The sequence below is a fragment of the Podarcis bocagei genome (assembly GCF_964188305.1).
Source record: "Podarcis bocagei genome assembly, chromosome: 14".
NCBI classification, from domain to species: Eukaryota; Metazoa; Chordata; class Lepidosauria; order Squamata; family Lacertidae; genus Podarcis; species Podarcis bocagei.
In genome coordinates, this window is record NC_138139.1 from 50,192,263 (window position 1) to 50,327,783 (window position 135,521).

The 135,521-nt window shown below is 46.5% G+C and overlaps 1 protein-coding gene and 2 long non-coding RNA genes across 4 annotated transcripts; 2 read left to right on the forward strand and 1 right to left on the reverse strand.

Moving 5' to 3' along the window:
* The first annotated feature begins 265 nt into the window (after window positions 1-265).
* Window positions 266-104,137, forward strand: PEMT (phosphatidylethanolamine N-methyltransferase). Of its 2 annotated transcripts, XR_014001915.1 has the most exons (8): window positions 266-435; window positions 6,986-7,093; window positions 49,860-49,975; window positions 61,439-61,584; window positions 82,421-82,532; window positions 97,923-97,997; window positions 101,746-102,023; window positions 102,074-104,137. XR_014001915.1 is itself a non-coding variant. In XM_081169754.1 (7 exons), the coding sequence occupies exons 1-7, from the start codon at window positions 373-375 to the stop codon at window positions 101,792-101,794; spliced, it is 669 nt and encodes a 222-aa protein (XP_081025880.1). In that variant the 5' UTR covers window positions 266-372; the 3' UTR covers window positions 101,795-104,137. The 2 variants fall into 2 exon arrangements, 1 of the variants encoding a protein (XP_081025880.1); XM_081169754.1 differs by having other exon boundaries at window positions 101,746-104,137.
* On the forward strand, window positions 22,166-24,586 carry LOC308573144. The gene is made up of 3 exons (XR_014001960.1): window positions 22,166-22,506; window positions 23,772-23,862; window positions 24,070-24,586. It is a non-coding gene; the product is annotated as an uncharacterized lncRNA (long non-coding RNA).
* LOC308573148 lies at window positions 59,853-97,950 on the reverse strand. Its single transcript, XR_014001964.1, has 3 exons — window positions 97,880-97,950; window positions 67,358-67,492; window positions 59,853-60,095 (listed from the first exon to the last, which is right to left on the reverse strand). It is a non-coding gene; the product is annotated as an uncharacterized lncRNA (long non-coding RNA).
* Window positions 104,138-135,521: the final 31,384 nt, after the last annotated feature.

A 135,521-nucleotide genomic window follows, 5' to 3' on the forward strand; every position in this document is an offset into this window, starting at 1 on the left:
TCATGCGTGAAGCTGCCGAGACCCTCCCCCTGCACACGTGCACGGAGGCTGACCCGAAGCTGTTTTCGATTCATTCCCAAAGAAGCCTATTTTCTGCCCGAGGATCCCCGTCCCGCGCGGCTTGCTGGGTTTTGCAGTTCGCCTCGAACAGCTGCAGCCGGCGGAGCCTCGAGGGCGTGGGTGGAAGAAAACTACATTTCCCAGAGTGCTTTGCAAGACGCTTGCCGCGACCGGGCAACCAGGAAGCTCCCCCTTTTGCAAATGGCATTGCATCGGCGTGCTCAACCCAACCTCCCTCTCTCTCCAGCTCTATCCTTCGGGAATTCCTGTGCGAATTTTATAAAGGTGCAGTCATTTAAGCTGCAGTCCTGAATGCATCTCTCGCTGTGTTCTTTGGATTGCTGCGAAGGGCTGAGTAATGTGGATTATAGCCAGGTATCTCTCAATATATGTATGCATATTTTGGAAAAAATGATTGTATTTTGATTTGCAAAAAGAGGCGTTTCCTAAATGGATGCATCCAGCAGGGCTTCAACAGAAAGCAGCAGCGCACGCTATTTCCTTTTGCTGGGCTCCCGTGGAAGAAGTTTTGCATTCAGTGGCTTTTAATGTTTAAGAGAAAGAGAAAACTAGAACTCTCCCAGGCAGAGATACCCAACAAGAGTCTGGCAGCAGGCCTAAGAAGCTGCCTTAAAACTGAGTCAGAGCATTGGTCCATGTAGCTCAGGACTGCCTACACTGGCAGGCAGCAGCTCTCCACAGTTTTCGAATATGGCTGGGGTTGAATCAGGAGGTCTTTTTGCATGCAGAACAGCAGGCGATATACTCCTGTTCTGCTGACAATTTCAGCATTAGGTGAAAGCCATTTGGGGGAAGCGGGTGGCGCTGTGGTCTAAACCACAGAGTCTAGGGCTTGCTGATCAGAAGGTCGTGGTTTGAATCCCTGCAATGGGGTGAGCTCCCCTTGTTCGGTCCCTGCTCCTGCCAACCTAGCAGTTCGAAAGCACGCAGTGCAAGTAGATAAATAGGTACCGCTCTGGCGGGAAGGCAAACAGTGTTTCCGTGCGCTGCTCTAGTTCGCCAGGAACGGCTTAGTCATGCTGGCCACATGACCCGGCCTATAGAGCGAGATGAGCGCACAACCCCAGAGTCGTCCGCAACTGGACCTTACTGTCAGGGGTACCTTTGCCTTTGCCTTTTATGGCTGTTAAAAGTACAGTCATACATTGGGTTACAGACGCTTCAGATTGCGTTTTATCGGGTTGCAGACAGCCGGAAGTACCGGAACGGGTTAGTTCTGGGTTTCGGTGGCTGCGCATGCACAGAAGTGCTAAATCACAACCCGTGTGTGCACAGACGCACCGCTGCGGGTTGCGGACGCTGCGGGTTGCAAACGTGCATCCTGCACGAATCACATTCGTAACCTGAGCGTCCACTGTACTATAGGAATGGTGCGAATGTGGGTAGAATCAAAATGTACTGAATTTGCAGCTGTAAGTTGCATTGATGGCCACCAGTTATTGGATGCCTTTTAAAAAACGGAGGAAAGGCTACTAGGCACCATGGCTTGATTAAGTACAACCTCAATGTTCAGAGGCAGCAGTATATCACAAAATATTAGCTGATAAAGAGGATTGCAATGCAGAGAGGGTTGTTGGTTTCCTGGAGGTAGCTGGTGGACCTCTGTTGTGTTGTAAACAAATACCCGTATTTTTTGCTCTATAACACGCCCCAGACCATAACACGCACGTAGTTTTTAGAGGAGAAAAACAAGGAAAAAAATATTCTAAACGAAATAGTGGATATATGATTTTTGTGGTTCATGCTGTGGCCACAGACATGTGATCTGACAGTGAGTTTGGAGTAGCCCAGTGCAAAAATCCTGAGGATCCATGTGGATCCATGCTTTGTAACCATGGAGGAGGGAAGGAAGGGGAACCATGGATCCTCTGCTCACGACTGCAGCAGATCCCCCCGCCACCCACAGGCATTCGCTCCATAACACGCACAGACATTTCCCCTTACTTTCTAGGAGGAAAAAAGTGAGTGTTATGGTGCAAAAAATACGGTAGGTTTCTTGGAGGTCTTTTTGCATGCAGAGCAGGCGATATACCCTTGTTTTGCTGAGCAGCCACAACTTCAGCATTTCCCAGTCTGCAAAGGGTGCTGTGTCTTGTTGCAACATCCTCTAACTTTCCCTCTCCTCCTGCGCCCTTTGTGTTGCCTTCATCAGTTATCTTTTCAGGGAACTCTACGCTCCGCCCCCACCCCAAGCCTTTCTGAGGCTATCTTGACCTGGGAAAACATGTACAGTATTTCAAAGTTGGGGAGGAAAACCCACGTGGGTTAGACTCGCCTCCTGCTGCCTGGTGCCGAAATTCTCATCTGGGAGAAAGCAGCGCCCCGTAAGTTTAACAAATTTGTGCTTTGTTGACTTAAGAGCTGTGTGTGCTTCTTGCTTTCTGAGCAATCACCCTGACCTGCTTTCAGAGGGAGATGAATCTGGCAACCTTACAGGATTTTTTCACAGTGCAGTCCTGTGTAAATTTATTTGGTAGCTAAATCTTGTTGTTTTCAGTGACGGTTGTCGTCTAGATGAACCTGTTCTCCTCCAGATGTTGTTCTGCTCCATAGAATCAGAGAATTGTAGCATTGGGAGGGACCCCAAAAGTCATCTAGTCTAACCCTCTGTGTCAGGGAACTGACATCGGAGCGAGAGGCGAAGGGGAGGCTCCCAGATGATGCTGGCGAAGGACCCAGCAGCAGGGGGAGAAACAGCTCAGTAGAGGGGGAATTGGAGAGAGGGCTCCAGGACTCTTCACTGGACATCAGTGAGGAGAGCCCAGGTCCTCCGCTACCCACGCCTTCCCTGCGCAGAAGACTCCCGCGCAGTGAGAGGAGGAGGAGACTGGGTGTCAAACAACTTTTATGTTGGAAGAGGTTCAAGAAACGCCCACTGACGGATTCTGCCAGTGACTGAGGCAGCCACGATGAGAAGGGGCTGTGCAGTCAGAAAGGTTTAACAAGGCAAATTAACCGAGAAAGGCACCAGTTTACGCACGAGTAACTCATACCTATTACACTCTGCAATGCAGGAATCTCAGCTAAAACATCCATGGCAGATGGCCGTCCAACCTCTGCTTAAAAACCTCCGAGGAGAGAGAGTCCATCACCTCCTGAGGGAATCTGTCCCACTGTCAAGCAGCTCTTCCTGTCAGAAAGTTATTCCTGATGTTTTGTCAGAATCTCCTTTCTTGGAACCGGAAGCCATGGGTTCAAGTCCTGCCCCCACCATCCCTTGCTCAGGCTGATAGGAGCTGGCGTCCAATGACATCCGTAGGACCACAAATTGCCCCTGAAAGTGTGTTGTTTAGGCCTGCAGTCTTAGTGTGCTTCCATTTGACCTTTCAATTGAGCGTTCACCCTGATTTGTTTACAAGGAAATTAATGGCATTACGTCAAAGGAAGTGTTACTCACACTTTCCAGTTCATTTTCACATAACTTAATGCAAAAAAATTCTGATCTTTTGGAGATGTGTTGCCCCAGACCTCCCAACCAATTATAAGTCTGCATGTGATTGAATCCCACCTGAGAATAGCGAAGTAAGTGCCTTTTTGTTTTCTGAAGTGTGGTGTAGTAGTTAAGAGCGATAGACTTGTAATCTGGTGAACCGGGTTCGCTTCCCTGCTCCTCCACCTGCAGCTGCTGGGTGACCTTGGGCCAGTCACACTTCTCTGAAGTCTCTCAGCCTCACTCACCTCACAGAGTGTTTGTTGTGGGGGAGGAAGGGAAAGAAGAATGTTAGCCGCGTTGAGACTCCTTCCAGTAGTGATAAAGCGGGATATCAAATCCAAACTCCTCCTCTTCTTCTCTTAAAGATGGCACCTTTGGTGATATATAAAAATATGAGTGAAATAACAACCAGCTTTCGGTTTGCGTTTGGGAAAGGAGGTTTAGGCTTCTGTGCTGGAAGCTTCTGCCATTGTTTCTCCCCACCTCTGTCTCTCCAGAACTGAAAGGTGATAAGCTGCTATTTCTTCTAAGAATTAATGGAGGCCGTTCTGCTGGGGACTGGGTGCCTTTTGGGTTTCTTTCTGGGAACAAGGGCCTTGGGAGATAATTGTGAAAATTTGGCAATGAACTTTGGAGCAAAAAGAAGTCTTACGGCATTCACAGGGAGCATGGGTTGTTGTTTTTAGCTACACTGCGGACAAAGAACTGAAGAAAGAATGAATACCTATTGCTGACTTTTCCTTAAGCTAATGCTTGGCTTGGTGGAAGAAGGTGGACAGAGAAAAGTAACCCCCCCCCAACACCACAGCATTAGAACTGAATGTTGGAAGGTTCAGGACAGACAAAAGAATGGATTTTTACAAACAGTGCATAGTTACCGTATTTTTCGCCCTATAGGACGCACTTTTCCCCCTCCAAAAATGAAGGGGAAATGTGTGTGCGTCCTATGGGGCGAATGCAGGCTTTCGCTGAAGCCTGGAGAGCGAGAGGGGTCAGTGCGCACTGACCCCTCTCGCTCTCCAGGCTTCAGGAAGCTCTGCGCAACGCTCGGGAGACCGGCTCCGAGGGTTGCGCAGAGCTGCCTGCAGTCCCGGGATCAGCGCAGCTCTGCGCGGCCACCGGGAGCAGTCCCACCCAGCTCCGGATGGCCGCACAGAGCTGCCTGCAGTCCTGGGATCAGTGCACTTCTCCCCATAGCCAGCCCCACAAGCTCGGGGGACAGCGGGGAGGCAGAGCGCGCCTTCCCGCTGTTCCCCGACCTGGTTCTTCCAGCCCCGCACCTGGGGGGGGAAATAAATTTTTTTTCTTTATTTCCCCCCAAAAAACTAGGTGCGTCCTATGGGCCGGAGCGTCCTATGGGGCGCAAAATACGGTGAGCTGTGGAACTCACTGCCACATGAAGCAGTGATTACCTGGGTGAAAATAAGGTTAGACAAATTCATGGAGGATGAGGCTGTCAATGGCAACTAGCTTATGATGCCCGGCTCTGCCTCCATGGTTGGAGGCAGTGATGCTTCTGAATACAAGTTGCTGGAGAGCATGGAGGTCTTGCATCCTTCTGGTTGGTCACTGTGCTGTTGAATTTTCATGAGACCGTAAGAAGAAGTTTGCAAACGGATGTGGAAAAGTGATTAAGAGTGGAAAACGAGAAGCTGAAATCGATCAGGTCACCCATCCCTGCTTGAAGCTCAAGCACATAATGCACATTTCCCTCTGGGCATATTACAGTGGCAGGTGTCCAGATTTCACTGGCAATGTGCTTTGGATTGTAAGCAAAGGGTTTATCTTTTAAAAAAGTTGTAGCTTGGGGAAAAGGAAGGTAGGAGCAGGGCCCCCAGAACCCTTTGCAGAAGACTCCATGGACTGCCACGCAACAGGGCCCTTGCATTCATCAGCACATAACACTACAGGTATTTTTGGATCAAATTATCACAAAATTGCAAGTATAACTGGCACGGAAGTTCCACTAAATACCATTCATAATTGCCTTGTGGATATCTAAAGGAACTTGGTACCAAGGACGGAAGGAAGTTAATTTCTCCTCTGCTGCTTGCAGACCCTTAATAGTTTTATACCTAGGTAAGCATAATACATCTCAGCATAACTGTGGGGTTAATATCAGCTGTTTAAAATTAGCTCCACCGCTCAAGAGATGGTCAGATAAAATATGCTAAAAATGATGGGGTGAAATAAAATACAACAGGTTGTTTTTTCCAGAACCTCTGCATAAGCACATCCTGTTGCCAATGGCCTGTCTAGGCCAGCACCCTGTTCACAGGGACCAAAAGGATGTTCCAGAGGTCCTCCAGGATCATAGAGGTGTTACTAGAAGGGCTCCCCCCTTCTGCTTGGTTGTGAGTTGTCATTTAATACAACCTGGGATGGGCTGTGCAAGGCAAAAATTGCCAGCGTCTTGCATGTTCTTACATGAAGAGGAGTCTTGGGCAGGGAGGGATATACATAATTATAATAAATCAGGGCCTTCTCAGAAGTAGAGCATCTACTTTGCATGCAGAAGACCCCTGGTTTAATCCACAACATCTCCAGGTGGGATTGGCAATGTCTCATGTTCTGAAACCCTAGACACCGACTGTCCACCTGTGTGGACAATGCAGAGTTAGGTCTGACTCAATATAAGACCGCCGCTTATGTTCCAGAATGCGGCAGCTAGACTGGTGACTGGGAGTGGCCGCCGAGACCACATAACACCAGTCTTGAAAGACCTACATTGGCTCCCAGTACGTTTCTGAGTGCAATTCAAAGTGTTGGTGTTGACATGGACCTAAACGGCCTTGGTCCAGTATACCTGAAGGAGCGTCTCCACCCCCATCATTCTGCCCAGACACTGAGGTCCAGCACCGAGGGCCTTCTGGCAGTTCCCTCCCTGCGAGAAGCCAAGTTACAGGGAACCAGGCAGAGGGCCTTCTTGGTGGTGGCACCCACCCTGTAGAACGCCCTCCCAAAGATGTCAAAGAGAAGAACAACTACCGGACTTTTAGAATACATCTGAAGGCAGCCCTCTTTAGGGAAGCTTTTAATGTTTAACAGACTACTGTATTTTAATACTTTGTTGGAAGCCGCCCAGAGTGGCTGGGGAGACCCAGCCAGATGGGTGGCGTATAAATAATAAATTATTATTATTATTCCTTACCCACAATATTGATATGTATGGGTAAGCCATGGTTAGCATCCCAGACATTCAGACCAATCGTAGTTTGTGCCCCTTCTCTGCTTCCACCCCCCGTTTCCTGAGAACCCTAAGATGTTTCCCAAACAACGGTACGCAATGGTAGATCAGTGTTCCAAACCATGGTTCTTTTGGTACATCTGGAATGCAAAGTATAGTTCAGAGTCTCAAGTACGATTAGCACAAACCACACGGTTCGTGTTTCATCTGAAGCAACCCTGTGTGGAAGCTCTTGCCGGGCGCTACATGTGCTTGACCCAACTAATTTCCACTGTCCTTTGCAGGTTGATCTCTCGGCCATGTCTCTGCTCCTTGATTTCGTGGATGTGACCGACCCCAGCTTTGGGATAGCTGTCCTCTGCATCGCCTTTAACCCTCTTTTCTGGAATCTGGTATGTTTTGTCTATTTTGCCGATTCACTGACCGGGAGTTGTATTTTTAGGTTTTCTGCCTATCAGAGGCAGTCACCATGGTTTGGCCTACTTCTGCACCAGCGCTTCCTCTCTTAGTGAACTTTTTCAATGAGCGATGGGTTTTCTTTGTTTCCTCCTCCAGTGCTTGAATGCCCTTGACTCTTTGAACTCTTCCTTTGCTTTCTCCCGTTATGATTTTTTTTATTATTATTATTACTGTTCTGAGGAGACACAGAGGCTGCAATCAATTGCTTTTACTCTGCCATGATTGCACGGCGCGGGGATTGAAAAGCCAATCAATTGGAAAGCGGTGAGCTCAGGGATAGTGCTGGCAAGCCACAGTTGATGAGCTCTGCAGAGGCAAACAGGAGTGCACAAGAAAATGTTTGTCCAAGACCTGCAAATCTCAAGACTGCCTCTTTCCCGTGCGAGTCAACCTCTCTTGACTTGGTCTTTGTCATGTACTCGGGCCACAATCCTCCGTCTAGCTCAGAGTCAGACACCCACCCCTCACAGGACCACCAAACCCTTCTTCTGTTTGGATGACAGCCCTGCAGCCATCCCTCACTGCCTCCATGCTGTAGGAGCCAGTGGTTACAAACTAGGGCTGTTTAAAGGAACAGACAGCTGCTCATATGGGGTGGGGCTAAGAGGACCAGGCCATCCAGCCTTCATCAGATCTCAGAAGAGTTCAGCATGCAGCTGAGGCAACAGATCTCCCAGAGGGAGTCCTAGCAAGGTCTCTCTGCTGGGAGCTCTCCAGGGTGCTGACAAGATACATTTTTGCTCCACTGTGCATGCTGCCACCCTGGTCAGGATCTGGCAGTTCCGACTACATGTGACAGGACTGCCTGACTTCCCTTGACCCTGCTGTCTGGGCTGCCCTATAGGTAAGTGTCATGGTGCTGACACAGCTGTCCTGGAAGTAGGTGTGACATCCTTGCTCCATGTGCCTTTGTGTGTGTGTGTGTGTGTGTGTGTGTGTGTGTTTGAAGTCCACTCAGCAGCAGTGAGGGTGTAGAGCAGCCTTTCTCAACCTGTGGGTCCCCAGATGTTGCTGAACTACAACTCCCATCACCCCCTAGCTAGCAAGGCCAGAGCTCAGGGATGATGGGAGTTGTAGTCCAACAACATCTGGGGACCCACAGATTGAGAACCACTGGTGTAGAGTCTTCACTGCAGCTGCCCCTAGGCTCTAGAATGACCTGGTGGTGGATGCCAGGAGTAACTCCGCCTTTTCACGCTACGAGACCCAGCCTATTCTGGGCTTCTCTTGGTAGCCAATCTGAGAGAAGGACGGTGCTGGGTTTATTTATTTATTTTTCACTAGGTGCTAGATTTTCCCTTTGTTGCCCAGTTTTTGCTGTCTAGCAACCAAGAGAGCTACAGCCCTTTCCCCCAAACTCAATAGGAAGGTAGGAAGCTGCCGTGTCTACTGATCCATGTGGCTCAGTGTTGCCTGCACTGACTTCCAGCAGTTCACCAGGGCTCCCAGCCCTACCTGGAAATGCCAGGGGGTGAACCTTCTTCGTGAAAAGCTCACGCACTACCACTGAGCTTGGGCCTTTCCCACCAGCCTTCTAGAAACTTCTATTTCTGCCAGTCCCAAAATTCGACGGATGTTTAACCTGGGCAGGAGCCTCTGCAGCTACCCCTGAAGTTTCACTTTGTGTAAGTGCTGGCGACCGCTCAAAGTGATAGCTACAGGGGCAGCCAGAAGCTCAAGGCAAGAAGGGGCATTAAAGTTCCAATTTAGCAGCAGCAAGATGACTAAGAGGAAATGAGCTTTGCTCATTTTCTGGAGCCCCTCTAGTCTCATTGGCGGGGCATTAAGAAGTACGAACAAACGACTAGAGCCTGAGCAGGATATGCCACCCACCATGCCGAGATATTAGATGAATTACCCGCAGCGGCTGTCAGGAAAAAAAGAAGGCATTGACAACAGAGTTATCAGAACAAAGGGAGGGAGGGAGCAAGGGCTGAGGGAGGAATGGAAGCTGGGTAAACAGCTGGAGTCAGATGACTTCTGGGATAGGGCAATGTTTTGCTTTTTTCTTTTTACCTTTGGTCAGTCTTTATTGAGTTAAAATGAATACACCCATACAGTATTTGCCATTACATGCTTAGACAGCATAAGAAAGAAAGAAAGAAAGAAAAAACGCGAAATAAGGACAAGTGTATAAAAATCAAGGGAAAAAAGAAGAGAAAAAACAGGAAGATCATTCTGGGATGTTCATCTTCACCACAGAGATTCTACCCCATAGCAAGAGATGTAATTTATTCCAGGTTTCCATTTTTTTCTTAATCTCCTTCCACATTTTGACATAATTATCCTCATATAGGTTGATACTTTTTCTTGAAATCCAGACCCCTAGATACTTTAATTTATTCTTTATCTCTAAGCCCGTCATTTCTTGAAGTACTTTGTTCTCTTCTGTACTTTTTAGTTAGCATTTTAGTTTTTGAGTAGTTTACTTTTAGGCCTGCCGTTTTTCCATAAATTTTAATGAATTCCAACGCCACAGGAATACTTTGCTCCGGATCTTGTGTTGTTATTATGAAGCCATCTGCGAATGCCCTGACTTTATAGGATCCCCCCCCCCATTACAACTCCTCTGTCATGGATGCTTTATGGTCCTTGGCCACTGGCTATGCTGGGAGGCAGGGTGACAGGAGCGAACCAGCAGCAGAAGGCATGAAGTAAGTGGAGTTCCCCCTTTATTAGAAAGAAGAAGAGAAAAAAAACCAGGATCTGCGGGGGAGTGTCAGGCCTAATGAGCACAGCCACTCTTTTTTGGTAGCTCTTGCCTCTATGAAGCAGTTGCTGAGACTGAAGGTTCCCACAGATGCCTAAGTCTTCTTCAGGGCTTTTCACCAGCAATTGGAGACTGCGCCTGTGTGACGCGTGACGCCTGTCGCTGCCCATTTCAGCCCTCTCCTGATCCTGGGAGACGAGGGTGGGGAGGGGACAGGGAGACACCCAGGCCTCTTCACCAGCCAGATTCATTTCTGCCTCTTGGCCTCCCCCCAACTGTTCACCTGCTTCAGCTTCTGCCTCTGATTCTGGGCTGCTCTCTGCCACAGACTCTCCCTGCTCACAAAGCCCTGTTCCCTCCTGAGCTTCCCACACTTCCTTCTCCTGATCTTCTCCCTCTTCCCACCCATCATTTCCCCACCACTACGCCCTGGGCTCTGAGCCTTCCGTGGTTCCCCAGCTGGTTCCTCTCACCACTCTTTTGTGTCCAACCAAGTCCAGGACACAGGGTCTGATGGGAGCTGGGAGTCCAGCCACACCTAGAGGACCTCAGGTTCCTTCTCCCTGAGTGAGGAGAAGCTTGGTTGAGTAGGAGGGTTTGAAGAAGACATCTGTCTGGAGCTCTGGTGAGCGAGTGCCCACTGAAGAGCACCAGAAGAGCCTGCTAGATCTTGCCACTGCTTGTGGGGAACCTGGAAGCAGGATTTGAGCCCTAGAGCACCTCTCCCCTCCCGTGGCTTCCAGCAGCTGGTACTCGGAAGCATTACTGCCACGAAGCATGGAGGCAGAGCACGGCTGTCATGGCTAGTAGCCATTGATAGCTTTCTCCTCCTCCAGTTGCCTTGTAAAGCTATCTAAGATGGAGGCCATCACTGCCTCCTTGGAAGAAATGGTTGTAATATTTTTTTATTTATACCCCGCCCTTCCTGGTTCAAAAACCGGGCTCAGGGCAGCTAACAACAAATTTAAAACACTTAATTGTAAAAGCATCATAAAATACAGTATAAAAACATGAATACAGTGGTGCCCCGCAAGACGAATGCCTCGCAAGACGGAAAACTCGCTAGACGAAAGAGTTTTGCGTTTTGGAGGTGCTTCGCAAAACGAATCTCCTATGGGCTTGCTTCGCAAGACGACAATGTCTTGCGAGTTCCTGCTGGTTTTTTTCCCTTTCCCCTCCCCCCTTTTTTAAGCCGCTAAGCCACTTATCAGCTGATCCGATCAGCAGATAAGCCGCTAAAAGCAGCTAAAAGCCCCTAATAGCGCTAAGCCGCCTATCAGCTGAGCCGATCAGCAGATAAGACGCTAATAGCGCTAATCCGCTAATCCTTCAATGGGCTTGCTTCGCAAGACGAAAAAAACCGCTAGACGAAGAGAATCACAGAACGGATTCTTTTCGTCTTGCGAGGCACCACTGTAACAATAAAATTCAAAATTCAGAAATCAATTTAGGGGAAATAAGCATTAGATAATCCCCAGGGCTAGCTGGCTGAATTGGTCCTACTTGGGCCAGCGAGGAGGCCAGGGGAGAATTAGCTGTGGGGTCTCAGAGCGGGTGATCTTCATAAAAGGGGAGGGGGAAGGAAGAGAAGGGAAATAAAAGATCAAGCTGAATTCAAATTAAAGGCCAGGCGGAATAGCTCTGTCTTACAGGCCCGACAGAAGGAGGTTAAATCCTGCAGGGCTCTGGTCTCATGGGACAGAGCTTTCTACCAAGTCAGAGCCATCACTGAAAAGGCCCTGGCGCTGGTGGAGGATAGTCTGACTTCCTTAGGGCCCGGGACCTCTAAACTATGGTTATTCATGAACCTTAAGGTCCTCTGCGGGGCAGACCAGGAGAGGCGGTCCCGTAAATACAAAGATGGTCCACCCCGGAGACTGGATGACGTTCCACAGTGCCTGAAGTATCTTCATAACTTAACCCAGCGGCGTTGTTCTGTTCCTGACCAGACGCACCCCCCATTTCATCCTTGCAGTTTTGGAAAGAAGAATTGAATACGGAATGTGGAAAGTGTCAGGAAAAAGCAGCAATGCGAGAGCGAGCTGCAAGTTGCTGGAATGCAAAACAGGATGTTGATGTTTGGGACTGTACTATTGGAACAAAGGGGCAGTCTATTCCCTGTACTGAGCACCGGATGTTAGCTCAGAGTGTCATCTGACCTGTACTGGAAGTACAGGGGTGGAGTTTTTCTCTCTACTGTTGGAGACTGGAGAGTGCAGACGTGTTTCTCTGTACTGCTGCAATGACAGAAATAAAGACATGTAAATAGATTTCTGTCTGTCTCTTTTCCCCTCCCTGAGGGAAGGAGGGAGGAGGGAGGAGAGGTGTGTCCCTCTCACGCTGAGTGGGATCGCCGATAGTGACCTTGCCTGTATCCTGCCGGGAGACGCAGACGGGGAGGTCAACAAGGATCTCAAGCCGAATGCCTGGAGTGTGGCCAGTTACCTCTGACTGCGGCATGAGAATCCAACACGTGTACCCATGCCTTCTTCCTTACTAGTTCCAGCTGGGCAAGGTGCATGTGGCTAGGAACTGGAACAGGAAAAGGAGGCTCACATTCCAGAAGGGCAGTGTGGTGTAGTGGTTAGAGCCTAACCTATCTCTCAGGGTTGTTGTGCAGATTAAATGAGGAGGGAGAGAACACATCACCTTGTGCCCCTTGGAGGAAAAATGGGATGTAAATGCAATTGAAATTCATTCATTCATTCATTTACTCACTTACTCACTTCCTGATCAGAAATAGTGAGCTGTTATCAGTTGCCTGCAGGGAGTAAGGCCATTTTGGAAACTGTTCTTCAGAGCCATTTTGATGTTGATGTCTAACTGTCACTGCTCACTTTTTCGCGGAGCGATAGTTCCCACACCAGACAGCGAGTTAAAAGGGAGGATTGTTCATCCCATTCCTTCTGGCCTTTTGATTTCAGAAATAGAGGTGACCTTTCTCATACCCCCTTTTTGGAATAATGACATTTCCAGAGGGTGGTGGTGGTTTGAGGCTCTTGAATCTGCCTGGGAGAGAGAGAGAGACACTGGCGGTTGAGACTTTCTCTCCCAGGCTGAAAGGCATTGATCATCGACGCTTTGTCAACCCCGCGGCTGTAAAGTGAGCAAGGTTCTAAGTAGGCTAACTCATAACTCCGACACCTGGGGATGCTGGACAAAAGCTTTGTCGACTGCTAAATATAGTTTTCCAATGACTCGGCATGTCTAAGTTATACACAAAGGCGCGACAAACTGGGTCATTCAACTGGAGATATTTGATGCATCCGTGGATAGGATTCTGCCCCAGTCGCAGACATCAAAACTGTGAGTGGGCTGAGGCAATACACTCTTATTTTGTGGGGGGCAGCAGGGCTGGCCATCTTCCCCCCTTCTTAAGCTCCCCTCAAGCAGGTGTCCTTTTGCGGTGAAGGTGAACTGCAGCTGAGGAGAACCGCTGCTGCGTCTGGCAAATAAAAGGCAGAATGGAAAAACCATGTGTTGCATCCTTGGTGAAAGCAGGGAGAAAGATGAATGGCATACTTAAGATTATTAGGAAAGGGATAATCCTTTTTTGGGGGGTGAAGGGGGGCTTCCAGGAGGCATCTGGTTGGTGCTCTTGAGAAGCAGGATGCTGGACTTAGGTGAACCTTTGGGTAAGGTAAAAAGGTAAAGGACCCCTGGATGGTGGAAGTCCAGTCAAAGGCGACTCTGGGGTTGCAGCACTCATCTCGCTTTCAGGCCGAGGGAACCGGCATTTGTCCACAGGCAGCTTCTGGGTCATGTGGCCAGCATGACTAAACTGCTTCTGGCACAATGGGACATCTTGACGGAAACCGGAGCGCACAGAAACGCTGTTTACCTTCCCGCCGCAGCGGTACCTATTTATCTACTTGCACTGGTGTGCTTTCGAACTGCTAGGTAGGCAGGAGCTGGGACCAAGCAACGGGAGCTCACTCCATTGCAGGGATTTGAACCGCCGACCTTCTGATTGGCAAGCCCAAGAGGCTCAGTGGTTTAGACTACTGCGCCACCCGCATCTCTTGGGTACCTGTCTCTTGGTCACTCTTTCTTGTTTGCTCGCCATGTCATTCTTGTCATTTGCCAGCAGGGGGCGCTGGAGGAGCAACATACTTTCTCCTTCCCTCAGCTTTGAACGCACCCGGTTGACGCCTCTTCTAATGACATTTTACAACCAAGCACTTGAGGTTTGTGGAGCGAGAGAGAGAGAACAGAAACATTATTTATCAGTTACCTCTCTCAGTTTCCTTTTCTTATTTACCTTTGATGAAATAAATGACTGGGCACCACTTGGAGTGTATATTGTGCTCTTGTGTTATTTTGTGTGTGAAAGTGGAAAGCAGGAATCGGCACTTTAGATAATGGCTTTGTCTGTTGGGACCAGATTCCTGGAACTCATTAGACACTCCAGTTCCTGCTGGGCGTTTGCAAATGGCTTTGGAAAGGTTCCTGACAACCTCGTTTGGGTTCTCGTTAAAAGGCCCGAGCCATTACCTGAGGACGTGGGTGCATGCCAGGGCAGGTGGCTGAGTGCTGCTGAGATGACTCTTGGGACAGCCTTATTCCTTGTGCACCCGGTAGATCACTGCAATGTGCGGGAGAGTATCTCCTGCAAATTCCAAAGAGCTCAAGATTGTTTTGTAGTACAGTCATACCTCGGGTTACAGATGCTTCAGGCTGCGTTTTTTTGGGTTACGGACCTGCAAAAACCCAGAAGTACCGGAATGGGCTGCTTCCGGGTTTCGGGGGCCGCGCATGCACAGAAGCGCTAAATCGCGCTTTGCGCATGCGTAGAAGCACCGAAGCGCATCCCACACATGCACAGACTCTCCGCTGTGGGTTGCGAACACTGCAACATTTGCAACCCAAGTGTCCATTGTACAGTAGTACCTTGGTTCTCAAATGCCTGGTTCTCAAAATCTGAAAACCCGGAAGTAAGTGTTCTGGTTTTCGAACAATTTTCGGAAGCCAAACGTCCGGTGCAGCTGTCGGCTATTGTTTCCGGGGCGCCTGCACCAATCCGAAGCTGCGCCTTGGTTTTCGAACGCTTCGGAAGTCAAATGGACTTCCGGAACGGATTAAGTTTGGTGCTTTTGTTTTCGCTATTTATTTTGTGTTTTTGTTTTTGAGGCTTTTTCGGTTAATTTGTTTTTTTGACTGTGTGAAACCCAGTTCAGCTACTGATTGATAGATTGTGTGACTGTGGAAATGGATAAAAGCCCCCCACCCAAACAATGAGTATCATCAGTGCAGGGAAGAAAAATAAATAAATTTTCATTTTTATCATCTACAATGCTGTCTTATTTATTTTATAGTACATTTATTTCATTTTATGGATCAATGGTCTCATTAGATAGTAAAATTCATTTTAAATTGCTGTTTTAGGGGTTGTTTTTAAAAGTCTGGAACGGATTAATCTGTTTTGTATTACTTTCTATGGGAAAGCGCACCTTGGTTTTGGAATGCTTTGGTATTGGAACGGGCTTCCGGAATGGATTAAGTCTGAGAACCAAGGTACCACTGTATTGCCAGGTCAAAAATTATGAAACCAATGTCACAATGTGGGCTTCAATCTGCGTGGCCCCTCCCTAGGACCCAGCTCCTTCCTCCCCTGCCTGCTTACTTCCTCTTCTGGATCCAGTGTTTAATGGGGTCCAGTAGTGCCTTCTGAGCCTGCTCAGATCCTTCTCCAGGGCATCTGACTCTGACTCCCTGTCCTCAGCCCATTCCTCCTTCTGATCTGGCCACCCACTCCCTGACACCTCTGCAGGTCCACCTAGTCCACTACGATGCCTCCAGCAGTGGCCAACGAGAGGTCTCTGAGAAACTCCTAAGCACAGCAAGAGAGGATGCAGCCATAATAATAATAATAATAATAATAATAATAATAATAATAATTTTTATTTATACCCCGCCCTCCCCAGCCAAGACCGGCGGCTCAGGGCGGCTAACAACCGATATAAAAACAAATTGATTGAATTACAGCTTAAAAAACAAGATTAAAATTCAGCATTAAAACATTAAAATGCAACCTCATTTCAGTGGAAACTCAAATCAAAAACGTCTCACATTGCCAGCCCCCAGCCCCTGGTTTTCAAGGCTTGCTGTCTCTGGACATGAGAGTTGCAGCCAGATGTGATGGGTAGTAAAAGCAGACCAACTTTCCAGGAATTTACCTTTCCCCTTTTGCAATGGTCTCTGAGCTAGAGGTCACTGTCCAGCCTTGTAAATAAGCCAATGAAAATTACTAGCCTGCCTTTTGTTTTCCACTAGCCTGCAAAGAGGCTAGAAAGTTTGTGTTTCTCTGCTGGCTGCGACCCCCCCCCTCCTTCACAGCAGAACTTGAGTGATACTTCTAAACACAACAAGTTGTGGAGTTGTTGTTGTTTAGTCGTTTAGTCGTGTCCGACTCTTCTTGACCCCCTGGACCAGAGCACGCCAGGCACTCCTGTCTTCCACTGCCTCCCGCAGTTTGGTCAAACTCATGCTGGTAGCTTCGAGAACACTGTCCAACCACCTCGTCCTCTGTCGTCCCCTTCTCCTTGTGCCCTCCATCTTTCCCAACATCAGGGTCTTTTCCATGGAGTCTTCTCTTCTCATGAGGTGGCCAAAGAATAGGAGCCTCAGCTTCAGGATCTGTCCTTTCAGTGAGCACTCAGGGCTGATTTCCTTCAGAATGGATGCGTTTGATGATCTTGCAGTCCATGGGACTCTCAAGAGTCTCCTCCAGCACCAGAATTCAAAAGCATCAATTCTTCAGCCATCAGCCTTCTTGTGGAGAATATTGTTTGTGGAGTAGACAGGAACAATATTAAAGAATATAAAACTGTGTGGGGAAAACGATGACAGTTTAAACAGTACAACGGGAATGATTGGAAGACTCATTTTGTCAGAAGCCTTTTTTATTTAAGTGTTTAATTAAGTATTAATTAGGAAGATTAAGGGGTTTTTTATGTACGTAAATTTGCTTTTTCTTCTTTCTTTTTTCTGTATTTTCTTCTTTTCTTTTTTCTTAATTGTTTTTTCTTTCATTTTCTTTTTGTAGTATGGGATTGTAAATTCTTTGTATAAGTGTGTAATTTAAATTAAGAAAGATTATTATTTTTAAAAAGGCAAATGCAGGCCAGTAATCGCTTTGCGAATCACTTCTCTCTCTTTTTTAAAATATGCATCTTAGTGGAAGAGTGATACACAGCCCCAGTGTAGGCAGCCAGCCCAGAAACCAAGCAGACAGACCAGCGGAAGGGAAATGAAGTGAGGTATCTCTCTTTTGCCAGTCCCATTTATTTCATGCGATTTCATGGGATTCTAGGCACTCACCTGTATGGAATTCCTGGTCACCTATGGTGACCAGTCTGGTTGCTAAATGCCAGGGTGTCACTCTTATAGCAATGCCATCTTTCAGGCAAAGCAAGCAACCCCCCTCTTCTGCAACAATATAAAATAATGCGTCCCTCTTTTGTTACGTGCAGGCTTGTGGCCGTCGTTACAGGGGAAGGCTGAACACGATTTGGTTTAAAAAAAAACCCCACCACCAGTCACATGGTTTCACTCCGTTCTGACGTACATAGCTCAGTTTTGTTTTGTTGTTAATGCCATTGATTTTAGAGCGCTTGCCAAATTGGAGGGGCACCGGCGAGGGCAAGCACATTCTGGCAGATGGGCTTAGCCGTTTGCAGGCGAGGTGTGCACCTTGCTGAGAGTGGTGTTCTGTTTGGTAAAACATTAACTCTAAAATGTGATTTCTGCTTACAGCATGGCACTTTTTTTATACAGTGGTGCCCCGCAAGACGAATGCCTCGCAAGACGGAAAACCCGCTAGACGAAAGGGTTTTCCGTTTTGGAGGTGCTTCGCAAAACGAATTTCCTATGGGCTTGCTTCGCAAGACGAAAATGTCTTGCGAGTTCTTGCAGGGTTTTCTTCCTCCCCCCCTTTTTTCCCAAGCCGCTAAGCCGCTTATCAGCTGATCCGCTAAGACGCTTAACAGCTGATCCGCTAAGCCCGCTAAGCCGCTAATAGCGCTAATCCGCTAAGCCGCTAATGGGCTTGCTTCGCAAGACGAAAAAACTGCAAGACGAAGAGCCTCGCGGTACGGATTCTTTTCGTCTTGCGAGGCACCACTGTATATATAAGCGATGGGAAGCAGGATCAAGGAGGTTGTATCTGCAGGGGAATTCCAGCTGGAGAATGGAAGGAAGAATCTGGGATCCTTCTGTGTTTTAGCTGTAGCTGGAATGTCCCCATGCCCGACATCATGGATGATGTCAGGAGCAGGAAAGGTGGGCGTGGTGAGCCCAAAACAGGTTGCAGGGTTGACCTCAGACTCAGGGCTGGATTTAGGTTTGATGAGGCCCTAAGCCAGCGGTTCTCAACCTGTGGGTCCCCAGATGTTGTTAGACTACAACTCCCATCGTCCCTGAGCTCTGGCCTTGCTAGCTAGGGGTGATGGGAGTTGTAGTTCAACAACATCTGGGGACCCACAGGTTGAGAAAGGCTGCCCTAAGCTACGGAAGGTAATGGGGCCCTTTCTATGTCCAGTTGTCCTTTGTCAACAACAAATGGTCGCTGTTTTTTGTCTTGAATATATGCTATATGGTAATTTATGTACCTAATACAGTGGTGGCCAAACTTGGCCCTCCAGCTGTTTTGGGACTACAACTCCCATCATCCCTAGCTAACAGGACCAGTGGTCAGGGATGATGGGAATTGTAGTCCCCAAACAGCTGGAGGGCCAGGTTTGGCCATCACTGACCTAACAGGTATGTATCTAAAGCCATTTTCACATGTTGCCATGCAATTAGTCCATGCAGAATGTAGGCACCCTATATATAGAAAGGAGCAAACCAGTGATATTTGAGGGAGCAGGCTAGCAGGCGGGGCCCATGACTTAGATCATAGGAGCCTACACAACCCCAAACACTGTTGCTATATGTAGGTTTTATTTTATTTGGTTTTTTTAATCTTATATTTTGGAAATGTACATCCAGTTTTTTCTTTCTTCAAAATTTTTGGGGGCCCTCAAGAGAGTGGGGCCCTAAGAGGGAGCAAATGGAGCAGGGGCATTAACCCCGAGTGCGTATTTGTGGAAATCATATATGTCTGTAAGTATTCTCCACCTGGGAGTTCCTTCATGATTCAGAATGAAGGTTCTCTATAGTCTCAAATGAGCCAGACTTTTGCATATTCTCGTTGTGCTGAGCAGGCGCGTGCCTCAATATTTGTATATGAAATACAATCAATATAACCATGCTGCGTGCAAAATCAACATCGCCATCATTTGAGAGATATTTTTAAGCAAATCGCCACATACCCCCATCCCCCCCGCAAAATGTGTGTGTTGATAGTTAGCATCCCTTGAGTGTTTAAATCGGTGCTATTTCTCTAGAAAAAGAGGTGCCGGGACTCAGCACGGACGCCTCCTTTGTTCTCTTATAACGGCAATGGCGCCTACCGGAGAGGGGCCGGAACTGAGTTCCAGTGAGTTCCAGCTGAACCCCCCCCCCGCTGCTTTATATACAGTGGTACCTTGGGTTACATACGCTTCAGGTTACAGACTCCGTTAACCCATAATTATTACCTCAGGTTAAGAACTTTGCTTCAGGATGAGAACAGAAATCACATAGCGGCAGCAGGAAGCCCCATTAGCTAAAGTGGTGCTTCAGGTTAAGAACAGTTTCAGGTTAAGAATGAACCTCCGGAACGAATTACCGTATTTTTTGCTCTATAAGACTCACTTTTTCCCTCCTAAAAAGTAAGGGGAAATGTGTGTGCGTCTTATGGAGCGAATGCAGGCTGCGCAGCTATCCCAGAAGCCAGAACAGCAAGAGGGATTGCTGCTTTCACTGCGCAGCGATCCCTCTTGCTGTTCTGGCTTCTGAGATTCAGAATATTTTTTTCCTTGTTTTCCTCCTCCAAAAACTGGGTGCGTCTTGTGGTCTGGTGCGTCTTACAGAGCGAAAAATACGGTAAGTTCTTAACCCGAGGTACCACTGTACTTATTTGGGCTTGTTTAAATTGCAGATTAAGGCGGAAATGAATGGGTAGAAACACGCGAAACATGCATGGATTGGGAACAGGTAGATTTCAGTCTATCAGTGAACTAATTGACTGATTGGAAATATGCAGATTTCTCCAGCCCAGTTTCTCCCTCTCCTCTCTGTTCCATCTCTGCTTGCCTCCCTTTCTTTGGCGCACAGGTGGCTAGGTAAACAGGGACTTGTAGGTTTTCCTTTTTGCTGACGTGGTTCTGTATGCCATTAATGCAGGGTAGTTGGTGTGGGGTCTGCACGATTTGCATAGTGCTATAAATCATGATAATGCTTGGCTTCCCCCGTGATGAGAATCATTTAAAACCGACGTCAAACACTTTGATCTTCTCAAATTGGAAACGTCACATTTCAGGTGTATTAAAGCAGTGTCCTCTGTTACAGTGGTGTTGTTGTGTTGTTGTTGTTGTTGTTGTTATTGCTGCTGCTGCTGCTGCTCCTAATTGGGTGCAGCTGTGGGACACCGTGGCAGGAGCACAAAGGTTGCTAATGGGGGAACATTAGGTACCCTGCGAAGGGTGATGAGCTGGACTGATTCCCTGGGGTGCTTGGCATTCCAGATGATGCCGGCTAATCACCGCGTTGCTGCCTCTGGTCATTTTAATGGCCTATAATGTTTTATTTTCATCCTGTATTCAGGATTTCATTAAGGGTGCCTTAATCAACGCCTACCGCACTGGCTTCAGAGAGGTGAGCAGGGAAGCAAAACAACCTCAGCGTGGTTTTGATTTGCAACTGGCGGGCATTAACAGTGGGGGTGATCTAGATTTAGTATCCTAATCGGCCGTGCGGCTAATGAGGGGAGCAGAGCTAGAATCCAAGCGAGGCAATTATGGAGGGCGGAACCATGTTGTCTGGGGAGGGGTATGGTGGTTTGGGGGGGGTACCACCGCCATACTATGGATGGGGAAGAAATTTGGTTTGCACCTAACTCGCCATGGCTAAGGTGGCGTGCTAACAGCTGCCCTGTGACATTCATGCTTCTCTGAGTTTTGGGAAGCAGCTCTGCAAAAATGTAAGGTAAAGGACCCCTGACCATTAGGTCCAGTCGTGACCGACTCTGGGGTTGCGGCGCTCATCTCACTTTACTGCCGAGGGAGCCGGCGTACAGCTTCTGGGTCATGTGGCCAGCATGACTAAGCCGCTTCTGGCGAACCAGAGCAGCGCACAGAAATGCCGTTTACCTTCCTGCCAGAGCAGTACCTATTTATCTACTTGCACTTTGAGGTGCTTTTGAACTGCTAGGTTGGCAGGAGCTGGAACCGAACAATCCCCTCGGGGGGATTCGAACCGCCGACTTCTGATCGGGAAGTCCTAGGCTCTGTGGTTTAACCCACAGCGCCACCCGCGTCCCTTACCTGCAAAGATGAGATGTGTACAAAAATGCATATGGGAAAGGGTGCATAACGAGGCATGTGCATACCTGGATTTCAGGAGCCAAAATGCTGCTTCTGTGCAGCCTGCAGCAGGAGCAGTGATTGTTTTAGAGAACTGTTGCAGCTTGCCTTCATTTCCCTCACCCCAGTGCCCTACTCACAGTTCTGAAGAACATTCCAATACAGTGGTACCTCGGGATGCGAACAGGATCCGTTCCGGAGCCCCGTTCGCATCCTGAACAGAACGCATGGTGTGTCTGCGCGTGCGCGGGTCGCATTTTGCCGTTTCCACGCATGTGTGCGATGTCATTTTGACCGTTTGCGCATGCGCGAGCGGCAAAACCGGGAAGTAACATGCTCCGTTACTTCCGGGTCGCCGCAGAGCGCAACCTGAAAAAACTTATCCTGAAGCGTATTATTTATCCCGAGGTATGACTGTACTACGAATGAGCTGTGTCAGCATTAAGAAAAATAAATAGAAGCCAGCCTATATAGTCATACCTCATGTTACGTTTGCTTCAGGTTGCGTCCCCTGGCGACCTGGAAGTAGCAGAAGGTGTTACTTCCGGGTTTCGCCGCCTGCGCATGCGCAGACGCGCAAAATGACATCACGTGCATGCACGGAAGTGGCAAATCGCGACCTTTGCAGACGCGGGTTGCGTTCTTTTCAGGTTGCGAACGGCCTCTGGAACGGATCCCGTTTGCAAACAGAGGTACCACTGTATATATTTGGAGTGTCCCTGGATCAAGCGACTTTTCTTCTTTAAGTTCTTAAAGTTCTCGACCTAGCTCAAGGTGCTCATCTGAACTAGCCAGATGTTTAACTGAGAATCATTCACCGTCAGCCCATCACTTGCAAAATAAGGCTTGCCTGTGGGATGTACAATAAGCAGTCAAATACAACATTTCCTGTTTGCCTAGAGCAGACATGCAGGGGAATGTTGGTCCAGCCAGTTGAACTTCCTGTCACACCTGGTCTGGAGCATCCTTCCTTTGCATGTGACCAGGTAGGTGGGCGTGACCCTTCCAGACCTAACGAAAGGTCCAGTTACGCTGCCACCTTCCTCTTTTGATGCCCTTTCTTCTCTTGGACTGCACTGCTGGCTCTCAGCCAGCAGCATGTGGAATGAGTTCCCATATAGGATGAACTCAGACCCTCTTCTGTAACTCGTAAACTAAAGCCTGCCTTCAGGGATCTAGCTGTGAACTGAATGTGAGTAATCTTCTTATTACTGTTGTGTCTTTATTCTTTTAGGAGGGAATCAAAGGGGTTTCACCAGGAATAATAGAACTTAAGAGATTCTAACGCAGGCATAGGCAAACTCGGCCCGCCAGATGTTTTGAGACTACAGTTCCCATAATCCCTGACCACTGGTCCTGTTAGCTAGGGATGATGGGAGTTGTAGTCCCAAAACATCTGGAGGGCTGAATTTGCCTATGCCTGTTCTAACGAATCTGCAACTAGCTTCCTGCTGTGTAAAGAGGGGAATGTACTCTGCTGCATGAATAAACTCACTAGCGTGAGTTAGGAAGGATAATATTTAATCAATATGTCCTCTCCTGCTACCCACAACATTCCCACATTGCCCCAAAATGGCTACTGCAACATTGGTTTAGGGAGCTGCTTAGTGCCTAATTTTTGTATATATCTGAGTTTCTAACCCTGAGAAAAGGAACAGTAGAGGGGGAAGCACATTGCCAGAGTTGGTAGTGTTGTGTTATTGCTCATCGGATTATGCTCCCAGCCGCACGCATCCTGTCCCCCTTCCTCCCAAACTCTCAGAGGCCTCCTGATCGATTGAAAACTCTCTGCTATAGCTTCTCGGCTCCATTGGGAAGGTGTTTCCTGTGAGTTGTGTTCTTGCTGAACATTATTTAATTACTTCCTGCATTTGAAGTTTCTGCATGTGTGCAGGCGACAGTTCCCGGGTGCTGCCTTGCCTTATGCGAGGGCAGGTCGCTGTTTGACAGGAGACAGAAACGAAATCTTCAGGAAGCGCTCCTGAAATAATATCACTGACCAGGGCCTTCCGTCTCCATCTCATTGATTGATGAAGCCCCTTGGGCTCCTGTCTCACGTGCTTTTAGCATGGAACAGGTAAGAGAGATTTCACCTGACGCAATAGCTCCCTAAGACGCGGAAATGAGGAATGGCTCCTCTGTCTGAAATTCAGCAATTAGCCAGCAACCCTCGAAGATTGGGCACCTTCACGTGGCAGAAGCCGCTCAGTCTAGTTAGAGCGCTCTCCTGGAACCTATTAGACACAAACGTGCAACTCCCACAGTCTTCGGAAAAGTCAATTTATACGATTGTGGGAGGTGTGGCAGGGAGATTGAATTGCTGATAAGCCGGGCTGGGTGGGGGCAAGTTGCAATTCCCTGGGTGTGCAAAGAAAAAACAACCATGGAGGTGGTGTTGGGTACAAATTCAGTCTCCACTATCTTTTTACTAAGGGCAAGTTTCTGTCCCTTATGAAGGAATGCTTGAAAGTGCGTGGGCAATGGCAGATGCCGGAACAGCAGTAAAACAAGGTTTGCAGGAGGTGCAGTTCCTTGCCCCCACCCCAAGGTGAGCAATGCTGGAATGAAGAAATAGGTGACTCTCAGTAGGGGGGCAAGGCAGGGACTTGGTGAGGTGCGGCCTGGCCCAAAACTACAAATATGAGGTGAGGCGGACATGCCTCACTCACCTCTATATGTGGTGAGCTGAAATTCCTCTGAAAGACGTTTCTTACTGAGAGATTTCCTGAAATTTCTCTCTCTTTTTTCCTCACAGCCCCCAGAAAAGGAAGAATTTTCTCTGCCATGTTTTGTGTGTGAGAGACAGAGAAAGACAGTGATGGTTTTTCTCCCAAGCAACCAGAGACTGTGTTGGCGTGCGACCAATCTCTGCTCTGCTCTTTTCATTTCTCTGAGAGTTCTGGCAAACCAGGGGAAAGAAGAGCGGCAGGAAGGGGAGACTCCCTGGCTTCTTCAGAAACCTTCTTCTCCTCTGTCTGCTGGGCCCCCTCCTCTCCTGCCTCTGAGTCTGGACTGCTCTCTGCCACAGACTCTTCCTGCTCACTAAGCCCTGTTGCCTCTTCCAGCTTCCAACACCTCCTCCTCCCAGTCTTCTCCCTCTGACCACTCACTGTCGTCTCACCACCACTTCCTGGGCTCCGAGCCTTCTTCCCTGGGGGTGTGTGTGTGTGTGTTATGGACCTGAGTGCAACAGCAACTAGTATTCAGAAGCATTTTCTGCCCCCCAGCAGTGGAGGCGAAGCATTGTGGTTAGTGGCCAGTGACAGCCATCGCTGTCTTTTGAAAGCCATCTAAGTTGGTTGCCATCACTGGTTCCTGCAGCGGCGAATTCCACATTTTAACTATGTGCTCCACAAAGAAGTGCTTTCTTTTATCTGACCCGATGCTTTTCACAGAAAGGAAGGAAGAAGAAAAATCAGGTTTTGAACCCCAGTTTCCTTATCTCTTCCTTGCATCCGTGGTCCTTGTAGGCACTGGCAGCCTGACCATTGCGAGATGCCCGTCCGTATTTAACCAGCTTATTATTTTACGATTGTGACTGTCAGTGACCACAGAGAGCCCAGAGTTCATTTTGGGCCACTTTTCTCCCTTCTTGGCAGCTTGGCTGTTTTGCTCGTATCGAAAGGAGCTTTGTTTTCACTTTTGAAAATTCAACAATACGAGGCTTTGGCTTATCAGTCCATGAATGAATATAGCCTAAAAAGTTGTGCCGGGGGAAATCAATTAGACTGGATTGACTTCACTGTCCTCAGCCTGATGTGGATCTGACCTAGGGAAACGAGGCGTTCAGAAAGTAAACAGATATAGGTTTCATGAGGTCTAGGATGTTGTTTTGCCTTTGCACCTGTCCCTGAGATTATTTCTCAATGAGCCCACTCTTTAAATCCACACATGATGTAATAGCTTGATAAGGTTTTAATCTCTCTAATAGTCTTCAATGTGATTTGCTAAAAGGCCCGTCTCATTACCTAGCTTAAAGCCCCCCCCCCTTTTTGGCACATGCTCCCATGCAACAGAAACTGGTAGTAAATGTTCCCCAGTGGTCCCCAGTGCCATAGCAGGTTCTCCCCCCCCCCCTTGAAGCAAAAGGTTGCTTGGGCCAGCTCGTGGCGAATCGGCTTCTGTGGTCCTGCCCCTCAGTTTGTTGGGGACGTGATTCAGCCGATTCCCGTGGCTTCTGAGATTTTGCTGGGTGTAAGCATGCTCTCTTTCAGACATAATTCCATACTCATAAGGACTAGAAACTTCCTTTAAAAAAAACAGGGGGGGGAGTGAGAACTTCTAAGGACTGTGGCCCAGTGGCGTAGCGAGGGTTGCCAGTGCCCAGGGCAAGTCAGGTATTGTGCCTCCTAACCCATGGTTCCTGTTAGGGCCAGGTGACAGCAGAGATGGGGGAGGAAGGGTCTTCCCAGCAGGGAGATGAAAGCTGCAGAGGGGACAGTGACAGCAGCCATTTATTTTATTTTATTGTTATTTATTTCACTTCTTTTTTTTGACACCACTTGATGGTTTTTTTAAAAAACAACCTCAAAGTGGTTTGTTTTTCTTTTGGGATTTTGCACCCCTCAAATGTTGCGTCTGGGGCAACAGCCCCTCTGCCCCTGTACGACACTATGACACTGTTGTGATTCCCTTCCTCTCTTGAGAGCCATGGTGTGTTTCTGTGAACGTGCAATATTTTGGCATCGCCTTTATTCCATGCCGCCAGAAGGAGACATCTCCGAAAAGACTGTAGGGTGGAAACAATTAACTCAGAAACAAGGCTCCCGATCACGTATTCTCCCCATTCAGAAGGAATGTGATTGCGGCATATAATCTTGGGTAATTGTTAGTAGCGAGTTGAGTACTGTTTAAGCAGCCTAATTAACGTCGCTTAATTGGCTCTTGGTTTAATGAAGATTGCTTGGTGTTCCCTCGCCGGCAGAGACACCTTGAACGTTCCTATACGATAGGACTACACGTAGGACATATTTTAAAGAGGCTCATTAGAGATTTCATGCAAATATCATCTTCTCTTAATTGCCAGCTTGTACAAATTAATTAGTACATGTTTTTCTTTTTTCTCCCTCCACCCCCCCCCTTTTGTTCTGTTCCCCGGTCTGCCCTCCTCCTGCTATTTTTACTAGCGATTAAAATTATATTCCCTCTCTCTCTCTCTCTCTCTTTCTCATTGACAATGAAACGTGGTTCTAGATGGTAATACAACGAGAGCAATGGAGAATGCTTCTCCATTGAGGAAAGGGTCTGTTCAGTTTCGGCGGTGGCTGGATTTGCGGCCAACTCTGTCCTTAACTCCTTGCGAATTCTTTTTTGCAGGCGACAATCATGGCAGCTTTCCCACTTTTCACAAGAAGGCATAATTGGGAGCCGTCTTCCCAATAAGACTGGTTGCTTGTTCCATTTCCTTAGCATTTCTCTGTTAACTTCCATGTTTCATTTGAGTGTCAAGCCTTCAGGGAATTACGATCCCTCCCCCTGTGGCAGTCAAAAAGCAGATAACCAAAAAGAGTTCTTACCACGTCATTTATTCAGTATTCACATGATGGTGTTGCTTCAAGTAAAGTCCCGCTCCCTCAGTCCCTTCTAATCTATGTCATTCCTGCAACCAGCTGGTCAGTGCTTTTCGGCCTCTATGTTGTCCACTGATACCCATTGTTGCAGTGGTTCTCAACCTGTGGGTCCCCAGATGTTGTTGAACTACAACTCCCATCACCCCTAGCTAGCAAGGCCAGAGCTCTAGACCTTTGATCTCCCCTCTAGCAAGCAGGGCAGAGGGGAGGTGAATCTGACCAACAACTGCATGATCTATTTGGAGGAAAAAAACCTCTGCTATCTCACCTATTTGAAAGCATGAAACGGTCTGCCTTTTTAGTACACTGAACTGACTTTTTCCTGTGAAGTGATACTTTGATACAAAGTTTCCACAGTGCCTGATCACTGTATATCATAAGAAGAAACAGTATAAACTGGGCAACTGTGGCAATTTGAAGTTATAAGTCTTTAGCAACATTGACTTTGACTGTGTTAATCTCCTTCTTTTTTACATCTTGGACTGTCTCCTTTGTTTTTGTATTTGGAAATCCCGTTCTATGGCCATTTTGATTTGCTCCCTCCAGAGGATAAAGTAAAACTTGGCACGGCCTAAGACAGTGGAATTTTCCAAGGGAGAATAATCCCGTGGGAATTGACCTTGACATGAGTGGCCCACAAGAAGAGATAGTTACAAGAGCCAAGATCAAGCAACAACAACAACAACAACAGCTGCAGCTGCAACAGGCAAAGAAAAGAGGCTCAATTTCAGGCGCAACAGCCGGATCAGCAGGAACAACAGGACAAGACAAAGGAGCAGCCGTCTCTATGGAAGCTGTGACAGAGGCCTTGCTCAAGATAAACCAAACTCTGGAGTCTTTGACAAAACAGACTTCAGAGAACACACAAAAATTAACAGAAATATCAGCAAGATTAAACCAGAATACAGAATCTATAAACAAATTGGTGGAGGAAAACGCCACCACGCGCCAAATTGCCGAAGAGGCAAAAGCCACTGCCGGAGAGACACAGGAGAAATTAGAGCCACTTGCCAAGAAGGTCTATGAGCATGATGCAACTTTGGCCTTGTGGGAGTTACAGAGGAAAGAGAGAAATTTAAAATTAAGACTGATTCCGGAGAATGAAAGAGACAACCTTGTGGAATATTTGACACGGGAGTTTGCGGATTGCTGGGACCTTGAGGAAGACGAATTTAAAATTACGACTGCCTTTAGACTGGGTAAAAAGCAAGATAGAAAGACACCGAGAGACTGCTTGATTACACTCAGATCCAAGGAGGAAAGAGATAAAATATTAGGACTACACTTTGAAAAGGCCTTGCAAATTGGAAATTCAGCTGTACAGATCTTTAAAGACATCCCAAAATATATTTTGGATTTAAGAAACTTCTACAAGGACTTGGCTCTTTTGCTAAAGAAAAATTCTATCCGTTTCAGGTGGGAGTTCCCACAAGGACTGTCATTCGACTACAAGGCAAAGAAAGTGAAAATAAAGACAATTCAAGATAAAGACAAATTTTTGGCAAGATACCAGGAGGACCTACAGAAGGGGACTGTGGATGTACTTGCAGAACAGAGGAGAGCACTGGATATCCTGAATCTCTCGTTTGGACAAAAACCACCACCATCAGAAGAAGAGCAACAACTTGGAGCTGTTGGAGGAGCCTTAAGAAAATAACAAGATGGCTTTGCAATTCCTTAGTTGGAATTGTAATGGACTGAATGGGCCTTTGAAGAGAAGACAAGTATTTCATATTTTGAACAGAGAACAACTGGACTTGATATGTTTACAAGAAACTCACATAACCAGAGCCCACAGGAGATTACTCACAAATAAAAGGCTAGGACAAGAATTTGTTTCATCAGACAAAGTTAAGAAGAGAGGAGTGGTAATATATGTGAAGGAGAAATGGGCTCAAAAAATGATATTCAAAGATGAACAAGGGAGATATCTGGCTGTGGAGATACAAGTACAAGGAGAAAAATTTCTAGTTGTTGGAATTTATGCACCAAATGAAGGCAAATCTGACTTCTTTAAGAGACTTCATGAAACTTTGACGGACTATCTGGATTACAATATGATAATCATGGGAGACATGAATGGCGTGGTCTCCACTAATATGGACAAGGCACAAAGACTAACAGTCACTAAAGAAGGGAGACTCCCTAAGACTTTTTTCGAAATGACAGAAAACATGGACTTGATAGACATTTGGAGAACAAGGAACCCTCTGGAGAGAGAGGGAACCTTTTTCTCCCAAGCAATGATGACCTGGACCAGAATTGACCAAATCTGGGTTACTAGTGGACTGGCTCCAAAGATTACTTTGCAAGAGCCAAACACTAGTACGAAAAAGGTCCTAGAAATAATACAACAATTTGGCCAGGTAGCTGGATTTAAGTTGAATAAGCAAAAAACTAAAGTTTTAGGGAAAAATCTAACAGATATGGAAAAGGAGAAATTTCAAGAGGAAACAGGTTTGACTGTGGTCAAGAAGGTGAAATACCTAGGGGTTTATTTAACATCTAAGAATGTGAATTTGTATAAGGACAACTATGAAAAATGTTGGTCAGAAATTAAAAAAGATCTAGAAATATGGTCAAATTTGAAACTGTCAATGTTAGGCCGAATTGCAGTAATTAAAATGAATGTATTGCCTAGAATGTTGTTTTTGTTTCAGACCTTGCAGATTCTTGACAAGATGGAATGTTTTAAGAGGTGGCACAAAGACATCTCGAAATTTGTCTGGCAGGGCAAAAAGCCCCGAATTAAATTTAAAATATTGACGCTAAAGAAAGAGGGGGTTTTGCCCTGCCGGACCTAAAATTGTATTATGAGGCAGCAGCTTTTTGCTGGCTGAAAGAATGGATGCTCCTCGAGAACACGGACATCTTGGATCTGGAAGGTTTCAATAATGCTTTCGGTTGGCATGCATATCTTTGGTATGATAAAGTTAACAGTGCCTTTAAAAATCACATTGTTAGAAAAGCATTATTTAATGTTTGGATAAGATATAAAGATCTATTGGAAAATAAAACCCCTAGATGGGTGTCACCAGTGGAGGCTAAAGCAGTGAAGAAACTCAATATGGAGGTCGGATGGCCGAAGTATTGGGAAATCTTAGAACAGGATGGAGATAAATTCAAACTACAAAGTCAGGAGAAATTGAAGCATAAAGTAGAAAATTGGTTCCAATATCGCCAAATAATGGAATTTTTTAAACAGGATAGGAAAATCGGTTTCCAGGTGGAAAAATCAAAACTAGAGACCGAATTGTTAGAACCCAATACTAAGAATTTATCTAGAATGTACAACTTGTTGTTGAAATGGAACACACAGGATGAAACAGTTAAATCGGCTATGATTAAGTGGGCTCAGGATGTTGGACATAACATTATGTCAGCTGACTGGGAATGGTTATGGAACACCGGTATTAAATTTACGGCATGTAATGCCTTAAAGGAAAACATTATGAAAATGGTTTACAGGTGGTACATGACCCCAGTCAAACTGGCAAAAATCTATCATTTGCCCGACAATAAATGTTGGAAGTGTAAAGAGACTGAAGGTACTTTCTATCACCTTTGGTGGACATGCCCGAAGATAAAGGCCTTCTGGGAAATGATCTATAATGAAATGAAAAAGGTACTTAAATGTACCTTTTCTAAAAAACCAGAGGCCTTCCTCTTGGGCATTGTCGGCCAATTGGTGACAAAGAAAGATAGAACTTTCTTCATGTATGCCACAACAGCAGCAAGAATACTTATCGCAAAGTATTGGAAGACACAAGATTTACCCACTTTGGAAGAATGGCAGATGAAAGTGATGGACTATATGACACTGGCCGAGATGACAGGCAGAATCCGTGATCAACGAAAAGAGACGGTGGAAGAAGAATGGAGAAAATTTAAAAGTTATCTTAAGGACTACTATAAACTTAATGAATGCTAAAATGTTGTGGTTTCCAGAAGCAAAAGGGTACAGGGATACAAGGCTAGACTATAAAAGAGGACTAAGATGACAGAGATTAGAAAGTAACAACTGGGAGTTGCTAGTTGAATTATGGACATTGGGATGCAGAGAGGGGGGGTATGGGGAAGTTCAAGAAAAGAGGTTTATGAAAATATGTTTGAAACTATTCATGTATGTCTGTCACTTTTTGTGTTTGTTTGTTTTTCTTAAAAATGTTGTAAAACCAATAAAAATTTTATAAAAAAAAAAAAAAAGCAAGGCCAGAGCTCAGGGATGATGGAAGTTGTAGTCTAACAACATCTGGGGACCCACAGGTTGAGAACCGCTGCATTGTTGTGTCACACCACACTCACTGGTGTGAATGAAATTTAGCGCAGCCGGCTGGTATGTAGTTCAAAACCTCACAGTTCTGTGATGCAACTGGGACTGCAGAGCCTAAGGAACATTAGAAAACCGGTCAGAAGCACTAGTGCTGCAAACAAGAAAAGTCGCTCAATATTCACCATGTCTGGATTCTCCGTTCATCTGGCCCTGAGCTGTTGTAGAATTTATTGACTGATTGGTTCTAGACATTTGCATCCTGACTTCTTGTGCCAAACTTTGCTCAAAGCAGCCTCTGGGAAAGAGCTGAACAGATTTAAAATGCAATCCTAACTGTAGTAAGTAGGGTCGTACCTTGGTTTTCAAACAGCTTAGTTCTCGAACGTTTTGGCTCCCGAACGTCGCAAACCCAGAAGTGGCTGTTCCAGTTTGCGAACTATTTTTGGAAGCCAAACGTCCAGCGAGGCTTCCGTGGCTTCTGATTGGCTGCAGGAGCTGCCAGTCAGAATCCCTGCTTTGGTTTTCGAACATTTTGCAAGTCGAATGGACTTCCGGAATCGATTCCGTTTGACTTCCAGGGCACAACTGTAATAATCAAACAACAGCAAAAACAAACAAACAAACAGTATTATATAGGTATAGAGCTGGGCTATATATCAATATATTGTCCCAAACTGGTTTGAAGTCCATATTGTGATATCAGCTTCTTAATTTTTGACTGGGTAGTACCGTATTTTTCGCCCCATAGGACGCACCAGCCCATAGGACGCATCAAGTTTTTTTGGGGGGAAATAAAGGGGGGAAATTTATTTTCCCCCCCCCAGGCGCTTGTGGGGCCGGCAGCGGGGAGAGGCGCTCTTCTCCCCGCCGCCCGCCTTGAGATCAGGTCCGGGGACAGCGGGGAGACGCGCTGTGCCTCCCAGCTGTCCCCGGAGCTTGCGGGGCCGGCAGTGGGGAAAAGCGCTCTTCTCCCCGCAGCCCGCCTTCAGATCAGGTCCGGGGACAGCGGGGAGACGCGCTGCGCCTCCCAGCTGTCCCTGGAGCTTGCGGGGCAGGCAGTGGGGAGAAGCGCTCTTCTCCCCGCCGCCCGCCTTCAGATCAGGTCCGGGGACAGCGGGGAGACGCGCTGCGCCTCCCCACTGTCCCCGGAGCTTGCGGGGCTGGTGGCGGGGTCTCCCTGCCGTCAGCCTCCAAACCACTTCGGGAGACAGCGGGATGGCGGCGTTCCGCCTCCCTCTGTCCCCCGACCTTGTGGGGCTGGCGCTGGGGCTCTCCTGAAGCCTGGAGAGCGAGAGGGGTCGGTGCGCACTGACCCCTCTCGCTCTCCAGGCTTCAGCGAAAGCCTGCATTCGCCCCATAGGACGCACACACATTTCCCCTTCATTTTTGGAGGGGAAAAAGTGCGTCCTATAGGGTGAAAAATACGGTATATTGCGAATCATGTGTGTGTGTGCTATGCAAAAAACACAATGCGGGAGAAAACCGTGAAGCCGGCCAATGCCTTCCTTCTGACATAGCTCCATCCTTCTTTCAGAGATCATGGATTTCCGCTTGCGTGATGCAACTTCCTGCCCCTTCCCTCCCCTCCCCACCCCCAGTGTGCCCTGCATCCTCCCCAAATCTGCTCTCTAGAAGACACCCTCTCCCCCAATCCTTGATCTCTTTTGCCTGGCTGGAAGGCACCATTGGATTGTGACAGTTCTCAGCTATTTGCCAGAAGGGAAGTGTATGTTTCCTGGTTCTTGCTGTATGTTTCCTGGTTCTTGCTGGGCTGGAATATAGCCTGCTGCCCAGAAGTTGGTCTCCTCTGTTCCTCCACTCACTTAGTGCCTCTGGCCCTGCCCAGAACTGATATGGACATTAAATAAGTTGGAGAAGAGTTTGGATTTGATATCCCGCCTTTCACTCCCTTTAAGGAGTCTCAAAGCGGCTAACAATCTCCTTTCCCTTCCTCCCCCACAACAAACACTCTGTGAGGTGAGTGGGGCTGAGAGACTTCAGAGAAGTGTGACTGGCCCAAGGTCACCCAGCAGCTGCATGTGGAGGAGCAGAGAATCAAACCCTGTTCACCAGATTACGAGACTACTGCTCTTAACAACTACACCACACTGGAGTTCTTGTTATTAAATACACCAAGAAAAAAGCACACCAAGAACTCTGGCCAATAAAAGTTTCATTAGTGGGAGTGGTCCCTACTCACAAATCAATAGTCAATTGTAACAAAAACTTGTTGTTTAGTTGTTTAGTCGTGTCTGACTCTTCGTGACCCCATGGACCAGAGCACGCCAGGCACTCCTGTCTTCCACTGCCTCTCGGTCACACTCATGCTGGTAGCTTCGAGAACACTGTCCAACCATCTTGTCCTCTGTCGTCCCCTTCTCTTTGTGCCCTCAATCTTTCCCAACATCAGGGTCTTTTCCAGGGAGTCTTCTCTTCTCATGAGGTGGCCAAATTAGAATCATAGAATCATAGAGTTGGAAGAGACCACAAGGGCCATCGAGTCCAACCCCCTGCCAAGCAGGAAACACCATCAGAGCACTCCTGACATATGGTTGTCAAGCCTCTGCTTAAAGACCTCCAAAGAAGGAGACTCCACCACACTCCTTGGCAGCAAATTCCACTGTCGAACAGCTCTTACTGTCAGGAAGTTCTTCCTAATGTTTAGGTGGAATCTTCTTTCTTGTAGTTTGGATCCATTGCTCCGTGTCCGCTTCTCTGGAGCAGCAGAAAAGAACCTTTCTCCCTCCTCTATGTGACATCCTTTTATATATTTGAACATGGCTATCATATCACCCCTTAACCTCCTCTTCTCCAGGCTAAACATGCCCAGCTCCCTTAGCCGTTCCTCATAAGGCATCGTTTCCAGGCCTTTGACCATTTTGGTTGCCCTCCTCTGGACACGTTCCAGTTTGTCAGTGTCCTTCTTGAATTGTGGTGCCCAGAACTGGACACAGTACTCCAGGTGAGGTCTGACCAGAGCAGAATACAGTGGCACTATTACTTCCCTTGATCTAGATGCTATACTCCTATTGATGCAGCCCAGAATTGCATTGGCATTTTTAGTATTGGAGCCTCAGCTTCACGATCTGTCCTTTCAGTGAGCACTCAGGGCTAATTTCCTTAAGAATGGATGCGTTTGATCTTCTTGCAGTCCATGGGACTCTCCAGAGTCTCCTCCATAATTCAAAAGCATCAATTCTTCAGCGATCAGCCTTCTTTATGGTCCAGCTCTCACTTCCATACATCACTACTGGGAAAACCATGGCTTTAACTATACGGACCTTTGTTGGCAAGGTGATGTCTCTGCTTTTTCAGACACTGTCTAGGTTTGCCATCGCCTTTCTCCCAAGGAGCAGGCGTCTTTTAATTTCGTGACTGCTGTCACCATCTGCAGTGATCATGGAGCCCAAGAAAGTAAAATCTCTCACTTCCTCCATTTCTTCCCCTTCTATTTGCCAGGAGGTGATGGGACCAGTGGCCATGATCTTCGTTTTTTTTTATGTTGAGCTTCAGACCATATTTTGCGCTCTCCTCTTTCACCCTCATTAAAAGGTTCTTTAATTCCTCTTCACTTTCTGCCATCAAGGTTGTGTCATCTGCATATCTGAGGTTGTTGATATTTCTTCCGGCGATCTTAGTTCCGGCTTGGGATTCATCCAGCCCAGCCTTTCGCATGATGAATTCTGCACATAAGTTAAATAAGCAGGGGGACAATATACAGCCTTGTCGTACTCCTTTCCCAATTTTGAACCAATCAGTTGTTCCATATCCAGTTCTAACTGTAGCTTCTTGTCCCACATAGAGATTTCTCAGGAGACAGATGAGGTGATCAGGCACTCCCATTTCTTTAAGAACCTGCCATAGTTTGCTGTGGTCGACACAGTCAAAGGCTTTTGCATAGTCAGTGAAGCAGAAGTAGATGTCTTTCTGGAACTCTCTAGCTTTCTCCATAATCCAGCGCATAACAAAAACTAATCCATTCAAAAGTATGTATTCTGACAAGGATTACAAACTCTAACAGAGATTACAACTGATATGGGGCTCTCAGAAGGCTGCCCCAAAGGGTGTATTCCCCTTGAGATGAGAAAAGTTTCCCCAGCCCCTAGTGTGAGAGATTCCTTCCCATGGCTAAAAACGTCCATTAGGTCCAGTCGCGAACGACTCTGGGGTTGCGGCGCTCATCTCGCTTTACTGACCGAGGGAGCCGGCGTACAGCTTCCGGGTCATGTGGCCAGCATGACTAAGCCGCTTCTGGCGAACCAGAGCAGCACACGGAAACGCCATTTACCTTCCCACCAGAGTGGTACCTATTTATCTACTTGCACTTCGACGTGCTTTCGAACTGCTAGGTTGGCAGGAGTTCACGCTTCTTAATTGTTCCTTTTTCGAAAGCATTGCACCCGGACTGTGGACTGCCATTTAAAGATGCACAAATACTTTCCTTCTGGCACTCGCACCTCTCAATGGATGCCTTGTTTGTCTCCGGCTGCACCAGCCCTGAAGAACTCAGAAAAGTGCCCCATGCAAGCGAAACTTCAATTCATCCTCTTCCCTGCAAACGAATCATCTCTGCTTGGATGCACTTTGATCATTACTGCTTTCAGACTCCGAGAATCGGAGCAGAATCCATGTCCTCCACGTCAGAGCGCAGAGACGAGCAGCTTTCTAGGAAAGAGCAGGCTTGAAGGCTGTCAGGGACTGTTTGTTCGAGTTCTTCTGCCTCGGGATGCAGTTGACTATACTTAATTTGGTTCTGCAAATAACACTTATTTGTGCAGACTTTTCATCTTCGCACTGTTTCCCCCTTGCAGACTTCAGACAAAAGCAGACAAAGAAGACACTTATGCAGTGGTACCTTGGTTCTCAAACTTAATCCGTTCCAGAAGTCAATTCCAAAACCAAAGCGTTCCAAAACCAAGGCGCGCTTTCCCATAGAAAGTCATGCAAAATAGATTAACCCTATTGGACTTGCTGATCAGAAGGTCGGCGGTTCGGATCCCCGTGACGGGGTGAGCTCCTGTTGCTCGGTCCCAGCTCCTGCCAACCTAGCAGTTTGAAAGCATGCCCCCCCAGTAGATAAAGCACGCCCCCCTAGCAGTTCGAAAGCACGCCCCCCAAAGTAGATAAAGCACGCCCCCCCTAGCAGTTCGAAAGCACCCCCCAAAAAAGTAGATAAATAGGTACCGCTCCAGCGGGAAGGTAAAAGGCGTTTCCGTGCGCTGCTCTGGTTTCGGTGTTCCATTGCGCCAGAAGCGGCTTAGTCATGCTGGCCACATGACCCGGAAGCTGCACGCCGGCTCCCTCGGCCTATAAAGCAAGATGAGCGTCGCAACCCCAGAGTCGTCTGCAACTGGACTTAACTGTCAGGGGTTCTTTACCTTTTAAAACAGCAATTTAACATGCATTTTACTATCTAACCAGACCATCCATCCATCCATCAATCAATCAATCAATCAATCAATCAATAGCTGAACTGGGTACCACGCAGTCACAAAAACAAAAGGGCCACAAAAACGCAAAATAAATAGCCAAAACAGACAGACCTCAGCGTAACACTCAAAACGGAAGTCAAATCAGAAGCGTAACTCGGAGCATGTTCGGCTTCTGAAAAAAGTTCACAAACCGGAACACTTCCGGGTTTGCAGTGTTTGGGTTCCAAGTTGTTTGAGAACCAAGGTGTTTGAAAACCAAGGTACCACTGTAAGCATAAAGACACACACAGATTTGTGGTTCCGGGTTAAGGCTGATGAACCCTTTCAGCCTGAGGGCTGCATTCAGGGAAAACTAGAACTCATAGATATCCAGAGAAGCTGAATGTTGGAAGTTGCTGGGTATCAGAAGTGGAGAGAGTGAGAGCAGGATCAGGGCCATGGACCTGCAGGTTCTTCTTAGGTTCTCAAATCTTCCAGGGTCTGCATGCAAGGGGTGGGTCTCTGGAGCTCCTGTAGTTTGCATGCTGCAGAGCTCCAGAGTGCAGTTTGCTTTTCCAGTAACGATAAAGGGGAGTTGTGTTTAAGGAGCCTCCTTCATCCTCCTAGGTTTTCCTACTACTGAGACACAACACCCCACTCCCAGTCTCTCTTTCTGCTACGCCAAGTGCCCGTGTGATTTGTTGCAGCAATAAGCAAAAGAAACACAGATATTTCCCTACCTGGAGCTGCTTACAGAGCTGCTTTGTGGCCGAGTGAAGAAGCCAAACGTAGGCTTAGGATGTGCTCTACATGGGGCTGCGTTTGAAGGTGACCCGGAAACTACAAATAATCCAGAATGCGGCAGCTAGACTGGTGACTGGGAGTGGCCGCCGAGACCATGTAACACCGGTCCTGAAAGACCTACATTGGCTCCCAGTACGTTTTCATGCACAATTCAGTGTTGGTGCTGACCTTTAAAGCCCTAAACGGCCTCGGTCCAGTATACCTGAAGGAGCGTCTTCACCTCCATCCTTCTGCCCAGTGCCAAGGGCCTTCTGGCGGTTCCCTCACTGCGAGAAGTAAGGTTAAAGGAAACCAGGCAGAGGGCCTTCTCGGTAGTGGCGCCCGCCCTGTGGAACGCCCTCTCACCAGATGTCAAGAAAATAAGCAACTATCTGACTTTTAGAAGACCTCTGAAGGCAGCCCTGTTTAGGGAAGTTTTTAATGTTTGATGCTTTATCATGTTTTTAATATTCTGTTGGGAGCCACCCAGAGTGGCTGGGGAAACCCAGCCAGATGGGTGGGGGTATAAATAAATTATTATTATTGTTGTTATTATTATTATTATTTATTAGAAATGCTTGCAGGGTGCACATGAGCAAATATGGTTGTGGAAGGTTTTTTGTGGTGGTGGTGCATGAAAGACGGGTGGGAACGGTGACCCTTGAGCACATGGCTCGTTCCTGGATTTCTTGAGGTGTGTTTGCCTGAGGAGTGATCCGGTTTTCATTCCAGATCTCTGCGCCTTTGCCTTCTGTGCTCTGAGTTGGCAGCATTACCGATTGCATCGTCCCTAATTCCTTCCCTAATTCGTTCATCTGTTTTGTTGAGCACGGGGGCTGCATCCCAGCATACTCCTCCCTTTTGCCTTCAATGATGCACCTGCTCATTCTGGAATCCTTTCATTCCTTATTTCCTGCCTCCATTAGTCAACGGCATCCTTGAAGGCTGCTGGGGCCTTTGGACATCATCAAGGCTTGTCTTGCTACCCTTCCGCTGCTGTCTGTTTGCCATAAGAACCCAGCTGCAATGCAACTGCAATTCTTCAATAAAGAATGGGAATTTTTAAAATAATTTATCTAGGAGGCCACTGTAAGCAGATGAAAACATTAGCAGGATTCCAATAACACTTGTGGGGCGTGGGTGGTGCTGTGGGTAAAACCTCAGCGCCTAGGACTTGCCGATCGTATGGTCGGCGGTTCGAATCCCCGCGGCGGGATGAGCTCCCGTCGTTCAGTCCCAGCTCCTGCCCACCTAGCAGTTCGAAAGCACCCCTAAGTGTAAGTAGATAAATAGGTACCGCTTTACAGCGGGAAGGTAAACGGAGTTTCCGTGTGCTGCGCTGGTGCTGGCTCGGCAGAGCAGCTTCGTCACGCTGGCCACGTGACCCGGAAGTGTCTCCGGACAGCGCTGGCCCCCGGCCTCTTAAGCGAGATGGGCGCGCAACCCCAGAGTCGGACACGACTGCCCCGTACGGGCAGGGGTACCTTTACCTTTTAATAACACTTGTAGTGCAGCAAATATTATGGACAACATGGAGAGATATAACATATGGATTATGAAATAATTTGCAGTTGAGAAGGTGGACAATAGGAGCCATGGAGGGGAAGGTGGGAAGTCCAGAGATCTGGAGAAATCTCTGAGAATATGGATATGTAATTTGTATTGTTATAATACTGTATTTGTAAAATCAAATACCGTAAAAATTACTTTGGAAAAAATAGAGAAATTCACTACCAAAAAAGAACTCGGCTGCATCCCTGGAACCAGTGATGTACGCAGAAAGACTGTTGTTGTTGTTGTTGTTGTTGTTGTTGTTGTTGTTGTTGTTGTTGTTGTTGTTGTTGTTGTTGTTGTCCTCTATACACCCTCCCACCCAACAGCTCAGGGATCAATGCTGTTTTGATGGGGCATGTGGCCTGTTCTTCTTTGGCAGCTTCCAGATAACATTAGCACCTGTCTCCCCTTGTGCTGCCCTTCAATTTTCAAAGCTTGCCTCTTCCCCTTTTATGTCATACGGTGGTACCTCTGGCTACGAACGCTTCTGGTTACGAGCTCCGCTAACCCGGAAGTAGCTGCTCCTGGTTGCGAACTTTGCCCCAGGATGCGAACGAAAATCGCTCGTCGGAGGCCCCATTAGTGAAAGCGCTCCTCGGGATAAGAACAGTTTCAGCTTAAGAATGGACCTCCGGAACGAATTAAGTTTGTAACCAGAGATACCAATGTTGTGGGAATTTTTATATAAATGGATAGACACAGGTGGATAGCTCACTTGGTTAAAGCATGGTGCTGATATCCCCAAGGTCACAGGTTCAATCCCCAAGAGGGACAGTTGCCTATTCCTGCATTGGAGGAGATGATCTTCAACTTCCCTTCCAACGCCATGATTCTATGAGAACAAGATGCTGAACAAGATATATTGGACTCCCACCAGCCCCTGCCTGCATGGCCAATGGACGGGCATGATGGGAATTCGGGTCCAATGATATATCTGAAGGACACCAGGTTGGGGGTGGCTGGTCTAGATGTTAATTGGTGTCCTGTTGGCTTTCTTGGCTGATAGTTGAGTGTTTTCTGGAGTAGTTTCTTTAGATCGGATCCCTCCCTCTCTTTAACTGCGGGGGCCCATATGAGAAATCCATGTGCCAGATCAGAGAATTCCTTTGTCGCCGGAGGGGTGCATGTGTGAAAATCAATCTCATCTCAAGGAAGTTCATCATGCAAAAATCAATGCCTGTTAATCTTGTCATGTGGCCTGGGAACGTGTCCTTTGCGTCTCCTGTCGTTACAGTAGATGATGAACACCAGACTTAGACGTTCTGGGTCTTCAGTTCTAAATATATGCAGAAATGTGCATGGGGGTTCTCATTCATACACACAATAAGACGCCCAAAATGTCAGTGTGATGGCCTGGGATTCGGACTTGGAGGCTGAACCTGAGGAATCCCAGCCTGCACAGGATTCCCCGCCTCCAGAACCAGCTGAGCTGGGGCTGGGGCATGAGCCTGAAGGGTCCTCACCTGTGCTGGGTCCTCAGGTGCAGGCACCAGCTGAGTCTGCTCTGGCTCCTGAGATGATGGAGGACCCGTTGCCTGCAGGTGCTCCACTCTCAGCCCCGTCAGGGGAAGCTGAGGTTGCCTCTGGGTCCAGTAATCCTCCAGCCTCTCCTGAGCTGCAGAGGCTCAGGGCAGAGAGGCGGAGGGGACTAAGTTCTCGCAGGAGGAGTGCTCGCCTCCAGGCCAGGAGAGGCAAGTCACCTGTGGACCGGGGCTGCCCTAATCCTTGGGGCAGATAAAAGCCGGCCAGTCCCAAGTTGCGGTAGCAACATTGTTGGTAGCCTGTTCCTGCCTGCACCCTGTCCTGCTCTTCTGCCAGAGTTCCCGACTCCCTGCCTTGGACTCCACTTCAGCTTTGACGGACAACCTCCATACCACACCATCAACCTCGGACTGGACTCGGACCTCGCCACACAGTTAGTCCTCGGGACCAGCACAGTCAGCCAAGTAACACAAGCTTTTGCCTGGCCAAAGGTCCCGGAAATGCAGTTCTGCTTTGCACATCAATTTTTTGTGTGATCTTTTAGAGCTGTGTTCTCTCGTGCCTACCAGTGGTGTACATTCCGGCCAGGCAAAAATCTGGATGGTGATAGCCAGGCATAAGTAGCCTATGATCATGTAAACGCATGGCTGTTGTTGTTTAGTCATGTCTGACTCTTCCTGACCCCCTGGACCAGAGCACGCCAGGCACTTCTGTCTTCCACTGCCTCCTGCAGTTTGGTCAAACTCATGCTGGTAGCTTCGAGAACACTGTCCAACCATCTCGTCCTCTGTCGTCCCCTTCTCCTTGTGCCCTCCATCTTTCCCAACATCAGGCCTTTTCCAGGGAGTCTTCTCTTCTCATGAGGTGGCCAAAGTATTGGAGCCTCAACTTCATGATCTGTCCTTCCAGTGAGCACTCAGGGCTGATTTCTTGCAGTCCATGGGACTCTCAAGAGTCTCCTCCAGCACCATAATTCAAAAGCATCAATTCTTCGGTGATCGGTGGTCCAGCTCTCACTTCCAGATTGCTGCAATTCATTATACAGTGCTACCTCGGGTTAAGTACTTAATTCGTTCCGGAGGTCTGTTCTTAACCTGAAACTGTTCTTAACCTGAAGCACCACTTTAGCTAATGGGGCCTCCTGCTGCTGCCGCACCGCTGGGGCACAATTTCTGTTCTCATCCTGAAGCAAAGTTCTTAACCTGAAGCACCATTTCTGGGTTAGCGGAGTCTGTAACCTGAAGCGTATGTAACCTGAAGCGTATGTAACCTGAGGTACCAGTGTACATGGGGCTGCCCTTGAATACAGTTTCTTAAGGGTGTTAACTGAGAGTTATTAGGAAGCCCCTGTTCCCCTCACAGTACTACAGTTCCTAGAGTGGCTTAACAGTCGGTCCCTCTTCACAGCGAACTCTGGGAACTGTAGCTCTGTGAGGGGAATGGGGGGGGGGGCGTCTCCTGACAACTCTCAGACCCTTTGCAGCTACAATTCCCATAATTCCTTGGGGAAAGCCATGACTGCTTAAAGTGCTGTGATACTACTTTGCCTGTGTAGTGCCAATGGCACCTTAGTCTGCAGATGTCCTGCTCTGATATACAGCTGGCATTAAATCCCATTTATTTTTCTGAAAGGCGACAGGGCGTTCCGAATTTTTCAAATTTCAAAAAAAAAGGAGTGCTAAAAAGTTGTAACACAAATTCAAAAGATATTTTGCTTAAACAAATATGATTTAGTTTTGCCTGCTAAGCAAAATGTGTGCAAAATGGCATAGAAATCGTTAAAGCCGATTGTCAAGTACTTGCAGTCAGTAATATTATTTTTATTCGTCATTGTCATTATTCAGCAGTACCTGACATTTTCAGAAGGCGCGATTAAAATTCTTTGGTTTTCTGAAAGCAGTGCTTCTTCACCAGGCAAGCTGAGTATTGTCTAGTCACAAAAGTATTTGAATTCCCCACATCCAAAAAACCCTATTTTTAAGACCCCTCGCTGAAGAAGTTTGTAAAAATTAGGTTTCACTCCCTAAAATGATACAATCTACGCCACACACAGAGTTGTGCCAAACAGCTATAAACAATGATACGATGTGCACAGGTTTGTCCAGACTCGACCTGGTCATAAGGGCTGTCATAGCTGCTGTTGCTTTTGCCCATGCCCTGGGGTCATTGTGATGGAGGCCACGTAAGGACCTAGACAGGTAGATTAGCGCAGAGCAGGAGAAATCAAAACCTACCCTCGTTTGTATTTGGCGTTGGGAGTGTACGTTTGCAGTAAGCCAGAGATAAAAATGGAACGGCATAAAATAGAACGGGGGCTGAGTTTGAAAGCCGAGATGGCATAAAATTAAAATGCAACGTGTTTCAAAGCCAGGACCGCTTGGCTGATGGAGAAATCGTATATCCATGTCCCCGGAACAAATACTAAATATGAATGAATGGCAAGGATATATGGTTTGCGGAGCACGGAAAAGCGATCTGGGCTATTTCCAGCTGATTAAATTGGAGAGGCTGAACAGCTTTCCAATTAAAAAAAGGAAGAAAATGGAGCTGGGGGGCGGGCGGGTGTGGAGAAGCCACCACACTCATTGCAGCCAGGATGTTAAATATTTGATGTGATTTTTTTTGGGGGGGGGAGCCATTTTATTTTCTAAATGTCATCATTTAATGTTTATTTATTGCATTTATCATTCCCCTTTCGCTCCACGGAGTTCAAGGGGGTGAACGTGGTTCTTCACCCCTCATCCTCATTGAATCCGCACAGCAGCCCTCTGAGGTAGGTCAGGCCGAGAGGCAGTGACTGGCCAGCAAGGTCACCAGCGAGCTTCAGGTTGAGGGGAGGATTTGAACCCTGGTCTCTTCCAGGTCCTCGTCTGACACTCTAACCCAGGCATAGGCAATCTTCGCCCCTCCAGATGTTTTGGACTACAATTCCCATCATCCCTGACCACTGGTCCTGTTAGCTAGGGATCATGGGAGTTGTAGGCCAAAACATCTGGAGGGCCGAAGGTTGCCTATGCCTGCTCTAACCATTATTGCTCCTAATATCTAAATAACAGCAATGGAATCATCTCATGAATCTGTTTTGGGAAGTGGCATCTGCTTGTCTGCTGTGGGAAATTATTCTGGATTAGATGAGCCTTTGGTCTGGTTCAGCAGTAGGTTTCTTTCTCCTGTGCTGCTCCACATCCTCCTTTATGGCTTTGGCCTAACTGCAATGTGTCCTTTTGCTAGGATGGTGCCTCTGACAGAGAATCATAGAACTGTCGAGATGCAAGGGACCCCAAGGGCCATCTAGTCCAACCCCTTGCAGTGCAGGAATCACATCTAAATAATCCCTGGCAGATGGCCATCCAACCTCTGCTTAAATACCTCCAAGGCTTGTGGCCCTTGGGTGAGGAGGCTATCCAGATATAGGGCCTCAACAAGCACCCAGAGGCCTTACCTGATCAGAGTGAGGCACCTGGAGTATGAGGATAAGGTGCTGAAGCCCAAGGCTTTGTTGATGCACAGGAAACTGAGGCAGTGCCAGAGAAACCTGCCAATGGGCAGGAAACCACAAGAAGGAAGCAGCTGGAGGGAATGATTCATTGTTTCAGTTGTCTCTATACCGATGCACAGAATATGGGAAACAAACAAGATGAATTTGAGTTCTAAATACGGGATGCCAAATATGATATAACAGACATTACTGGAACCTGTGGTGGAATAGAATCATAGAGCTGCAGAGTTGGAAGGGACCCTGAGAGTCATCTAGTCCAACCCCTGCGATGCAGGAATCTCAACTAAAGCATCCGTGGCAGATAGCTACCCAACCTTTGCTTAAAAATCTCCAAGAAAGGAGAGTCCACAACCTCCCAGGGGAGACTGTTCCACTGTCAAACAGCTCTTACTCTCAGAAAGTTTCCTGATGTTTAGTCGGAATCTCATTTCTTGTAATTTGAAGCCGTTGGTTCGCATCCTACTCTCTGGAGCAGCAGAAAGCAAGCTTGCTCCATCATCTTCCATGCGACAGCGCTTCAGATATTTGAAGATGGCTACCCTATCGCCTCTCGGTCTTTTCCTCTCCAGGCCCAACATATCCCAATCCCTCAACCGTTCCTTGTAAGGCTTGGTTTCCAGGCCACTTATCGTCTTGGTCACCCTCGTCTGTGCGCATTCCAAGTTTTGTTTAATATCCTTCTTAATGGGGTGCATGCAGTTCCCACCCCACCCAAAGGCAGCTCTAGAACAAGTGCTGGTGTTGTTTCTGCGCCCCTAGATTACAGCATCAGAACCAGCAATCAGGGTTTGCAGATTTGTACAGTGGTGCCCCGCAAGACGAATGCCTTGCAAGACGGAAAACTTGCTAGATGAAAGAGTTTTCCGTTTTGGAGGTGCTTCGCAAAACGAATTTCCTATGGGCTTGCTTTGCAAGACGACAATGTCTTGCGAGTTCCTGCTGGTTTTTTCCCCTCCCCCCCCTTTTCCTAAGCCGCTTATCAGCTGATCCGATCAGCAGATAAGCCGCTAAAAGCCGCTAATAGCGCTAATCCGCTAATCCGTCAATGGGCTTGCTTTGCAAGACGAAAAAAACGCTAGACGAAGAGAATCACAGAACGGATTCTTTTCGTCTTGCGAGGCACCACTGTACTTGGTTTTCTAACCTTGTACCGTAGCATCGTTCGTTCCAAGCGACACTTTTGACAAGCAAAATGATTTCCCATCCGAGGCATCAATAACTGGCTGCGCATTCTTTTCCTGTTTTTGCCTGCCTGCCTGTCGGATGATGTGGCGCCATTGCTCCCCGTGAGTCACCAGCCTGGTGTCAGTCGTTGTTGGTGCAAAAAAAAAAGCAGCAACTCGCCTTGCCCTCATCCCTTTACGGCCAACCCATGCCCGGAGCTCCAGTTATAGCAGCGTTGGTGACGCACGCCTCCTGTGCCCCCCCGTCCCCCCCTTTTCCTTTTAAATTGAATTTACAGCTGCAAACTATTTACGCCGGCAGAAAGGAGGAATGGTCCATCTGCACTTGATCACTCTGCCATTGCGGAGCCGTCCGTTGCAATTGCGGAGCCGTCCGTTTACATGAGTAATCGAATCGGCTCGCAGGCTCTGGGTCTGTTGCCTCGCAAAGCCTGCAGCAAATCTGACTGGCGGCTGGTTTTGCCGTCTGGCAGAAAAGATAACCTGCCCATATGCTTTATTCCTCCCCGGGCAGAATGCAGTAACGTCGTGGATATTTACATCTCCCCCCTTTTTTTTTTTAGCCCGAGGGCCACATTATCGCACTTCAAGGACAGAGATGTCAGGATGCTCAGCATCCTAAACAGACTACAGTTCCCAGAATCCTTTGGGGGAAGCCATGACTGTTCAAAGTGTTATTATCATGGTGCTTTCGATGTATACTGCGGATGGAGTTGTGGGGGGTCACACCACCAACACAGCTGCTCCTCGTGCCATTTGCAGAATCAACCCTCAGTGTTCACCACCCAAAAAAACCCACAGGGAAAAAAGAAAGAAGCTGAGCTTACTGTCATTGCATAGGGTGATTCCGTCCCTGCAATACAATTGCATAGATTTTCTCTTCTCCAAGAGAAACGCATGTTTGTTTGTTAAACGTCTGCTCTGCCCTCCCTCCCAGAGGAGTCCAGGGCAGGAAACAACAAGGTGCAGCAATGCAATTAAAACAAAACATTAAAAAAAGAAAACATTACGAACACCTAAAACACCTTGGCCCAATGTACATGGGCCCCATATTTCAGCCTGGACACTGAGGTCCAGCTCCGAGGGTTCTTCTGGCGGTTCCCTCACTGTGACAAGTGAGCTTACAGGGAACCAGGCAGAGGGCCTTCTTAGTGGTGGCACCCGCCCTGTGGAACGCCCTCCCTTCAGATGTCAAGGAAATAAACAACTATCGGAAGGCAGCCCCGTTTAGGGAAGTTTTTAATGTTTGATGTTTTATTGTGCTTTTAATATTCTGTTGGGAGCCGCCCAGAGTGGCGGGGAAAACCCAGCCGGATGGGCAGGGTATAAATAATAAACAATAACTATTACAATGGTACCTCGGGTTAAGAACTTAATTCGTTCTGGAGGTCTGTTCTTAACCTGAAACTGTTCTTAACTTGAGGTACCACTTTAGCTAATGGGGCCTCCTGCTTCCGCCGCACGATTTCTGTTCTCATCCTGAAGCAAGGTTCTTAACCCGAGGTACTATTTCTGGGTTAGCGGAGTCTGTAACCTGAAGCGTCTGTAACCCGAGGTACCTTTGTATTAATTAATTAATTAATTAATTAATTAATTAAATTAATTAAATTGTTCCCGTCTGAAACCTTAGTTTCTCTGCCCACAAACAAGAGTGGAGACCTTTGGGAGTTCATTTTTTTTAATAGTAATATTTATTAGTTTTCCAACAAATTAACACAACACTACAAAAAAACAAAAAAGAAAAAACATACAATAATACAATACAATAAAAAACAACAACTGCAAAACACTAACATACAACTAACAAAACAGAACAAAAACCATTTAAAACACAGTCCAATTTCAATATCTTATCTTTCTTTCACTAATTTCCACGACCTCCTCACACCTCCCTTTTTGTATTCCGCTTCTATTAATTGTTTCAGCAATTCCTTTCCATCTTCCTCTGTTTTCTATCCTATAATTGTCTTAACACATTCTAACCTTATTTTTCCCTTTAATGCTCTAATAATCTATTTATACTTAATTCCTTATAACATTTCTACTAAAGCCATATAACTTCATTCCAACATCTTCCTAACATTCATTAATTTTACAGTATTTCTGTAAATAGTCTTTAAACTTTTTCCAGTCTTCTTCCACCGACTCTTCTCCCTGGTCTCGGATTCTGCCAGTCATTTCCGCCAATTCCATATAGTCCATCAACTTCATCTGCCATTCTTCCCTGGTGGGTAAATCTTGTGTCTTCCAATATTTTGCGATGAGTATTCTTGCTGCTGTTGTTGCATACATAAAAAAAGTTCTATCCTTCTTTAACACCAATTGGCCGACCATGCCCAGGAGAAAGGCCTCTGGTTTCTTAAGGAAGGTATATTTAAATACCTTTTTCATTTCATTATAGATCATCTCCCAGAATGCCTTAATCCTTGGGCACGTCCACCAAAGGTGAAAGAATGTACCTTCAGTCTCATTACATTTCCAACATTTATTATCGGGCAAATGGTAGATTTTTTGAAGCTTAACTGGTGTCATGTACCACCTATAAATCATTTTCATTAAATTTTCTCTTAAGGCATTACATGCCGTAAATTTCATACCTGTGGTCCATAACCGTTCCCAGTCAGCCATCATTATGTTATGTCCAACATCTTGTGCCCATTTAATCATAGCTGATTTCACCGTTTCTTCCTGAGTGTTCCATTTCAACAGCAAGTTATACATTCTTGACAAATTCTTAGTTTTTGGATCTAACAATTCTGTTTCCAATTTAGATTTTTCCACCTGGAACCCAACTTTTTTGTCCAACTTGTATGCCTCCATTATTTGATAGTAATGGAGCCAATCTTGCACTTTGTTTTTCAATTTTTCAAAGCTCTGCAATTTTATTCTCTCTCCATCTTGTTCCAGAATTTCCCAATATTTCGGCCATTTGGCCTCCATATTGAGTTTTTTCTGTGCCTTCGCTTCCATTGGTGACAACCATCTTGGGGTTTTTTCCCCTAACAAATCCTTATATCTTATCCAAACATTAAACAGTGCTTTTTTAACAATATGATTTTTAAATGCTTTATGTGCTTTTACCTTATCATACCACAAATATGCATGCCATCCGAATACATTGTTAAAACCTTCTAAATCCAACACTTCAGTATTTTCAAGAAGCAGCCATTCTCTCAGCCAACAAAAGGCAGCTGATTCATAATAAAGTTTAAGGTCTGGCAGGGCAAATCCACCTCTTTCTTTAGCATCCGTTAATATCTTAAATTTTATTCGAGGCTTCTTGCCCTGCCAAACAAATCTAGAAATATCCTTCTGCCACTTCTTGAAACAATCCATCTTATCCAAAATTTGCAGTTACAGATAGGTAGCCGTGTTGGTCTGCCATAGTCAAAATAAAAAATTCCTTCCAGTAGCACCTTAAAGACCAACTAAGTTAGTTCTTGGTATGAGCTTTCGTGTGCATGCACACTTCTTCAGATACACATCTGAAGTGTATTTTTTATTTTTTATTTTTTATTTTAATTTTTTTTTATTTTTTATTTTAAAATTTGCAATGTTTGGAACAAAAATAACATCCTTGGCAGCACATTCATTTTTATCACAGCAATTCGACCTAACAATGATAACTTCAAATTTGTCCATACTTCTAAATCCTTTTTCACTTCAGTCCAACATTTTTCATAATTATCCTTGAATAAGTTCACATTTTTAGCAGTCATGTTAACCCCTAAGTATTTCACTTTTTTAACCAATGTTAGTCCTGTCTCCTCCTGAAACTTCTCTCTCTCATTCATAGTTAATTTTTTCTCTAGAACCTTGGTTTTCATCTTATTCAACTTAAAACCTGCAACCTGTCCAAATTCTTGAATCAGTTCCAATACCCTTTTAGTACTAGGTTCTGGCTCCTGTAAAGTCAGTACTAAATCATCAGCAAATGCTTTCAATTTATACTGTTTAGCTCCCACCTGAATACCTTTAACCTCTTGGTCCTTTCTAATCATATTTAGCAAAACCTCTAGGACCGATATAAAAAGCAATGGAGAAATTGGGCAACCTTGTCGTGTCCCTTTTTCAATCTTAAACTCTTCTGTCATCACATTATTCACAATTAATTTTGCCTTTTGTTCTGAATAAATTGCACCTATACCATTTTCAAAACCTTGTCCTACCCCCATCCCCTGTAAATTCTTCTTCATAAAACTCCAAGAAATATTGTCAAAGGCTTTCTCTGCATCCACGAATATCAAAACTGCTTTAGTATTGATATTCACTTGTAGTTTTTCTAGAATATTAATTATATTCCTCGTATTGTCAGACAGATGTCTGCCCGGGAGAAAGCCTGCTTGGTCTGTATGAATTTCTTCTGCTAACACCTTTTTAAATCTTTTAGCCAAAATATCTGTGAAAATTTTATAATCCACATTAAGCAGCGATATAGGGGGGTAGTTCTTGAGCTGTGTCTTTTCAATCTCTGTTTTCGGTATAAGTGTAATGTAGGCTTCCTTCCACGACTCTGGTGCCTGTCTTCCTTCCAATTTTCATTGCAGACTTCCTTCAATGGTTGTATTAACCATTCTTTCAAAGATCTGTAATATCTTGAAGTCAAACCATCTGGTCCTGGAGATTTGCCTAATTGCATATTTTGGATGGTCCTGACCTTTGGGAGTTCATTTTCACCCAGCTCTGGTTGTTTCCAGGCGACAAAATTGGGAAGTTGACTGATCTGGCCAGCTTGCACCCTTAAGCATTCCTGTCTCTGACGCACCTTGTTTTTTGTTTGTCCAATCAGGTAGCGAGATGGGAGTACAGGACCCGGTCGCTCACGCGTCTCTTCCGTTCTCCGTACCTGGCCTGTTACTGCCTGGGAGCTGTCATTGTGTTTCTTAATTTCCTGCGGAGCCACTGGTAAGGAGCATTCTTTTGGGCTAAATCCGGCCGATATTGCCCGCTAGACACCGGAAGCCGTGGCCGCAAGGGGCGTTGGCCACATTCACACCATACATTTAAAGTGCTGTGGTAGCACTTTAAACTACCACAGCATCCCCCAAAGAATTCTGGGAGCTGTAGTTTTTTTAAGGGTGCTGAGAGCTGTTAGGAGACTCCCCATCCCCCTCAAAGAACTACATTTCCCAGAGCTCCCAAGTGGACCAGTATCAAGTGCACGTCTGTTAAGATGGCCGCCTGCCATGGATGCTTTAGCTGAGATACCTGAATTACAGGGGGTTGGGCTGGATGACCCTGAGGGTCCCTTCCAAATCAACGATTCTATGATTCTATAAATTTATTTACGACACTGCCTGTTGTTGTTGTTGTTGTTAAGCATTTCACTACTGCCATTTTAATAATTAACTTTCCCCCAAAAAAATAACCATTAGTGGTTCTTTTAGTATAGTTTCTGTAGTTAGGAGGGATCGTTGTAAATTTTTGCAATGGATAATAAAGGAAAGAGAGGAGAAATATATCGTTTTGCACCGATTGTTCCTGCTGACTTTTTCTCCTGCGGGAAGCAAAACATCTCTCTAGTGTGCTGTTCGAGTGTTTACAGAATTCCCTGTTTGGAGAAGCATGGAGGATTATCTGTGCACTTAGCTGGCAGGTCAATTCAACTCCCCTATCTGCGATATGACAAGATAACGCCTCCCACACCGCCCCAGCTTGCTCATAATCCAGTATGAATGATGTACTGTACATTATGGTAATGTGTCCTCAGGTGTTCTCGGTGCAGCAAAGGTAACTGAAGAGGTAACTTCTGAGCGGCTTTGCCGAAATCCGCAGTGATTTCAGGGAGCTTTTATCTCTCCTTGTTTGGAACTGGTTCTGCGGGTGTCCGAGGTGGGATCAGTGCACCAGGCCAAGGCTGGATCCGACCAAGAGCTTAGGAACCGTGGGGTCCACAGCCCATCTTGGACCCTCTGCCACCTCCTGCCTGAAAAGCCACACGCTCTGCCACCAAGGTTGGAGCAGAGGGATAGAGGAAAGTTCTTCTTTCTCTCCCATAGTGCCAGATGCGGGGAGTTTCAGGACAGATAAATGGAAGTCCTTCTTCAGGCGGTGCGCGGTTAAACTGTGGAACTCACTGCTGCAGGAAGCTGCCAACTTGGATGGCTTTAAAAGAGGACTGAGCAAATTCTTGGAGGGGAAGGCTAATAATAATAATAATAATAATAATAATAATAATTATTATTATTATTATTATTATTATTATTATTATTATTATTTTATTTACCATATTTTTCACTCTATAAGACGCACTTTTCCCCTCCTAAAAAGTAAATTGAAATGTGTGTGCGTCTTAGGGAGCGAATGCAGGCTGCGCAACTGTCCCTGAAGCCAGGAGAGCAAGAGGGATTGCTGCTTTCACTGCGCACTGATCCCTCTTGCTCTCCTGGCTTCAGCGAAAGCAACGCAAAGCCTCCTGAGCGAAGAGGGAAGACCATTTTCTTAGTTCTTGTTTTCCTCCCCTAAAAACTAGGTGCGTCTTATGGTTGGGTGCGTCTTATAGAGCGAAAAATACAATATACCCCACCCTCCCTGGCCAGAGCTGGGCTCAGGGCGGCTAACACCAATAAATAAAATCGCAGTAAAAACATAATAGGGGAAAAAGAGAGGGAGAAAAAACCCCAATTTAAAATACAGGTTAAAATGCAATTTAAAATGCAGCCGCATTTTAAAATAGCTGATAAATCAAGACCATAAGGGGAGGGAAACATAAGGGTCAGACCGAGTCCAGACCAAAGGCCAGGCGGAACAGCTCTGTCTTGCAGGCTCTGCGGAAAGATGTCAAGTCCCGCAGGGCCCTAGTCTCTTGGGACAGAGCGTTCCACCAAGTCGGGGCCAGTACTGAAAAGGCCCTGGCCCTAGTTGAAACCAATCTAACCTCCTTGAGGCTCGGGACCACCAAAGTGTTGTTATTTGTGGACCTTAAGGTCCTCTGCGGGGCATACCAGGAGAGGCAGTCCTGTAGGTACGTGGGTCCTAGGCCGGGATGGAGGCAGCAAATCTTCATACAAGCTGCGACCCCCTCCGTAAGGCAGACCTCAAACAACCCCCCGAAACCAATTCCTAGTATTTGTGGGTGAAGGGGGTCAGGCCACAGAGCTCTTGCAAACTGCTGAGATAATTCCCAAAGCTCAATGGCCTCAGTTCATTACAGCACAGACCACCAGCCGATTTTATTGGCAACGCAGCATTTTCCTGGAACTCTTCTGCGATAGGATGCAATTGGATCATAATTGATTCCAAGGTAATGTGGGTTCAGGGCCCACTCGGCTTATGTAACAGGCAGATAAGCGTGTTTGAGTTCCTCCTAGGTCAGTTTCGCTGGAGGAAATCTTGCGGCTGTTTGCTTTTCACTTTTTCCGGGACTCTCCATAAACCGTGCTATCAGCTTCCGGACATAAACAACACCAGGTAGTAAAAGGAGGACTACTCTGTGTGTACAGAGGCTTGTTGCCGGGCTGCCAGCAAACTTAGCTGGTGGCTTTCATAAACGGCTGAAGGCTTGCAAGCCAATATATCAATGGAAGCGTGTAATCAATGGAAGCGAGTGGGCAGAGAATTGGCTTCCTGGTGCCAGTCTGATCTGTCTGATCTCTCCTTCCAAGCAAGAGATCTGTGGACTCAGCACAGTGATGAATCTTGGCCGACGGCATTGCTTTTAAGGCACATATCTGCATACATGGGCGTAGCCAGGGGGGCAGTGGTCACCCAATCAATTAAAATCAATAAAAAATCCTTAGCAAACTGAGGTCCCCACCCAACCCTAAGAATCCTGGCTACGCTCATGTTTGCATACCCTCCGATGAAAGTAGGGACATCATCATCATCATAATGTACTCTCTATACCCCAACCATCTGATTGGGTTTCCCCAGCCACTTTGGATGGCTTCCGACATGTATAAAAACATAATAAAACATTAATAATAAAACAATAAAATAATTAATAAATAAACAAACCTTCCCAATACAGGGCTGCCTTCAGATGACTTGGGGGTCAAATAGCTCCATCCCTTCCAACATTCCTCCAATGGAAATAGGGACCTCCTAAGGAAAAGTGAGACATTCCGGGATCAAATCAGAAACTGGCGGTTTCTGTAAATCCAGGACTGTCTTTGGAAAATAGGGACACTCAGAGGGCCTGGTAATATGCTTATTTGCTTGGATAAGAGGCTGGATATGTGTTGTTTTGGGGGTGCTGGCCTCATGGTAATCTATAATCTCCTGAGTAGGGTAGGGGGTCCTATTTGGTTTACTGTTCTGTGATTATCTTTAACATGAGAAAATAACCTATATAGGTAAAGGACCACTGGATGGTTAAGTCCATTTGAATTCGACTCTGGGGTGCAGCACTCTTCTCGCTTTTAAGGCCAAGGGAGCTGCTGTTTGTCCACAGACAGCTTTCCTAGTCATGTGGCCAGTACAAATAAACCGCTTCTGGCACAACAGGACACTGTGCTGAGTTCCAGAGCGCACAGAAACTCCATTTATCTTCCTGCCGCAGCAATGCCTATTTATCTACTTGCACTGGCGTGCTTTCAAACTGCTAGGTTGGCAGGAGCTGGGACAGAGCAACGGGAGCTCACCCCGTCACTGGGATTCGAACCACACACGTTCCAATCGGTAAGCCCAAGAGGCTCGGTGGTTTACACTACAGCACTGCCTATGTCCCAAATCATATATCTGTATTGTTAAAAGGGACGCAGGTGGTGCTGTGGTGTAAACCACTGAGCCTTAGGCTTTCCGATCAGAAGATCGGCGGTTCGAATCCCCGCAACGGGGTGAGCTCTCGTTGTTCGGTCCCAGCTCCTGCCAACCTAGCAGTTTAAAAGTATGCCAAAAAGTGCAAGTGGATAAACAGGTACCGCTCCGGCAGGAAGGTAAAAGGCATTTCCGTGCACTGCTCTGGTTCGCCAGAAGCGGCTTAGTCATGCTGGCCACATGACCTGGAAAAAATGTCTGCGGACAAACGTCAGCTCCCTCGGCCAGTAAAGAGAGATGAGCGCCGCAATCCCAGAGTCGTCCGCAACTGAACTTAACTATCAGGAGACCTTTACCTTTACCTAAGAAGCTAGACTACTGCACAACAGTTAAATTCTCATTCCCTGCTCTGCCCACTTCTCCTCTCTGACTCCGACCACCAATTCCATGTGGACCCCGGAAGGTTGCCCCGGAGGGGGCGGGAATGTGGCCACTGGACTGCAGATATGCCCCCATCCCTGCCACGGGCAGTCAGACGAGATCTGGAAGGCACCAGGCTTGGCGAATGCCAGTTTAGATAACAGGAGCGAGGGACGAATTCTTGAGCAACGTTTGATGAGCGCCAACTCTGGGCATGACACACGTTTGTGCTCTTTGAGTAGTAGGAACATACGCAGAGGCAGAGAGAGGCCGAGGGAAAGGGCAGACAAAATGGAAGGTCTGCGTTGTAAGTGGCACCCGCTTGGCTAACGCAGGCCCTGTAATCTGAGCGTCTGGTTACGTCAGAAAAGCAAAACTGCCTTTCTGTGTCATTCCTTTGATTCCTGCCCCCACCCTTTTTTTATTTTCTGACTCACCAAATGCCTTTCCCAAAAGATGCACATCTACCGAGTCGAATAAAGCCAGGCTGTGCATTAAATAAAATTGCTGCTTTACATTCATCTGCCCTTTCCAACATCTTGCTCTTTTCGGTGAGCTGAGTGACGGCTACAGATCGTCTCGCACTTCCTTTTACATGAAAGGTTTTTCATATTTAATGGGGCGGGCCTGGTTGTGTTCTTCCTCTAGAGTAAGAATGAATAAGGCTGGTTATGGTTGGGTTTTTAAAGACATATTTTTTATTGATTTTCACAAGTTTTTCAAATTTACTTGTATTTCAATATATGTCTTTTCTTGAATTTTGACTTCCCACCTTACTTCCCTGATGTTCTTATTCCTACCCGGTGTTTCCCCCCTAAAAAAAAAGTTTAGGGGTACTCTCATTTTCCTACTCATATGGAAATACTGCCCCTCGATGAGGCCAAACTTAGATTCACAAAATGTTTAGGGTATGTGTCCCCCTGCGTACCCCCAGAAAAAAGCACTGTTCCTACTGCTTTATGAGAGCACTTTAATCCAGTGCTTTTTTATTGGGGGATGCATACTCCTGAACATTTTGTGAATCTAACAGGAGAAGAAACTAAAAATGTTCAAAAAAATAGTTTTTTCTCTAGCACGATGGCAAGCTGCCCCGGTACCCTCATTCCCAACCCCCCAACACCAAGTGACCCCAGCTAAACCTGAGACGAAACCCAACAACTTCGGGCCAAAAATGACCCAACACTGCCGTTTACAATTGACGTTTTGCTGGAATCGCTGCTTACCGCATTAACTGGAAAGCTGAGACCCGCCAGGGTGGCGTAAACCCCCCAAAAAAGGTGTTAATTGGACCAAGAGGGAGAGTTCTCATTGGCTGGAAGGGGGCAGCTATTGTGTCTTGACTGCTTTCCACCTGCTTCCCGCCGGTAGGTGTCAGAGCCAAGCCTTTCATAAGTCCAATACCTGGCGCTTTCCTTAAGAAAACCAGCCTCTCCTGCGGGCCTCGCTGCCAGACTGTTCTTTTCCATGGCTGATAATGACTCTGCTTTTCTAACAAGCCCTGCCTGGGTGTTATGTGTTATTTGGGTCAGTATGTAACTGTTATCACAACAAGCGCCCTTTTCTTGGCATCTATTTCTCCTCTGCCCGTATATTCCCTTGCTAAAATTATCTCTCCCCTCTCCTCGTTGGGTCAACGCCGTCCAGCCCCTCACTGGCATCCACTTCGGCTTGGAGCTCCTGAACTTTAAGCCAGGCTCGAGAGGGAAGGTTCCGCAGGAGGGTGTGGGGTGTAGTGGTTAGAGCAAGGGCTGCCAACATGGTCCCTTGCATGGTGGACTCCAGCTGCCATCCGCCCCAGTCAATGGGGACAATGGTCAGGGATAATGGAGGCCGGGGTCCAAACAGCATCCGGCAGGGCGCCATGGTGACGGCCTCATCAGTTTGGCTCTGCCTGTGATTGGTTCCAATTCTGCCTGCACTTTCCAAGCACAATTCAAAGGGTTGGTGCTGACCTTTCAAGCCCTAAATGGCCTCAGCCCAGTATACCTGAAGGAGCGTCTCCACCCCCATCATTCAGCCCGGACGCTGAGGTCCAGCTTCAAGGGCCTTCTGGCGGTTCCCTCCCTGCGAGAAGCCAAGTTACAGGGAACCAGGCAGAGGGCCTTCTCGGTGGTGGCGCCCGCCCTGTGGAACGCACTCCCGTCAGATGTCAAGGAAATAAACAACTATCTGACTTGTAGAAGACATCTGAAGGCAGCCTTGTACAGGGAAGTTTTTAATGTTTGATGTTTTATCGCTTAAAAAACAAAACTGTTGGGAGCCGCCCAGAGTGGCTGGGGAAACCTAGCCAGATGGGTGGGGTGTAAATATATTATAGTGGTACCTCAGGTTAAGTACTTAATTCATTCTGGAGGTCCGTTCTTAACCTGAAGCACCACTTTAGCTAATGAGGCCTACTGCTGCTGCGCCGCTGGAGCACGATTTCTGTTCTCATCCTGAAGCAAAGTTCTTAACCTGAGGTACTATTTCTGGGTTAGCGGAGTCTGTAACCTGAAGCGTATGTAACCTGAGGTACCACTGTATCATCATCATCATCATCATCATTATTATTATTATTATTACAGTCCCAGAGCTGGAGGTCAACACCATGTTGCATGATAATACCCAGAGATCCCTTATGTTGACAAGGCTTGTGCTAACCGTAAAGCAAAGGCGGTTGGTTGATGGCTCCAGCTGAATTTTTAACAGATGTCACCAGCAAGATTGACTATTCCATCCGCCGAGAAATTCGGTGTTTGTTGTTATGGCGCAGAGCTGCAAAGTTTATTTATCAGTTCTGAGGGGACGTGGGGGGGGGCAGGAAGAGAAAGAGACCTGAGTTCGAGCGCTGTGCAAATAAAAACTATTCTTCAGAAGCCACAAATCATTACTCCGGGAGAAAATGGCCCATTACCCTTTGCAAACAATTTCCCTCTTCTCCGTAGTCAAAACACTAGGTGGCCTCATACAAGATTCGGATGGATGGGACCGCTTGTTTGCCTAAGTCGGTGTTTCTCACACTGGGGTCTCTGTCTGTTGTTGGACTGCAACTCCCATCATCCATAGTTGGCAGGACCAGTGGTCAGGGATGATGGGAGTTGTAGTCCAACAACAGACGGAGGTCTGAGTTCAAGAAGCACTGGCCTAAGCATTGAAGCCTGAGCAAACGGGGCATGGGGGTGTGGGCTTGGAAGGGGGTCTCCAGCGGCTTATCTGCCAAGCCTTGAGCCCAGAGGGGAATGCCTTGGGTCTGCCCTCAGGCACCAGCTATCTACAGTATTTTTTGCTCCATAAGATGCACTTTTTCCCTCCTAAAAAGTAAGGGGGAATGTGTTTGCGTCTTATGGAGCGAATGCAGGCAAGAGGCTCTGCTCAGAGCTCCCTTTAAAGAGCCTCACGGGGGGCTTTTCTGCGAGGTGGGAGAAGGGACTGACGGGCTGCCTTCTGTCTCTTCCCCCACCTCCCAGAAAAGCCAGCAAGAGCCGCTGACAGGCTCTGCTCAGCGCTCCCTTGCAAGGGCTCCCTTTCGTCCCTCATCCCGCTTTGCTGGGAAGCCAGCAGAACAAGAGGCGCTGCGCGGCTATCGCTCTTGCTCTGCTGGCTTCAGCGAGAGCTGCGCAGTCTGCTCTGCTGGCTTCTCAGTGAAGCGGGAGGAGGGACGGAAGGGTTTAAAGCAAGAAAAGTGAGAGCCGCTATGTGCTCCCGCTGTGCTCCGGAGGCTTCGCGTTGCTTTCGCTGAAGCCAGGAGAGCAAGAGGGATCGGTACGCACCGATCGCTCTTGTTCTCCTGGCTTCACTTCGCTGGAGAGGCGCTGCGTAGCTTTCCCTCTCTGCGCAGCGGCCCTTCAGCGACATGGGAGGAGAAATGGAAGGGGCTCCGTTTCTCCTCCCGCTTTGCTGGAGAGGTGCTGAGCAGAGAGGGAGAGAATATATTTTTTCTTGTTCTCCTTTAAAACTAGGTGCGTTTTATGGTCAGGTGCCTCTTATGGGGCGAAAAATACGGTAACTCTGCCTAATGGTAGTGTAATGGGTATGGGGTTGCTCGTGCGTAAGTTGCCGCCTCTCCTGGCTATGTTGCCTTGTTAAACCTTTCTGTCTGGACAGCCCTTCACTTCGTGGCTGCCTCAGTCGCTAGCAGAATCCGTCAGTGGGCGTTTCTTAAATCTTTTCCAACATAAAAGTTGTTTGACACCCAGTCTCCTCCTACTCTCTCTGCACGGAAGTCTTCTGCGCAGGGTGGGCGTGGGTAGCGGAGGACCCGTGCTCTCCCCGCTGGTGTCCGGTGAAGAGTCCTGGAGCCCTCTCGCCGATTCCCCCATCAGCCCCTCTAGACCCCTGGTGTTGCGCTGATTTGCTTCCCCATCTGCGGAGCTGCCTCTCTCCCTGCTGGGCCCTTCTCCAGCATCATTTGAGAGCCTTCCCTCCGCCTCTAGCTCCGATGTCAGTTCCCTGACAGGTAGAGCCGGTCTTCTTGCCCAGAGCCGAGTGAGACTGTAAGAAAAGACTGCTGCCTCAGACCCAAGGCCTGTCTGCTCCTGCACCCTGATCTCGCATGACCAACCAGAGGCATCTGAGAAACCCATATGCAGGATCTGACCTCAGCAGCCCCTCTCCCTGCTTGCGATTCCCAACAGTGTGGAAATAGTAGACCTAGGATTGCTGTCCTGGTCTGATCCCACTTCAGACCTGACGCTTGCACTGTTTTAGTTTAAAAATAAATACTGGAAGTTTTCCAGAAGGGGCTTTCCGTTGTTTACCACCACCTTTCCCCAAACATCTAATTTTAGGCTCCAGCTGTGGAAAATGTGTTGATGCTGTGCCCGAGATGTGAGCTATGTGAGCTATGCGATATTTTGGAAGTGTGAGGGGGGGGGGGAAAGGACCAGATAACAGAGCAAACCTTTCTCAACTCCTGTCTGAGATGGATGTTTTTGACCGGGACTCAGTTGCCCAAGATCACAGGTGGGACCAAACTATCCTGCCAGCCTCAGGGAGTTGTGTACAGTGAAACTTTCCACTCATACGCCAACCCAGGGGGCTACCATATTTTTCAGTTTTCTGAGAAACAGGAAGAGCTCTGTTGGCCAAGGAGGATGCGGGGCCAGGAATGAACCCTGTGGCCTTCTCCCATATATTGCTGGTCTCCAGCTGCCATCATTTCTAACCATTGGTCATGCTGGCTGCGGCTTATAGGAATTGGAGTCCAACAGCATCTGGAGGTTTCTCATCTCTGCTGAAAAGCTCAAAGCACCATGGAGTTTTCTTGGGATAATTTCAGGAATCTCTGTGGGGCTGACTCAACATTGTGCTCCAGCTGGCAAAAGAAACTCAAATATTTGGCCAAGATATGAAGCTCTTATATCGCATGAAGCTAGAGCTGAAAATGCTTCCCATCATGGTTTTTTAAAAAATAATATTTATTGGTTTTCTATTTAGTAATACAATATACATTCACATTATTATTATCTACTTTACCGCTCTGGCTCCTTAGAGCCTATCAACTTCCTTCCCTCTCGCTTCATGGCTTTCAAAATTAACCTTTGTATCATTGCGTTTTGTACATTTTCCAGTTCTAATTACACTCATATATAGAATTACACTCATAAATATAGAAGGGGAGAAAATTTCTCTTTACAAGATTTGGGACAACCCTGCTAGTGATGTTAAAGGGTTCTTCCCACTGTTGTTGCATATATAAACAGTCTTTTCTCTTCCCTTGGTATCTCAAAACCCACTATGCCCAATAAAAAGGCTTCTGGTTTTTTAACAAAGGTCTTTTTGAACATTTTCTTTAACTCATTACATATCATTTCCCAGAAAGCCTTTACCACCACATGTGGTAGAAGATACCTTCCTTTTCTTTACATTTCCAGCATTCATTCGTTCTTATACAAAAAATGCTTCCCATCTTGTAATCAGTACAACCACCCTGTAAAGTAGAGCAATATTATTAGTGGTTTGGAGTATTCCTTATTTAATGCATATTGCTAACGCTGTTTGCTACTGTTTATGGGGCTGGTGCGATGTTTTTGTTTCTCCGTAAGTTGCATGTCGCATGAAATATTAAAGTATTACATCATCTCACTCTCATTTTACCCCACTATGGTATTAAGTATGTAATAATAATAATAATAATTATTATTATTATTATTATTATTATTATTATTATTATTATTATTATTTATTATTTATACCCCGCCCATCTGGCTGAGTTTCCCCATCCACTCTGGGCGGCTCCCAACCAAGTGTTAAAAACAATACAGCATTAAATATTAAAAACTTCCCTAAACAGGGCTGCTTTCAGATGTCTTTTAAAGATAGGATAGCTGCTTATTTCCTTCACATCTGAAGGGAGGATGTTCCACAGGGTGGGCGCCACTACTGAGAAGGAATATATGTACATACATTTTTCCTTTAATATAAGCCGCTTGGAGACTTGTGGGCGACAAGAAACTAATAAGATAGATACAGTTGCAATCGAAGTTATTCAACCCCCATTGCAAATCAGATTTCTTATCAAAATTTACAGATGTTCCGCTGCTTGCAATGAACAAACGCAACAAGAGCAATTGAAATAGCTCAACACAACGGACGCTTTAAGTGGTTCCCCCAAATTCAGCTGAAAATGCAACTTGGGGAGTTTGAATAATTTCCATTGCAATTGTAAATCTCCCCATTTTTGCAGAAAGGGAAAACTGAGGCTGAATGAGACTTGCCCAAGGCAGTCTGAGGAGTTCGTGGCAGAGGCGAGAGTCAAATGGGGAATTTTGCACTTTGTGTGTTTATCTCCAGCTAGTATGCTGCACTGACCATGCTGTCAGGTCTACAGACCCAGAAGGGAGGGCTCCAAACTGCAACCATACTATCCTGTAATATTACATATGAGCCTGTACAACTGATAAAGCCTAGGATGGCGAAACAAGACTAATATTCCTGAAATCCTTGTCTTAGACTCTGTGAAAGGATTCTGTGGAACTGTAACAACCCTTCATGTGGATTATTGGACTCTATGAACAGACAGGTGGACCTTATGCATGAACTGACTAGAGAATGAACTGATCCACTGGGTCTTCTGTATTTTCCGTTGAACTTTATGAGACTTCCGTTGAAATCTACAATTTGATACAATGAATAGTATATCTTATTTATTTAAAAGTACAGCCGGTTATGTCTTGTGTGTTTATTCAATATGCCTTGGTAAGCAGAGAGAGAGAGAGCAGAGAATGAGACAAGATAACAGGAACCGCTGGTCTACCTCTCCTTTCCTTGCAGTTTCACAGAAGCCATGAAGAGCCAGCCCAAACTGAAGGCCCTGGATCCCCTCTTGGCGCATTACACCAGCGTAGCCCTAATGTCCGTAGGCATCATGTTTGTCACTTCCAGCTTCCTGGCCCTGGGATTCATTGGAACATTCTTGGGTAAGGCTAAAGGTCGCTTTGCTAGACTGCGTGTTTATGTATTTGTTGCTTGTTTGTTCCATATATCTGTTTCCATTCCAAACTGGGATGCAAGGCAGCACCTACGGCATTTTAAATTTTTACTGAAATCATTTTTATATTTGAGCCTACGGCATTTTAAAACATCCGCTATCAGATACAGAACGATGAAAACAAACGAGTTGGAAGCAATACAGTGGTACCTCAGGTTAAGTACTTAATTCGTTCCAGAGGTCCATTCTTAACCTGAAACTGTTCTTAACCTGAAGCACCACTTTAGCTAATGGGGCCTCTGCTGCTGCCGCGCCGCCGGAGCACGATTTCTGTTCTCATCCTGAAGCAAAGTTCTTAACCTGAAGCACTATTTCTGGGTTAGCGGAGTCTGTAACCTGAAGCGTATGTAACCTGAAGCTTATGTAACCCAAGGTACCACTGTAATTAAAATACGTCCCGGTGCAAGCGTCAACAGACATAAATCTGACACCATTAAGTTAGAGATGCGTTAACAGAAGACCAGCATTTAAGCTCAGTTGGTAAGAGTGTAAGACTCTTAAACTCAGGCTCGTTGGGCAAAAGATTCCTGCATTGCAAGGGGGTTGGACTAGGTGGTGCCTTCTAACTCTGCAATTCTATGCTTGTTCCCAAAAGCCTGTTGGATCGTGAATGTCTTCACCTGTCAGCAAGGAAGGAGCCAAGCTGGCTTCTATAGCAAGGGAGGTCCAAAGTTGTCAGGGGGCAGCCACCGAGAAGGCCCTCTCCTGTGTCCCCATCAAACGTTCCTGTGAGGGTAGCAGGACCGTGAGAAAGCCCTCCCCAGAAGATCTCGAAACCCAGCCAGGTGCATGTGCGGGAATATGGTCTTTCAAATAACTTGGACCTAAGCTGTGAAGGTAGCTTTAGGTAGCCCTTTCTCCAGTGACTAATCCCTTAATCTAGAGGCCTCTTCCAAACAATGGAACTAGACTTTGCCTGTGATCTAGCACTCCACAGGTAAAACGACACAATTACAGGGGAAGTACACAGCTTGTTGTTTTGTTTCACATGGAGTTTGTGACGGTCATCTTATTAGCTTGATTTGTAATCCACCTTCCAATGCAGGGATTCTCAAGGTGAAAAACAACAGTAAAAGGACTGGTGGGAGGGAGAGATGAAAAATAAACACAACAGTATCGATAAATCCAAGCACAGATAACAGCAAAGGAAGAAGTAATGGTAGAATGTCCCTTTGTGCCTTGTAATACACGAAAATCTGCCCTTATTCCCTTATGGGGGACACAAGAGCCCTTATAGAGTCCTTTGTAGGTTCTCTATCGTTCAGAGAAAAGAACAGAGGCCAACCAGGGAATGTTGAGAAGCAAAGCAGCTAGTAAGCCTGATCTTTACTGAACTGTTGCAACAGGGCGCTCCCCTTTTACGCAGGAAATGAGGAGGACCCAGAACAAAGCTGTGTCCGCCCTCATATAGACATTTTAAATTGGAGTCCAAGACCATCCCCCAGACACATCATACCTACATCATAGAAAAGGCAGTTTACAGCAGAAATCTGAGTGCATTGTTTACTTCCTGTCATTGTTTACCTCCTGTTTGGCAAGTGAACTGTTAATGGTTACTTGGCTGGATACCCTGGGGAGCCTGGCCAGTCTTTTGTAATGATAAATACTTAGTTCCTGATCCAGGTCACAGGCTCACCCTGTTCATACACAGACATACCCTTAAGACAGGATTTGTGAAGGCTAAGTCAGTGGGGAGGCTTTTCCATTTTCCTTTGACTTTGCAGAGAAAACATTTGGTCAGTTTGGGAGTCAAAATGGTTCCAGGGCTGTTCTCCTGTGCTGCTTCAGACATGTGGTTTATATATTTATGTACGTGTTTGCTTGGTACATTTATGAACATTTATTATATATATAAGACCTTAATTTTTTTATTTCAGTCTCAACAAGCTTAAATGTGAAAGTAGAGCAAACTGTGTGCCTCTCTCTCCTTATTTCCAAGTGTTCAGCGGTGCCAGTTTCAGACTACCGGTACTTTGCAGACTCTGGGGGCAATCTGTGGGCTTTGTTAGACATTAAGTTAGAGAGAGTGATAGAACACCCATTAACAACTATTACCCTGGTGGGTGATTTCAGTGTCAGAATGGGAGGTAGTAATATTGTTATGGCAGAAATAATTGGTTTGTTGAATGAGGACTTGGAGGACATATCTCCCAGAATATCGAAAGGTAAGACTACTTCAGCAGTGATTAAGCCAATCAGCAAAGTTAAGTGGGGACGATGCACAAAACCAAAATAAAGCCAACTTCATTTTTTGCATGTTGTTAGAGCAGAAATACAGGGACAGAATAATAGAATTGTAGAGTTGGAAGGGTCTGCAATCTTGTCCAACCCCCTTTAATGCAGGAATCTCAGCTAAAGCATCCATGGCAGACGGCCATCCAACCTCTGCTTAAAAACCTTCAAGGAAGGTATTATGTACTGAATTGAATAGGATCCAAAGGGCAGCAGTCTGATTGGTCCTAAAACAATAGGATTCAGAATGCAGCAGTCTGATTGGTCCTAGAATAATAGGATCCAGCATGCAGCAGTCTGATTGGTCCACAGGAGCCACCCAATCCAGCTCCAGGTGGAAGTGAATCCACAACCTGATTGGCCTACAGGAGAATCCTGGAATTAGCCAATCACATGGGGCCCATTATGTAAATAAGGTATATAAGGCAGACATTCTGGGGGAACTTCCATTCCTCCTCACCGCTGTGAGCTGAATAAAGAGCATGAAATCCACTCTCAACTTCGAGTATATTTCAGAAGGAGAGTCCACAACCCAGGGGAGACCATTCCACTGTCGAACAGCTTTTACCACCAGAAAGTTCTTCCTGACGTTTAGTCGGAATCTCCTGCCTTGTAACTTGAAGGCATTGGTTCGAGTCTTCCCCACCACCTCCTAACCATTTTGAATTGCCTCCCCCCCCCCCAGTAAAGCTCCTAAACTGATAGTGGGCTGGAGTGAGGGAGGAGGAGCATAGCTGCATATGCAAATTAAAATAACATGGGATTGAGCACCCTTGCCTTCCACTGTCTGGCTGTTCCCTACAAAGGCCTCTATTCTGATCCTATTCATTCCTCTGGAGAAGTGATACCGCAAGCAAGGGGAGATTGATACTTCCTTGTTCCCCCTTATCTGTGGGATGGCGAGGCAAAAGTCAGCACTTAGGAGGGAGATCTGGGTGTGGGTTCAAGACCATGGATAGTTCTCCTGCAACTGCAGCTGAGAAGTCTGGACTAAATGTCAGAGCCGGCTGGCAGAGGTATCTCCTTGGGGTTCACGGGTGAGTAGGTGGGTTCTGATGCCCACACACCTTCACAGCAGGGAGAGCAGGGCATGGATCTCTCCTTGAGGAGGCATGGCAGCTCTCTGGGCTTGTGTCATCCTGTGGTGCAGTGGTTAGAGTGCCAGTCTAGGACCTGGGAGACCAGGGTTCAAATCCCCTACTCAACCATGAAGTTCACTAAGTGACTTTGGAAGCCAGTCCTAGCCAATCAGCCTAGGGTTGTTGTGGGGATTAAATGAAGGTGAACCATGCATGTCACCTTGGAGAAAAGGTGTGATATAAATGAAATTAATATAAATCATCATCATCATACTAAGCACCACCACCATGGATTTGGGAGCCCATAATTGTCAGAAAACATGCATTTCCTCCCCCAAGCTGTGCTGCAGACCCTATGTCCCCACCCACCCCATCCTCTTACCAGGGGGCTTCATTTTGCATTGCACTCTCTCAACAGAAACCAAAAAAACCCCTCATCTCCCTTGTTGGTGGGACAGGAGATGCCGCAATACGATCCTTGATCCGGTACAGTGGTACCTTGGTTTAAGAACAGCTTAGTTTATGAACAACTTGGATTAAGAACGCTGCAGGTGCTTTGGTTTGTGAACTTTGCCTTGGAAGCAGAACATGTTTTGCTTCCTGTCGAGTGTGTTCCATTTGTAAATTGAGTCCTCCGCTGCTATGGGAAAGCACACCTTGGTTTAAGAACGGACTTCTGGAACGGATTAAGTTCATAAACCCAGGTACCACTGTACTTCGTTTGAAGCCATCGGGGCTAGAACCAGGCGACCTTTGGTTCTGTGCACAGCCGCCTAAAGTTGGGGTCAACCAGGGCTGCAAATTGGGGCTCCTCCCTAGGAAGTAAAGCTGAGTTTGGGAGCCTGTGGCCCTCCAGATGTTGTTGGGCTTCAACCTCTATAAGCCCCAGCTATCCTGGCCAGTGGTCAGGGCTGGTGGGATTTGAGTCTTAGGAGCCACAGATACCCCATCCCTGCAGCAAACAGGTCCCCGTGATGGCACTGGCTCTGCCCATCCAAGCTGGTCATTGGCTCTCCTAAACAGGAAGTGGTCATAGAGTCATAGAATCATAGAATCATAGAGTTGGAAGAGACCACAAGGGCCATCGAGTCCAACCCCCTGCCAAGCAGGAAACACCATCAGAGCACTCCTGACATATGGTTGTCAAGCCTCTGCTTAAAGACCTCCAAAGTAGGAGACTCCACCACACTCCTTGGCAGCAAATTCCACTGTCGAACAGCTCTTACTGTCAGGAAGTTCTTCCTAATGTTTAGGTGGAATCTTCTTTCTTGTCGTTTGGATCCATTGCTCCGTGTCCGCTTCTCTGGAGCAGCAGAAAACAACCTTTCTCCCTCCTCTGACATCCTTTTATATATTTGAACATGGCTATCATATCACCCCTTAACCTCCTCTTCTCCAGGCTAAACATGCCCAGCTCCCTTAGCCGTTCCTCATAAGGCATCGTTTCCAGGCCTTTGACCATTTTGGTTGCCCTCCTCTGGACACGTTCCAGTTTGTCAGTGTCCTTCTCGAATTGTGGTGCCCAGAACTGGACACAGTACTCCAGGTGAGGTCTGACCAGAGCAGAATACAATGGCACTATTACTTCCCTTGAAGTAACAGTGCTAACAGTTTCCTGTTCAAGAGGTGGGACTTTGCCTGGGGAATGATTCTTTTTCCTGGCTTTGCCTCTTGGCTTGTTTTCTAGCTCCTGGTTCTCTCTGTGGCTGCCTTTGAGGCATCCCTCCTTCTGCCCCACAACATGTGGGGTGGGGATTGGGGTCCCCTTTCCTAGACACCATGCTGTGCTCCTTTGTAGTGGAGATCAACAAAGGCTTTCCTGCCACTCAGCTTCCAATAACCCCTCGGTTCCATCTGAAAACTTTTTCAGATAAATCGGTTCCATCTGAAATCTTTCTTCGGTCTTGGAAAGGAGGTCAAAAGTTGTCGGGGTTTTATCCTTTCTTTCAGGCACGCAGATTTATGTAAGTCCGGTTGCATAAATTCCCATCTTTTCCATTAAGCCTCTGGCAGGTTTAACCCCTTTGCCTCCGTCCCCACCTGAAATGGAGCCCTTTGCAGATCAGCTTTTGTATGTTGTCAACTTCTCTTTATCCTTCTGCCTTCCTTCCCACCCCACACCCTGAAACCCCCTGCTCATCTCTTCTACCACCAACATTCAGATTGTAAGCTTCCTGGGGCAGAGACCTGTCATTGTGGAATGGGGAGTCCTTCCATTATTCCTTAAAGTGCCGCACACCGTGACAGCTCTACATTAATGGAAACGGAGGCTTGGGTCTTTTAAATGAACCCACCTGCAGGCAAGCACTTCAAATCGTGAAGATGTGTTTTCCATTTATTTTAATACACAACAGGGGCCGTGACAAACAGGAGAGGAATCACCTTCCTTACCTCCTCCCCTCCCACCTTGCTGGGGGAAAAATTGGGGTCGGCGCCATCTTAAGCGAGCGTAGTGGGGTCTCCAGCTTGCTTGCGGAAGGTCTGATTCATCACAGCCGGGATGACTTAACTTGGGTGTCATTTCCGCTGAAACGCAAAAACAGGTGAGTCAGGATGAGCCTCAGAAGGTGTGACCTCACCTCTCGGGGCTTTTTCTTGACGCCAAAGATGCTCATAAGCACAGCCTTGGCAGGCAGGGAGAGGCATGTTCTCTGCACCCGGTTAGCAGGGCATGTAAGTGGTGCAGCTGGATTTGGAAGTGGGAGGGAGTTATCCTGCTATGCCTCGTTCCGGGACAATTAAGCATGTGCGGAAGCAGCCCAGAGGAAGATGCTCAGGAACGCAGGAAAGCTTCCTTTTGTGAATTCGGAGCCTTGGTCCTTGCAGCTCAGTATTGCACTGACAGGCAGTAGATTTTCAGGGTTTTAGGCAAGGAGCATTCGCACTCCTGCCCAGGGTTTGAACCTGGGTCCTTCTTGCAAAGCACATGCTCTACCACTGAGCTGCCTTTAAAATACCGTATTTTTTGCTCTATAAGACTCACTTTTTCCCTCCTAAAAAGTAAAGGGAAATGTGTGTGTGTCTTATGGTGTGAAGGCAGGCTGCGCAGCTATCACAGAAGCCAGAACAGCAAGAGGGAACGCTGTTTTCGCTGCGCAGTGATCCCTCTTGCTGTTCTGGCTTCTGGGATTCAGAATATTTTTTTTCTTGTTTTCCTCCTCCAAAAACTAGGTGCGTCTTGTGGTCTGGTGCGTCTTATAGAGCGAAAAATACAGTATATCAAAGCCCTTCTCCTTTTAGGCAAAGATCAGAAGACGACCCGGATGGTAACCAGATTCTGTTTACAGATCTGTAGGCACAGACCATCTCCTGACTCAAACTAGTTCGTTAAGAAAATCCCCAAACTCGGTTCTGTGGGTAACTCTGGGTCAGCTCTCTGTGGTAGTTTATCTTAAAGTTTTAAGTGTCTATACGCTTATCGCATTTATGGATTTTAAATTTATTGTTGCACATTGTTTTAGTTGTTTGTTTTCCTTCTGGGACTGTACCCCCAAGTGTGTTTTATAAGCTGGTCTCCGACCGTAATAAATTATCTATCTGTCAATATCAAAGCCCATAATCCAGCTCATGTCAAAAGCCTTCCAGAGGGCATGGGGTTAATGAGGGGCGCCAGAGTGGGCAGGGAAGGGAGCTGAGTTCCACATGTGGGTCTGTGTCAGGGCGCAGGTCAGCACAAAGAAGCAGGGTCCGTTTGTCAGTGAAGTTAGCTCTTTATTCAAGGAAACGGCATGCAAATCAGCAACACTTCCCAGTAGGTCTTGCCCTGTGTTTTGTTTTTTTCCTGGGGGGATAAAGGGGTGCACATACCCCTAAAGGTTTTGTGAATCTAATGAGAGAAGAAACTAAAAATAAAAATTAGTTTCTTCTCTAGCACGGTGAATTGTCAGTGTGTGAAGCTGTGTGGAATGTGTGGAGCTAATACAGGAGTGGGCAACCTAAGGCCCATGGGCCGGATGCGGCCCTATCGCCTTTTCAATCCGGCCCGTGGACGGTCCGGGAATCAGCGTGTTTTTACATGAGTAGAATGTGTGCTTTTATTTCAAATGCATCTCTGGGTTATTTGTGGGGCATAGGAATTCGTTCATTACCCCCCCCCAAAAAAAATAGTCCAGCCCCCCACAAGGTCTGGGGGACGGTGGACTGACCCATGGCTGAAAAAGGTTGCTGACCCCTGAGCTAATACATGTTCTTTGTACTTTTGTCCATTTACTGTATTTATTTTTCCTGATTCGAACTATACAGTGGTACCTGGGGTTACAGACGCTTCAGGTTACAGACTCCGCTAACCCAGAAATAGTACCTCGGGTTAAGAACTTTGCTTCAGGATGAGAACAGAAATCGTGCAGCGGAGGCGCAGTGGCAGCAGGAGGCCCCATTAGCTAAAGTGGTGCTTCAGGTTAAGAACAGTTTCAGGTTAAGAACGGACCTCCAGAACAAATTAAGTACTTAACCCAAGGTACCACTGTAAAATGGTTATTTTCTTGAGTCAAAATGAAAGTGCCCCTAAACATTTTTTTAGGGGGGGGGAGCACTGGTCTTGCCCCTATAGAGCAGTTGCCAGGACTGACGGTCCCTGCCGTCCACGCTTTCTAAGGCTCCTCTTCTCCCAGATATTTCCCAAGCAGTCTCAAACTGCACCTGCGCACCTCTGGTCTCTGTTCTGCTCTCGTTATTCTGCATGTTCTTGGGGAGAAGGGAGCTTTTTGCAGCCACAGAGGGAGGCCCCCCAGGATTCCTCAGCTGCCTCTTGACCTGAGCAGTGAGTGTTTGATCGGTGGAACTCGCTGCCACCGGAGGCAGCAACGGCCACCGACTTAGATGGCCTTGAAGAGAGGGCTGTTGATGGCAACTAGCCCCACCAGTTACTTTCTCCCCTTCGCAGTTGGAGACAGCAGTTCTTCTGAATACCAGTTGCTGGAATCCCCAGGAAGGAAGAATGATCTTGTGCGCAGAGCCTGGTTGTGGGTTTCCGGGTTGGCCACTGTGAGAACAGGATTCTGGACTAGATGGGCCACTGCCCTCCCCAGAAGGCTCTCCTTGCGTTCTTAAAATGTGTCTCTCTCATCTCCTCAAGAAAAGTGAAGCAGAGCCCTACTCGCACATCACTCACATATAGGGTAAAAAAAAAAAGGTAAGGTAAAGGACCCTTGGATGGTTAAGTCCAGTCAAAGGCAACTATGGGGTTGCGGCGCTCATCTCACTTTCAGACTGAGCAAGCCACTGTTTGTCCACAGACAGCTTTCCGGGCCATGTGGCCAGCATGACTAAACCACTTCTGGCACAATGGCACACCTTGACGGAAACCAGAGCACGCAGAAACACTGTTTACCTTCCTGCCACAGTGGTACCTATTTATCTACTTGCACTGGCATGCTTTCAAACTGCTAAGTTGACAGGAGCTGGGACGGAGCAAAGGGAGCTCACCCCGTTGCGTGGATTCGAACCGCCGACCTTCCATGAGATCACCTTTTTTGCCCTATCCCAGACCAGGGACCCCACCCCACCCTTGCGCAAAGACCCCTGGTTGTGCATTGAGCTCCCTTTGGCAACAACCACACTGGAGGATGGAGGAAGAAGAGTTGACAACATGGAGCGAGGCTCAAGCCACAGCCTCCATCCCAGTGCAGCGAGGCCCTGCTTAAAGAGTCTTTGGGATATGATGGCAGCAGAGACTGTGCAAATACCTGGCTAGAATAATACATGCAATGATGGGGTTTCTGTGCCCGCCAGATGTTTCTGGAGAGACTTCCCATCCCCTCTGTCCATTGGCTGGGGCTGGTGGTAGTTCTCTCACCTGAAGGGCGCCATGTTGGCTACTGTTGTTTCCTAATGAGGCAATTAGAGCTGTCTCTTATATATCTTAGGATTAAAGCACTTAGCATGCGCTAGGCACCAAGGGCTCTTTAATGTAGGCTGAAAGGTTGGAGAGGCACATCGTGAATCACTCTTACTAAACCACTTCTCTGTGGCTTCCCAATTTCCTTCACAGTAGGGGCAGCTGAAGGCCTCAATTTTGCAACAGTTGGGGATCTTCACTTTGACCTCATGTGGGCCCATTTTCTTTCTTGAGTGCTGGCTAATTTAGTGTGCGAGCTTGAACCAGTCAGTAGGGCAACTCCCCAGCACTTTCCTCCTCATTGTTCCTCCACAATTGGGCCCATTGTGACAGGGGCGGGCACTCCCTGGAATCCTACTTTCCAACGCCTAGTTTTCGCGAGATGCTTGCCCTATTTTCTGCCGTTCCTCTTGGTTAATGTGTTCTTGGAGGGGAGTAATGAGGTTTTCGTGGCAAAAGTGCAAGCAGGAGAGTGTGCTTATGAGTCGCGACTATCTCAGCTCTGTGTTAATAGTATTTATTCCCGCTGTAAACACATAAAAAAACAACAACTGACAAAGATTTTGTGGCACTGTGACTGGAGCAAAACCATCATGTCCTCTCCTTTTCCCTTGTTAAGTTATTAGTAAGAGAGATCGGGAATCAGCTAAGACTCAGTGGGCAGCTTCACAGAAAGGTGGAAGGACTTGGTGCCTCAGATTTCCTGACTAGAAAAGTGGTACCAATCTTGTGTGGTCGTTTGCATTACTACCAAAATGGAGAGACCATCAGAACCCTTTTGACACAACTAACCTGTATTTCTGGGCCTGAAGAAGGCTTAAATCAGGGGTGGGGGATTTCATGCCTGGAGACCAAATGTGGCCCTCCAGACCTTTCTGTGTGGTCCTTGAAACCCTCCCCAGAGCATCTCCCTGACTGACTCTGCTTCGTAGCTTCAGTGCCTTTTGTCGGATGACAAACTCTGATGAATGTGGTGTGTAGAAACTAGCCTTTTGTACAAATGAAACATTTGTTGCCGCGCTCACTTTTCCCTCTGGCATGCGGCCCTCAAAAGGTTTCCCAGATGGGAATGTGGGAGCCAGTTTGGTGTAGTGGTTAAGAGCGGTAGACTCGTCATCTGGTGAACCGGGTTCGCTTCCCCGCTCCTCCATATGCAGCTGCTGGGTGACCTTGGGCTAGTCACACTTCTCTGAAGTCTCTCAGCCCCACTCACCTCGCAGGGTGTTTGTTGTGGGGGAGGAAGGTAAAGGAGATGGTTAGCTGCTTTGAGACTCCTTAGGGCAGTGATAAAGCGGGATATCAAATCCAAACTCCTCCTCCTCTTCTTCTTCTTCTTCTTCTTCTTCTTCTTTGCTTGAGAAGGATTCCCACCCCTGACTTAATCGGTCTGTCAAAGACATTATTCTCTTATTCATTCTCCCTCTCTTTCTCTCTCTAAATGACTTGGATGGGATGAATGGAGGGGATGCTCATCAAATTTGCAGATGACACCAAACTGGGAAGGGGTATCTAATGCTGCAGAAGACAGCATTTAGATTCAAAATGGCCTTAACAGATTGGAGAACTGGGCGCAAGCTAACAAAATGAGTTTCAACAGGACAAATGCAAGGTTCCACAAGGAAGAACCAGATGCACAAATATATGATAGGGGTCACCTGGCTTACTAGCAGTACATGTGAAAAGGATCTAGGGGTCTTGGTGGACCAGAAGCTGAACATGAGTCAACAGTGTGATGCAGCAGCAAATCTAATGCTCTCCTAGGCTGCATCAACAGAAGTATAGTGTCCATATCAAGGAAAGTAATAAAAAGGTAAAGGACCCCTGGCAGTTAAGTCCAGTCGTGAATGACTGGGGAGTTGCAGCGCTCATCTCGCTTTACTGGCCGAGGGAGCTGATGTTTGTCCGCAGACAGTTATTCTGGGTCATGTGGCCAGCATGACTAAGCTGCTTCTTGTGAAACCAGAGCAGCGCACGGAAACTGCGTTTACCTTCCTGCCAGAGTGGTACCTATTTATCTACTTGCACTTTGATGTGCTTTTGAACTGCTAGGTTGGCAGGAGCTGGGACCGAGCAATGGGAGCTCTCCCCATTGCAGGGGTTCGAACTGCCGACCTTCCGATCAGCAAGCCCTAGGCTCAGTAGTTTACACCACAGCGCCACTCTATTCTGCCTTGGCCACATCACACTTGGAATACTGTGTCCAATTCTGGGCACCAGAATTTAAGAAGGTTGTTGACAAGCTGGAAGGAGTGCAGAGAAACCGAGCCTTTTGAGGAATGGTTGATGGTATGTTTAGCCTGGTAAGGAGGAGACAAAGAGAAGATGTGATAGCCATCTTCAAATATCTCAAGGTCTGTCACATGGAAGAGGGAGCAAGCTTGTTTTCTCCTGCTCCGGAGGGTAGGACTTGAATCAATGGCTTCAAATTACAAGAAAGGAGATTCTGACTAAACCTCAGGAAGAACTTTTTGTTGGTAAGAGCTGTTTGACAGGGGAACAGTCTCCCTCAGGAGGTGGTGGACTCTCCTTCCTTAGAGGTTTTAAGCAGAGATTGTCAGGAGTGTGTGCAGGAGCCAGGCCCTGTGACCAGTAAGGCTTCGCAGGACTGGGGCCTTCCTAAGTTTGTTGTGGTGAGGCAAGGCGCGGCCACACAGGTTGGTAACCGCTTGGTAACTCACTGCACCTGGTGTCAAGAGCTGGGAAGGGATATAAGGTCAGCATTTCCCTTCAGCTTTTTGCCACAGCAACTCATTTTCTGCTTTGCTGTGTTTGGCTTCTTGCTTCCTGATTCTCAGACCTTGGCTCCTTGACTCCTGGTTTCTTGACCCTTGGACCCTTGATTTTGTGACTCCTGGCTTCTGGACCTTCGGACCCCTGGCTTCTGGACCCTCATTCCTGCTCCCACCCCGCCATCTTGCCCCGGTCCTGACGTCCTCAGCTGGGACTTCGATCTCCCGTAGACCGGACCGTGACAGAGGTTGGGTGGCCATCTGTCAGGGATGCTTTAGCTGAGATTCCTGAATTGCAGGGGGTTAGACTGGATTACCCTTGGGGTCCCTTCTATGATTTTATGATCCCCCCCTTTAAATGAAGGCTTTTCCAGTAGATCAAAACCAGAAACCTTGGACCAGAGTTGGCACCTCATGTGGTGTAGCAACAAATGGTCTGACAAGCCATTTCTCTCAACCCTTACTGGCAGCGTATCTCAAGAGAAGGCCTCAAGCATTCTCACAAAATGACCAAGCATATATTCACAGGAGGAGCCCAGCAGCCCTCTCCCCGGTGTTGACACACAGAGACATAAGGCCTCCAATAGCCATCTTGGCTACCAGCCATTGATAACGCCATATCCTCCCGCGAATTTGCCTAATCGTCTTTCAAAGCCATCCAAGTTGGTGACCTTCTCTGCCCCCAGTGGGAGGGAGTTCTGCAGTTGAATGCTTGTGCTGTGGGAAGAAGCCCTTTCTTTTTGCTGCCCCAAATTTTCCAGCAGTTTAGCTTCGTTGGGTCCCCACAAGTTCTAGTGGGAGTGGGAGCAAAACGTCTGTCTCTCCACTTGCTTTTTAAAAACATACAGAAATGGGGCAACTTCTTCGTGGATCTTCAACATCTCTAATTTGGCCCGTGCAAGAACGCAGGCTTGGACTTCTCATTGTACACAGGAGTTTATTTCTCCCTCCTTCCCACAACCCCTCTCTCCAAACTCACATATTGATGGACAACACGGACACACTCAAAAACTTGTTCCCTTCCTTGTAACTTATTTCCACTTAAGGCACTGTTGGTTTTGGTGCAGCACAGCTGCCTGCAATTTTTTGAGATCACAAAGCTTAGCAACTGCTTTCTCCTTATCCGTACTTTCCTCTCCCCCCCCCCCCGCCCACCCCCAATAATACTTTGTTCCCTTTCTCCTTTTGTTTCCTCCTGCCTGACTTCAAAAGATTTGTATATTACTAGAATTATGCTCTGGAATTCTGAGGAGATAAGATGCTCAGGATGTGCAACCCATGTCATGAAGCAAATCCTCTCTGAAGCATTCGTACGCACCGAAGAAGCTGATATTACGGGAAGGAAAAGAGCAATTTTCTTGCAGGAAAACAGAATAATGATCCCTCTGTTGAGAGCAAAGTAGCATCAGATGTGTTGCCAGCCTGCTCTTCAGGCTCCAGCAATCAGCAGGTTTGGCGTCAGTAAATCTATAAGATTTGTATTGGGTTATTTCTCCCCACCTTGGGAATTGGATAAATATTCCCTCTCTCCCTCCCACCCATTCTTAAGGCTTAATGAATTGAAACTGAGGGAGTTTGGCTTCCCCCAAAGAACCCTAGGAACTGTAGTTTGCTTGTTTTTTCAGACAAATTTTATTAAATTTCCAGAAATTTCACATATACATTTCAATACATAATGTTGTTGTTCTTTAGTTGTGTCCGACTCTTCGTGACCCCCTGGACCAGAGCACGCCAGGCACTCCTGTCTTCCACTGCCTCCTGCAGTTTGGTCATACTCATGCTGGTAGCTTCGAGAACACTGTCCAGCCATCTCGTCCTCTGTCGTCCCCTTCTCTTTGTGCCCTCCATCTTTCCCAACATCAGGGTCTTTTCCAGGGAGTCTTCTCTTCTCATGAGGTGGCCAAAGTATTGGAGCCTCAGCTTCAGGATCTGTCCTTCCAGTGAGCACTCAGAGCTGATTTCCTTCAGAATTGAGAGGTTTGATCTTCTTGCAGTCCATGTGACTCTCAAGAGTCTCCTCCAGCACCAGAATTCAAAAGCATCAATTCTTCGGCGATCTGCCTTCTTTATGGTCCAGCTCTCACTTCCATACATCACTACTCGGAAAACCATGGCTTTAACATGGCTTTTACGGACCTTTGTCGGCAAGGTGGTGTCTTTGCTTTTTAAGATGCTGTCTAGGTTTGCCATTGCCTTTCTCCCAACAAGCAGGCATCTTTTAATTTCGTGACTCCTGTCACCATCTGCAGTGATCATGGAGCCCAAGAAAGTAAAATCTCTCACTGCCTCCATTTCTTCCCCTTCTATTTGCCAGGAGAATAAATAGAGGCAGATATTTATTTTACTCTGTCAACTTCCCATCCCATTTTCCATGGAGCTTTTTTTTTTGGTTTCTCCCCCTTGCAGTACCCTATCTTCTCTTTCTTATATCATAACAATAATAACAATAACCTCTGATTCCTTCTGTTGCTCATAGTTCAAATCCTGATCGTGAATTCCATCACGCCGTAATATTTAAATAGTCCAGGAGAGAGACAAAGGCTTCCATTCTTCCATAAAGCAATCATCCTTATGGTCTCTTATTTTTAGCTGTTAAATTGTGCCGATTCAGCATGACTTTACTTATTCATCTTTCCTTGGTGGGGACTTCTTCATCCTTCAGGAACTGTAGTTTCTTAAGGGTCCTGGGAATTGTAGCTCTCTGAGGGGTGAACTATCATTCCCAGGATTCTTTGGGGTTGGAGGTATCCCTGTTGAAGTCATACAAACCTACAGTGGACCCTCTGGATACGAACTTAATTCGTTCCGGGGGTCCGTTCGCACCCCGAAAATAATGTAAATAGAGGTACGCTTCTGCACACACACGTGGCATGATTGAGTGCTTCTGCGCATGTGCAAGTCACGCAGAGTGCTTCTGCGCATGTGTGTGCTGCGAAACCTGGAAGTATACACTTCCTGGCTTGCCGTGGCCATAACCTGAAGATTTCATATCCAGAGGGATACATAAGTAGAGGTACTTTAAATCTATGGTACAGATATGACTGATAGATTATTATTTTTTAAGCTGCAGTCCATTTCGAGCAAAGCCTTGATCCTTTTCAAAGGCAGCCCACGTATTGCACGTCACAGTAATTCGAGGGGATGTAACTTAAGACATAGGTCACTGTGGCCAGATCCGATATCTACTCAGCAGCTGCTGTTGGCATTCAGATCATTGCAGTTCAAGGGTCCTTGAAACCACCCACAGACCCTGTTCATCTGCCTGAACTTTCGGAGCGCTGTGCCTGGACATGGGTTTCTGTTATAGGCCCCTTTGAATGTTTCCAAGAAAAGTGAGATGTCGAAAGGTTGTGCCCGGCTAAATGGGGGAGGAAAAGAATGCAGGAATCTTAATGAGTTTTCTCTCTCTCTCTCAACAAATCAAGGATTCTAAAGTGCACTGGATATCAAAAGTGCTTTCGAAAAGTAGAAATTATGGCCTTGGAGTGAGTCACGTAAAACACGACCCGGTTCGTTTTGCCCCCCTCGCGCTACGAAGTTGACACTTCTTTTCAAATCTGCGCTTAATTGACATTAGCAAAGTGTTTCCAGACAGCGGGCTAAAAGGCAGCCACCGAGAGAACAAAGCGCTGTAATTTGTTACTATTACTACCTGGGTCAAATTGTCAATTTCCCTGGCCTCATGCCGTGTAAGAAACACATTTCAACTTCCAAGAATGAATGGCCTCCTGTCCGATTAAACACACACACACACAAACACAGGGTCGTTGCTATAGGCGGCTAAGTGGGCTAATGACATAGCAGGGGGAAAAGTTTTACCCGCCAGAGACAATTGCTTTCTGTTGCCTGGCAATCAGAGCTGCAGCCTGCTGAGTCATACTTTAGATGGGCTTGGCTGGTATTGTGTGTTGCCACTCGGAATGCCAAAAAAGCCACCAAAATGCTTGTTTCATGGTGTTGGGGCAGGTGGTTTTTGCTTGCCATTTTTGGGGGCTCAGTTTGTAGCAGGAAGGGATCTGCGGGGCTCGGTCTGACCTGAGAAGCACAAGAGTCCCTTGTGATCAAACGCCCGGAGCTCAGGCTGATGGTTTGGCTACCATCTCGTCCCATCAGCATCTCCCTCTAAGTTAGGAAATGATTGTTTCCGCTCCTGTGCCTTTATCACCGCTGTGGATTAGTCTGCCATGCAAATTATGGGTCACCTAAGAGAATTTCTAAAATTTAATTTTGGAATACTCAGTTTGCAGTTTTCATATCCCCTTTAGTTCATTTGGCATCTCTTCCCTCTCGGTGTTACCAAAAGGGAGTGGTCAGATTCAGCTTCTCATTTTTTCAGGCCTTAGTTTCATTTCTCCGCATTTGCACATCAGTTTGCAATAAATATAATAATGATGATAAAATACTTTTGGAAACCTATCAGGATTTTAGTGCAGATTTCTTGCAATATGCAAGCTCCCCCAATCAACACAGTTTTGCAAAGTCCATTTTTTACTAATATTACACATTTTAGTTTGTTATTTTTGCTGGTGTATGCACACTTTACCATACTGTATGCGTTTATATACGTATATATTACTGGGGAACAGCATTGCAAAATTCAAAGTGTGGGTAGGTTTGTCTTTAAATGCAAACTTAATTGAATACCTGTATACTTAAAAGAATGTCTCCACCCCCATCATTCAGCCCAGACACTGAGGTCCAGGGCCAAGGGCCTTCTGGTGGTTCCCTCACTGTGAGAAGTGAGGCTACAGGGAACCAGGCAGAGGGCCTTCTTGGTAGTGGCACCCGCCCTGTGGAACACCCTCCCATCAGATGTCAAAGAGATAAACAACTATCTGACTTTTAGAAGACATCTGAAAGCAGCCCTGAATCGGGAAGTTTTTAATGTCTGATGTTTTATTTTGTTTTTAATATTTTGTTGGGAGCCGCCCAGAGTGGCTAGGGCAACCCAATCAGAAGGGTGGCATATTATTATTATTATTATTATTATTATTATTATTATTATTATTATTATTATATTATTATTATTATTATTATTATTATTATTATTATTATTATTATTATTATTATTACTATTACTACTACTACTACTACTACTACTCCAGCATTCAGGATGTGAGTGCATTGCTTATATGTCCAAAACTGGCTCATCAACAAACAAGGGGAAGATATCGACAGACTGAGTGGCAACCCCAAAGTTTGCAGAAGAAGGGGGGAAATTGGAGGGAACCTTTAAGATGGGGGGAGCTCAACATGTTCAGTGGCTGCATAACCTTGGCTGACTGTGCTGAAAACTGTAGGAAGGAATGTAATGAAATGAGTAATTGTGATCCTGAATAGAACCACTTTGTACTGCAACATCTTGTAGCAGATTCCACTTTTTCTTACATTTTTATATTATTGTTACTTTTATCATCACTCCCCCTTCATCTTTGGGGATCGGACAGGCGATAAATCTAAATCCCAACTAAGTACATAAACATCTCCCGGGCTCTCTCGCTCCTTTAGCAGCTACCCACATTCCCAGTAATTTTCCTTTCTGCCCTTATCTGCCTTCTCTTCCGAAACGGACGTCTCGCAACCCTATCTTGCTGGCAACAGGCTCTCTGTTATGTCCAAAGGTGGAGGGGAGGCAGAAGAAGATGAGAAGTTGCTTTGCAGGAGGTCGGTGGTGCATTTTGAGAAACGCAGCGCAGCCAGAGCCCCAGTCAGCTTAGCGGAAGCGAGAACCCGTTCCTGGAATTGCATACCCTCCAACATTTCTCCGATGAAAATTTGTTGTTGTTGTTTAGTCATGTCTGACTCTTCGTGACCCCCTGGACCAGAGCACTCCAGGCACTCCTGTCTTCCACTGCCTCCCGCAGTTTGGTCAAACTCATGCTGGTAGCTTTGAGAACACTGTCCCAGCATCTCGTCCTCTGTCGTCCCCTTCTCCTTGTGCCCTCCATCTTTCCCAACATCAGGGTCTTTTCCAGGGAGTCTTCTCTTCTCATGAGGTGGCCAAAGTATTGGAGCCTCAGCTTCACAATCTGTCCTTCCAGTGAGCACTCAGGGCTGATTTCCTTAAGAATAGATACGTTTGATCTTCTTGCAGTCCATGGGACTCTCCAGAGTCTCCTCCAGCACCAGAATTCAAAAGCATAAATTCTTCGGCGATCTGCCTTCTTTATGGTCCAGCTCTCACTTCCATACATCACTACTGGGAAAACCATGGCTTTAACATGGCTTTTACGGACCTTTGTCGGCAAGGTGATGTCTCTGCTTTTTAAGATGCTGTCTAGGTTTGTCACTGCAAAGCGATGAAAATAGGGACATCTTATTCTACATCGCGAAGCTTCTCGCACCTTAGATCTCTCCGAACATTGACATCCTATACACATTGACGCCGGTCACCCTGAGCCAATGGCAACCTCTCCACTGAACCTACCTCACAGAATTGTTGTAAAAAAAGAATGTGTGAGGGAAGGGATCACGTACAACACCTTCAACAGAAAAATGTAATGAGTCCCTGTCAGGGGGAAAGGCAGGAAATAATAATGATGATGATGTTGATGATGATGATGGAGGAAACTGTGAGAATGATCAGAAACATAAGGTAAAGGTAAAGGTACCCCTGCCCGTACGGGGCAGTCGTGTCCGACTCTAGGGTTGTGCGCTCATCTCACTTAAGAGGCCAGGAGCCAGCGCTGTCCGGAGACACTTCTGGGTCACGTGGCCAGCGTGATGAAGCTGCTCTGCCGAGCCAGCACCAGCGCAGCACACGGAAACGCCGTTTACCTTCCCGCTATAAAGCGGTACCTATTTATCTACTTGCACTTAGGGGTGCTTTCGAACTGCTAGGTGGGCAGGAGCTGGGACCGAACGACGGGAGCTCACCCCACCGCGGGGATTCGAACCGCTGACCATGCGATCGGCTGGTCCTAGGCGCTGAGGTTTTACCCACAGCGCCACCCGCGTCCCAGATCAGAAACATACCACAGAGCAAATCCTCAGTGGGACATAGTTCTGAGTAAAAATGCTTAGGATTGCAGTGTAATGCTGCACAGTCTTTTTTAAAAAATAATATTTTATTTTTGATTTTTCTAATAATAACAATTTTCTTATACATCAATATCCAATCAAAATTTACATTGATTGACTCTCCCCACCCTCTGGTTTCCAATTGTCCCTTTATAATTTCCATTGCATCCATCCATTTAATTTCCAATTATTTTTCACATTGTAATTCTACCTTTAGTTCATAAATGCTACAACAATCCTGCTAATGTTTCCACATTCTTACAATTATCTTTAAAATAATCTATAAAGTTTTTCCACTCTTGATTAAATTTTCCTTCATCTCGGTGCCTGATCTTCACGGTTAGTTTTGCCATTTCGGAATAGTCTTATCATCTTAGTCCTCCATTCTGCTTTCACTGGTATGGTCTCTTCTTTCCACTTCTGGGCAAGTAACATTCTGGCAGCTGTGGTTGCATACATAAATAATCACTTTTGCTTCTTTGGTACTTCATCTCCTAATGTTCCTAGTAAAAAGGCCTCTGGTTTTTTAACAAACATATTTTTGAACTATATTATTTCCCAGAAGCCTTTACCTTTTTACATATCCACCACATATGGAAAAAGTACCTTATTTTTCCTTACATTTCCAACATAGATTAGATGAGTTTTTTATACATCTTAGCAAGTTTTACAGGTGTTAAATACCATCTATACATCATTTTCATATAATTTTCTTTCAATGAGCTCCATGCTGTAAATTTTAAATTTTCTTTCCACAGCTTTCCCCATGATTCCAAGTAGTATATTATACCCTATATCTTGTGCCCAGAAGGCTGCACAGTCTTTACCCAGTTACCTGTGAGTAGGCTCCATTGACTGCAATGGGACTTACTTCTGAGTAGGCAGTGTAAGGCTCCATTTACAACAAAGGAATAAGCGCTCCCCGCATTTCCTTTTAAAATGGCTGGCTGCTGAAGTGTTGCAATTAAATAAAGTGGACCGGTGGCATTTTCCTTCAAAATTATAGGAAGTGGCTTCATATGCCAGCTTCACCATTTCCTTCACTCGGTGCAGGAATTTTATTTTAAGGATAAACGGGACTCTGGTTTTGCACCTACGGACATACGCACATCACTTTTAATTGAATGAATTTTATTATTACGGTCACAGACCAGTTCCTGCTCACTTACAGTATCAGGAAAATCATAAAACACAACAGGAATACATTGAATTGTAATTGGGTGTAACAGAAACAATTCAGATATAGCGGCAGTTAAAAATATATATTAAATCTTGATCACTAAAATATAACCTAAAATTGTCATTTAAAACCTTAATCATTTTGGTAGTACAGCTTGTTCCCTGAGTTTTATGGCAGTCGCACAGAATTTGGCCACCCTTAGCGTGATCTCTGGGTCCTTGTCCTCTACTAGGAGTTTTAGACATTGAAGTTCAGACCCATTTGGATATTTTTTTATAACAGGAGTGATAAATACCAAGCGTATATCCCCGTAGAAACGGCAGCGTAACAAGACATGAGAGACAGTTTCTACCTCCATCAAGCTGCAGGGGCAGACTCATTCCCCATATGGTTTACCCTTGAATCTGCCCTACCATCACTTTTAATTGTTCTCTGGGACACGGAGGGGAGGGGAAAAGGAAACCGGGACCTTCCGGGATCAAATCGGAAACTGGGGTGGCTTCTGTAATGCCAGGGTGTCCCTCTTAAATTGGGACATGTGGAATTAAATCAGAAGGAGCAGGCTGTCTCCTTGTGCATTATGGATCTTGGAGGGAACGTCTACTGAGACTTTTCTCCGGCACCTAAAGGAGACATGGGTACCATGTTGGCAAACCCCGCCTTAAGCCTTGTGTCTGTTTCTTTTCTAGGGGACTACTTCGGCATCCTCATGGAGGCAAAGGTGACGTCTTTTCCATTCAACGTGTTGGACAATCCCATGTATTGGGGCAGCACCACGATCTACCTGGGCTGGTCCGTCATGTGAGTCCATTCATGTTTCTGCTCTTTTCAAACTTATTTATTTATTACATTTGCAGTGATACCTTGGTTTAAAACCATAATCTGTTCTGGAGGTCCAGTTGTGAACCAAAACAGGTTGTAACCCAAGACGCGATTTTGCCAATGGGGCCTCCCCACCCCACCCCAAAAAAAATTGGTTGTAATCCAAAATAAGATGGGTTGTAATCCAAAAAAGGGACACACACTTCAGGGTTTGATGTGCTTGTAATCCAAAATGGTTGCTATTTATACATTTCTGTTCCATCTTTCCTCCTTCTTTTTTCTACGGGACCGCCTCTCCTGGTATGCCCCATGGAGGACCTTAAGGTCCACAAATGACAACATTTTGGAGGTCCCAAGTCACATGGTGGTTAGGTTGGTCTCAGACTCATGCTGGTGGCTTCGAGAACACTGTCCAATCATCTCGTCCACTGTCGTCCCCCTTCTTGTGCTCTCCATCTTTCCCAACATCAGGGTCTTTTCCAGGGAGTCTTCTCTTCTCATGAGGTGGCCAGAGTACTGGAGCCTCAGCTTCAGGATCTGCCCTTCCAGTGAGCACTCAGGGCTGATTTCCTTCAGAATATATAGGTTTGATCTTCTTGCAGTCCATGGGACTCTCAAGAGTCTCCTCCAGCACCATAATTCAAAAGCATCAATTCTTTGGCGATCATCCTTCTTTATGGTCCAGCTCTCACTTCCATACATCACTAGTGGGAAAACCATAGCTTTAACTATACGGACCTTTGTCGGCAAGGTGATGGCTCTGAGCTTAGCTGCTGTTTTGTGACTGCCTTGTGAAGGTTCATTGGCATCCTGAATTTCAATAAATCTAGCCTTTTTTTCCTTCCTTGAACAGAACACAAGTTTTTATAGGTGTTCCCAGCTTGGACAGGAAAGCAGAGAAGGTTGGCAAGACATCCAACCTTATATAATGAAAGCTCTGCTTCTGTTTTTGCTGCCATCCTCTGGGAATACTGTACATGGCTTCAAGCGGAGCATTCAGCTGGCTTTCAGCTTTATTTTGAGAAACAAATCAAGTTTCTAGCCCTTACGACTATGAAAAGAAAACTTGAAAGGTCATGGCCACTGGAATCTTGAGGAAAGAGATTTCTGGCTGTTGCAGGAAGAAGCTTAGTATTAGTATTAAAATTTGTATACAGTGGTACCTCAGGTTAAGTACTTAATTCGTTCCAGAGGTCCGTTCTTTACCTGAAACTGTTCTTAACCTGAGGTACCACTTTAGCTAATGGGGCCTCCTGCTTCCGCCACACGATTTCTGTTCTCATCCTGAAGCAAAGTTCTTAACCTGAGGTACTATTTCTGGGTGAGCGGAGTCTGTAACCTGAAGCGTATGTAACCTGAGGCACCACTGTACTGCCCTTCCTCTGACAATCAAAGGGCGCTTCATGACATAAAAATACAAATGTGTCTCTAGCACATTGATTTAAGTTTAGCTAGCCGATATTTTTTTCATACTTTAGCTTAAGGCCACTGACAACCAGTAGGAAGAAACTGGTTGTAACATCCTTTGAAGTTCTCCAGTTATATGATGGAAGTACGGGCAAAAAAGGCATTTTCCCTGGAAATCTCCTTCGTGCAAGGGAGTGGGGGAAGATGTTACGTCAGTCAAAACGTTTTACTGAAGCTTTTGGGGCTTCTTTTGTGCACACCTGTGTCCTCCTATCTACCCTTCAGATAAGTAGGCCTGGTGTGATTCTGGCATCATTGACCCTAGCTGCAGCTCTCCCAAGATGTCAGGCAGGAGGTCCTTCCTGGCCTCACCATTCAAGGTCCTTTTCAACTGGAGATGACAGGGGTTGAGCTGTGTCTCTGTAGATCTTCTCCTCTGGGCTTCTGCTCTGGCTCCTCTTGAGAGTCCTTGAGGATCTCCCTTTTCCCCCACCTGCCAGCTGTTCCTGCTTTTCCCACACACACACACCGCCCTATAAGGTTTTCGTTCCTTGACCTTGCTATGGACCTTGGTTGGTCGCTGCTGAGGGGCCTGGTATGAATTTTTCCACTTGGCAAATTGGCACCAGCCACTTGGTTTTCGCCTATCTCGTAGCAAATCGTCACAACTTTCTTGGTATTGCGGTTAGGCATTGGTATTGGTATTGTTTTATAGATGGAAGAGGAGAGGAAGCGCCATCACCTGCCCCACATATTGAAGGGTAGTCTGATAAAGGATTCCGGGGGGCGTGGCCCTGTCCGAAGCCTAAGGAGGTGAGGGCCTAAGGCACGCCCCCTAGCGGTGACCCCAGGGGAGTTCCTAGTTGATGTGCATCAGCAGGACTCACCCAATGGTGGTTAACCCTTCCCGGACTTCAAGCAGATGGGCTGGAGTCGGATATAGTCGGTTAGGACCAGTGCCTAGGCCAATACCGTTCATCACCTGTAACCAATAAAGTTGTGGCCTTATTTAGCCCATTAATCTTAATAATTTTGTCATGTGTCTTTATTTCCACTGGGGTGGGGACGGGAACTCGCCACACAAATGTTAACCTACTTCGTAGAATGCATCTAGAATGCATGTGATCTCCAGAGCTGGAAAGGTGAAACGTCCGCTTCCTGGTCTCCTCTATAACCGTGTCCTTAGCAGGAAGAACACAGCGGGGGTGGGGGCTGGGATCGACAGCGCAGGCCCAGTGTATCCTCCAAGTCACTCGGATGATGCCAGAGGAGACCGCGGTAAATAGATCAGCAATTTCACTAAATAGGAAGGTCAGCTTAAGGGACTTGGGGAACTGTCAGTACAGTGTAGAAACAGGCTGCTCAGAATAACAAAAAAGCTTTTAAACCGGCCGATTCTGAGGAAAATGCAAAACACGTTCCTCAGCAGCGCATGGCCAGCTATCGTGTTACATGCACCCCATTCTCTGAAGTTTGAGGGGGTTCAGTGCATGCCCTGAGCTGGTTTCCTTGGAATGAAGGACTGCTCTCTACCCAGCTGGTGTGGCGTAGTTGTTAGAGCGTCAGGCTAGGACCTGGAAGGTCAGGGTTCATTTTTTATATATATATAAAATATTTATTAAGATTTTCAAAGTATTACAAAATAAAAATAAAAAAAGAAGAAAATACAAAATAAAAATGGTTAAAAACAACTCAATCTTTCCATTACTTATTTTTCATTAGCTTGTTTCCCGGACCTCCTCACGCCTCCCTTTTTTGTATTCCAGTTCGGTATGTTGGTTCAGCAAATCCTTACCCTCTTTATTTATCCTAGTCTTTAATCTTAAAATATTGTAACGTTAAATTTTTACCTATTAATAATCCATTTTTCATATTCCCTTATAGTATTACAGCTGAAAACCGCTTAATTTCTATCCAACATCATTCTAACATTCATCAATTTTACAATATTTCTGTAGATAGTCTTTAAATTTCTTCCAATCTTCTTCCACCGACTCTTCTCCCTGGTCTCGGATTCTGCCAGTCATTTCCACCAGTTCCATATAGTCCATCACCTTCATCTGCCATTCTTCCAGAGTGGGTAGATCTTGTGTCTTCCAATACTTTGCAATGAGCATTCTTGCTGCTGTTGTGGCATACATAAAAAAGTTCTGTCCTTCTTTGGCACCAATTGGCCGACTATGCCCAGGAGAAAGGCCTCTGGTTTCTTCAGAAAGGTATATTTAAATACCTTTTTCAATTCATTATATATCATCTCCCAGAAAGCCTTAATCCTTGGGCACGTCCACCAAAGGTGAAAGAATGTACCTTCAGTTTCTTTACATTTCCAACATTTATTATCGGGCAAATGATAGATTTTTGCAAGCTTGACTGGGGTTATGTACCACCGGGAGGTCAGGGTTCAAATCCTGACCCAGCCACAAAGGAAAAGTGGGTTAGAAATGTAAAAATAAACAAAATGAAATATATAAAGTACGTTAACTGTGCAAGTTGGCTGCAGTGAGTATTTTTGCTTGCAGGTGCCAAGAGTTTGGCTGTTTTCCCATTGTTGCATTCTGAAGCAAAAGGCTTTTAGCTGCTGGGTCTCTGTTCTGGTGTTTGACCTGGTCCTTATTTTAGGATTATCTGTTGTTATTAGTATTACTACCACTACTTGAGCATACCTATTAAAGCAAAGAGCACTTTCCCCATTACATGAATGTTCTCTACTGATTCGTGTCCTGCGTTAATGTGTTCCCCGCGGATAATATTAACTACGAGAGTCTTTTGTTCGTTGTTCTCTGACTGCTACACACAGGGTGTCAAATGGATGTCCCCGTTTTCATGGTGGTAGAATGCATCATCCGTGGTCAGTCGGTAGTAACCACAGGGAACAGAACAGACAGTACTTTCTTGCGTTCTCTCTAGGGCAGAAGTTCCCACTCCATTTTGATGTGTTCATTTTTGAGCCCCAAACAAGCACAAAATAGTTTTGTGTATTCATCAAGCCTTTATTTCCCCCCACCTTTCAACCCAGAATCCTAGGGTGGTGTAAGAGCTGGGATGACCTTGCTGTTTATGAATTGGTGAACAGAACCTATGAACCATGTGTCTATCTATCGTGGTATTGTCTGCACACTGAACTGGAATCTACTCTCCTACATTTCAATTCCCAACATTACCCAGGTGCTCTACCTGGGAATTGCAGCTCTTGGACCACGAGGGATGTTTTGCACCTGAGCAACGGAGCCACAAGAGCAAAATGTATACCTGAAGGAGTGTCTCCACCCCCATCATTCAGCCCATACACTGAGGTCCAGCGCCGAGGGCCTTCTGGCGGTTCCCTCGCTGTGAGAAGTAAAGCTACAGGGAACCAGGCAGAGGGCCTTCTTGGTAGTGGCGCCTGCTCTGTGGAACGCCCTCTCAGCAGATGTCAAGGCAATAAACAACTATTTTACTTTTAAAAGACAACTGTTTAGGGAAGTTTTTAATGTCTGACACTGTATTGTTTTTAGTATTGGAATTTAGTATTGTATTTAGTATTGGAAAACAATTAGAAGCCGCCCAGAGTGGCTGGGGAAACCCAGCCAGATGGGCGGGGTATAAATAATAAATTATTATTATATTATTATTATATAAAATGCAGGAGTGGTCAACAGTCAAGGATAACAGGAGCTGTGGTCTAGCAACATTTGAAGGGCCCTGGATTCAGCAGCCCTGCTTCATATATTTCATAACTCCTTCCACCCAGTTGCTTATTCTGCCTCTTCTCTGCATCTGTTTTTAGCAAGCCTCTTTCTCTGGTTTTGAAGCATCCCTTTCTACATGTTTAAATCAGGGAGTGTCTACAGAGAGGCCCAGCAATGAATGATTGCATGCACATCTGCGGGTACCACTGAGACCGTAAGTCAACAAGGTGGTGTCGGCGGCAGATCCGGCTCGTATGACGCACTGACTCTCTCGCACACATTTCTGGCGTTTTAATTGGCTGCTAAACGAGCCCTGCGATGAGCTGGCAATGCTAGTAAATGACCCTCCGTGAAATGAAAGCAAAGCTCATGGGGATGGAGATGATGAATTCAGAGAGTAGTGGAAGAAGAGATATCCACAAGGCGGGAAGAGGACCGGTTCCTGAAACCACCTTGAAAGCTTGTTGTTGTTTGGTCATTTAGTCGTGTCCAGCTTCGTGACCCCATGGACCAGAGCACGCCAGGCACTCCTGTCTTCCACTGCCTCCCGCAGTTTGGTCAAACTCATGCTGGTAGCTTTGAGAACACTGTCCCAGCATCTTGTCCTCTGTCGTCCCCTTCTCCTTGTGCCCTCCATCTTTCCCAACATCAGGGTCTTTTCCAGGGAGTCTTCTCTTCTCATGAGGTGGCCAAAGTATTGGAGCCTCAGCTTCAGGATCTGTCCTTCCAGTGAGCACTCAGGGCTGATTTCCTTCAGAATGGATCGGTTTGATCTTCTTGCAGTCCATGGGACTCTCAAGAGTCTCCTCCAGCACCAGAATTCAAAATCATCAATTCTTCAGCAATCAGCCTTCTTTATGGTCCAGCTCTCACTTCCATACATCACTATTGGGAAAACCAGAGCTTTAACTATACGGACCTTTGCCGGCAAGGTGATGTCTCTGCTTTTTAAGATGCTGACTTAAGATGCTGCTGAAAAGCTGGACAAGTGCAAATCCCTCTCAGAAGAAATTGGCAACAAGGAAACCCAAAATTCTGTGATTGGCCTAAATTCTCCTCAGGAGGTTCCAAATGCTTCTCCCCTTTGCTCTGAAGGCCCTGTGTGGGCATCCATATGACTGGCACCATGGCCACATTCACAACGTACATTTAAAGCATTATGGTGCCACTTCTAAGTTTCCCACAAAGAATTCTGGGAGCTGTAATTTGTTAGGGGTGCTGATAGTTGTTAGGCGCTCACAGAGCTAAAATTTTCAGAGTCAGCTGTGAAGTACAGACCCTCCCAAGTGCCCCTATTTTCCAGGGACAGTCCCGGATTTACAGAAGCCATCCCAGTTTCTGATTTGATCCCGGAATGTCCCACTTTTTGTTAGGACGCCCCTATTTTCATCGGTGAAAAGTTGGAGGGCATGGAGTTATTGTGACCCCCGAGCCAAGGAGAGAAGTATCTATGCAACCTTTAGAAGACATCTGAAGGGAGCCCTGAATAAGGAAGCGTTTTTTTTTTTATGTTTCATGTTTTATTGTGTTTTTCTTATGTTTTTCTTGCTGCAAGAAGCCAAGTTACAGGGAACCAGGCAGAGGGCCTTCTCGGTAGTGGCATCCGTCCTGTGAAACGCCCTCCCACCAGATGTCGAAGAGAAAAACAACTATCAGACTTTTAGAAGACATCTGAAGGCAGCCCTGTTTAGGGAAGCTTTTAATGTTTAATAGACTATTGTATTTTAATATTCTGTTGGAAGCCACCCAAATTAATGTAGGAAGCCGCCCAGAGTGGCTGGGGCAGGGGCAGCCCAGTCAGATGTGTGGTGTACAGTATAAATAATAAAATAACAGTAACGACAACAACAGTGGAATAGGAAATCCCTATTTTCATCAGAGAAATGTTGGAGGGTACATATTAAACCACTCTGGGAGTTGTGACTCTGCCCAGTGTCTCTTCAACCTGCATCCTGCAGCAGAGACATTTCTGGGTGGGTTGGCAGGTACAGCCCCCTGTTTTCACAGAAGTCCCACAAGCAACTTACAGCTGTGGCATCAGGCCCAGAGCTGTAACGATCATGGGTGACTTAGAATCATAGAGTTGGAAGAGACCACAAGGGCCATCGAGTCCAACCCCCTGCCAAGCAGGAAACACCATCAGAGCACTCCTGTCATATGGTTGTCAAGCCTCTGCTTAAAGACCTCCAAAGAAGGAGACTCCACCACACTCCTTGGCAGCAAATTCCACTGTCGAACAGCTCTTACTGTCAGGAAGTTCTTCCTAATGTTTAGGTGGAATCTTCTTTCTTGTAGTTTGGATCCATTGCTCCGTGTCCGCTTCTCTGGAGCAGCAGAAAACAACCTTTCTCCCTCCTCTATGTGACATCCTTTTATATATTTGAACATGGCTATCATATCACCCCTTAACCTCCTCTTCTCCAGGCTAAACATGCCCAGCTCCCTTAGCCGTTCCTCATAAGGCATCGTTTCCAGGCCTTTGACCATTTTGGTTGCCATCCTCTGGACACGTTCCAGTTTGTCAGTGTCCTTCTCGAATTGTGGTGCCCAGAACTGGACACAGTACTCCAGGTGAGGTCTGACCAGAGCAGAATACAGTGGCACTATTACTTCCCTTGATCTAGATGCTATACTCCTCTGCTTGCCCTCTGCTTTCCAACACAAGTGGGAATGCTGTGATTCAGTTAGGAACCAGGGCAGGCAACTGTCCGGCCGCTGCTTGTCTCATCGCCGTCGCCATGACGCCCAAACACCAAGGCTGTTTCCTTCCACTCTGTGAGAACATGTTCTGTATGACTTCAATAGAGGGATGGATCCAGTTTCCCAGGCTTTAGCTCAGCATCCTCAGAACAATGTTTCAAACACTCAAGAGGTGTAATCCTTCTCTCTGCAGGATGTTGCAAACAGAACTGATTTGGCAGTTTTATTCCTCCCGCTATTACCTACCTTTGCAAGTAAACAGTCGCAGCATGTAATAGGGGTGGCACTTTTTAAAACAGCCACAGGTTGTTTGCTGTTGTATTATTTATTTATTTATTTACTTGTTTGTTTGTTTATTACCCACCCCTTCACCATAAGGTGAAGCCGTTTGAAACAACTTCCAATCACAAAAATTTAAAGAAGGTGGGTGCAAAACAATATACACCCCAAGTACCAAAAGCCAGGGTAAAGCTTTCGCCAGAAGCTGTGCAGTGAAAGTGCCAGGCACACCTCTGTAGGGAGGGAGTTTCACAGTTTAGGGGCCACCATAGAGAAGGCCCTGTCCCCAAGTCTCTGAGGGTGGAGTAACTACCAAGAGTGCCCCTGTCAATCTCAGCCCGCGGTCTTTCGGATATTTGGGGCATGAGTCATTTATGGCTTTAAACGCTAATGTGAGCCTGGAAATGAACCAGCAATCAGTGCAGTTGTTTTAAAATGGGTTATATGAGATCTAAATGGAACCCCAGCCAGTATTCTACTCTACAGTATTGGCACATTTGCAAAGCTAAGCAGGGTCCGGTATGGTTTCAAATTGGATGGGGAACTGCGTGTAGAGATTCCTGCATTGCAGAGGGTTGGAATAGATAACCCTCTGGGTACCTTCCAACTCTCCAATTTCTGTGATCTTATAAGTTGCTTCTCCACAAACCAACTGAGGCAAGTGAAGAGAAAGAACTAAGAGCAACCAGGAGATAAAAGATAAAGGACCCATTTGAGAAAATATAGAAAGCCTTAATTGATTATACAATTGTAAAAGGATAACGTTTGCTTCCTGCCCTTGATATAATCTAGACTAAATTACCTTTCGACTTATCTTTTTATCTTGAAGCCCTGTAGGGAAGAATTTTATAAATAAAACTCCATAAAGAAAATACAAAGGAGAGAGAAAGTATTAAAATTATCACTATATATAGTACTGAGCTGCCTTAAGCCTGTTATGTCAATAATTCACCCCTTGCAAAGAAAAGGCATCTCTGAGGAAAACAGGATGAAGCAACATTTTGAAAGAGCCAGAAATCCAATGCAATAGAATACTCATTTAAAATTAAATCCTGCTTGTGCTACGCTTCATTTCAAAAGCCTTCCTGAATAAAACATGTTTTCAACCAGGGATGGGCCAAATGCAGCTATCTGGCCCTCGGGACACGCTGTGATTGTGTTTGCACAATGGAATGTGCCCTTACAGTCTGATAATGCCTCTTATTTCCTAGAGGGAGGAAGTTCCACAGTACAGGTGCCACAACTATGAAGGCTCTGCTTCATGTGCTTACGGATGTAACTTCAGCGAAGGAGGGCCCATTCCCCATCCTCCACAGGAAATGTGGAGCTCCAGAAAGATCTTGGTCTGCCAGTTACCTTAACTGTGCAAGGTGGCCTCTGTGGGAAAATAACTGGACCTTGTGAAAGGCAACTTCCTATGATCAGTGGACTGGGAGACCCCCTTATCCCTGCATCCACTGGATCTGAAAGCTGAAGGAGGATGAGGAATTGTTTTCAAGAAGAGGTCTGAATCAGGCTGCCTCCCACCCACACAGCTCAACCTCCCCTAATGCAGAAGGCGAAAGGAACAGTCTGAGGCCTTTCAGTACCAACACTGACCCTAATGACCCCAAGCCAGGGTGACCCCCCCTTTCCATTTCCTAAAACTCCACTTCAGAAGTGAGACTCTGGTGGTCATGAAGTCCCTGCTTGCTGTTAAAGCCACGTTGAGCTTTGGGCTGTTACCAGAACAACGCCTGTCTTCAACAGGAGCTGTCCAAAGTCCTGTAAGGCCTGTACCAACCTCCTGAAGCATCCAGCCGCCTCTTGTTTCCTGTGTCGCCCAGCCTGGCTGAAATAGGGCAGCATTAAAGCAGAAGGGAGGGAAGTGGGTGGCGCTGTGGGTTAAACCACAGAGCCTAGGGCTTGCCGATCAGAAGGTTGGCGGTTTGAATCCCCGTGACGGGGTGAGCTCCCGTTGCTCGGTCCCTGCTCCTGCCAACCTAGCAGTTCGAAAGCACGTCCAAGTGCAAGTAGATAAATAGGTGCCGCTCCAGCGGGAAGGTAAACAGCGTTTCTATGCGTTGCTCTGGTTCACCAGAAGCGGCTTAGTCATGCTGGCCACATGACCTGGAAGCTGTATGCCAGCTCCCTCGGCCAATAAAGCGAGATGAGCGGCACAACCCCAGAGTCAGCCACGACTGGACCTAATGGTCAGGGGTCCCTTTACCTTTAAAGCAGAAAGGGGGACCTGTTGGAGAACTGAGTCTTCACCCCCTTCCCACTGGCCCACCTTAGCCCTCCCAGGAAGCGGAGAGTGAGTCCCTTTGTGCTCATTTCCCTGTTTGCAGCGAATACTTTCCCTTGAAGAAGAAAAAACTGTGTTTACTGAGGAGGCCTGGAAATGAGATTGCAAAAAGGGGAGAGAAACATGATCAAAGACTGATCACTCGTATTTATGATGGTTCTCTCTGAAAATAGTTGCTTCTTGAATAGCCGGAAAAGTCAATCCAGCTTTTCTTCCACTCGGCCCCTTGACGCCACATTGATTGTTTTCTTCCTGCACGCCAGCTAACAAGGTCAGCCGCTGGTTTGGGCCCCTGAAGCAAATAAATGTTTTGAAGTAAGAACCCAACAGGCTCTCGTCTCACTGCCTGCCCGGAGCGTCACTCAGTGGCTCAGAGATGGGATGTAATGACTTTTGCTCAATACAAGGAGCAGGTCAGGTTGATTACTGACTGGTCATGTCAGTTGTTGACTGCTGCAAGGAAGCCAGAAACTTCTCGATCTGCCGCATGAGTTGAGTCTGTGTGTCCGCGAAATGCCACCTCCTTTTCTCGAGGTCCCCTTTGCAGCCCCAAGAAAGCAGGTGGCGGCATTTTGGTTTATTTCAGAGGGAGGAATGGAATTTAGAGGGTGGTGGGTTCAAAGTTCGCTGGAATCTTTTGGGCTCCTTGGAGTTGCTAGTCGCTGTTTTGCTGCCATCAGACTGCTGTTCTGGAACAATGCCATGCCAAAATCCTGCTGGGGCATTCTCAGACTAGAGTCAGGGGAGATGTAGATGAGTTTAGCTTCCTCTGCCCTCAAGATTCACTTCTTGACCCCCAAATCTGGATGTATTTTCACCTCCTTTTTTGCATATGAGCCTGTCCCCAACGCAGGTGGTGCTGTGGGTTAAACCACAGAGCCTAGGACTTAATGATCAGAAGGTCAGTGGTTCGAATCCCCGCGACGGGGTGAACTCCTGTTGCTCAGTCCCTTCTCCTGCCCACCTAGCAGTTCAAAAGCACCTCAAAGTTGAAGTAGATAAATAGGTACCGCTGCGGCGTGAAGGTAAACGGCATTTCCATGCGCTGCTCTGGTTCGCCAGAAGCGGCTTAGTCATGCTGGCCACTTGACCCGGAAGCTGTACGCTGGCTCCCTTGGCCAGTAAAGCGAGATGAGCGCCACAACCCTACAGTCAGCCACGACTGGACCTAACGGTCAGGGGTCCCTTTACCTTTACCTGTCCCCAAATTTGGGTCAAACTCAGCCCAAAGATTTGGTCCAACACTAGCAGTGCTTTTCTTCTTGGTCCACATAGAACATAGGTAGCAACCAGACCATTGACCCACCTAGCTGAGAATGGGCTGCACCAGCAGCAATCTAAGGGGGTTTCTCTCCCAGCCCTCCCTGGAGATGGCAGGGAATGAACCAGAGACCTTCTGCATGCAAAGCAGTTGTTCTGCCGTTGAGCTACAGCCCTTGCAGTTGTCAGATGGCAGCTGCTCCCAGAAAGCTCCAAACCTTGAGGTCCACCTGACCTGGTTTAACAGACCAGCAGAGACCAGATATTGTATGGGGTTGATTGGCTGCTGCCTGGTGTGACACTAACCCCTGGAGCACTTCAGCAACTCCTTTTATGTTGACTTCGTTGTTTTTTAAAAGCGGCAAGTGGAAGTTCAAATAAATATACATGATCCACCAGATTTTAATCCCAATTGTTTAGTGCAGTGGTACCTCAGATTAAATACTTAATTCGTCTCCGGAGGTGCGTTCTTAACCTGAAACTGTTCTTAACCTGAAGCACCACATTAGCTAATGGGGCCTCCCGCTGCTGCCGCACGATTTCTGTTCTCATCCTGAAGCAAAGTTCTTAACCCGAAGCACTATTTCTGGGTTAGTGGAGTCTGCAACCTGAAGCGTATGTAACCTGAGGTACCACTGTACACACGAGCTCAGTTTGCATTACTTGAGTTACCCATGTATGGTTGCTGTCGAAACATGATCAAATAGTTCTTTATTCTAGTTAGGGCAATGGTTTGCTGTGTTCTTCCTTCTACAATGGTGCCTGCCGTCACAGATATACGCACCGTCTGTTTTTAAAAAATGTTTCCCTTACATTTAACCTACTTCTGGGATGCAGCTTCCTTGCGTCGTGGTCTCGTATGATACGAGTTTCTTCTCTTCGGTATATCAAATCAAAACTCATGTGGGCCAATTGTTTACCTGGCAGTTTCCACATCTGTGACTTAACCTTATCATCAGACTCCAGCATCTAAATTTCCTTCCCTTTCCCACATTGTTAGTGCGTCTCGCTCGCCTGCCATCCTCCTCGCAGCAGCAAAATTGCCAGTCACCAAGCGCTACCTAGATACTGTTTTTTGGTCATTCTCATTCATTTGTCCTCTCCGCTGTGACCCATTTCTGAAGTGGCTAACTCAGCTCGATCTGAGGAGAGGAACTTGATCAGGGCTTTCATCAGAACAAAACAATCCTCTAAGTGGGCTTAGACACAAGCTCTGTCCTCTGCAGGCCCTGGGTTGATCAAAGGAAGACACACGTCACGTCGAGACGAATCCGTCGCCGGCCAATGAGGAAACGCTTTCTCCAAAACCCTGGCAGAGAAGCGACCAGCTTTCCTAGGATGCTAACTTAACATCAAGTCAGGCTACGTGCTCATTGAGCTAGGGGTTTTTAGCTCTTTTTGGAACTGGATTTCTGGAGTTAGTGCTGTGGGTGACGCCGCCCCAGTCACTTCTCTGCTCCCCCTGCCCCCCCCCCCAGCAGAAAAAGGTCAGATTCACACTGTATATTTAAAGCTCTGCAATCCCACTTCTTCTTCTTCGAAATAATTTTTATTTGATTTTACAAATGCAAAGTAATACAAAATAGATATCCCTATTTAGAGATTTCTCTAAATCTCAAGATTTCCCACCATCCCCTACACAGGTCCTATTCCCCATCTTTTCAACGGCATAGTATTTCATAATCCATATTAAAAATCTCCCCGTCTCATCCATGTTATTTGCTACATTACAAGTGTTATTTAAAAATCCTGCTAATGTTTTCATCTGCTTACAGTTGTCTCTTAAATAAATCCCCCCGTTATTTATTAAAGTTTTTGTCTTCTTGGTTCCTGAGCTTCCCGGTCAGTTTTGCAATCTCAGCGTATTCCAGGCATAGGCAAACTCAGCCCTCCAGATGTTTTGGGGCTACAACTCCCATCATCCCTGGCCACTGGTCCTGTTAGCTGGGGATGATGGGAGTTGTAGTCCCAACACATCTGGAGGGGCGAGTTTGCCTATGCCTGGCGTATTCCAACAGCCTGACTTGCCATTTCTCTCTGATTATTGCGATACCACTTTAAACTAGTTAAGAAAGGTAAAAGGTGTGGGCTGCAGAAGGTTAGAAGGCTCAGAAGCTGAAGAGGTCACAGGGCTTAGTGAGCGTGGGGAGTCTGTGGCAGAGAGAAGTTCAGAATCAGAGGAAGAAGCTGAAGCAGGAGAGGAGGGAGGCCAAGAGGCAGAGATGAGTCAGGCTGGGGAAGAGTCCTGGGTGTCTCCCTGTACTACTGCGACAAACTTCCCTCTCCAACTTGTCTCCCAGAACCAGAAGAGGCATGAAGAGGGCAGAGGATAGATTGGCGATGTGCAGACACAGTCTCTGATTGGTAAAATCCCCTAGAGAGGAGGGGACTTAGATGACTACGGGGAGACGGCTATGGGGAGGCCTCAGCCCAGTATACCTGAAAGTGTGTCTCCACCTCCATTGTTCAGCCCATACACTGAGGTCCAGCACCGAGGGCCTTCTGGCGGTTCCCTCACTGCAAGAAGCCAAGTTACAGGGAACCAGGCAGAGGGCCTTCTCGGTAGTGGCGCCCGCCCTGTGGAACGCCCTCCCATCAGCTGTCAAGGAAATAAGCAACTATCTGACTTTTAGAAGACATTTGAAGGCAGCCCTGTTTAGGGAAGTTTTTGATGTCTGATGTTTTGCTGTATTTTTAATATTTTGTTGGAAGCCGCCCAGAATAGCTAGGGAAACCCAGCCAGATGGGCAGGGTATAAATATATTATATTATATTTATTTATTTATTTATTTCCGCTTCAGCAACTGATCTGTGAGGCAAGACCTACTGGGGATGAACTGCTATGCTTATTAGGGCTGATACTCAACCCAGTCTGAGGGGGCCGTGTTTCTGCTAATAAAGAGTTAACTCCAACTTGCACAGTGTGATTTACTGCCAGCTCACTCCTGAAGGAGAACCACAAATGAACGGCACCCTAATTCCACCCCCATGTGCCCTAGGGTGGGTTACAACATGATAAAGGTTACAAAGTTAAAATAAATGCAAAGCATTCAGAATCAGAAGAATAGGGTGGATCGTGAAATACACTTTAATTATTACATGTCATTTTAATGATTTTTGGTACTATTTTTATGCTGTTGTATTGGGCGTATAATTACACACCTCTTTATTATATTCTAAGAGTTGGTGGTATTTACGTAAATACTTTTATAAATAAATATAGGGGCACATCCAGCGTAGTCTTCCTTTCGGATCTAGACAGCAAATGCACGTCGGCACTTTTGAGTCGCCCATTTACCTCCTTCTTCCTAACCTCCTTGGCCTACATTTCTGAGCTGGGGGTCAGGGAGTCGTTCCTCATCCGATTCTGCTGACTCCTTTCCGTGGGCTTATATAACCACCTTAAGCAGCCTGCCTAATCTCAGGAGTTAGCCTCATCATTCCATCTCCAGAAAGCAAAATCACATTGTTTAACTTAGCAAGAGAGAGGGGACCCAATTAGGTCAAGAGGCAGTTTTCGCCAAGGAGAGATTGGCCGGTTTTTTTGCCAACAGCCTTATTAGGCGGACAGAGTGGGGAGGTGGGGAGAGTTTGCCACCCGATGGCAAATTTGAAACTTTGGGCACCCTCCTTCGGAGGGCCAGCGCAACAGCTTCCCGGCCCCCTGACTCAACTGCGTCTTACATAAGGCCGTTCTAGAATATTGGCAGTAAGAAACCACTTACCCGTTTCTCACTTCTTTGTCTCCTTCCGCTTTTTCAAACTCAGGCATGCGAGCCCAGCTGGTCTCATCCTGACGGCAGAGGTGGCGCTGTGCTACACAATTGCTTTGCGGTACGAAGGGTGAGTCTCTTTGGTGCTTGCGGAACAGAATAACCAGAAGCAATTTCGTTTCAGAGAATTGTGTAGAGGAAAGAGACACTCTCCCCTCGCCCTCCCCCAGTTAACTTACTCGTGTGTGTGTTTTCTGCCCTTTGCAATATGAAACCGCTTTGCACTGAGTCAGACTAAGGATCCCACAAGCGTGAAATGTATTGACTGATTTGCTTACAGCATCCATTCCCTAACTTTTCCTCCAAGGAGATTGAGGGAGCTTACGTAGCTCTCCCCCCCCCCAACAACCCAGTGAGAGGCTGAGAGGCAGTGACTGGCGCAAGGTGGTGGCCAAGCTGGAATCTGAACCTAGTCTGACGCTCCTAAACCAGTGTTTCTCAAGCTTGGGTCTCCTCCAGCTGCTGTTGGACTACAATTCCCATCATCCCTGATCACTAGCTAGGGATGATTGGGGTTGCAGTCCAACAACAGCTGAAGACCCAAGTTGGAGAAACACTGCTCTAACCACTACACTACACTGACTCTGCTCCCAACTCACCATGGAGTCTGTAGGCCACAGCAGTTCTCAATCTGTGGGTCCCCAGGTGTTGTTGGACTACAACCCCCATCATCCCTGTCCACTGGTCATGCTGGCTAGGAATGATGGGATTTGTAGTCCGACAACATCTGGGGACCCACAGGTTGAGAAACACTAGGCTAGGGCTTAAGGCGACCGCTCCCAGTCACCAGTCTACCTGCCGCATTCTGCCAGATAGTCAGGCATGGGAGACCTGTGACCTGACGTTAGACTAGAATTCCTTCTGAATCCCAGTTGCTGGAAGCTACAAGAGGGGAGGGACGCGGGTGGCGCTGTGGGTTAAACCACAGAGCCTAGGACGTGCTGATCAGAAGGTCGGCGGTTTGAATCCCCGCGACGGGGTGAGCTCCCGTTGCTCGGTCCCTGCTCCTGCCAACCTAGCAGTTCGAAAGCACGTCAAAGTGCAAGTAGATAAATAGGTACCACTCCAGCGGGAAGGTAAACGGCGTTTCCAGGCACTGCTCTGGTTTGCCAGAAGCGGCTTCGTCATGGTGGCCACATGACCCGGAAGCTGGACGCCAGCTCCCTCAGCCAATAAAGCGAGATGAGCGCCGCAACCCCAGAGTCGTCCGCAACTGGACCTAACGGTCAGGAGTCCCTTTACCTTTACAAGAGGGGAGAGTGCTGTTGTGCTCAAGTCCTGCATGCGAATTTCGCACAGGCTTCCGGTTGGCCACTGTGAGATCAGGATGCTGAAATGGACAGGCCATTGGCCTGATCCAGCAGGCTTTTCTTACAGCTTTTGCTCTGAACCAGCAAAGAACTTTCGGCCAATACCCGACCCGATTAAACGGCTGGCCTCCCAAACCGGCAAGAAACATTTTGTACTCCTCCAGTTGCCATGCATGACTTTCCCTCTCTCAAACCCACACACTCGTTGAAAAAGCGTCTCCTGCTGCATTAATTATACGCTGGCAGCTCCCGATATTTCCAGTTTGTTCATTCAAATGTGATCTGCAAAAGGAAGGGGGAGGTCTAACTCTGCTTCCTCTCGGGCTGACGGAGAAACCCCTAGGTGGTGACTAGAAGGGGAGTTTAATTACCTGCTAGCAAAATGCCTTTTATTTAGGCATGAGAAGGAGACAACATCCCATAACCCTGGTCTGGGGGAAGAGGAGATGTGTAGCACCCATGGTACCCTCTCCCACAACGTTCCTGCCAACCACATTCAATTTACCACGAAACTGTGGACTGTGGAACTCACTGCCACAGGAGCCAGCGACGGCCACCAATTCGGATGGCTTTGAAAGAGGACAATTTCACGAAAGCAACCAGTTGCTTCCTGGCCATAACGGCTGTGCCGTGCCACCACAGTTGGAGGCAGTTAATGCTTCTGAATACCAGTCGCTGGGAGCTGCAGGAGGGGAGAACACCCTTGTGTTCAAATCCTGCTTTCTGGTTTCCTGTGATGGGCATCCGGTTAGCCACCATAAGAACAGGACGCTGGGCTACGTAGGCCATTGGCTTGATCCAGCAGGAACTCCTCGTATGTTCTTATTTAAGTTTAGAAACAGAAAGCCGCCTTGTACCAAGTCCGTCCATTGTGCCTAATAATAATAATAATAATAATAATAATAATAATAATAATAATAATAATTTATTTATATCCCGCCCTGCCCAGCCGAAGCCGGGCTCAGAGCGGCTAACAACAGTAAAATGATACAACATTCTAAAATCATTTCATTATAAAATTAATTCAACTCAAATTGATGGCAACTGTGATGAATATAGGGGTTGCTCGTGCGTAAGTTGCCGCCACTCCTGGCTAAGTTGGCTTGTTAAACCTTTTCTGTCTGGACAGCCCTTCACTTCGTGGCTGCCTCAGTCACTAGCAGAATCCATCAGTGGGCGTTTCTTAAACCTTTTCCAGCATAAAAGCTGTTTGACGCCAAGTCTGCTCCTACTCTCCCTGCGCGGAAGTCTTCTGCGCAGGGAGGGTGTGGGTAGCGGAGGACCCGTGCTCTCCCCGCTGGTGTCCAGCGAAGAGTCCTCGAGCCCTCTCGCCGATTCCCCCATCTGCCCCCCTTTATCCCTGGTGTTGCGCTGATTTCCTTCCCCCTCTGATGAGCTACCTCTCTCCCTGCTGGGTCCCTCTCCAGCATCACTTGAGAGCCTTCCCTCCGCCTCTGGCTCCGATGTCAGTTCCCTGACAGCAACCATTAGGCTAAAGTTCTGTGAAGATTGCCAAAGAAAGGAGTCAGGCTGTGCCCTGACCAAAGGCCTGGTAGAACAGCTCTGTCTTGCAGGCCCTGCAGGAAGATGTCAAGTCCCGCAGGGCCCTAGTCTCTTGTGACAGAGCGTTCAACCAGATCGGGGCCACAGCTGAAAAAGCCCTGGCTCTGGTTGAGGCCAGCCTAACCTCCCTGTGGCCCAGGACCTCCAATATGTTTTTGTTTGAAGACCGTAAGGTCCTCCGCGGGACATACCAGGAGAGGCGGTCCCTCCCAATGTTGTCTGCACAGACTGGCAGCAGCAGCTCTCCAGAGACCCAGGTCTTGCTCTGCCCTACCTGGAGATCCCTGGGCCTGAACCTGACACCTTATTTGTGCAAAGGATGTGCTCTACTATTGAACCGCAACCCATCCACAGGAAGTTATAGGAGCCACTAACATCAGATCCACTCCTATACACTCAGCTCTAGCCTGGCTTCCATCTGTTGGTCATGCTAAGCTGTGACACACAGAACTGACTTGCTTAGCAATAGCCAGAGACCAGGCTTTTTGGGGAAAGGGGCAAAGGTTGGGGGCAGAGGGCATGCCAGGGACTTGCCCGTTCTGCCACCCCAGCCTTTTAACGCCATATTCGGCCTGCGTGTATAGGCAAGGCTTTATGGTTCTGTTTTGGCAGTAGGGGCACATACACACGGCTTCCCCTGGGAACTGCAGTTTACTTCTTACGAAGCTACAACTCCCAGCACCCTCCCCCCTGGTTTTCATCTGCAATCTTAACAGAAAAAGGAGGGGGGGAATACAAACTAAATACAATTAATAACAATAGTTCCCAGCACCCCTAAACTACAGTTCCGATGATTCTTTGGGGGAAGCCATGTGCGCTTTAAATGTGTGGGTTTGGCGCAGGAAGAGACGGGGGCAATGGGGGTTGTCTCATGTTAATCAGCTCCTTCTTCTTCTTCTTGTCTCCCTGTCAAACTTGTATGCCGCTCCCGATTCCCTCTGCCAGACCTTTCACAGAAGAAATCTATCGCCAGAAAGCAGCCAAGAGCAAATAGGCCACCGAACCCTGAGAAGAATGGCTCGGTTTGGAAGCTGGAAACTGGCCTGCCGCCGCCACTAGCTAATGGGTGCAGGATAATTTGACGGGGTGTGAAAAGTATAGCCTGACTTCTAATCATGCTTTCCACGGACACTTCAGAAGCCTCCTTTCGAGATGGAGTTGGGAGGGAGTGGTTGTGGAAGGACCCCCCCCCAATCCTTCACAAAGCCTCTCCCCAGCCCCAGGCGGGGAGGGGGCTTTTGACGAAGACCCCTGCCCCACCCCTGCCTTTCAGCAGCTTCCATTAAGTGTGCCAAGTCTGAATGCGTTGATTATATACCGGAGAACGTCGAGAAAAGTGGAACAGGCAGGAGGCCTGATTATTTTATGTAACCACACATCCCAAAAAGATGATTAATGTACATTCCTCTTTGAGGGGGGGGGGAGGGGAGAAAAGCCATAATTGCACAGGCCCATTGAATGCACACAAGAGCTTTGCCCCTGCTGGCTTATAGGAGATGGCGTTAACCTTTTGGAAAGGGAAGCGGGATTTGGAGCTCGTTCCCGGCGCGGGAACGCCCAGCGCCACAATTTCTCATGCCGTCTTTTCATGTCCACGGAAACGTTTTGGGGTCATTTTTCTGCTCTACCCCTCTTCTCGCGGAGCTTTTCAGCCAGAGCATCACACTCGGAAGCTCGGCAGGTGTTTTTTCGTGGGGCGCCCCAGAGCTCGCAGCCGAACCGCACAATCAGAACGGTTATATGGTGTGCCTTTTGCTGGGCTGAACCATACCACACTGCAGCTGGAGAACTTGACATGTTTTGAGCGAGGAGAGCCAAGCCCCTCTCCCCACAGAAAACAAACATCTCAGCTAAACATTCTTCCTGATAAGCTAGAATTCTGTGCAGGGAGGTTCTTGCTGTTGTAGTTGTTTTTAAATGTGACAAATTTTAAAGAAGCATTTTCTCCCTTCCTGCAGTCTGAAATGGTACTTCCTGCCCAAGCGGCATCACATGACCCTGCTGCACGAGTATTTCAGTTCTCTACCTGGCTGTTTTGGTGGTGCACATTTGCACATGACTTAATTAGGACGTGTTGCGCACTCAACTTCTCAGCCTGTGAGGCCTTTTGATTCTTGCAGCAGACTCCTTGGCCTCTCTTTCTGCCCTCGATGTCATTGGCTGACCTGCTCTGACATCACGCAGTTAGAATTTAGGCTCCGAAATACGCGAGCAGCTTTTCCGAGATTAAGCCTCAGAAGTATTATCTTTGGGCTCTTACGCGTCTCACTCCAGCCACATCCAGATCAAATCCCTCTGGGGATGTCAAAGGGGCAGTGGGAGCCACAATATGCCGATTTCCACAATTCAAGTAACATGACATAAGCCTCACAAATCTTCTCTGAGCACTTGCCCAGAATACAAAGCCGATTGCCCCTTTGGTTTGGGAAAAGGTGAAATGTATTTGATGACATTGACCGCAGCTGAGGTCACATTGATGACGGCATGCTTAAACTGGTTTCCCTAGCAGGGCTTTCCTGCAGAGGTGTGTCCCTCCTCTGCCTGTCAAACACCACTGCCCATATTTTCAGGCCAGGCCGAAAAGATGATAGAGACTGAAAAGCCTTTTGGAGATCAAAGGATGGAAAAGCTAATCAGGTGCCCTTAGCAATATGAGGAATCTGGTGCCTTTTCTGCTGTGTGTACAGTTGGTGCTATAAATTCCTTCCCCTTCTTTTCTCTCCTTACCGGTGTTCATTTATGGCTCTACCACTTTCCATCAGCCTGCCGTGAAAATATGTCATCCCACTGCTCTCCCATTGTTTCCAAGATCTCCCAGACAATCCCCAGTATCGGCTTCTGGGGCTTAGCCAAATTCCTTCCACTGCTGCCCTAACCTTCTGTGCCCCATACATTTTACCTTTCTGAACCAGCTCCAGTCACCCCAACTATACTCACAAAATACCAAAAGGAGACAGGAGCTCAGGAGGCTCCCTTATACAGAGTCAGGCCAGTGGGCCATTTTGCTCAGTACTGTTTGCGCTGACTGGCAGCAGCTGTCCAGGGTTGCAGGAAAGAGTCTGTTCCAACACTACCTGGAGTTTCCAGGAATTGACCTTCTGTAAGATGCTGTATGCACGGCGCAACAGACCTCTCTCTCGCTGCGCCATGCCTCTGTTTCCCTTTCCCTCGGGTAAAATCCCCAATGGAGAATGGGTTTTCCTTTTGGGAAAACAGGTTTCAAACAAACTTTATTATAACAGGTGTAAACAAGGAGTTTTGATTCTTCTTCTTCTTCTTCCACAGACATATAACAAACAATGCTGTTGCTTTTTATTAAAACGTATACCTGTCTTAAGTTATAGTTTGTATGCTGTTCAGGCTTAAGGTTACTCTCTTTTACACATCTTCCATAGATCAGACTTCTGATCAGGAACTGTTGCTAGTTAACTGTTTGCTGGCAAGGGGGGGAAATCACTCAGCAACTCAACCTGCTCAGTAAACAAACTTTTCCGTCACACTGTACCAGTGAGCTCTGGCCCTTCTTCGTGCTATATAAAGCAAGCTATAGCATGGAAGACCATGTCTTTTTTTAAAAAAAGATATTTATTAAGTTTTCAAAGGAAAAAAGTTACATAAGTAAAAAAATTAGACAAAAAGACAACAATAAAAAAATTAAAAAATACAAAATACAAAAAAGATAAAAAACATTTAAAAAAGAAGAAAAAACACATCAATTTTTACATATCATATATTCATATCCTTGCATCCCTGACCTCCTCACACCTCCCTTTTTTGTATTCCAGTTCAGTTAGTTAATTCAGCAGTTTCTTTCCCTCTTTATTTTTGTCTTAATCCTTTAACATAATATAATATAACTTTGAGTTCTCACCTATTATTAATCCATTTTTCATACACCTTTAAAACATTGCTGCTTAAACCACTTAACTTCATCCTGACATCATTCTAACATTCATCAATTTTGCAATATTTCTGTAAATAGTCTTTAAATTTCTTCCAATCTTCTTCCACTGACTCTTCTCCCTGGTCTCGGATTCTGCCAGTCATTTCCGCCATGCATGGAAGCCCATGTCAAATTTGGGCTTTATATCTTGGTAGCGTTACCCTGTTTCCCCCCGCTTTGTCCACAGCAGTTGGACCTCAAGGTGCTGAGCGCTATATACCCCCGTTTGAAAAAATAAAATACAGACGTCCAGGGTTTTCTGTGTGTGTTCCTTGTTCTGCCAGACACATTGTATGCTACGTTCCCTATTGCTTTTCGATCAGCCTTGTTCACGACTTCTTTCAAAGGACAGTATATTTAGATATCCCCCCCCCCCCACAGCCTCTCAACTTGCTTCATGTTGGCGAGGGGGCACAATGAGGAGATTTCACCCCTCCCATACCCAAGAATCTCCTGATCATCTCCTGATGGTCTCTGCTGACTCTCCACAGAGAAGAGGAGGCGTGTCCTGCCTATCTACTTATTCTGCCCAGCAACATATCTGTGTGTGAGAGAGAGAGTCAGTCAGTCAGTGTATCGGAGAGAGTGAGAGTGTTAGAGATCTTAGAGATAAGATTGCTGCTAAGTGCAGCTGCAGACTCTCAGTGTAGCATTGATTTGTGCTTAGAATATTCAGCTCTGTATATAGCTTTGTATCATAGTTGTAGTTACAGAATAAAAGGAAGATATTCTACAGAGCTGCTCTCCGAGTGGTTTATACTCTGCAAGACTCTGCAAAACTCTGCTGCGCAACGACTGCATTATTGAGACAGTGAATCCGGTGCTCTCAGCTCTAAGCTGTGAGTCCACAGCACTGTGACCTGTTCCTGTGAGAAAGGAGGTCTCTGGCGGTGCTACCCAGCTCGCCTAGCCCAGTCGGGGTTGAGGTGCATGAGTCCAGTCGGCGCACTGGCTCTAGGGCGATGCTGACACACAAGTCCCCCTAACAACTGAGAAGGCAAAGATGCATTGCATTATTCAGACAACGTATGTCAGGTTTCACCGGTCTGGCTTATAGTTAATGGGTCTAAATTAGCTCTCGCTTGTCGAAGGGCAAATTGGGGGCTTTTTTCCAGAAGGCGGCAGCTGCCTCCATTCACTCCAGTTGTCCTTATTTGCTAGGTCCTGCCCCTCCCTGGTAAAATCACTGTCATGGTATGGTTCTGCGTTTTGTGTGAGCTGTTGGTGTTTTCAGCCCTCAGAGTTCAGCCCCTAGTCTGATACCTTTAGAAAGATCTGAGTGAATAATTCTTCAGGTCCTCAACAATATATCTGTCTGTCTCCTGCTCTGACATCCTTAATGGTGCGAGACAGAGCCCCAAAGCCTGCCCTCTCAAAACCAGGGTTACTGCAGTTTAGATGGCCCTGGGGTGGCACGTCAAAATTGCACAGATGCCGCAATTGAGCCAATTGGGTGCTCCCAGCAGGGGGTTCCTACACCCATCCAACCTCGTTGGTGCTCAGCACCAACCCAAACTCTGTCCCACCAGCTTGGCCTGCAGATTTCACCTTGCAGAGCCCTCCTCCCACCCCCACCCCAACTTTGCTTGGCACTAATGTCAACAGCTACTCCTTTATACTCTCCCCTTGCATAATCCATAAATCTGCTAAGCCAGTGATGAATGGAGGTGTTAAACAACAACAGATTCCAGGTCTGTCCTGTTCTTTGCAGTCAGAGGCTCGGATTTTGCTGGCTGTCTCTTCTTACAAAACGAGAAGTTTAGAATATTGGTTGTGCTTGCAGCGAGTCTTGTTCTGCTTTTTTTATATTCAAAAACAACAACACAACACTTCTGTTCCCAAGCTGCCGCCTTTGGCTTCTTAGCAGCGTTTGTTGCGGAGGATTAAACGCCTTTTGCTCCCCATTTCTAAAGAAATATTAATGTCGTCATGGACCGCTGGGGAAATTTCTAAGAATCGGGGCAGATCTGTCTGGCAACGTCTCCACACCCACCACAAGGGTTGCAGTCCAGTTGAATCCAGGGAGAGGCACGGCGTCTGTCAATCAGCTCATCACATTGACAGCAGGCCTTTTCCAAGGTGGTTGCAACCTCGAGCAGTTGCTCTCGGTGCAAGGCATTTTGCCACCCGAGGCAGAGGTGGCATCTTTTCCCAATTCCACTTACAGAGCCCAACCACACTGGCAAATTAATCTTCCTTCGACGTTGATGATGAGGTAGCTATCTCCACCACAACCTGAGACAGCAGGACAGGCTGCAAGAGGCCATGTGGGAACAGACAGCAATGTATGGTAGGTGCTCAGAAGGAGTATAGGAATTGCTGTCCCTGGATATCCGCCGCCTGAGGCAGTTGCCTTGCACTGCCTAATGGTAGGGCCGGCCTTGCTCAGGAATCCACATGCAATACGTGCCATCTTGGAGGCACGACGACAGGAGGAGGGTCAGCAATTGCTAGGTGGGTGAATCTGGCAATTTCAGGTTCTAACCAGTCTTAAGTTCAGTACTCCGCATTTTCCGAATCAAATTGGGTTGGTTTCAACTGAGCCCTGCTGAAAATATTGATAGTATTTTATTTTTTTTATTAAATTCATTTGGTTTTTCAAATTACAGTTTTACAATCACATTTTCAACATACAACATAAAGACAAGATTCCATAGAATCTCCTGGTCTTCTCTCCTGCCCTTTATGGGTCCTATTGTTAATCATTTCCCCCTGCATCTTTTATAATAATCCAAATCTTTTACTTCTCCATTGAGTCCAAAATTCACCATTAAACTACAAGTGTTATTCCAATCCTACTAACAATGTTGCATGTTTACAATGGTTTTTAAGATAAATTATAAATTTTGCCCATTATTAAAATTTTGGTCTTCCTGATTTCTGATTCTTCCGGTCATTTTTGCCAGTTCGGCATAATCCATCAACTTAATCTGCCATTCTGCTCTGGCTGGGACTGAAAGTATTGATAGTATTAAACCTAAGTCAGTCATCAAAGAATCGTAGAGCTGGAAGGGACCCTCAGGAACATCTAGTCCAACCCCCTGCGATGCAGGAATACGCAACTGGCCCACACGGGGATAGAACCTGCAACCTTGGCATTATCCCCATTATGCTCTAACCAACTGAGCTATCCAGGCTGTAGGATTGTTGTCTTGGTGCCCAGTTCTTTGGCTTCCTGGAGCCATCTGGCCACTACTCCATGCTGGACCAGATGGAGTTTTTCTGTTTGATCCAGCAGGGTCTTCATAAAAAAACCCACCAGTTCAATAATAATAATAATAATAATAATTTATTTATACCCTGCCCATCTGGCAGGGTTTCCACAGCCACTCTGGGCGGCTTCTAGCAAAATATTAAAATACAAGTTTCTAGGCTTGAACCCTGGCTAAAGATTTCACCCAAGCCTTCCTTCAGCCTAATGCTCTCATGATTTCATGAATCTTCCATCACTAGCTTTCCCTTCTCAATTTCAAGCTTCTAATAGCAGTGGGGTCATTTCCTTGAGCTTTGCAACCAATCCTTTGGGGACTTCATTGTGCATCACAACAACACTTACAAATGGAGCGTTGATGGAGATCTCTGCTATCCTGCTGCAGGCCAGGCCTTCGGTCTCTGCTCTGTTGCTATTTATTCAAGGGATAATTATTTTGGACCGCTGCTTCATGGGTCGAGATTAATTGGGGCTGTGTTGGCTGGAGCCGGTTCATACCTGTCTCTGTTAATTACAAGGCAGAGCCGCTACTCAACGGCGGAAGAGGCCTCCTCACCCATGCCTTGCTGTTCTGAGAAAATGAAGGTAAATAAAAGCACTCGTGGTGAGATATTATTATTATCTGGTTGCTTGGTAAACGCTCTCAGAGTGACAGATGCACAGACTCTAAGCTGGCACCAAGAAGGAGCGTTTTTCAATCTGATCTGAATTCCACAGCAGGGAGAACCCACGACCAACTTCGTTTCCTTCCGTGCGGGTGAGGAAAAGCAACTTCAGATTATCAAAAGAAGAAGGAAGGGGGAGGGAAGATGGCGTTTGAAAGGTTGAGAGGGGAGAAATTCAATTCAGCTCTCAGTTAAAGGATATAAACTGACATTATGCGAGAACTGGAATGCAGACTTCCAAATTTGCACTTCTCAGAATTTTGCAGTGCGTTTCTGCAGCCAGTGGCAGACTTTGGGCTCTCAATTTTCAGTGGCACCCTGTGTGATGCTAAAATTCGCCTCACCCCACCTCTCACACTTCGTTCCACCATGCTGTTGTGCAGCCGCATTGGTTGCGCTACCCTAAAACCGCCGCTGCTCCCATCAGCATAAGGCCAAGTAATACGTGCAAAAACTGTATATACTTGGGTATCATCTGGCCACAGATTCCCTGCCGTGATGTGAAATACATGCAGATCCACCATTCAAACAGCCTCAATGATGCTCCCTGCCTTAGTTGTGATCACAACTTCCTGAGCCCGACACCTGCTAGACTCACGTGCAGCAAAAGTGTTTGGCTTTCTCCAGTCAGGTGAGCAGTATTCCATCATTTATCAGATAGTGATGGAGAGGTTATCATGTGCCATCTTAAACAAACATCAGGATCCACCTGCAGAGTTTTGTGGGATTAGAAGCAAGGGGTCAAGATTGCAGAGCACACTGCTTGCAATGGAGTGGAAAGAGGTACATAAGGCGTCGGGGAAGAAGTGTGGACTCTGCACTCTTCAGAGCGCTGGTCCATTGACTGCAGCATCAGTCAAACAGATGCCTTTGGAAGCCACAAAGCTGGTGTTACAGTGATGGTGGTGATGATGATGATGTTGATGATAATACAGTGGATGCTCAGGTTGCGAACATGATCTGTGCAGGACGCACATTCGCAACCTGCAGTGCTACATCTGCACATGCACAGGACTGGAGCAAATATTTGAATTATTTGAAAAGCAATTGTGATCAGCAGATTACGTTAGTAGGACTGCAAGAAGTTCTGTAAGGAGGACTTTGTGAACTATTGCAAGGAAGACTTTGAGAAGAATTCTTAGTTAAGGACAATTAAAACTAATAGAGAAATTAAGAAATGCAGAACAAGGGATAAAGAACGGAAAATCTTCAGAGGTTGTTGACGGAAGTCTAAAACATTGTATAAGATAAGAAGTTATGGTAAATGATTTTTTAACCTATATGTTAAAAAATGAATATATATATATATATATGAAAGACATGAGCTAAGCTTGGGGAGGAGGTCACCCATTGAAAATATGGGGAACCAAAACAACAATGTAAAAAGAGGAAGCCTTGTTGATGTTAATGGAATATGATGCTCAGATGAGCCGGCCGACAGCATGTGGCACGTGATGGCGCTGAGGGCATGGGCTGGTACCCAGCCCTGTGGCTGAGGCTTCACATGGATCCAGATGGGTTTCTTTGAGCCTCTGCTTTTGTTCTGCGTTCCTCAACGCCTTCCACCGAAGCCCAGCCTCTCCCTCCTCTTGGTTACAAAATGATGCACTGGATGTTCCCAGCCGGGCCTCGGTTCGAATTATCGTCACCTTCTTAGCCATCTGGGACGCCAGTCCTGCAGAACATTGTGTGTTTGACGATCCCTGAGGGGAGGGAGGGGTGGCGAAAGGCCAGGCGTTCATCTGCCTTTCTGGGGTGAGAAGCATTAACATGTCCTGCCACTGTACTCAGCGAGACAGCAGCATTCTCACACCTCCGGCGGGCTTTAAAAGAGGCCGGGATTAGGAAGAAAATGTCAACGGTAACCGGAGACAGCCCCCCACTCTGCACACACTGCCGCGAAATATAGGCCATCGGCAGCAGTTCAGGAGGAAAGACACCCCTACCGTTGAGGGCCGAGCAGAGGCCACCAGCTGTTCTCGTCCTAAATCTTGGCACTGTTCCATGTATACCGTTCCGTGTACACTTGTTCCTGCCAGCCATGATCTGCCACACAGAAAATGTCTCCTTGCTAGGCCTTATGCTGCTGGCCTGAACAGGGCCGTACCTACCGTTGGGCAGAGTGAGGTGGGTGCCTCAGGTAGGGTTTCTGGATTGCACCGTTTCTGACTCCAGGGCTGACCTGAAGTTTTGGGATTTGCCTGTCTGCTCCCAGGAGGCATCCTATAAAGGGGAAATTGCATGCAAAAATGAATGCGTTGTGCAGAATTGTACAAATGTGTATAATAGTAGAAATGTGGTGGGAAATCCATGCAATTTTTCAGGTGCGTGCTTTGTCGTTATCTTATTTCAGAAATTAGGCAAGCTGATTTAAGGTTGGAGAGATGAGAAACTGACTGGGACTGAAATGGATGGATGGATCTCACTGAGATCCGACTGCCAATTCAGTTGACTTCTTTATGCAAAGTGTCAACTTCTCCATTGCCTCGGGTGGCAAAATATTTTGAACCGGTCCCGGGCTCGTCTGAAGCAATAATAATAATAATAATAATAATAATAATAATAATAATAATAATAATTAATAATACAGTGGTACCTCTGGTTACGAATGGGATCCGTTCTGGAGGCCCATTCACAACAGGAAAAGAGCGCAACCCACAGCAGCACATCTGCGTATGCACAGGTTGTGATTCGCCGCTTCTGCGCATGCGCATGACGGCATTTTGTGTGTCTGCGCATGCGTGAGCAGAGAAACCCAGAAGTAACCCTTTCCAGTACTTCCAGGTCGCCGCGGGACGTAACCTGAAAGAACGTAACATGAAGCAAACATGACATAAGGTATGACTGTAATAATAATAGGTGGCTTCCAACAAAATATTTAAAATACATTAAAACATCAGTCATTAAAAACTTTCTTAAACAGGGCAACTGAGTAGGATTCGAACTCAGGTTTCTCCACTCCAGCCCAGTATTTCCAATCCACTGCTCCATACAGCTCTCTTTCCCATCTGCTAGGTTGGGGCAAGGTGCGCTGTTTTCCCCACGTGCTTGTTTGTCGTGCCTGGGAGAAAGGGTTTGGCTTTCCATGGACCAAAATGAACATATCAGGCAGGAGAGAGCAAAGGGCAGGCATTTCCAGGTAGCTCTCAGTTTATGCAGAAAAGCAAACACATTTGAAGTTCAGGCAGGGCCAGACAAACATTGTATTGTGAGAGAGTGAAATGCAAGTAAACACAGCCCATCTGCAAAAGGAGAGTTTCGTGGCAGTGTCAGCAAAACAAGAAGGAAGCGAGAAAATAAAAACATGCAACGTATTGCCACGTATTATTATTATTATTATTTTCTAATAAAAGCCTTGTCATGAGGCCTAGCAGCGTGAGCATGGAGGACGTGTCAGAGAAAGATACAATACAATACAATACAATACAATACAATACAATACAATACAATAGGTAAAGGTAAAGGGACCCCTGACCATTAGGTCCAGTCGTGGCCGACTCTGGGGTTGCGGCGCTCATCTCGCTTTATTGGCCGAGGGAGTTGGCGTACAGCTTCCGGGTCATGTGGCCAGCATGACTAAGCCGCTTCTGGCGAACCAGAGCAGCGCACGGAAAAGCTGTTTACCTTCCCGCTGGAGCGGTACCTATTTATCTACTTGCACTTTGAGGTGCTTTCGAACTGCTAGGTTGGCAGGAGCAGGGACCAAGCAACAGGAGCTCACCCCATTCGGGGATTCGAACCGCCAACCTTCTGATCAGCAAGTCCTAGGCTCTGTGGTTTAACCCACAGCGCCACCCACGTCCCAATACAATACAATACAATACAATAATCTTTATTGTCATTATTCTGTACAGAACAACGTAATTGAAAAAATCTACATCAGACATTCAAAAACCAACAAACCTGCTATCCCAGCTATCCCAGCCTAGTTAACTCCCCTAAAAACTCTGATACCCCATAATTGAATACAATATACTCCCACAGAGACTACCTTACACTGTGTTTAAAACCAAAATCGCATTTGGATAGAAACTGTTTCTCAGGCGGCTAGTCCTAGTCTTTATAACCCTGTACCTTCTTCCAGAAGGCAGAAGCTGAAAGAGATCATTTCCGGGGTTCGCACTATCCTGCACTATCTCTGCAGCTTTCTTATGACACCTGGAAGCATAGATTTGATCCAAGGTGGGAAGAGTGCACCAATTATTCTCTCTGCAGTCTTTATAACCCTGGACAGCATTGTTTTTTCCCTGGCCGTGCAGCTCCCAAACCACACACAGAGACCATAAGTTAATACACACTCCACAGTACAATGGTAAAATGCCATCAACAGGTCCTTTGAGAGATTATTTTTCCGGAGGATTCTCAGAAAATATAACCTCTGCTGCGCTCTCTTCATCAGGTCTTTGCTGTTTTCTCCCCAGGTTAGGTCATATCTCAACTCCATTCCCAGAAATCGAAACACCGAGACCTGTTCCATGCACTTCCCCTCAATAACGAGTGGCTGAATATTCAATTTACATTTCCTAAAGGGGCGCGGGTGGCGCTGTGGGTAAAACCTCAGCGCCTAGGACTTGCCGATCGTATGGTCGCGGTTCGAATCCCCGCGGCGGGGTGAGCTCCCGTCTTTCGGTCCCAGGTCCTGCCCACCTAGCAGTTCGAAAGCACCCCTAAGTGCAAGTAGATAAATAGGTACCGCTTTATAGCGGGAAGGTAAACGGCGTTTCCGTGTGCTGTGCTGGCTCACCAGAGCAGCTTCGTCACGCTGGCCACGTGACCCGGAAGTGTCTCCAGACAGCGCTGGCCCCTGGCCTCTTAAGTGAGATGGGCGCACAACCCTAGAGTTGGACACGACTGGCCCGTTTTTGAATGCTGATGACATTGAAATGAATTGAAGGGGTTCTAGCAACAAGGTAAAATGTAAGATGGGATCAATAATAGATAATTTAATAGGACATGAATTTGCTGAACCAATTTCTAAAAGGGATACAAAAATGGGAGACGCGAGGAAGTCAGGAAAATAAGTTAACTAAAGATGAGAAACTAAGAAAGAGGGAATTTTTGTTTTTCTTTTATATGTGTTTCTTCTTTTTATTTTTGTGTTTAATGTATATATTTTTGTATTTTGTTATTTTGTATCTTTTTCGTTTTTTGTACTTTTCTAAACTTTTCTATTGATGAAACCTAATAAAATATTATATATATAAAAAATAAAGTCCACAATAATCTCTTTTGCTTTCTTTAAGTTAAGATAAGTGCTCTCTTGCTCGGATCCTGCTTGCAGACTTCCCACAGGCATCTGGTTGGTCACTGTGAGAACAGGATGCTGGACCAGATGGGCCCTTGGCCTGATCCAGCTACAGGCTCTTCTTCTGCTCTTCAGTCCATATGTGTGTGCTGCAGTGATCCAAGGGCTGCAATGCTGGCTGGTTGGACACAGAAGAACGTTGGGAGGAAGCAGCTGGGGAACCCCCAAGGGAAGAAGGCTGGGAGCCCGGGGACTGGTGGTGGGACGACAATGAGCAGTCAGAGGGAGACGACTGGGAAGAGGAGATGTCAGAAGCTGAGGAGAGGACAGGGCTTTGTGAGCGGGGCGAGTCTGTGCCAGAGAGAAGTGCAAGATCAGAAGCAGAGGCGGCCAAGAAGCAAAAATGAGGCAGACTGCTGTAGAAGCCAGGGTGTCTCCCCCTCCTGCTGCAACAAACTCCCCTCCTTTTTTAATATTTAATTTTCCAACAGTATTCTTACACAATTAAAACATTTTTAATTTTTCATATACCTGGGATTACTTGAATCCCCGGACTTTCCCCACCCGCTGGTTTCCAATATTTATCTATTCTCCCTACTGCATCTACCGTATTTTTTGCTCTATAAGACTCACTTTTTCCCTCCTAAAAAGTAAGGGGAAATGTGTGTACGTCTTATGGAGTGAATGCAGGCTGTGCAGCTATCCCAGAAGCCAGAACAGCAAGAGGGATCGCTGCTTTCGCTGCGCAGCAATCTCTCTTGTTCTTCTGGCTTCTGATATTCAGAATTTCTTTTTCTTGTTTTCCTCCTCCAAAAACTAGGTGTGTCTTAGGGTGCATGTTATAGAGCGAAAAATACGGTAATTACATTTTTCAACTTTCTTTTATATCCATTTTTTAACCTTTTAAAGCCTTATTACAAGTGTTATAACAATCCTGCTAACTTTTTTAAAATATCTACAGTGGTATTTCAGATACTCTATACATTTCCCCCACTCTTTACTGAATTTCTTATCGTCTTGGTGCCTGATCTTCACAGTCATTTTTGCCATTTCGGCATAGTCTTGGTTGTTCATCTTTCCTTAGCTGGGATTTTCACCTCCTCCTGGTCTCCTAGAACCAGAAGAGGAATGAAGCGGGAGGAGCAAAGGCAGGCACGCAGGCGTCATCTCAGATCGTTTGAGAAAAACCCAGGAGGCAGTGGTGGCCACCAGCCTTTGAAAGAGGGTTGGCGAAATTCCTGGAGGAGAGGGCTATCGATGTCTGTGAGTCAGGATGGTGATGTCCTGAATCCACTCTCAGAGGCAGCATCCATCTGGGTACCAGCGCCTGGAAGTGCTGAACTGAAAAACGGCTATTGCGCTCATGTGCTGCTTATTGGCTTATTTTGTTATTTATTGAAACGACTACAGTGGTACTTAATCCGTTCCGGAAGTTCATTCCAAAACCAAAGCATTCCAAAACCAAGGTGCGCTTTCCCATAGAAAGTAATGCAAAATGGATTAATCCGTTCCAGACTTTAAAAAATAACCCCGGAAACAGCAATTTAATATGAAATTTACTATCTAACGAGACCATTGTTCCATTTAATGAAAGCAATTAACAATGTACTGCAGTCACACAATCAATCAATCAGTAGCTGAACTGGGTTCCACACAGTCACAAAAACAAAACAAAAAGAGCTGTGAAAACAAAAACACAAAATTAATAGCAAAATCAGACAGCTTCCGAAAAAGGTTTGCAAACCCAAACACTTACTTCTGGGTTTGCAGTGTCTGGATTCCAAGTTGTTTGGGATAAGGTTACCAGATTTTTTCCAATGAATCCGGGGACACTTTTCAACTTCAATGGATTTTGTATGGGGACTGATTTGTAAATCCGGGGACTGTCCCCGGGAAATGGGTAACCTTAGTTTGAGAACCAAGGTACCACTGTATTTATGTATGCAACGACAGCAGTGCGGCTACTACTGACTCAGAGATGGAAAGAAGATAAAGTCCCGACCAGAGACGAGTGGTTGATGAAGACGATGGATTATGCCGAAATGGCGAGAATGACCGGGAGAATCAGAAAGCAGGGAGAGAAGAACTTTAAGAAGGAATGGGAAAAATTTATAATGTGTTTAAGAGAACACTGCAAACAACTAAAAACTTTGGCAGGATTTGAGTAATGCTTGTACTAAACAACTAAGGGGGAAAAAATGGATGATTTTTAAAAGAGAGAGAAAATAAGTGAAGCAGTTGAAAAAAGATTGATAATTCTGGTATTGTTTAATGTTTGCAATGTAAAACTTAATAAAAAATATTTATTTTTTAAAAATTATTTATTGCATTTATATCCTACCTTTTCCACCTAGGAGCTCAAGGTGGAGGTCATGGTTCTCTCCCTCCTCATTTCATCCCAACACCCCTGTGAGGTAGAGGTTGAGAGGCAGGGACTGGTTTCCAAGGCCGCCCAGCAAGCCTCATCTCTGAGTGGGGATTTGAACCCAGATCCCTCCCGGCTCCTCGTCCTATGCTCTAACCACAACACCATCACTGGCTTGTCAGAGGAAGCCAGCCGACTGTTTTGAGAACAGATGCAGGCCTTGGGTCTGTTCCAGCTACTTCTCACGCTCCGGAGTTTGCCCTTTTTTTGCCAAGTTGGCGATAATTTGGCAGGGGTTTCCCCCTCGGAAATTCCCAGGTGTGCCTTTTTGCTGCCATGCCATGTTCCAGCGCTGAGGCCTAGTGGTGAAAAGTGATTGTGGGAGTCATTGCCAGTGTCCTTGTCCTCATATTCAGGGTGTCCTCTCCAAGGCCAGTGGTAATGCAGGGAAATCCTTCTGCTACTAAACTGAGCTGAGGAGAGCTGGAAACATCATTGCCTCGCTGGCTTCAGCCCTTCAAATAGCGGAAGAGCCATGCGCAGAGGAGCTGGCGGGCCGGTTTGGAGCATATCACTCGCAGTATGAGAGGGATTACCTGTGCTACTGAATGGAACAGGAAATCTCTTTGACAAAACTGAGCGCCCACAGTGTGACCTGACCCAGGAGCTCAACCCCAAGGCTTTTCCTCAGGTCAAATGCAATAAGTCACTCTTCCTACGCACATGCATAGATTATGGGTGGAAACTGCCACCTCTGGCTCGGAAAGGGGAGGCTCCAAGCACTGCTCCCGGGTGTCGCTGAACTACAACTCCCATCTCCCCTGCAAGCATGGCCAATAAGCCCAAGGGTGTTGGGAGTTGTAGCTCAGCAACTTCTGGAGGGCTGAAGGCACAAACGCAAGGGGAAACAGGAGAAGGAATTGCTCTTTTGGTGTGGCAGCGACCAGACTCCCTGCCTATTGACATCAGGGTCACTTTTGGGTGCCTGGTAAAAACATTTTTCATTTGGCCAGCCTACTCAGGGAGGTGAAATGTTGACATGGGTTTTCATCTCGTTTTTAGAGCATCGTTGTTTTTTGGTTATTTTTTTAATAGCCGTCTTTAACAGTTTTTTTAATTGACAATTTGATTGTTTCATTCTTGTAAACTGCCCTGAGGCTTTTTTCCTTGCAATATAAATTTTACGAAGGAAAGGAAAGGTTGTAACTCGGGGAAGGAATCTAACTCGGTGGTGAAACATCTGCTTTGTGTGCAGAAAGCCCCAATTTAAATCCCTGTTGGTGTTGTTGTTGTTGTTGTTGTCATTGTCGTTGTCGTCGTCATCATTTTCACAAGGCAGCTTATAAATAAAAATAAGAACCACTAAAAACATGGGAAAAACAATTAAACATTGGTGGAATCAAAAGTGTGTGTGTGTGTCTGGAGAAGGGCCAGTGTTGCCAGCTGCAGCCAAAGCAACATGGGCAAGAGGTGGAGCCACTGACCCATGAGACCATCGGCTATTTCATTAAAGGATCAGTGGTGGTGTAATGGTTAGAGTGTTGGACTAAGACCTGGGAATCCCGGGTTCAAATCCTGCACTTGGCCATGAAGCTTGCAGACCAGTCACTGCATCTCAGTTTAACTTACCTCACAGGGTTGTTGTTGTTGTTGTTGTATGGATTAAATGAAATGGGGGAGGGCCATGTACATACCCTCTAACATTTCTGCAATGAAAATAGGGATGTCCTATTATTATATTATATTATATTATATTATATTATATTATAATGTGAGGAGGAATTAAAGAACCTTTTAATGAGGGTGAAAGAGGAGAGCGCAAAATATGGTCTGAAACTCAACATTAAAAAAAACGAAGATCATGGCCACTGGTCCCATCACCTCCTGGCAAATAGAAGGGGAAGAAATGGAGGCAGTGAGAGATTTTACTTTCTTGGGCTCCATGATCACTGCAGATGGTGACAGCAGCCACAAAATTAAAAGATGCCTGCTTCTTGGGAGAAAAGCAATGACAAACCTAGACAGCATCTTAAAAAGTAGAGACATCACCTTGCCAACAAAGGTCCGTATAGTTAAAGCTATGGTTTTCCCAGTAGTGATGTATGGAAGTGAGAGCTGGACCATAAAGAAGGCTGATCGCCAAAGAATAGATGCTTTTGAATTATGGTGCTGGAGGAGACTCTTGAGAGTCCCATGGACTGCAAGAAGATCCAACCTATCCATTCTGAAGGAAATCAGCCCTGAGTGCTCACTGAAAGGACAGATCCTGAAGCTGAGGCTCCAGTACTTTGGTCACCTCATGAGAAGAGAAGATCCCTGGAAAAGACCCTGATGTTGGGAAAGATGGAGGGCACAAGGAGAAGGGGACGACAGAGGACGAGATGGTTAGACAGTGTTCTCGAAACTACCAGCATGAGTTTGACCAAACTGCGGGAGGCAGTGGAAGACAGGAGTGTCTGGTGTGCTCTGGTTCATGGGGTCACAAAGAGTCGGACACGACTAAACGACTAAACAACAACATACCGTATTTTTCGCTCTATAAGACGCACCAGACCACAAGACGCACCTAGTTTTTGGAGGAGGAAAACAAGAAAAAAAAATTCTCTATCTCAGAAGCCAGAACAGCAAGAGGGATCGCTGCGCAGTGAAAGCAGCAATCCCTCTTGCTGTTCTGGCTTCTGGGATAGCTGCGCAGCCTGTATTCGCTCCATAAGACGCACACACATTTCCCCTTACTTTTTAGGAGGGAAAAAGTGAGTCTTATAGAGCAAAAAATACGGTACTATATCATATCATATCATATCATATCATATCATATCATATCATATCATATCATCATATCATATCATATCCTGCCCATCTGACTGTGTTGCCCCAGCCACTCTGGGCAACTTCCAACATATATAAAAACATAATTAAAACATCAAACATTTTAAAAAAACTTCCCTATATAGGGCTGCCCTCAGATGTCTTCTAAAGGTTGCATAGTTACTTATCTCCTTGGCTTGAGGGGCCCACACCCTCCAATATTTCTCCCATGAAAATAGGGACATCCTAAGGAAAGGCAGGACATACTGGGATCAAATCAGGAACTGGCACGGCTTCTGTAAATCTGGGACTGTCCCTGGAAAATAGGGACACTTGGAGGGTCTGCATGTACACCCCACTGAACTCCCTGGAGGAAAAGGTGAGGGTATAAAAGCAATAAATAAACACACACACACACCTTATTTAGCTAGGGCAGGAGGTAAAATCGGTTATGATAGACTGGGCCAAAGACTTTGGGTATAATACACAGTTAGACGATTGGGGGAAACTGTGGAAAGAAGGATTAAAATTTACTGCATGCAATGCCTTAAAAGAAAATGTGATGAAAATGATTTATAGGTGGTATATTATGCCTCTGAAATTAGCTAAAATGTATAAAGTTAGCAATAAATGTTGGAAATGTAAAAAGAAAGAAGGAACATTTTATCACATGTGGTGGGAATGTAAAAAAGTAAAAAACTTCTGGGAAATGATATATAATGAGATGAAAAATATGTTGAAATACACATTTATTAAGAAACCAGAAGCATTTCTACTTGGCATTGTAGGAGATGATATAAACAGAAAGGATTGTAAGTTGTTTTTATATGCAATGACGGCAACAAGAATATTATTGGCACAAAAATGGAAACAAGAAGAACTACTGATGAAAGAAGAATGGAGGATGAAACTGATAGGACTATGCAGAATTAGATAAATTAACAGGAAGGATTCGAAACCTGCGGGACCAGAGATTCTTAGAAGACTGGAGTAAATTTAGGGATTATTTGAAAAGTAATTGTGATGAACAGATTACGCTAGTGGGTCTGCAAGAAGTTTTGTAAGGTGAATTATCTGAAATAATGCAAAAAAGACAATGAGGATAATTATTAGTTAAGGATATTAAAGCTAATATGAAATTAAGAAAGGCATAATATGTGATAAATAATGGAAAATCATCAGAGGCATTGACGGAAGTCCAAAAATATTGTATAGGATGAGAAGTTATGTTGTATGAATGTTGGAATTAATATGTTAAAAAATTAATAAAAATGTATAATATATACAAATATATATATTTAGCTTGGGCAGCCCCCTGCACAGAAAAGGAGACAATTTTTTGCATAAAATTTGCCTAGGCTACTTTAGCTGCATAGCTGCAACCCTAGAGAGAGACTCACAGGTGTGTGGGCGATGTTGTCTCTCCTCCAGGAAACAGAGCTTTCTTTCTCTGATCACTTTTTGCTCTGTTCCTCAAACCCAGGATCCTTTAGCGCCTGCGGGTTCAAAGCAGATCACACCCAGCCATCCTGCAGAGGTTAACAAGCGGGAGCCTTGTATGCTCACTTGTCTCATTAAGGAAATTAAACGGCCTGAGGCTATTGATTGTACGGCACGTGACACTCCCTAGTCCTGGTGCTTTGGCCTGACCCAACCTGTTTGTGGGTGATAAAAATCAATTTAATTTCATGGGGTGGTAAAAAAAACCCACACACAACGACAACCAGAACTCAGGCATCAAAGCCTACAGCTGCTTATGAGAACCAGGCAGCGTTCTCCAACCATGTACCCTCTGGGATGCCCTTGACTATAACTTCCATCAGACCCAGCCAACAATGTCACAACTCTGAAGGAGCGTCTCCACCCCCATCGTGCTACCCAGACACTGAGGTCCAGCTCCAAGGGCCTTCTGGTGGTTCCCTCACAGCAAGAAGTGAGGTTACAGGGAACCAGGCAGAGGGCCTTCTCGGTAGTGGCACCCGCCCTGTGGAACGCCCTGCCACCAGATGTCAAAGAGAAAAACAATTACCAGACTTTTAGAAGACATCTGAAGGCAGCCCTGTTTAGGGAAGCTTTTAATGTTTGATGTACGGTGGTACTTCGGGTTAAGTACTTAATTCATTCCAGAGGTCCGTTCTTAACCTGAAACTGTTCTTAACCTGAAGCACCACTTTAGCTAATGGGGCCTCCTGCTGCTGCTGTGCTGCTGGAGCATAATTTCTGTTCTCATCCTGAAGCAAAGTTCTTAACCCTTATTTCTGGGTTAGTGGAGTCTGTAACCTGAAGCGTATATAACCTGAAGGGTATGTAACCTGAGGTACCACTGTATTACGGTTTTTTAATATTTTGTTGGAAGCCGCCCAGAGTGGCTGGGGAGGCCCAGCCGGATGGGCGAGGTATAAATAATAAATAGATGATGATGATGATGATGATGATGATGATGATGATAATAATAATAATAATAATAATAATAATAATAATAATAATAATAATAATAATATTCCATCAGGCTCATGCAGGTGGTTAAGAATGCCTCTTTTCATAACAGCTGGTTTCTTAATTGATTTTTTTTATATGCAGGTTTTTTATGGTGTGGTTTTATGTTCTAATTGCTGCTGGTGAAGAGCAGGTAATAAATTTAGTAAAATGATTGTTGTTGTTATCATTCTTCAGCGGACAGAGTTAATCACAAGGCAGTGGCATTCCTACCCGCTTCTGAGAAGAACGCAGAGTGCTGTGACTGCAGTCTAAGGAATAGCCTGTTCTTGAGAAGGCTCGGTGGACCCATAAGAGCTCAGCAATGGGATCCAAACTAACGTCAGAGGTGCGTAGAGGAAGGAGCCGAGAAATAATAGTTACAAGCCATTTCCCCCCATCTTTCTCTGTCTCAGCAGCAGGGAGACGAAACAGAATCGGAATCATAGCGGAAGGGACCACAAATATAATCTAGCCCAGGGGTCAGCAACCTTTTTCAGCAGGGGGCCGGTTCACTGTCCCTCAGACCTTGGGGGGGCCAGACTATAGTTTGGGGGAAAAAATGAATGAATTCCTATGCCCCACAAATAACACAGAGATGCATTTTAAATAAAAGGACACATTCTGCTCATGTAAAAACACGCTGATTCCCGGACCATCCGCGGGCCGGATTTAGAAGGCAATTGGGCCGGATCCGGCCCCCGGGCCTTAGTTTGCTTACCCATGATCTAGCCCAACCCCTTGTGAAATATACTCAGAGTTGAGAGTGGATTTCATGCTCTTTATTCAGCTCATAGTGGTGAGGAGGAATGAATGTTCCCCCAAAGTATCTGCTTTATATACATTATTTACACAATGGGCTGCATGTGATTGCCTAATTTCGGAATTCTACTGTAAGCCAATCAGGTTGTGGATTCACTTCCATCTGGAGCTGGATTGGGTGGCTCCTGCAGACCAATCATACTGCTGCATTGTTCTAGGACCAATCAGACTGCTGCATTCTGAATCCTATTGTTATAGGACCAATCAGACTGCTGCATTCTGAATCCTATTGTTCTAGGACCAATCAGACTGCTGCATTTTGGATCCTCTTCAACTCAGTACATAACACCTTGCAAGGCTGGAATCTTTTGCCCACCGTGAAGCTTGAACCCACATCCCTGAGATTAAGAGTCTAAAGCTCTGCCAACTGAGTAATCCATCAGTTATAGAGATTCAGAGGAGGAGAATAGCAATGGGGGGGGGGGGGAGGTTGGGAAGGTGAGTCCTGGTACAATGGCACACGTTTGGAATTACTGGAATGAGATTTAGCAGGGTGATCCTGGCCACGTGCATGCATGAAACAGAAACATAGGAGACTGCCTTGCATGGAGTCAAACCACCGGCCCATCTAGTTCAATATTGTCTACACTGACTGGCAGCCATGGCTCTCTAGGATCCCTGGACTTCTGCGTTGAAATCATATATCTGACTGACACCCTTCTTTGGAAATGAAGCCAATGTCCAGACTTTTAACATTCAAAAACTTTGCTTGCAGAAACTTATACATGAATTAAAACATAGTGTTTACAGTTCCGTTTAAACACATAGTAATGCATACAAGCAATTATTATTATTATTATTATTATTATTATTATTATTATTATTAATTATTTACGGTATACCCCGCCCATCACCTCATCTTCTAGGTCAGATCAGATCACCTCATCTGATCACCACCTGATCACCTCATCTGTCTCCTGAGAAATCTCTATGTGGAACAAGAAGCTACAGTTAGAACTGGATATGGAACAACTGACTGGTTCAAAATTGGGAAAGGGGTACTGCAAGGCTGTATATTGTCTCCCTGCTTATTTAACTTATATGCAGAATTCATCATGCGAAAGGCGGGGCTGGATGAATCCCAAGCCGGAATTAAGATTGCCGGAAGAAATATCAACAACCTCAGATATGCAGATGACACAACCTTAATGGCAGAAAGTGAGGAGGAATTAAAGAACCTTTTAATGAGGGTGAAAGAGGAGAGCGCAAAATATGGTTTGAAGCTCAACATCAAAAAAAAGAAGATCATGGCCACTGGTCCCATCGCCTCCTGGCAAATAGAAGGAGAAGAAATAGAGGCAGTGAGAGATTTTACTTTCTTGGGGTCCATGACCACTGCAGATGGTGACAGCAGTCACAAAATCAAAAGACGCCTGCTTCTTGGGAGAAAATCAATGACAAACCTAGACAGCATCTTAAAAAGCAGAGACAAGGGTCCGTATTGTTAAAGCTATGGTTTTCCCAGTAGTGATGTATGGAAGTGAGAGCTGGACCATAAAGAAGGCTGATCGCCGAAGAACTCAGGCTTTTGAATTCTGGTGCTGGAGGAGACTCTTGAGAGTCCCATGGACTGCAAGAAGATCAAACCTATCCATTCTGAAGGAAATCAGCCCAGAGTGCTCACTGGAAGGACAGATCCTGAAGCTGAGGCTCCAAGGCTTTGGCCACCTCATGAGAAGAGAAGACTCCCTGGAAAAGACCCTGATGTTGGGAAAGATGGAGGGCGCAAGGAGAAGGGGACGACAGAGGATGAGATGGTTGGACAGTGTTCTCAAAGCTACCAGCATGAGTCTGACCAAACTGCGGGAGGCAGTGGAAGACAGGAGTGCCTGGCGTGCTCTGGTCCATGGGGTCACGAAGAGTTGGACACAACTAAACAACAACAACAACAACACCCCGCCCATCTGGCTGAGTTTCCCCCATCACTCTGGGTGGCTCCCAATCGAGTGTTAAAAACAATAGAGCATTAAATATTAAAAACAAAAATTCAGTGAATGAAATTACTATGCTTAAGAATCTGGAGGTGCCATGGGGGATCGAACCTGCATGCAACGCAGATGTTCAACCACTGAGTTATGGGCCATCTCCAAAAGAGGACTGGAATTGGTCCTCAAACTAGGAAGTTCCCTTCTACTGAGTCAGACTGTAGGTCCATCTAGCTGGAACAATGGTGCCTCAAACAGAGGTCTTCCACAGCATCCTTGCATCGCCACCGCCTCCTATTGGGGGGTAGGGTGGAGGTCTGTGTGCCACGCAGCCTCCCCTGCACGCCCTAAACTAGGCTGCTGATCTCAGGTGCAGTGAAGGACTATAGCCGTTGGCCAGTGATGAGCTGTCAATCACAGAGTTGCAGAGCTGGAAGGTACCGAAAGGATCATGTGGTCCAACCCCATGAAACGCAAGAATCACAGTCTGATAAGATTCTCCATGTAGAAGGGGAAGCACCATCTAGGTATATTAGGTAAAGGTAAAGGGACCCCTGACCATTAGGTCCAGTCATGGCCGACTCTGGGGTTGCGGCGCTCATCTCGCTTCATTGGCCAAGGGAGCCGGCGTACAGCTTCCGGGTCATGTGGCCAGCATGACTAAGCTGCTTCTGGCGAACCAGAGCAGCGCACGGAAACGCCGTTTACCTTCCCGCCAGAGTGGTAACTATTTATCTACTTGCACTTTGACGTGCTTTCGAACTGCTAAGTTGGCAGGAGCTGGGACTGAGCAACGGGAGCTCACCCCGTCACGGGGATTCGAACCGCTGACCTTCTGATCTGCAAGTCCTAGGCTCTGTGGTTTAACCCACAGTGCCACCTGCGTCCCTCTAGGTATATTACACCGGTGAAAATGGCAAAAATGTATAGAACAAGCTCCAACAAATTCTGGAAATGCAAAGAAAAGGAAGGTACCTTTTTTCATATGTGGTGGAACTGTAAAACAATTAGAAATTATTGGGATATGATTTATAATGAATTGAAAAAAATGTTCAAGATAACTTTTGTTAAAAGACCAGAAGCCTTTTTATTGGGTATTGTAGGTCAAGCTTTACCAAAAGACAAGAAGAATTTATTTATGTATGCGACAACAGCAGCCAGAATTTTATGAGCTCAAAGATGGAAAAGCAACGAAATACCAATGCAAGAACAATGGCAAGAAAAGTTGATGGAATACACCGAGATGGCAAAGCAAACTGAGAGACTTAAAGATAAGGACAATAAGGACTTTAAAAAAGATTGGGAACCTTTTGTGATGTATATACAGAAAAAATGCACTGAAATGAACTCACTTGCAGGATTTGAGTAATACACTTACAATGGACAAATACAAATAGAAAATATAAATACGAGGTTAAAGAGTTAAGAATTGAATGACAAGGTACACTTTTAATTTTAATACATAAGGCATATAAAATTATATGCAAGTAAATATGCAATAAACCAGAAAGGGAAGTTGTGCCAGGGGGGCAGGGGGTAAACTGAAAATGTAAAATGTAATTTGAATTTTTGACTATGTTAAAACTTGTTGCAAAATCTTAATAAAAATAATTGAAGGAGGAGGAGAGGAAGAGGAAGAAGAATAAGAATGAGAATCTAGTTTTGCTTCAGGCAGCAACAAGTCGTATTTGGCCAGCACAGAGAGAGAAATTGTTACTCACTACTGCAATATGGGGCTGCCTCTGAAGGCGGTTCGGAAACTTCAGCTGATGTAAAATTTGGTGGACAGGTTGCAAGGTGGCCTGAGCACAGAATGCCAGTCCTGGCCTGACCGCACTGGCTGCCAATTCTGGGCTCAATTCAAAGTGCTGGTTTTGACCTATAAAGCCTTAAATGGCTCATGACTGCAATACCTGTAACGCTGTACTGTTTTTAACACTGATTGGGAGCCGCCCAGAGTGGCTGGGGAAACTCAGCCAGATGGGCGGGGTATAAATAATAAATTATTATTATTATTATTATTATTATTATTATACCTCAAAGACTGCCTCTCTCCATATGAATCGACCTGGACCCTGAGATCACCTTCTGAGGCCCTTCTTGTTGTGCCTCCTCCATGAGAGGTCCAGAAGGTGGCAACATGAGAATGTGGCCTTTTCTGCAGGGGCTCCCCATTTGTGGAATGCTCTCCCCAAGGACAAGAATACACAGAGGAACTATACCAGAAAGAAATGGATGTCTCATATACCCCAGGTATAGTGTGGTTGCTGACCTTGAGCCAGACAACCTGGAGAATGAAGTCAAATGGGCCTTAGAAAGCACTGCAAATAACAAGGCCAGTGGAAGTGATGGTATTCTAGCTGAACTATTTAAAATTTTAAAAGATGATGCTGTTAAGGTGCTACACTCAATACGCCAGCAAGTTTGGAAAACTCAGCAGTGGCCAGAGGATTGGAGAAGATCAGTCTACATCCCAATCCCAAAGAAGGGCAGTGCCAAAGAATGCTCCAACTACCGCACAATTGCACTCATTTCACACACTAGCAAGGTTATTCTTAAAATTCTACAAGGAAGGCTCAAGGCTGGATTTAGAAGAGGCAGAGGAACCAGAGACCAAATTGCAAACATGTGCTGGATTATGGAGAAAGCTAGAGAGTTCCAGAAAGACATCTACTTCTGCTTCATTGACTATGCAAAAGCCTTTGACTGTGTCGACCACAGCAAACTATGGCAAGTTCTTAAACAAATGGGATTGCCTGATCACCTCATCTGTCTCCTGAGAAATCTCTATGTGGGACAAGAAGCTAGTTAGAACTGGATATGAACTGACTGGTTCAAAATTGGGAAAGGAGTATGACAAGGCTGTATATTGTCTCCCTGCTTATTTAACTTATATGCAGAATTCATCATGCGAAAGGCTGGGCTGGATGAATCCCTAGCCGGAATTAAGATCGCCTAAAGAAATATCAACAACCTCAGATATGCAGATGACACAACCTTGATGGCAGAAAGTGAGGAGGAATTAAAGAACCTTTTAATGAGGGTGAAAGAGGAGAGCGCAAAATATGGTCTGAAGCTCAACATAAAAAAAAACGAAGATCATGGCCACTGGTCCCATCACCTCCTGGCAAATAGAAGGGGAAGAAATGGAGGCAGTGAGAGATTTTACTTTCTGGGGCTCCATGATCACTGCAGATGGTGAGAGCAGCCACGAAATTAAAAGACGCCTGCTTCTTGGGAGAAAAGCAATGACAAACCTAGACAGCATCTTAAAAAGTAGAGACATCACCTTGCCAACAAAGGTCCGTATAGTTAAAGCTATGGTTTTCCCAGTAGTGATGTATGGAAGTGAGAGCTGGACCATAAAGAGGGCTGATCGCCGAAGAATTGATGCTTTTGAATTCTGGTGCTGGAGGAGACTCTGGAGAGTCCCATGGACTGCAAGAAGATCAAACATGTCCATTCTGAAGGAAATCAGCCCTGAGTGCTCACTGGAAGGACAGATCCTGAAGCTGAGGCTCCAATACTTTGGCCACCTCATGAGAAGAGAAGACTCCCTGGAAAAGACCCTGATGTTGGGAAAGATGGAGGGCACAAGGAGAAGGGGGCGACAGAGGATGAGATGGTTGGACAGTGTTCTCAAAGCTACCAGCATGAGTTTGACCAAACTGCGGGAGGCAGTGGAAGACAGAAGTGCCTGGCAGGCTCTAAATAACTAAACAACAACAACTTGCTAGGCTGAGGCTAGTGAGCCACATGCACTGTCGTGTGTGTGTGTGTGTGTGTGTGTGTGTAGATCCCATACCCCACAAGTGTTCCAACAAAAGGACATCCCATTTCTTATTGCGAGAGAACAGTGGCCATTTTGGTTGCCGTGAGCTCGCGCAATTTCATGGCACGATTTGCCATGGGAAAAAATGCGGGGGGGGGGGGCTGCGTTCTCACACAGTACCTGGGGGGAAAGCACTTGGGGGGGGGAACTGTGGCACGCAATCATGTGAGATCATGGCAATGAAGATGGCCATTGTACTGCGGCAAGAATGTTCCTTGCCCCAAAATGGAAAGAAGCAGAAGTCCCAGCAAATGAAGACTGAATACAAAAACTTATGGAATATGCAGAAATGGCGAAACTTACCAGAAGACTAAGAAATCAAGAATACAAACATTTTATTAAAGAATGGAAATAGTTTGTTGAATATTTGCAGACAAATTGTAAACAGATAAAAACATTGGCAGGATTATTGTAATAGCCTGCAGTTTCATCATAATATCGATTTAAAGAAGATGAATAAATGAGCAAATTGGGTTAATTTGGATATGCAGAAAATATTAAAAATAAATTTAAGGAAGCGTAGAAAGAGGGGGAAAGAAGTCAAGTTTTGAAAAGTCAACATGATTGTGAAATTTGTGAAATGTATAAAATTAGTGAAATGTATAAACTTGAAAAGTATAAATAAAGATTTTTATTTATTTATTTTTTAAAGATGGCTGTCGTACTCTTGCAATAAAAAACAGGAAGATGGCTTCCTGGGTTTTAGCTTCAAAGTGTTCAAGGGTTTGAGATTCAGCCCCTCGCATCTGCCCCCTGGAGACTTCAGGTGGGGCAGGGGGTTGTGGAAAGCAATAACACCAGCCTCCCAGGGGAAAAGATCAATCGAAAAGTCAGAGAGTACTATAAGCTCAAAAGACTGCCATTGCTCCACAAAGCCATGTCCTAAATAGGAAGCCTTTTGAGCCCTTCGAGGAGAGCTGGCAGTTTCCCTGAGTGTGTGGAGGAGCCATTTCAATCAGTGGCGTAGCGTGGGGGGTGCAGGGGGGGGCGGCCGCAACATCTGGGGGTTAGGGTTAGGGGGCGCAAATCCACGGGTTAGGGGGCGCAAATTACTTGCCCCGGGTGCTGAGAACCCACGCTACGCCACTGATTTCAATAACCGTAGACCACATCCCTCCCCTACTCTCAGGAGCACTAACTATGGACAGGTGTTTAATAATAATAATAATAATAATAATAATAATAATAATAATAATAATAATAATAATTTATTATTTATACCCCCGCCCATCTGGCTGTGTTTCCCCAGCCACTCTGGGCAGCTTCCAACAGAACACTAAAATACAATAACCTATTACACATTAAAAGTTTCCCTAAACAGGCCTGCCTTCAGATGTCTTCTGAATGTCAGGTAGTTGTTAATCGCTTTGACATATGATGGGAGAGCGTTCCACAGGGCGGGCGCCACTACCAAGAAGGCCCTCTGCCTGGTTCCCTGTAGCTTTGCTTCTCGCAATGAGGGAACCGCCAGAAGGCCCTCGGAGCTGGACCTGTGTCCGGGCTGAACAATGGGGGTGGAGACGCTCCTTCAGGTCTATTGGGCTGAGGCCATTTAGGGCTTTAAAGGTCAGCACCAACACTTTGAATTGGGCTCAGAAACGTACTGGGAGCCAGTGTAGATGTATCCCACACCCACTGTGTTATGCTAGGGGGCTGGCCTCGATAATACCATAGAATCATAGAGTTGGAAGAGACCACAAGGGCCATCGAGTCCAACCCCCTGCCAAGCAGGAAACACCATCAGAGCACTCCTGACATATGGTTGTCAAGCCTCTGCTTAAAGACCTCCAAAGTAGGAGACTCCACCACACTCCTTGGCAGCAAATTCCACCGTCGAACAGCTCTTAATGTCAGGAAGTTCTTCCTAATGTTTAGGTGGAATCTTCTTTCTTGTAGTTTGGATCCATTGCTCCGTGTCCGCTTCTCTGGAGCAGCAGAAAACAACCTTTCTCCCCCATCCGGCACAGCGCGTGTTCATTGGCCGCTGTGAGCATTCTTCTTAGCGCGGTGCTCGCCTGCCCGCCAGCCCGCCTGCTGCGGCCACCGTGGGAGCCGGATCTGGCCTCCGCTGTGGCCGTGCGGGGCTTCGCTCGACTCGCAAGCACTATGAAGAACCTGCCGCATTTCTGCTGCGGCAAGGTGGTGCGCGGCTTTTGCCAGGGCTCCAAGGAGCTGGGCCTCCCCACAGGTGAGGGCGGCGGAGGCCGAGGTGGGAGGGAGGAAGGGAGGGAGGGAGCCGGGTTTCGTTCCGCCCACCAAACGCCTCACCTCGGGCTGCTGCCACGGCAAAGGCAGCGGAGGGGTACGCGCTCTGCCCCTGGCGGCGCTTGGCAGGCGGCCAAACTCTATAATTTAACAGGAAAAGTTGGGGGTCGTCTTATACGCCCAGTCATCTAATACACCAGAATATACGGTATATGATGGGGCCGGCCCTACCATAAGGCAGAGTGAAAGGGCTGCCTTAGGCGGCAGGTGACTGGGAGCGGCCGCCGAGACCATATAACACCGGTCTTGAAAGACCTACATTGGCTCCCAGTACGTTTCCGAGCACAATTCAAAGTGTTGGTGCTGACCTTTAAAGCCCTAAACGGCCTCGGTCCAGTATATCTGAAGGAGCGTCTCCACCCCCATCATTCAGCCCGGACACTGAGGTCCACCTCCAAGGGCCTTCTGGTGGTTCCATCACTGCGAGAAGTGAGCTTACAGGGAACCAGGCAGAGGGCCTTCTCGGTAGTGGCACCTGCCCTGTGGAACGCCCTCCCATCAGATGTCAAAGCGATCAACAACTACCTGACATTCAGAAGACATCTGAAGGCAGCCCTGTTCAGGGAAGTTTTTAATATGTGACATTTTAGTGTATTTTTCATCTTTGTTGGAAGCCGCCCAGAGTGGCTGGGGAAACCCAGCCAGATGGGCGGGGTACAAATAATAAATTATTATTATTATTATGCCGAGGAAGTGGGGATCAAAGGCGAGGGCAGAGCTGCGAAAGGACAGAAGGATCTCAGAAGAGCCCATGCCAAATGCCCACCTGAGCCAGCATCTTGTTCTCACAGAGGCCCCCCAGAGGCTCATGGGAGGCCCACAGACACCACTCCTAGTCTGTAGTTCTCTTGCTCCATGGAGGACACAGGATGGCCCTGGTGGTTCCCGCGGTCTTGTGTTTTCCTCCCGGCTGATTTATGCTTATTCAGCCTCCTTACACAGTGTCTACCTGCCTTCGCTGCCAAGTCAACAGAGCGGGCCTCATCCAGGAGCGCAAGCGAGGGTTTTGTTGCTCAGAGAAGCTGGCTATTTTTAACGCACACCCACCCTGAGCTATTAATAGTCTGCGTCATTAGCGATAGACGCTAATCAATATCCAATTTGTCTGTTCCCAAAGGAACAGTCGTTCTCCAGATCTCTTGTTGCCAGTTAACCGCATGAACGAAGATTGCGGATCGGGCCGGGGGGGGGGACGCGTTGTCGGGATGCTTGTGTGAGATGTGTCTGGCTAATACACCTCCTGTCAGAGTCACTCAGGCAGGAAAAACATTGCGGTCTAGGTAATTAGATTTCATTTCCTTGGTTTCAAGTGCTTTCCTCTCAGTCCCCACCCAGCGCCAGGTTTCTGCTTTTGAACAGATGCTTTTGAGCAAGGCCCTGAGGCGCGAAGGGGCAGCTGTTTCTTGGGACTGGTAGGCTGGAAGGCGGGGAGGTCAACAGTAGGGGGCGCCAGAGCCAACGCCAGGTGGAGGCAAGGAATTATGACTTGATTGTCGCTGCTGCTGCTGCTGTTGCTATTGCTGTTGCATGGGGTTGCACGGGGTGTTGGGGATGAGGTAAAACCTCTGGTGGGGGACACATCATGCTCCTTCTGCGGTAGTTTGTCCACTCTTGGTCCCCACCAGGGGCGTCTTGCCCATGCAGTTCATGCAGTTGTTGCATGGGGATGCACGGGGTGTTAGGGATGGGGTAAAACCTCTGGTGGGGGACACGTCATGCTCCTTCTGCGGTAATTTGTCCACTCTTGGTCCCCCCCAGGGGCGTCTTGCCCATAGAAGCAAGTGGCACTCGGCGCCGGGGCCCCAAGTTACATATCCACATGACCACTGCTCCTTGTGCATTTTTCTAATCTATGGGTTGTGCTGAAGAAGATTCCAGCGAAACAGTCAGATTATCTGGGATCACTGTCCTACATTGTTATTCACCTACTACTTCGGCACCATGAACGCCTAAAAAATGTTTTACTGCTTAGCTCACAGGATAAGATCTATTGCTTTGTTTCAACCATAGACTTATTATACTTCTACGAACTTTCAAAGGTTGACAGAGTGTGTTCAATTGATTTCAAATATATTAGGGAATTTACAAGTGCACACGTTTTGTTTTTGTTACCAAGTCATGTATATTATGCCATAAGAATTACAGTGCTATCTAGTATACTGGTCTCTGTGTTGCTCGTATTGTTTGTTGTGTTTTGTTAAGTTCTGGAGGGCGCCAGGGAAGAGGCGGAGGCTGGGCGCAGCTCACTGCCCTCGCCCACCTCACTTACGCAACGCCACGCCCTCCAGCTGCTGCCCACCTCCTCCAGCCCTGCAAAGCTGCCAAAAAGGTCAGCAACTCTGGAAAACGGGGGGGGGGGGGAGGAGGAGAGACCACCAGAGGGATCTTTGCACCATGGTGCCGGATGTACTTTTTAATATATATATATATATATATATATATATATATATATATATATATATATATATATATAGTTGAATATAAGAACAACATATAATCAAATACAAGCAATAAAATATAGTTTCCCCTAACACCCCCCTCCCCCCCAAAAAAACCCAGCCCCAACTACATCCAGGTAATTACATTAGTAATATAATCAAATGAAAAATTATTTCTACAGTTGCTGGTTTAAAAAATATCATTTTTTAAAGATGCCTTATGAGGAACGGCTAAGGGAGCTGGGCATGTTTAGCCTGGAGAAGAGGAGGTTAAGGGGTGATATGATAGCCATGTTCAAATATATAAAAGGATGTCACATAGAGGAGGGAGAAAGGTTGTTTTCTGCTGCTCCAGAGAAGCGGACACAGAGCAATGGATCCAAACTACAAGAAAGAAGATTCCACCTAAACATTAGGAAGAACTTCCTGACAGTAAGAGCTGTTCGACAGTGGAATTTGCTGCCAAGGAGTGTGGTGGAGTCTCCTACTTTGGAGGTCTTTAAGCAGAGGCTTGACAGCCATATGTCAGGAGTGCTCTGATGGTGTTTCCTGCTTGGCAGGGGGTTGGACTCAATGGCCCTTGTGGTCTATTCCAACTCTATGATTCTATGATTCATTCCACATGCTCCCATGTGTCTAAGGTAGTTTAAATGCATGTTCTTTCTTTGATGCATATGTAATAAAGGAGGACCACGTTATGTAAAAGTTATGTAGTTTCTCACGCTGGTTTCTTTCACGTACCCTTTCTGTTAACTTTTCCATCAAAATTAACTCCCAGACATAAGCATACCAAACTTCATATAGGTTCACATTTAATGTCCTCCAGTGTCCAGCAACAGCAAGACATGCTGCAGTTATAAGATGCACAGTTAAGTCTTTGTCTCTAAGATTTTGTGCTTCATCTGCAACTATAGAAAGCAATGCTATTTTGGGATCTAAATTGATCGACTGAGATGTAATTTATTCCACTTGCCGGATGTACTTAAGATAGCCCTGGTCCCCATCCTGCACTCAGCTCTCACCTGCGGCTCATAGAAACTGTTGGCATGAGACAGAAGCCACATCCTGCAAACAGCTTCGACTGGTCAGCTAAACCAGGTAGCTGATGGACCTCAAGCCCTTGGTGAGTTGGGGACTTTCCCTGCATATGAAGACAGGCTCTGGAAGATTGAGTGGACAAGACCAAGAGTGGGTCCAACAGTCAAGAAGGCGGTTTTCGCACGTTCTGTCGAAGGAAGGGCTGGACACATGGGGCTCATCCACCTGGGAAGGTAGCCAGGGCCAGATTGAGGTTTGATGAGGCCCTAAGCTACTGAAGGCAATGGGGCCCTTTCTATGTCCAGCTGTCCTTTGTCAACAACAAATAGTCGCTGTTTTTTGTGTTGAATATATGCTATACGGTAATTTATGGACCTAATAGGTATCTTAGGGACGCGGGTGATGCTGTGGGCTAAACCACAGAGCCTAGGACCTTCCAATCAGAAGGTCGGCGGTTTGAATCCCTGCGACAGGGTGAGCTCCCATTGCTAAGTCCCTGCTCCTGCCAACCTAGCAGTTCAAAAGCACATCAAAGTGCAAGTAGATAAATAGGTACCGCGCTGGCGGGAAGGTAAACGGCGTTTCCGTGCGCTGCTCTAGTTCACCAGAAGCGGCTTATTCATGCTGGCCACATGACCCGGAAGCTGGACGCCGGCTCCCTTGGCCAATAAAGCGAGATGAGCGCCGCAACCCCAGAGTTGTCCACGACTGGACCTAATGGTCAGGGGTCCCTTTACCTTCACCTTTAATAGGTATCTTAAGCCATTTGCACATAACAAAATATCAAAATAATAGTTCAACTGAATTGTTGAATTGGGGGGCAAGAGAGTGGGGCCCTAAGCTATAGCTCAGGGGTCCCCAAACTAAGGTCCGCAGCCGGATAAGGCCCGAGGGACTTGTTTATCTGGCCCGCAGCGATCCCCACTGCCGCCGTGCGCTCTTACCAGTGCTGCGCTGCGCGGCAGCCCACTTCTGGGTCGGAGGAGCACCGGAAATAGCTTGTGCACATACACAAGCGTTATTTCCAGTGCACATCCAGGTCGGAGGAGGCACATGCACGTGCACATGCGCAAAAGCTATTTCTGGTGCTCCTCCGACCCAGAGGTGTGCTGGAAATAGCATGTGCACACGCGTATGAGCACATGCTCCCCCACCCTCCAGCCCACTGCGCGATCGGCACTAGAGACACCAGCCCGAGGCACGGTCAGTTTGCTGACCCCTGCTATAGCTTGTTTAGCTTATACGTAAATCTGGCACTGATAGCCCATCTAGGGGAAGGAAAACTCTGAGCCTAAACCTCCATTGCCTTGTGGATATCTTTGGGAAAAGAACAGGCTACGGAGTAAACCCTACACAAATCCAAGGTGGGGTCCATAAAACAGTTGGGTGGCGCCTTGCACGCCTCCTTCTGGCAACTCCTGCTGCCCAGCTGGTGCCAAAGGTCTTTCTCTGCTTTTCTTTGAACCAGTGAGGCCAAGAGGCTGGGGGGTCTTGTTGTCTGGGTAGCCCAAGCCCCCCAGACACGCTGCCCAGGATTGTGCCCCGAGGAAGTCACCTGAGTGATGCTAACGCAGCGTTTTGACTTCACCCCTGGAGGCTGACTCCATTGTCTCTTAGGGCAAACGGATGCCAACAGCAACACAATTATATGCTCCTGTTTGTTTGCTTGTCTGGCTATTTAAAAGGATA

Bases quoted from the DNA above. Each gene is read 5' to 3' on its own strand.
- PEMT (XM_081169754.1), top strand. From the start codon at position 373: ATGCATCTCTCGCTGTGTTCTTTGGATTGCTGCGAAGGGCTGAGTAAT. The intron at 7,094-49,859 runs GTATGTTTTGTC...TTGTCCAATCAG, and splicing joins ACCCTCTTTTCTGGAATCTG to GTAGCGAGATGGGAGTACAG. The intron at 82,533-97,922 runs GTGAGTCCATTC...TTTCAAACTCAG, and splicing joins TACCTGGGCTGGTCCGTCAT to GCATGCGAGCCCAGCTGGTC.